This window comes from Myotis yumanensis, unplaced genomic scaffold, assembly GCF_028538775.1.
Source record: "Myotis yumanensis isolate MYYU_CA2020_CCGP unplaced genomic scaffold, mMyoYum1.0.hap1 SCAF_5, whole genome shotgun sequence".
Classification (NCBI taxonomy): Eukaryota; Metazoa; Chordata; class Mammalia; order Chiroptera; family Vespertilionidae; genus Myotis; species Myotis yumanensis.
The window spans coordinates 22,945,094-23,066,989 of NW_027223756.1; the positions used below are offsets into that span (position 1 = coordinate 22,945,094).

At 37.5% G+C, this 121,896-nt stretch overlaps 4 protein-coding genes across 5 annotated transcripts; all 4 read right to left on the minus strand.

The window, feature by feature from the left end:
* Positions 1-46,109: 46,109 nt before the first annotated feature.
* Positions 46,110-54,166, minus strand: MARCOL (MARCO like). Its single transcript, XM_070414198.1, has 4 exons — positions 54,118-54,166; positions 50,218-50,801; positions 48,042-48,163; positions 46,110-46,155 (listed from the first exon to the last, which is right to left on the minus strand). The coding sequence occupies exons 1-4, from the start codon at positions 54,164-54,166 to the stop codon at positions 46,110-46,112; spliced, it is 801 nt and encodes a 266-aa protein (XP_070270299.1).
* Positions 54,167-77,629: 23,463 nt separating this feature from the next.
* LOC139011623 (serine protease inhibitor Kazal-type 6) lies at positions 77,630-90,025 on the minus strand. 2 transcript variants are annotated; one of them, XM_070417122.1, is made up of 5 exons: positions 89,915-90,025; positions 87,100-87,122; positions 82,703-82,777; positions 79,869-79,984; positions 77,630-77,845 (listed from the first exon to the last, which is right to left on the minus strand). In XM_070417122.1, the coding sequence occupies exons 1-5, from the start codon at positions 89,970-89,972 to the stop codon at positions 77,800-77,802; spliced, it is 318 nt and encodes a 105-aa protein (XP_070273223.1). In that variant the 5' UTR covers positions 89,973-90,025; the 3' UTR covers positions 77,630-77,799. The 2 variants fall into 2 exon arrangements, with proteins under 2 accessions (XP_070273223.1, XP_070273224.1); XM_070417123.1 differs by lacking the exon at positions 82,703-82,777.
* Positions 90,026-92,478: 2,453 nt separating this feature from the next.
* Positions 92,479-110,446, minus strand: SPINK14 (serine peptidase inhibitor Kazal type 14 (putative)). The gene is made up of 4 exons (XM_070414199.1): positions 110,377-110,446; positions 109,394-109,431; positions 106,546-106,682; positions 92,479-92,626 (listed from the first exon to the last, which is right to left on the minus strand). Exons 1-4 carry the CDS (start codon positions 110,444-110,446, stop codon positions 92,479-92,481), a joined length of 393 nt encoding a protein of 130 aa, XP_070270300.1.
* Positions 110,447-112,862: 2,416 nt separating this feature from the next.
* LOC139011624 (double-headed protease inhibitor, submandibular gland-like) lies at positions 112,863-118,782 on the minus strand. The gene is made up of 6 exons (XM_070417124.1): positions 118,633-118,782; positions 117,101-117,114; positions 116,331-116,452; positions 115,022-115,064; positions 113,491-113,597; positions 112,863-113,032 (listed from the first exon to the last, which is right to left on the minus strand). Exons 1-6 carry the CDS (start codon positions 118,700-118,702, stop codon positions 112,978-112,980), a joined length of 411 nt encoding a protein of 136 aa, XP_070273225.1. The 5' UTR covers positions 118,703-118,782; the 3' UTR covers positions 112,863-112,977.
* Between the last annotated feature and the right edge of the window lie 3,114 nt (positions 118,783-121,896).

Genomic DNA, 121,896 nt, shown 5'->3' on the forward strand with positions numbered 1-121,896 from the left:
TAATGATATTCATATATTCACATAGTGGAATGTTACACAGAAGTGAAAATAAATGAACTACATGCAACTCTAACGTCAGTGTCTATAAAGTTCATAGGGAGTATAAAAAGAAAGTCATGAAGAATACATATGTTACGGTTTCCTTTGTGTAAATTACTAAGATATCTAAAATTAAATGTACATATAAACACATGTATAAATATGACATACATAAATACACATATATGGCATGATATCAAACCTAAACATATATATATAAATACTTCTATAACTATGAAATACATAAATCCTATATTACAAAAGCATAGTATGGAAATTGTCCCCTCAACCAGAGTTCTGGAAGTTGGACCAGGAGGCAGGCCAGCCGGGGGAAGGGAGCAAGGCATTGGCAGTGGCAGGAGGCCAGGGGAAGGGAGAGAGGTTCTGGCCAACAGCAGCGGTGCCCAGGGAGGTGGCAGGCGGCAGGCAGCCAGGCGTAAGGGATGGAATTTCTAAACTTGGCCTCTAGTCCATATGTATGTAGTGAATGTATGTACTCGTCTGCAATGAATCTATAGATGAACAGGAAATCACAATCAGAAAATTCAGTTTGGTGATGTCTTCCGGTAAGGGGGGTGAGAGAGATATGGTCTATTGGGGGAAGATCATGGATGTAGTTATGGATTAGCTATACACCTATATGAAAAGACTTTAAACCAATTAATCACTCTTTTCTTGATCGGAGGCTATATATTTTAATATTAATAATTTTAACAAAAATTAATAGAAGCCAAAATATCAAATGCTACAATAGTTGCCTCTTGGTGTAATTATTTGTTTGCTTTTCCAGCTTTCTGAATCTTTCACTTCAAAAAGGAACATGTTTTTACTATAATAAGGGGGAAATGGCAGCCAAACAAAGCAACAAAATATCTCAAGTTTTTTAACACTAAATAATCTAATTTTACCTATTTAACATTCCTAAGTCCAAACAGTAAGAGACAGTAAAATGTTCCCTCCATTTCCCAGTCTGATACTATGAGCTGTATTAAGATCCAGACAAGAGCAGAAAGCTTCCTGGGTGCTTTCTCAATCAAGCTGAATGTCTGCATGCACAGCCATTATTGCTATCCATCGAACCATGCTCCATGAGCTATGTTACGGGCATATAAAATAGGCTATTCTCAATCTGCTTGTTCCTTTACAAAAATCCTAACACCTGTGCATAGCAACTATCAACAAACTATACAGGACATGGACTATGAAGTAGTTTTGTGGTTTGGTGATGATCACCAAAACCTTCTCATCATTCAAACTTATGACACTTGATTAGCACACAACTGGAAATCTTGTCCAACTTAATGTTTTCCATTTATCCAAGTAGTAGTGAATCAATTGTGCATATGGCACCATTCTGGGTATCACCAGAAAGCTTAGAACCTTACAATGAAGTATGTACCAAAAGTACAGGGAACTAAGTGTCTTGATGGAGATATTCATAGGAGGGTGTAAAGGAGTTTGGAAATTGAACTTTTTCTTCGGTCTGTATGATAAAAGAAATGGCCATTACTGACTACTGGGTATCAATTGATTACAGAACTCATATTCGTGGAGGCACAGGATGCCGAAACACAAAAATCTTGTGGCCTAAACCAAGCAGAGAGTTTTCCCTCCTTTGTCATACTGAGCCACTTTATGGCCCTTTACTTTATTCACTGGCCCACTTCCTCTTAAACGGACCATCCTATTCAAGGATCATACACCATGCTTTAAAAGATGCCTCACATAACCATCAATACAAATGTATGTAGGCAAGGGCACTTGAATTAAACTTATCCAGGACATGGAAGATCTAAATGTCACAACAAGAATTATTTGTTCTACACTATAAAATTGCACTTGTGAGACCTACAAAATTTTTTAAATAAACAGAGGGACATATGTTGTTCATGGTTGGAAAAATCAAAATAGTAAAGATGCCAATTTTTGTTAAAGTGACCTATAGAGTAAAAGAAAAAAAATAACCAATAAAACACTTTTCTTTCAGAATCCTATGCTTTTCTATAAATAAAAGCAAATTTATCTTTAATTTTATATGAAACTAGAAGCCCAGTGCACAAAATTCATGCATGCTGTGAGGGGTCCCTCAGCCCAGGCTGCACCCTGCTACTGCTGCCACTGCTGGCCTCCACCGCAGCCTGCCCTTGGCCCTTGCAGTGGCTGCAGCTGCGGCCTGCCTCAAGGCAGCGGCCTGTCCAGGACGCTCACAGTCATCGCCATAACTGCCTGACCTCGGCCCTCACAGCCACCGCCACAGCTGCCTGTCCTTGGCCCTAACAGCTACTGCAGCTTTGTCCGGAAGGACGTCTGGAACGATGTCCAGAAGATGTCTGCTCTAATTAGCATATTACCCTTTTATTAGTATAGATGACAAAGAACTAGAATGGCTAAAACAATTTGAAGAAACAATATGTAAAAACTAAAACACCGCATTCTCTCTGCACCAAGTCTTCATATATGCTACTAAATCGCTACAATACTCAAGACCGCATGCTCTTTATATATAATATATATTACATTCTCTGCTTTCTTTATCTTGCTAAAGGTGTGTCAATTCTGTTTATTTTGCAAAATATCAACTCTTAGTTGCACTGATGTTTTCTATTGTTCTTCTGGGGGCCATTTTATTTATATTTGCTCTGTTCTTTCGTTTTTTTCCTTCTGCTAGCTTTGGCATCATATGTTCTTCATTTTCTAGTTATTTGAAGTGTAAAACTACATCATATGAATGTGATGTTTCTTCTCCATTAATGTAGTCTTTTTGATCTCTATAAACTTCCCTCTTAAAACTGCTTTTACTCTATCCCACACATTTTGGTATGCTGTTTTTCCATTTTCATTTGTTTCAAGGTATTTTTTATTTCCCTTTGATTTCATCATTGACCCATTCATTGGTCCATTTGTTCTTTGGAAGCATGTTGTCAATATCCATGTTGTGTGTGTATGCGTGTGTGCTAGCTTGTGTGTGTGTGTGTGTGTGTGTGTGTGTGTGATATAAAGAGCTTTCCAGCAACTTCCACTCTGGGTGCCAAGTTTACTTTTCCTTAAAATATCCTACATGGGAAGGACTGGTGTATCACAGGCAACTCTGATGGTATCTACATAAATAATTCAAGAGCTAGTGTGAGAGTAATAGTTACTTTACTGCTATGTGGTTCCTTTACTGTACTAGTTCCTTCAATTAAATTGACATAAAATTACTAATCTTAGATGTTTCTTTCTAAAACATGGGTTTCTTTACTCTGAGAATGGGCAGACAGAATCAGAATGACAAATGTCTACCAACTATACAACTTAAGTGCAGTTTTAATTTAATTCCCCAGCCCTTTCACTCTACTATCTAAGAAATTCATATCCTAAGCTGTGGTCCAGGCTTGGCAAAGCTGGATAGTCCTGAGACTCATTGGGAAAATTAAAAAAAAAAAAAACCTACCACTGCCCAAGCCTCATTTACAAACACTTGTTACACAGTCTTGGTGGTAAGGCTGAGCACCAAGGGTAGGGTAAAGTTCCAATTGAACTACTGTACAATAGTCTCACAAGAAGTAACCATTAGGGGAACCTGGTCTAACTGGATCTCACTCCATTATTTCTTATAATTTTATATCTACGATTTTCTTGAAGTAAACACAAACCAAACCGAACAACACAATTTAAGAATGAAAGGTTTCAATTTGAGTATAAGGCAATTCTGGCATTAAACACAATTGAATATATAAGTAAAATTACTCTTCTTTTTAAATTATCTTTTTCCTTTCCGATTAAATTGTGTGAAAACTTTCACAAATCTTAGAATCTATAATAGGTTATATTATAACCTCCCTTTCCCATAACCTCCGTTTATCAAGTTGTCCCTAAGATTCCTCCTGAGAGATGATCTATTGGGAAGGCCTTATGAAGTATCTCTCATGATCAACTTTATAGCCTCCAGGGAGCACAGAGAATAACTCTCGGCTTTGTCTGCCCTAGGTCACCTGTTTTTCCCATTAAGTTCCTCACTTATATACTCAAAAAAGTTACTTAATTGAATGAAAATATTGAAGAGAAAAGGTGAGCCAGATAGTCAAGTTTCATGAGCTGTTGGCCTGCCCTCGCTGTTATTTCTCTGGTTCACGGAGGAAGCCCTGACATGTAGCATTGCTATGAGCACTGCTCCCTATAAGCACCTTTCCATAAGAAATTCCCTATGAGCTGACATAGTGGATTGGGAAAGCAAGCACCGCCTTTTCCATGAGCAAACAGGGCTTTTCCCAGGGTTTCTCTCACATATCTATGGGGCCTGGGGACAATATGCTCTGTCTTGTTGAACCTGAGGTTTGGAAGATGAAAGAAAAAAATGGTTCACCTAAATAAGGAATCTACGGGACTGAAAAGGTCCTTTACCAGTAAGAAATTTATGATGTGTATAATTTGGATTATCCCTTTCATAAATTAAAAACTATTCTAGATGTTTCATGCAGAGACATAACAAAATGGCTCTCTTCTCATGGATCAAAGCTATTTTCATCATTTTCCTTGCACGTCCTCTTCTTCTAGTCTTGGATGAAACACTTCCTATATCCTCGAAAATGCAGGAAACAACTGGTGTAACTGATTTTATTAAGTTTGTGAAACTTAACCTGGTAAAGTGAAACTGAGCAAATTAGAAATACCTATTTCACATTTTAGTTGTAGATGGACTCTCCTGATTTCCCACATTAGAGAAGTAGAGACACCATGGTAGGCTAGAATGGACAATAGCTTTAATATTATTGTTAATCTAAACTTTAAATTCTTTCCTTTCTGGGGCTCACATTCCATGGTTGTTAAATGCAAAGTGTGAGGAGAAATGGTCTCTTCTAGGTCTGGTATTGGTTCACAATCTGATTTGAGGTTTGCCTGCTCTGATCCCGATATATCAAGGCCTTGTATAAGGATAAAACTCATTGCTGCTCTTGGTACCAAGTTATCTTCCTTAAAGCTTATGGTGGTCCTTCAATTTCTGAATAAGGTATTCCTGGAAAGTGGCACGCAATTACGAAAAACAGTTAATGAGAGAAGCACTGATTAATTCTTCATATTTAAATGATTTGGACAGGATATTGTTGCCCTCAATTAGGATCTCAGCTGTAATGCTGACAAAACAGTGGCAGCTCTAAAGCAAGGTCCTAAAATTAATCTGGAGAATTAAAAACTGTTATTTTGTGAATTTAGTGTTTTGCTGCTGACATAAAGGATTGTCATATTACTTGCATTTTTAAAATATAAATTTTTAGAATTTATTTTAGAGAGTAAGGGAGAGGGAGTGAAAGATAGAACTATTGATCATGAGAGAGAATCATTAATTAGCCATTGTGGATGGAGCCTACAACCCAGCAGGTGCCATGACTGAGAAGCAACCATGAGCTACACTGTCTAAGCTCAAAGAAAAGAGTCTTAAGAAGAAACCATCAGGTACCTGAGAAGGAAGAGTGGTGAAATTCTGTCTTTGGGATTCTCATGGGGCCAATCAATTACAACTAATGGACTTGGCTGAGAAATAGTTAATCTAAAATTTATGTTTATTTTCTTATGTCATTGGAATCCTTCTTTACCACACAGTTCCCCATGCAAATTTAGAACATTTCTTCTGTATGAAAAGCATGACATAGTGTGTCAACAGCATGCTTTGTTTTTCCGCCATAGTAAAATGTTGTGTTATAAGGATCATTTATTGAAAGGCATGAAAATTTTAAATATACTAGACTTCAAATCCAGTGACATTTAATAGCTTTAAGAAATAATAGGATCATGTGCAGATACTGAGAAAAACCTGAACTTCCAAAAAATTCGGAAAAATAAATACAAATTAAGTTATTGACATAGAAAACAACCCATCATTGAGGAGTTCACAGTTTCTATTTTCCTTAATAAAATTTCATTATAAGTTTTTTCAGTGAGTTTTAGAAACCAACAAAAAAGTAAAAATATCTAAAAAAAAAAAAAAAGTACACTGCTTTTGATAATTAATACTTGATCTCAGCAAATGTATTCATACATGCACGTGTGTGAAGGGATGGGAAAGGGGGAAGTGTACTCATTCTGGTCCAGTCAATGTAATAGGCTACTCACATTGATTATGATGTTGCAAAAGATATGCCCCCTCCCAACCCTACTCCAGGAAGCCCACCTCAGCTCTGGACCTCCTTCATTCTGCAGATATGGATGGTGGGTGGACCATTCCAAAGGGAGAAAAGTCAACACCTTACATATCATTTAATAGCCTATTTCTTAACACGATTTCTTAGGACAGAACCCATGCTTCCTTGACATAACCAGGAACTTCTTTTCCATAAGACTGAAGCTAGGTCTTGTGCAACCCAAGTGTTTGCTTTAATAAAGGTCATTTTTTTTCTCCAGCATAAATTGTGAAGAAAAATAGATGATGTCATTTTCAAAAAACTACAACCTCTATATATCTCAATATCACAATTTTAACTTTTTGAAAAATACTTCCTATATATTTCCAGCTAAGTTGCTCTACTACATCAAACCCAATGAAGTTCTGATCCCCCCTGGATCTCAAAAATATGGATTGTTCCACTTTTGCACTGTCCCTCCCTAATTAATGTCTTCTCTTCCTTCTTTACTCAGTTTTACTTTCATGGCAATGACTTTAACTACTTCCATATATACATATACACACACATCTCATCTTTCCTCCTCCTATTTCATCCTGCTCATGTGGCCAATTTACACCCCAGTTAAATGAGACCTTCTGCCTAATCTGTGCCTGTGCTCACATTGTATAACATGGTTATGGGAATAATTCTACAACCATGAAATATGGTCACAATAGTTTTTTCATCACAAAACTCAAGAAGGCATAAAGTATAAATATTCTTCATGTTATATTTCTCAATCCAATAGCTCTTGCTCTCTTCTAGATGATCATGACACTCTTTCATGTCTCCAAACCTCCCCAAAGATTGTGCCTTATTTTCAATCTCTTCTACTGGCTTTACTACTTGCATTACTGAGAAAAACTGAAGCCTTCTGTTGAGAATTTCCACAGACTAACACTACCATATGTCCTCAACACCACCTATATCTATTCTCTGTTACCATAGACACATTAACTCCCATTTCTTCTCACCTCAAGAACATCCTCTCTCTTCTACATGATTACATTTTGCTATCCCTGTATCTTTGCAGTCAGAATACAATGGGCTGTTCTCATCCATATCTTTACATTTTCTTAACTCCATTTTCCCTGCTAGCTAGTGTGCCATTTCTTCTACATGCAGCAAAATGCCTTAAAAATATTGTCCATGTTTGCTAATTTCTCATTTGCCTATTTCTTCTTGATCCCATTCAATCAAGTTTTCATGTTTACAATCTACTAATTCTTGTTAAGGTCAGTAGTGACACCTATATTATAGGAAATGTAAGAGTGGTTTCTCACATCTCATTGTTTTCTCCCTGTCAGTGGCATTTTTCAGTTTATGACTCCTTTCTCCTTGGTGCACTTTTTAAAACTTGGCTTCAACGATATCACACTCTTTTGTGTTTTTCCACTTTATCATCTCTTGTTCCTTATTGCTTTCTTTTACTGATTTCACTTGTCATTTCTGTGCTGGTACTCTATGTCCAGTCCTGTTCTCTTCTCTTTTCTATTTCCCTAATTGATGTTATCCAGTTTCATGAATTTTAATTCCATTTTACATCAATGACTCAAATTAGAATCTCCAACCCTTGTTTCTGAATTCCAGATTCTTGATATGATATCTACACTCCCATATAGTACTTTCATGCCTTGCTCATATACTTTTGTAGTTCCTCCACGTGTAGGAAACTATCATTTAGAAAGAGAAAATTTGTCTCTTTGTCAGGTGTTGTAAACATTCATTTTTGGTTTCTTCTACAGACTTGATAAAATGTCTTTCATCTCATCATGGATCAAAGTTATTTTTATCATTGTCTTGGCATTTCCTCTTTATTCTGGTGAGTACATTTCCAATTCTGGGTGAAGAAGTTTATATATCTTAGAAAATGCAGGAGACAACTTCTATTATCTTGAAATGGAGCAGTTTGTTTTATTAGGTTTGTAATACTTAAACTGGCAAAATGAATGTGCATGCTACAAACACCATATTAAAAATGACATCAGTGGATTGCTTTTATTCATTTCCACCTTAGAGAGATGGAGGCAGAGAGCTTGGATAGAATGAGCAGAACTTAGTTTTTGTTCATTTATGACTAAAGGTATTTACTTACTTATTATTTTAGAGGTCAGATTCCATGTTTGCTAAATGCAGATTTAAGGGGGGTGATGATGTCTTTTAGATCTAATATTCCATTATGATTTGTCATTTGCCAGTTCTCAGTTCACTAAAGTCAAAACTTTGTATAATGGGAGAAATCACTGATCCCTTTGCTGGAAATTTATTTTCCTTAATGCAAGCAGACTGATTAATTTGAGTAAAGTAGCTGTGAGGTGTTGAATAGACCCTGATATTAGAACTGGGTACTATTTCATTAAGTAGTAATTAATTTCTTCATGTTACGTTATACAAGGCATATTAAGTGGCATTAAGCAAGGCATTGTCTTCTCTTACTAGCATGTCTCTTTTATTTTTAAAAGAATCAAAAGAGTTTTGGTATTTTCCAAGAGACTAGTGATTACTACACAACACTAAAATTATATTTAACAGGTGAGAATAATTTGAATTATATTTCTAATTTGGAAGTATTTTGTGAACTTACTGTTTTGATATTACCACAAAGGCTCACATCAGAAGTTGGGGTCCTGAGTTGGCAATTTATGTAGCATTTTGCTACAAAAAACTATAGATAGGTTCTTTCTACCAGAGATTCTGATTGTTTTCCCCTCTTCTTTTTATTTTTACATTTTCTTTTGTGTGCTGATTGCAGAAACTTCTTTTAGACGTCCTCCGCGAAAACCGGTAAGTTAAGAACAGATAATTTGGAAATTGAAAATGGCAATCTTTTATTTTTTTATATATCGTAAATTTTAACAGCAAATTTCACCAAAAAGGCTGGCGGGTGTTGATCAGTGGTTAAGTGTCAACCTATGAAACAATAATTCCCTGGTTCAATTCCTGGTAGGGCACATACCAGACTTGGGGGCTAAATCCCTAGAAGCCATTTATACGAGGCAGCTGCTGGATGTATTACTCTCTCATTGATGTTTCTCTCTAGACCCTCCCCCTACTGTTATTTAAAAAAATAATAATAAATTCATACAAAAAAAGTGGAATAAAATAAACCTTCAAATTTTTTTATTGTTTTATTGCTTAAAGTATTACAATGGGTATTACATATGTGTCCTTTTTTTTCCCCGCCCTTGACAATCCCCTGGCCTCCCCTACCCCCCAGTGTCTTATGTCCATTGGTTATGTCCATATGCATACATACAAGTCCTTCAGTTAATCTCTTACCCCCCTCCCTCCTGCCCCCCAACCGTCCGTGGCCTTCCCACTGCAATTTGACAATCAGTTTGAGGCAGCACTGCCTCTGTATCTATTATTGTTCAAAAGTTTATAATGGTCTCTATTATCCATGAATGAGTGAGATCATGTGGTATTTTTCCTTCACTGACTGGCTTATTTCACTTAGCATAATGCTCTCCAGTTCCATCCAAGCCATTGCAAATGGTAAGAGTTCCTTCTTTTTTACACAGCATAGTATTTCATCGTATAGATGTACCACAGTTTTCTAATCCATTCATCTACTGATGGTCACTTAGGCTGTTTCCAGATCTTTGCTATGGTGAATTGTGCTGCTATGAACATATGGGTGTACATATCCTTTCTGATTGTTGGTTCTGGTTTCTTGGGATATATTCCTAGAAGTGGAATCACAGGGTCAAATGGGATTTCCATTCTTAGTTTTTTGAGGAAACTCCATACTGTCTTCCATAGTGGCTGAACCAGTCTGCATTCCCACCAGCAGTGCACGAGTGTTCCTTTTTCTCCACATCCTCTCCAGCACTTGTCATTTGTTGATTTGTTGATGATAGCCAGTCTGACAGGTGTGAGATGGTACCTCATTATTGTTTTGATTTGCATCTCTCGGATGATTAGTGACTTTGAGCATGTTTTCATATGTCTCTTGGCTTTCTGAATGTCCTCTTTTGAGAGGTGTCTATTTAGGTCCTTTGCCCATTTTTTTATTGGATTATTTATTTACTTTTTGTTAAGTTGTATGCATTACCAATAAATTTTGGAGATTAGGCCATTATCAGATATGACGTTGGAAAATATGTTTTCCCACGCAGTGGGCTTTCCTGTTGTTTTGTTGATGGTTTCTTTTGCTGTGCAGAAGATTTTTATTTTGATGTTGTCCCATTGTTCATTTTCTCTTTAGTTTCAAGTGCCCTAGGAGCTGTATCAGTGAAGAAATTGCTTCGGCATATGTCTGAGACTTTGTTGCCTTAGGATTCTTCTAGAATTTTTATGGTTTCCTGTCGTACATTTAAGTCCTTTATCCATTTTGCGTTTATTTTTGTGTATGGTGTAAGTTGGTGGTCTAGTTTCATTTTCTTGCATATATCTGTCCAATTTCCCCAAAACCGTTTATTGAAGAGACTATCTTGGCTCCACTGTATGTTCTTGCCTCCTTTGTCAAATATTAATTGAGCATATTGGTTCGGGCCGATTTCTGGGCTCTCTATTCTATTCCATTGATCTATATGTCTGTTCTTGTGCCAGTACCAGGAAGTTTTGAGAACAGTGGCTTTGTAATACAGCTTGATATCTGGTTTTGAGATCCCACCTACTTTGTTCTTTCTCAGGATGGCTGCAGCTATTAGGGGTCATTTTTTATTCCAGATGAATTTTTGGAGAGTTCCTTCTAGATCTGTGCAGTATGCCATTCGTATTTTAATGGGAAGTGCGTTGAATTTAGATTGCTTTGGGTAGAATGGACATTTTAATGATGTTGATTCTACCAATCCATGAAAACGGTATGATCTGCCATCTGTTTATGTCTTCCACTATCTTTTATTTCAATGTCCTGTAGTTTTCTGAGTAGAGGTCTTTTACCTCTTTAGTTAAGTTTATTCCTAGGTAGCTTAATTTTTTTGGTGCCATGGTAAATGGGATTATTTTTATAATCTCTCTTTCTGAAAGTTCACTGTTGGTGTATAGAAATGCCTCAGATTTCTTTGGGTTAATTTTGTATCCTGCAGCATTGCCAAATTCATGTATTAAGTCTAGTAGTTTTTTGATGGAGTCTCCAGGGTTTTGTATGTATAATATCATGTCATCTGCAAATAAGGACAGTTTCACTTCCTCTTTTTCAATTCGAATGCCTTTTATTTCTTATTCTTGTCTAATTGCAATGGCTAATACTTCCAGGACTATGTTGAACAGGAGAAGTGAGAGTGGGCATCCCTGTCTTGTTCCTGTTCTTAGGGGAAATGGTGTTAGTTTTTGTCCATTGAGTACGATTTTGGCTGTGGGCCTGTCATATATGGCTTTTATTATGTTGAGGTATGATCCTTCTATTCCCACCTTGCTGTGAGTTTTTATCAAAAATGGGTGTTAGATTTTGTAAAATGCTTTTTCTGCATCAATTGATATGACCATGTGGTTTTTTTCTCTCAATTTGTTTATGTGATGTATCACATTTATTGATTTGCGGATATTGTACCATCCTTGCATCACTGGGATAAATCCTACTTGGTCATGGTGTGTGATCTTTCTGATGTACTGCTGGATCTAATTAGCTAAGACTTTGTTGAGGATTTTGGCATCTACGTTCATGAGGGATATTGGCCTGTAATTCTCTTTCATTGTATTGTCCTTACCTGGTTTTGGTATTAGGGTGATGCTGGCTTCATAGAATGAGCTTGGAAGTGTTCCTTCCTCTTGAATTTTTTCTAGTATTCTGAGGAGGATAGGTTTTAGTTCTTCCTTGAATGTTTGGTAAAACTCCCCTGTGAAGCTGTCTGGTCCTGGGCTTTTGTTTGCTAGAAGCTTTTTGATGACTGCTTCAATTTCTTCCATAGTTATTGGCCTATTGATATTTTTAGATTCTTCCTGATTGAGTGCTGGAATGTTGTATTTTTCTAGGAATTTGTCCATTTCCTCCATGTTGTCTAGTTTGTTGGAGTAGAGCTGCCCATAGTATTTTTAAGAATCATTTGGATTTCTGTGGGGTCTGTTGTTATTTCGCCTCTGTAGTTTCTGATTTTGTTTATTTGTGTCCTCTCTCTTTGCTTCTTGGTGAGCCTGGCTAGAGGTTTGTCAATCTTGTTTATTCTTTCAAAGAACCAGCTCTTGGTTTCATTGATTTTCTGTATTGTTTTTTTGGTCTCTATGTCATTTATTTCTGCTCTAATCTTTATTATCTCCTTCCTTCTTGTCACTCTGGCGTTTTCTTGTTGCTCTCTTTCTAATTCTTAGAGTTGTAGAGTTAGATGATTTACTACCATTTTTTCTTGTTTTTTGAGATAGGCCTCTAGAGCTATAAACTTCCCTCTCAGGACTGCTTTCATTATTTCCCATAGGTTTTGGATTGTTGTGTGTTCATTGTCATTAGTTTCCAGGATGTTTTTAATTACTTCTTTGATCTCATTGGTAACCCAATCAATATTTAATAACATGCTATTCAGCTTCCAAGTGTTTGAGTATTTTGGGTTGTTTTTATTGTAGTTTATTTCTAATATTATGCCATCGTGTTCTGAGAAAATGCTTGGTCTGATTTCAATCTTCTTGAATTTGGGGAGACTTTGCTTGTGACCCAATATGTGGTCTATTTTTGAATATGTCCCATGAGCACCTGAGTGGAATGTATATTCCGTGGCTTTGGGGTGAAGTGTTCTGAAGATGTCAATTAAGTCCATCTGATCTAGTGAGTCATTTAGGATTGCTGTTTCTTTGCTGATTGTTTGTCTAGAGGATTTATCCAGTGATTTCAGTGGTGTATTAAAGTCCCCTACTATGATTGTATTGTTGTTGATCGCTCCTTTGATATATTCTAGGAGATTTTTTATGTATTTGGGTGCTCCTGCATTGGGTGCATATATGTTTACCAGGGTTATATCTTCTTGTTGTATTGATTGTTTTAGTATTATGAAGGGGCCTTCCTTATCTCTTGTTATGGCCTTCACTTTGAGGTCTATTTTGCCCGACTTAAGTATTGCTTCCCCAGCTTTCTTTTCATTTCCATTTGCCTGAAAGATATTTTTCCATCCCTTCACTTTCATTCTGTGTGAGTCCCTTCTAATGAGGTGGGTCTCTTGTAGACAGCAGATGAATGGGTCATGTTTTTTTATCCATTCAGCCACTCGATGTCTTTTGGTTGGAGCATTTATTCCGTATTCATTTAAAGTTATTATTGAAAGGTACATGTTTGTAGCCATTTCTTTTTTTGTGTGGCTGTTTTCTTTCTGAGCTTTTTATTTCTTCTTTTTACACCAGTCCCTTTAACATTTCTTGCATGGCTGGCTTGGTGGTGATAAACTCCCTTAGCCTTTTTTTTGTCTGTGAAGCTTCTTATTCCCCCTTCAATTTTTAATGACAGCCTGGATGGATAGAGTATTCTTGGATTCAGTCCTTTGCTTTGCATCATTTTGTAAATTTCCATCCATTCTTTTCTGGCCTGATGTGTTTCTGTTGAGAAATCATTTGATAATCTAATGGGAGATCCCTTGTAAGTAACTTTCCGTCTCTCCCTTCCAGCCTGTAAGATTCTCTCTTTGTCCTGAACATTTGCCATGGTAATTATGATGTGTCTTGTTGTGGGTCTTTTCGGGTTCACCTTGTTTGGGACTCTCTGGGCTTGTGTGACTTTTTTCTTCCCCACCTCAGGGAAGTTTTCTGATATTATTTCTTTGAGTAGGTTTTCTGACCATTGCTCCTCTTTCTGTTGTTCTGGCCCCCATATTATTCGTATGTTGTTTCGTTTCATGTTGTCCCAAAGTTACCTTATACTCTCCTCCTGTCGCTTAATTTTTTTTCTCCAATTGAAGTACAGTTTGGGTGTGTTTTGCTTCCTTGTCTTCTAATTCACTAATTCGGTCCCCCACTTCTTCTAGTCTACTCTTGATACTTTCAATGGTGTTTTTTATTGAAGCTATATCACTCTTCATTTCTTCTTGGGTCTTACATAAATTATTCATGTTTTCATCTGTTTCTTCTTGCTTCTTGCATAAGTTGTTGATTTCTTCCTTCATCCGGTTTATGCTCTCTAGGACCCTTAGTCTGAATTCTTTTTCTGTCATGTTGCATGCCCCTGTATCGCTTAGCTACTTTTGGGGCGAGCCCTCCTTTTCTTTCCTTTGGGGGTTTCTTTGTCTACCCATGTTTGATCTCACCAACCGATTTAGTTGTTGAGTCGTTCAGTGGCAGCTCACTGGCGGTTGTGGTAGCAGCTACTCCTCCGTTGGTAGCAGGGCCTCTGGTGGGTGCTGTTCACAGCTGTGGTGGCTGTTCTGGCTGGTGGAGCGAGGCTTCACACACAGCAACTGTTCCTCAGACAGAGCGTGTGATGATCAGGAGGCCGCTGTTGCTTGGATCTTTCTGTGGGGAGAAGCATGGCTTCTCTGAGTTACCGTGGTCACGTTGCTTGAGAGCCGTTGCTTCCGGGTTAGTAGCCGATATCTGGGTGGCAGTAACAGCCACTCAAGATGGTGTGGTCTCCGTGACTGAGCCGGCGCTCTGGGTGAGGTTTCAGCCTCAATCTTTAACTGTTCCCTTTTTCGAGGAGTTCTCTGTCTTTCCTGGCTGCAGACTATCTCTCAGCTGAATCTCCTCTGCTTATTCGGGCTGTATGTTACCCGTTTTAGCTGCTCACCCTTATCTGCTCTGGGACAAGGCACTGACACGTTAGTCTAAACCTCCGCCATTTTTTTCTCCCAATTTTTTTTTTAAATGTGCCCTTATTGCCATAACCAGTTTGTCTCAGTGGATAGAGCGTCGGCCTGCATACTGAAAGGTCCCAGGTTCGATTCCGGTCAAGGGCATGTACCTTGGTTGCAGGCACATCCCCAATGGGCTGTGTGCAGGAGGCAGCTGATCAATGTTTCTTTCTCTCATCGATGTTTCTAAATCTCTATCCCTCTCCCTTCCTCTCTGTAAAAACTCAATAAAATATATTCTTTATAAAACTGTGCCATTATTATGAAAAGTTCAAGAAAAATATGAGCCCCCCATATAAACCCACTTGATATTTTGAACAAGATAAAAATATCCCATTATTTCAAAGATTCATTATTAGGTATCCCTGTTATATGCAAGCATCTGATTAAGATTACAGAGTATTTGAAGTAGAATTGTGTCCTATTGAAAAAAGAGGGTTATAAAAATTATCCACGTAAAGCTAGATACAATAATAATTTTCATATACTCACAGAGAAAAATAATATATAGAGTGGAGAAGCATCTAAATAGAAAAACTTTACAAAGACATTTCAAATGCCAGTCATGAATGGATACATTCTATATTACTTATCTATGTAAATTACCAATACTCCCATTACTAACCCTATTTTATATAATATAGATATGTAGATAGATATGCAAATATTAATATATGTGGATCTTTACATATGTGCTAATTATCTGAATGTATCTGATTCAGTAATAGTGAGACCATTAAGAAATATAAAGAAATTATTAAAATTCCATTGTACTGTTCCTTGTGGTATGAAACGGGGGAAATTTGATGCAGGTATGAGGAGAAGGGAGATGAGAGTGGCTACATTATACAAATACATTCAGCAATTTGTCTTCTTTTTAAAAAATTATATCAATAATATTTTATGACCAATAGGATGGTTTATTTTAAAACCTCAATGCAGAATATGTCCATTCCATTTTGATGCATGATATCTTATACTAAAGTTAAAGAACATTTTATTCAAAAAGTTCATTATCTGACAAATTTTATGTTCTTCTTTACGTTCAACAGCCAAACTGTAATGAATTTGAAGATCGATTACATGTTTGTACCAGCGAAATGGATCCAGTCTGTGCATCTAATGGTCGTACTTACTACAATAGATGCGTTTTCTGCAGTGTATTGTTGTAAGAACACAAGGCTGAATATTAGCTCTTCCCCGGTAATGAAGAAACCAGCAAAAAAGGATAGGAAAACCCATATTTTGGACAGCCTGGGCACAGAATATATGGGGGAAAAATTGTTCAATCTCAGTAAATGCCACAGAAACACACTGGCACCATTCCATAAAGTTCTCATTTAATAAAGCAGTTTGGTATTTGACCTCTCAAATTACTGCTGGATATTCAGCAAACATACTAATCATTTAACTTAATTTAATCATTCTATCAACAATATATTGAATGCTGAATTCCACATGATAACTGATAATCTCTGAGATGTAGCTTCAAGCTACAGGGAGCATTATTGAGCAAGGAAACCTACTTGACAACAGAAATTTAAAATCCATAACAATAGGGATATTCATACCAGGAAGGGACTCCTCTAATGGTCCACCTTATCTCCAGTACCCTATGATAGACTGACAACCTTCCTTAGAGAGCAAGGCATTCTAAGACACTTCTATGGAAACTCCTATCCTATGTGCTTCACTCCAAAGGAGTTTGCAGTCTAAAGGTTCAGACAGCCTTGCTAGCTGCCTCATTTTCTCACTAGTTTATTTCCTCTTATTTAATCCGACAGTTGGGTTCAACTTCTACGGAACCACCAAAACAAACCTCTGCTCTCTCCAGTATGGGTGGGTTCCAAGTTTATAGCCAAAAATGACTATGTAGGAAAATTCAAGTAGCCCCACATCAGGGAAGGATATGTGCATGGCTGGGAAGCACATGGGTCCCAACTGTTTGTGGGGGTGGAACAACAGCCTGTCCACACCATGCTCCTCATTGAGAAGCAGTTAGTGCAGTACCCAGGCAATTTAAATGCTATTTATAATAACTTCTCTTTCTTTCTGTATTTATTTATAGAGATATTCTAACACCATTTAAATTTGCCCGTTATGGAAGATGCTGAATCTGCCTGAGCTAAAAACTTCGATAGCTTTTAGGGCAATCGTATTCGCAGTAGATTCTACAGCCAGAGTCTTTCCAATCCATGCTTTAAACTCCTTGGTGACCAGACAAAGCCTTCCATGATATACAAGATGGGATATAGGGTGTTGAAAATTGTTTCCCAACTCTACGAACCTTTGATTGGTTTTCTTTCTTTGTTCAAGTATTAAATAGCAAATGAAAAACTACCCCAAAAATGTGTTTGATAATATAAAACCTAATGCAATTTACAATCATAAATATTCCAAACTGTACAATGTTAAGAAATATCTTTATTGAAATACTCCCTTTTGTTGATTAGTGGGTTAAAGCACATGACTACTTTTGGTAACTGTAAGTAAATACTTTCAAAGATGAAAAAGTAATATACTTCTGGAGTATTCAATAAAAGTGCACACGTGGGCTCCTCTTTAACTGAAAGAATCAAAACCTCTAGAAGAGGGATCTAGGACTTGAGTTATAACAAGTACCCAGGGTCAATCTTCCAATCATCAATATTAAGCAATATGGATTTGTATTCTAAAACATAGGTCATTATAATTGAATGAACTACAAAGTCTATTCAAAGATATTGTATGATTTATGAGGTTTGGGGGAAATTTACATTATTTTTTGTCATTGCCAAATCAGTCAAGACAAACGTTTTAGTGTGCACTTGATATAATCTAGATCCAAGTCCCTTATTACATATATGACTTGCAAATGTTTTCTGTGATTTTCAGGTTCTCTTTTTTTACTTTATTGATGTGCCCTTTGCTGCAATTTTTAAAAATTTAATTAATTTCAACTTATCTACTTTCTTTCTTTATTGCTAGCACCTTGGTTGCTCGGTAAAAGAAATTGCTGGGTAATCCAAACTTAAGAAGATCTGCAACTATTTTATTGAAAATTTTAACACTAAATTTATCAAAATGTAGGACAGAATGGTCTTCATAAATAAAAGTACATAATTTCTTAAACAACGTTCAACAAAGAGAATCTAGCCAGCAAGGCAAATCCAACTGCCATAACCTACATTATCTACAAGATAATAATAATCATATGTTTTTACCCCAAGTCTGTACTAACTGACAATCAGAGGCTGTTGTGACCAAGAATATAATAAAGGGAAAAGAATGTTAAAGTAGAATAATTCTACCTCATAAAAGTAATGGAAAAAATGTAAGACCCAATTATCAATTAAATGTTAGAAATTAATGATATTCATATATTCACATAGTGGAATGTTACACAGAAGTGAAAATAAATGAACTAGATACAACTCTAAATGTCAGTGTCTATAAAGTTCACAAAGGAGTATAAAAAGCAAGTCATGAAGAATACCTATATTACTGTTTTCTTTGTGTAAATTACTAAGATATCTAAAATTAAATGTATACATAAACACATGTATAAATATGACATACATAAATACACATATATGGCATGATATCAAACCTAAACATATATATATAAATATAAATACTTGTATAACTATGAAATACATAAATCCTATATAATAAAAGCGTAGTATGGAAATTGTCCCCTCAACCAGAGTTCTTCTGGAAGTTGGACCAGGAGGCAGGCCGGCAAGGGAAAGGGAGCAAGGCATTGGCACTGGCAGGAGGCCAGGGGAAGGGAGGGATGTTCTGGCCAGCAGCATTGGTGCCCAGGGTGGTGGCAGGCAGCAGGCAGCCAGGGGTAAGGGATGGAATTTCTAAATTGGGCCTCTAGTTCATATGTATGTAGTGAATGTATGTACTCATCTGCAATGAATCTATAAATGAATATAGGAAATCACAATCAGAAAATTCAGTTTGGTGATGTCTTCCGGTAAGGGGGTTGAGAGAGATATGGTTTATTGGGGGAAGATCATGGATGTAGTTATGGATTAGCTACACACCTATATATATAAAAAAACTCTAAACCAATTAATCACACTTTTCTTGATAGGAGGCTATGTATTTTAATATTAATAATTTTAACAAAAATTAATAGAAGCCAAAATATCAAATGCTACAATAGTTGCCTCTTGGTGTAATTATTTGTTTGCTTTTCCAGCTTTCTGAATCTTTCACTTCAAAAAGGAACATGTTTTTACTATAATAAGGGGGAAATGGCAGCCAAACAAAGCAACAAAATATCTCAAGTTTTTTAACACTAAATAATCTAATTTTACCTATTTAACATTCCTAAGTCCAAACAGTAAGAGACAGTAAAATGTTCCCTCCATTTCCCAGTCTGATACTATGAGCTGTATTAAGATCCAGACAAGAGCAGAAAGCTTCCTGGGTGCTTTCTCAATCAAGCTGAATGTCTGCATGCACAGCCATTATTGCTATCCATTCCACCATGCTCCCTGAGCTATGTTACGGGCATATAAAATAGGCTATTCTCAATCTGCTTGTTCCTTTACAAAAATCCTTAACACCTGTGCATAGCAACTATCAACAAACTATACAGGACATGGACTATGAAGTAGTTTTGTGGTTTGGTGATGATCACCAAAACCTTCTCATCATTCAAACTTATGACACTTGATTAGCACACAACTGGAAATCTTGTCCAACTTAATGTTTTCCATTTATCCAAGTAGTAGTGAATCAAATGTGAATATGGCACCATTCTGGGTATCACCAGAAAGCTTAGAACCTTACAATGAAGTATATACCAAAAGTACAGGGAACTAAGTGTCTTGATGGAGATATTCATAGGAGGGTGTAAAGGAGTTTGGAAATTGAACTTTTTCTTCGGTCTGTATGATAAAAGAAATGGCCATTACTGACTACTGGGTATCAGTTGATTACAGAACTCATATTCGTGGAGGCACAGGATGCCGAAACACAAAAATCTTGTGGCCTAAACCAAGCAGAGAGCTTTCCCTCCTTTGTCATACTGAGCCACTTTATGGCCCTTTACTTTATTCACTGGCCCACTTCCTCTTAAACGGACCATCCTATTCAAGGATCATACACCATGCTTTAAAAGATGCCTCACATAACCATCAATACAAATGTATGTAGGCAAGGGCACTTGAATTAAACTTATCCAGGACATGGAAGATCTAAATGTCACAACAAGAATTATTTGTTCTACACTATAAAATTGCACTTGTGAGACCTACAAAATTTTTTAAATAAACAGAGGGACATATGTTATTCATGGTTGGAAAATTCAAAATAGTAAAGATGCCAATTTTTGTTAAAGTGACCTATAGAGTAAAAGAAAAAGAATAACCAATAAAACACTTTTCTTTCAGAATCCTATGCTTTTCTATAAATAAAAGTAAATTTATCTTTAATTTTATATGAAACTAGAAGCCCAGTGCACAAAATTCATGCATGGTGTGAGGGGTCCCTCAGCCCAGGCTGCACCCTGCTACTGCTGCCACTGCCGGCCTCCACCGCAGCCTGCCCTTGGCCCTTGCAGTGGCTGCGGCTGCTGCCTACCTCACGGCAGTGGCCTGTCCAGGACCCTCACAGTCATCGCCATAACTGCCTGTCCTTGGCCCTCACAGCCACCGCCACAGCTGCCTGTCCTTGGCCCTAACAGCTACTGCAGCTTTGTCCGGAAGGACGTCTGGAACGATGTCCAGAAGATGTCTGCTCTAATTAGCATATTACCCTTTTATTAGTATAGATGACAAAGAACTAGAATGGCTAAAACAATTTGAAGAAACAATATGTAAAAACTAAAACACCGCATTCCCTCTGCATTCATATATGCTACTAAATCGCTACAATACTCAAGACCGCATGCTCTTTATATATAATATATATTACATTCTCTTCTTTCTTTATCTTGCTAAAGGTATGTCAATTCTGTTTATTTTTGCAAAATATCAACTCTTAGTTGCACTGATGTTTTCTATTGTTCTTCTGGGGGCCATTTTATTTATATTTGCTCTGTTCTTTCGTTTTTTTCCTTCTGCTAGCTTTGGCATCATATGTTCTTCATTTTCTAGTTATTTGAAGTGTAAAACTACATCATATGAATGTGATGTTTCTTCTCCATTAATGTAGTCTTTTTGATCTCTATAAACTTCCCTCTTAAAACTGCTTTTACTCTATCCCACACATTTTGGTATGCTGTTTTTCCATTTTCATTTGTTTCAAGGTATTTTTTATTTCCCTTTGATTTCATCATTGACCCATTCATTGGTCCATTTGTTCTTTGGAAGCATGTTGTCAATATCCATGTTGTGTGTGTATGCGTGTGTGCTAGCTTGTGTGTGTGTGTGTGTGTGTGTGTGTGTGTGTGTGATATAAAGAGCTTTCCAGCAACTTCCACTCTGGGTGCCAAGTTTACTTTTCCTTAAAATATCCTACATGGGAAGGACTGGTGTATCACAGGCAACTCTGATGGTATCTACATAAATAATTCAAGAGCTAGTGTGAGAGTAATAGTTACTTTACTGCTATGTGGTTCCTTTACTGTACTAGTTCCTTCAATTAAATTGACATAAAATTACTAATCTTAGATGTTTCTTTCTAAAACATGGGTTTCTTTACTCTGAGAATGGGCAGACAGAATCAGAATGACAAATGTCTACCAACTATACAACTTAAGTGCAGTTTTAATTTAATTCCCCAGCCCTTTCACTCTACTATCTAAGAAATTCATATCCTAAGCTGTGGTCCAGGCTTGGCAAAGCTGGATAGTCCTGAGACTCATTGGGAAAATTAAAAAAAAAAAAAACCTACCACTGCCCAAGCCTCATTTACAAACACTTGTTACACAGTCTTGGTGGTAAGGCTGAGCACCAAGGGTAGGGTAAAGTTCCAATTGAACTACTGTACAATAGTCTCACAAGAAGTAACCATTAGGGGAACCTGGTCTAACTGGATCTCACTCCATTATTTCTTATAATTTTATATCTACGATTTTCTTGAAGTAAACACAAACCAAACTGAACAACACAATTTAAGAATGAAAGGTTTCAATTTGAGTATAAGGCAATTCTGGCATTAAACACAATTGAATATATAAGTAAAATTACTCTTCTTTTTAAATTATCTTTTTCCTTTCCGATTAAATTGTGTGAAAACTTTCACAAATCTTAGAATCTATAATAGGTTATATTATAACCTCCCTTTCCCATAACCTCCGTTTATCAAATTGTCCCTAAGATTCCTCCTGAGAGATGATCTATTGGGAAGGCTTTATGAAGTATCTCTCATGATCAAGTTTATAGCCTCCAGGGAGCACAGAGAATAACTCTCGGCTTTGTCTGCCCTAGGTCACCTGTTTTTCCCATTAAGTTCCTCACTTATATACTCAAAAAAGTTACTTAATTGAATGAAAATATTGAAGAGAAAAGGTGAGCCAGATAGTCAAGTTTCATGAGCTGTTGGCCTGCCCTCGCTGTTATTTCTCTGGTTCAGGTAGATCAGGTAGGGAGATCTAGGGAGGAAGCCCTGACATGTAGCATTGCTATGAGCACTGCTCCGAATAAGCACCTTTCCATAAGAAATTCCCTATGAGCTGACATAGTGGATTGGGAAAGCAAGCACCGCCTTTTCCATGAGCAAACAGAGCTTTTCCCAGGGTTTCTCTCACATATCTATGGGGCCTGGCGACCTTATGCTCTGTCTTGTTCAATCTGATGTTTGGGAGATGAAAGAACAAAATGGTTCACCTAAATTAGGAATCTAGGGGACTGAAAAGTTCCTTTACCAGTAAGAAATTTATCATGTGTAGAATTTGGATTTTCCCTTTCATAAACTAAAAACTAGTCTAAATGTTTCATTCAGAGACATAACAAAATGCCTCTCTTCTCATGGAGCAAAGCTATTTTCATCATTTTCTTTGCACATCCTCTTCTTCTAGTCTTGGATGAAACACTTCCTATATCCTCGAAAATGCAGGAAACAACTGGTGTAACTGATTTTATTAAGTTTGTGAAACTTAACCTGGTAAAGTGAAACTGAGCAAATTAGAAATACCTATTTCACATTTTAGTTGTAGATGGACTCTCCTGATTTCCCACATTAGAGAAGTAGAGACACCATGGTAGGCTAGAATGGACAATAGCTTTAATATTATTGTTAATCTAAACTTTAAATTCTTTCCTTTCTGGGGCTCACATTCCATGGTTGTTAAATGCAAAGTGTGAGGAGAAATGGTCTCTTCTAGGTCTGGTATTGGTTCACAATCTGATTTGAGGTTTGCCTGCTCTGATCCCGATATATCAAGGCCTTGTATAAGGATAAAACTCATTGCTGCTCTTGGTACCAAGTTATCTTCCTTAAAGCTTATGGTGGTCCTTCAATTTCTGAATAAGGTATTCCTGGAAAGTGGCACGCAATTACGAAAAACAGTTAATGAGAGAAGCACTGATTAATTCTTCATATTTAAATGATTTGGACAGGATATTGTTGCCCTCAATTAGGATCTCAGCTGTAATGCTGACAAAACAGTGGCAGCTCTAAAGCAAGGTCCTAAAATTAATCTGGAGAATTAAAAACTGTTATTTTGTGAATTTAGTGTTTTGCTGCTGACATAAAGGATTGTCATATTACTTGCATTTTTAAAATATAAATTTTTAGAATTTATTTTAGAGAGTAAGGGAGAGGGAGTGAAAGATAGAACTATTGATCATGAGAGAGAATCATTAATTAGCCAGTGTGGATGGAGCCTACAACCCAGCAGGTGCCATGACTGAGAAGCAACCACGAGCTACACTGTCTAAGCTCAAAGAAAAGAGTCTTAAGAAGAAACCATCAGGTACCTGAGAAGGAAGAGTGGTGAAATTCTGTCTTTGGGATTCTCATGGGGCCAATCAATTACAACTAATGGACTTGGCTGAGAAATAGTTAATCTAAAATTTATGTTTATTTTCTTATGTCATTGGAATCCTTCTTTACCACACAGTTCCCCATGCAAATTTAGAACATTTCTTCTGTATGAAAAGCATGACATAGTGTGTCAACAGCATGCTTTGTTTTTCCGCCATAGTAAAATGTTGTGTAATAAGGATCATTTATTGAAAGGCATGAAAATTTTAAATATACTAGACTTCAAATCCAGTGACATTTAATAGCTTTAAGAAATAATAGGATCATGTGCAGATACTGAGAAAAACCTGAACTTCCAAAAAATTCCCAGAAATACAAATTAAGTTACTGAAATAGAAAACAATGCATCATTTAAAAGTTAACAGTTTCCATTTTTCTTTTCTTTTTTTTTTTTTTTAAATATATTTTATTGATTTTTTACAGAGAGGAAGGGAGAGAGATAGATAGTCAGAAACATCAATGGGAGAGAAACATCGACCAGCTGCCTCCTGCACATCTCCCACGGGGGATGTGCCCACAACCCAGGTACATGCCCTTGACCGGAATCGAACCCGGGACCTTTCAGTCCGCAGGCCGAAGCTCTATCCACTGAGCCAAACCGGTCCTGGCAGTTTCCATTTTTCTTAATAAAATTTCATTATAAGTTTTTTCAGTGAGTTTTAGAAACCAATAAAAAAGTGAAAAAATTGCCGAAACCGGTTTGGCTCAGTGGATTGAGCGTCGGCCTGCGGACTGAAAGGTCCCGGGTTCGATTCCGGTCAAGGGCATTTACCTGGGTTGCGGGCACATCCCCAGTTGGAGGTGTGCAGGAGGCAGCTGATCGATGTTTCTCTCTCATCGATGTTTCTGACTCTCTCTCTCTCTCCCTTCCTCTCTGTAAAAAATCAATAAAATATATTTTAAAAAAAAAAAAAGTGAAAAAATCTAAAAAAAAACTACACTGCTTTTGATAATTAATACTTGATCTCAGCAAATGTATTCATACATGCATGTGTGTGAAGGGATGTGAAAGGGGGAAGTGTACTCATTCTGGTCCAGTCAATGTAATAGGCTACTCACATTGATTATGATGTTGCAAAAGATATGCCCCCTCCCCCTCACACTCCAGGAAGCCCACCTCAGCTCTGGACCTCCTTCAATCTGCAGATATGGATGGTTGGTGGACCATTCCAAAGGGAGAAAAGTGAACACCTTACATATCATTTAATAGCCTATTTCTTAACACGTTTTCTTAGGACAGAACCCATGTTTCCTCGACATAACCAGGAACTTCTTTTCCATAAGACTGAAGCTAGGTCTTGTGCAACCCAAGTGTTTGCTTTAATAAAGGTCATTTTTTTCTCCAGATAAATTGTGAAGAAAAATGGTTACACCTTGATGATGTCATTTTCACACATACACATACATACACACACATATCTCGTCTTTCCTTCTCTTATTTCATCCTGTTTATGTGGCCAAATTATACCCCAATTAAATCAGACCTTCTGCCTAATCTGTGCCTGTGCTTACAAAGGATAACATGGTTACGGGAATAATTCTACAACCATGATATATAGTAACAATAGTTTTTATCACAAAACTCAAGACAGCATAAAGTATAAATATCCTTCATACTATATTTCTTAATCCAATGGCTCTTGCTCTCTTCTAGATGATCATGACACTCTTTCATGTCTCCAAACCTCCCCAAAGATCGTGCCTTATTTTCAGTCTCTCTACTGGCTTTACTACTTGCATTACTGAGGAAAACTGAAGCCTTCTGTTGACAATTTCCACAGACTACCACTACCATATGTCCTCAACACAACCTGTATCTATTCTCTGTTACCATAGACACATTAACTCCCATTTCTTCTCACCTCAAGAACATCCTCTCTCTTCTACATGATTACATTTTGCTATCCCTGTATCTTTGCAGTCAGAATACAATGGGCTGTTCTCATCCATATCTTTACATTTTCTTAACTCCATTTTCCCTGCTAGCTAGTGTGCCATTTCTTCTACATGCAGCAAAATGCCTTAAAAATATTGTCCATGTTTGCTAATTTCTCATTTGCCTATTTCTTCTTGATCCCATTCAATCAAGTTTTCATGTTTACAATCTACTAATTCTTGTTAAGGTCAGTAGTGACACCTATATTATAGGAAATATAAGAGTGGTTTCTCACATCTCATTGTTTTCTCCCTGTCAGTGGCATTTTTCAGTTTATGACTCCTTTCTTCTTGATGCACTTTTTAAAACTTGGCTTCGATGATATCACACTCTTTTGTGTTTTTTTCTCCTTTATCATCTCTTGTTCCTTATTGCTTTCTTTTACTGATTTCACTTGTCATTTCTGTGCTGGTACTCTATGTACAGTCCTGTTCTCTTTTCTATTTCCCTAATTGATGTTATCAAGCCTCAATAAATTGTAATTCCATTTTACATCAATGACTCAAATTAGGGTCTCCAATCCTTATTTCCGAATTCCAAATTCTTGATATTATATCTCCACTCCCATGTAGTACTTTCATGCCCTGCTCAGATACTTTTGGGCTCAGTCTGTCAGTTCATGGTTCTCAACTTCCAACAGCCAATATCTGAATCTCTTTGCTAAAAGACTTTCTTTGAATACACAAAGTGTCAGAAGCACCAGAAAGTCAACACATCTTGTGGTCATCTCTCAATCAATGACTAATGAGGGTTGGTATATAAATACTAGAGGCCCAGTGCACTAAATTTGTGCACAGATAGGGACCCTAGGCCTGACCAGCGATCAAGGCCAGGGATTTCCTTCCCCGGATGAGGGTTGGCTGTTGGGGCCTTCCTTCATTCTGCACCACCCCCTGGTTGTCAGCGCATGTCATAGGGAAAGACTGAACTCCAGATCTCCCAGTGGAGCTCCCAAGGGGACACTTTGCATATTTGCCAAGTGCCTTGCCTTTACAGTAGGATAAATCTGACCTTTATGTTGTACACTAGTTTCAGAACCTTACTACAGAGTGAATTCCACATTCATAGTGGCAACTAACCTGCTGGAAAACCGAGTGTTCATTTATTTCCATCATTTTCCTGCCTCATTTTCCCAATATCATAATGATGTATTCAGTATTTGTCTCCCAAAACCACAAATTTATTTTAAAATCTTTACCACAAAATCTATTTCTGGGGGAAGCCAGACAATGATAAATATTTGAGGTATCTCAAGATATTGAGGTATCTCAAAATTAGTATGTAAACCCCAAATTTTTAATTCTCCCAGAACCCAGCCAGCAAGATAGAGGAAGTGGAAAAGAAGCATCCACCACATTTCAAAACTTCCTTAGAAAGTGTACACATTAATTTAGACAAAGGAAACTCAGCCCCTTAAGCGTCACAAAAGGCCCTCACTCCCTCACAGGAAATACCCTCTGTAGCATGCATGAGTGATAGCCTGAGCCCAGCTTTTGGCAAACGGCTTGTGATATTTACCCAAACAAAAAAGTCTTTTTCTCTTTAAATAAAGGACCTGGAACTTGTTGGTAATGACAAGAATAATTTTGGTGTCTGAGCTAAGTACTCAAGCAGCTATACATATTTCTTGACAATTCTTACCCCTAATTACGCTAAACAGACATTTGGTCCCGTCCAAAATGTCTATGGAGACATTTGGTTCACCCCAAAAAGTGTGTGAAATTTGATTCTGTCAAAAACATAAACACTTGCCCTAGATCAGTGTGGCTCAGTTGGGTGTTATTCCATGCACCTAAAGATTACTGGTTCAATTCCCAGTTAGGGCACTTACCCAGGTTGCAGGTTGATGTGTGTCTCTCTCTCTCTCTCTCTCTCTCTCTCTCTCTCTCTCTCATTCTCCCCCTCTCCCTTCATATCTCTCTAAAATCAATAAAGACATCCTATCTAATAAAAGACAAAAAGGTTAATTAACTGTACCTCAGTTACGCTTCCCATTGGCTAATCAGCGAGATATGCAAATTAACTGCAAACAAAGATGGCGACCAGCAGCCACGCATGAGCAGGTTTGCTTGCTCCAGTGATGGAGGAAGCCAAGCTTTCCCGCCTGCCGTGGCATGCTCTAAGCACCAATAGCAAGAGCTCCAAAAGAAACAAAGTTTCAATTATAGAAGCTAAACAAACCCCAGATACCTGTTTTCTGGTTCTGGTTTCTTGGGATATATTCCTAGAAGTGGGATAACAGGGTCAAATGGGAGTTCCATTTTTAGTTTTTTTGAGGAAACTCCATACTGTCTTCCATAGTGGCTGCACCAGTCTGCATTCCCACCAGCAGTGCATGAGTGTTCCTTTTTCTCCACATCCTCTCCAGCACTTGTTGTTTTATATTTTAAGTTTTAACGGCAAATTTCACCAAACAGCCAGCCGGTGCTGCTCAGTGGTAAAATGTCAACCCATGAATTAAGTCCATAGTTCAGTTCTGGGTAGGGCACATAACAGGGTTGTGGGCTAAATCCTCAGTAGCGGGTGTGTAGGAGGCAGCTGATAGATGTCTTTCTTTCTCATTGATATTTCTACCGGTCTAGTCCCTCTCTTTTCTTCTATTAAAAAAAAAATTCACAAAACAAAATGTACAACAGAATGATCCTTCAAAAAATGTTTTTAAACTGTGCCATTATTACACTAAGCTCAATAAATAAAATTTAGCAAGCCATATAAAACCATTTGGTATTTGGGACAAGATAAAAATATCCCATAATTTCAAAGATTCCATTTTTGTGTATCCTTGTTATCTGCAAGCATCTGATAAAGGTTATAGTGTATTCAAAGTATAATTGTTTAGCCTATCAAAACAAGAGGGTTACAAAAATTATCCACTTAAAGGTGGACAAAATAATAATTTTCATATATTCATAGAGAAGAATATTTTATAGAAGTGAAGAAACATATAAATTGATAAAGGTTACAAAGACATTTTAAAAGCTGGTCAGGTAAGAATACAAACCATATTGTTTATTTATGTAAATTACCAATACTGCCATTACTAACCAAATAACATATATGTATATATGCAAATATTAACATTTGTGAATATATACATATGTGGTTATATTCTGAATGTATCTGATTCTCTACTAGTGAAACCATTGAGAAAAATGGGGAAATTATTAAAATTTCTTTTATCATTCCTTATAGTATTAAATAATAACCTGATGCAGGCATGAGGAGAAGTGAGATGACAGTGGCTACATTATAAAAATACATTCAGGCATTTGTCTGCTTTTTAAAAAGGATATTGGTTTTGTAAAAATATATTAATAATATTTTATGACTAACTGGATTATTTCCAAACCTCAATATAGAATATTTTCATTGCATTTTGATACATTATATCTTGTACTAAGGTTAAAGAAAATTTTACTCAAAAAGTTCATTATCTGACAAATTTTATACTGTTCTTTATGTTTAACAGCCAGACTGTAAAATATTTAAGAATCGACTAAATGATTGCGGCCCCGATTCAGTACACATCTGCGCAACCAATGGTCAAACTTACGCAAGTGCATGCATTTTCTGCAATGTAAGGTAAGAACACGAAGCTAAATATTGGCTTTTCCAAAATAATGAAGAAACCATCAAAAAATGATAGTAAAACCCATGTTTCTTATAGCCTAGGCATGGTATATGTGGATGAAAATTGTACTATCTCAGTAAATACCACAGAAACACCCTGAAACTTTCCCGGGAGTTCTCTTTTGTTAAAGCAATTTTGTATTTGACTTCTCAATATGACTATGCTGGATATTCTGTAAATGTGCAGATCAATTAATTTAATTTCATTTAATCATTATGATTTACTAATGGCCATCTATGACCAACATTTTGAATTCTGAAGTCCATAAATCTGATAATCTCTGTGATGGAGCTTCAAGCTATAGGGAGCATAACTGGCCTAGAAATCCCACTTGACTACAGAAATTTGAAACCCATCACAATGGGCCTATTGGTGCTAGGAAGGGACTCCTCTGATGGTCCACGTTGTCTCCTGAACTCTATGATGGACTGTGAACCTTCCTGAGAGAGCAAGGTATTCTAGGACCCTTCCATTCAACCTCCTTTCCTATATGCTTCACTCCAAAGGAGTTTGTAGTCTAAAGGTTCAGCCAGCCTTCCTAGCTTCCTCCTCGTTTTCTCTCAAATTTATATCCTCTTATTTAACCCCAAAATTGGCTTCTTCTTCTAGAGAATCAACAAAACAATCTCTAACCCTCTCCTCTCTCCAGTCTGGGTGGGTTCCACCACTGAGCCAGGACTGACCATGTAGGAAGAGCAAGTAGCCCCAGATGAGGGAAGGATGTGTGAAGGGCTGAAGAGCACGTGAGTCTCTGGTGCTTGTGGAGGTGGAGCACAGTCTCTCCACACTCCTCATTTAGAAGTACTTAGTGCAATACCCACGTAATTTTAAATGCTGTTTATAATAATTTTTCTTTACCTTTTTTTTTTAAAGATGTAATGATAACGAATTTGGATTTAAGCATTATGGGGAATGCAACTGACAGAGCTACACACTCCTATGGCTTTTATGGCAATCCTATGTTGCAGCGGTTCTACAGCCAATCGGAGTCTTTTCAATCAGGATTTTAAATTCATAGGTGACCAGACAAAGCCTTCTATTGTATATAGGATGGATTATAGGATGTTGAAAATTATTTCCCGACTCTAAGAACCTTTGACTAATTGTCATTCTCTGTTCAATCATTAAATAGCAGTTGAAAACTACCTTAATCATGTATTTGATAATATAAAACCTAATGCAATTTACAATCTGAAATATTTCAACCAGTACAATGTTAAATAATATTATCTTTATTAAAAATCCCTCCTTTTGTTGATTAGTGGGTTAAAACACATGACTACTTTTGGTAACTATAAGTAACTACTTTCAAAGGTGAAAAAATAACCCATTTCTTGGGTGTTCATTAAAAGTACAGACACTTATTTTCCTCTTTATCTGAAAGAATCAAAACCTCTAGAAGAGGAATCTAGGACTTGAGTTATAACAAGTACCCAGGGTCAATCTTCCAATCATCAATATTAAGCAATACGGATTTGTATTCTAAAACATAGGTCATTATAACTGAATGAACTGCAAAGTCTAATCAAAGATATTGTATGATTTCTGAGGCTCGGGGGAAATTTACACTATTTTCTTTGTTATTCACAAATCAGTCAAGACAAAGGTTATTAGTGTACTTGATATAATCTAGATCAGGGGTGGGCAAACTTTTTGACTCGAGGGCCACAATGGGTTCTTAAACTGGACCGGAGGGCCGGAACAAAAGCATGGATGGAGTTTTTGTGTGAACTAGTATAAATTCAAAGTAAACATCATTACATAAAAGGGTACGGTCTTTTTTTTTTTTTTAGTTTTATTCATTTCACACGGGCCGGATCCGGCCCTCGGGCCATAGTTTGCCCACAGCTGATCTAGATCCAAGGCCCTTACTAGATACATGACTTGCAAATGTTCTTCCTGATTTTCAGGTTGTCTTTTTTTTACCTTATTGATGTCCCCTTTGCTACAATTTTTACAAATTTAATGAATTCCAACTTATTTATTTTTTTTCCTTTGTTGCTTGTACCTTGGTTGTTTGGTAAAAGCAACTGCTGGGTAATCCAAGAAGATCTGCACCTAGGTTTCCTTCTAAGAGTTTCATAACATTAGTACTTGCATTTAGGTCTTTGATTCATTTTGAGTTAATCTTTGTATGTGGTTAGAATGATGGCTACTTTTTGCATGTGGCTATCCAGGTGTCATAGCATTATTTGTTGAAAAGACTATTCTTTGGCTCTATAATTTTCTTAGAACTCTTGTCAAAAATCAATTGATTAGTCAAGACAGTGTAGTATTGGTGAGAAAATAGATAAATGAGTGAGAATGAGTCTAGTATGAGGTGACAGGAGAAGAGCTGACTTTGGGTGGTGGGCACATGGTCCTATATACAGATTTTGTAAATTAGTAATCCATACATGAAACCTCTATGTTCATATTGACTGTCACCCTAATAAAATTTAAAAAAAAGAAATAGATCCAGAGAGAGAAAATGGCAGAGGTATAGACGGACGTGTCCTGTGCCTTGTTCCGGATCAGATAAGGGTGAGCAGCTGAAACGGGTAACATACAGCCCGAATAAGCAGAGGATATTCAGCTGAAAGACAGTTTGCAGCCGGGAAAGACAGGAAAAAGGAGACGGTTGGAGACTGCAGCTGAAATCTCTCCCGGAGCACCAGCTCAGCCGCGGAGGACGCGCCATCTTGAGTGGCTGTTACCGGCATCCAGAGATGGGCTACTAACCCGGAAACAACGGATGTCAAGCAGCACGACAACGTGAACTCAGACGAGCACTGCTTCTTCTCATGGAAAGGTTAGACTTCCCCTAAAGGTGTGGTTTGCAATTCAGGTTGGAGAGAGGAATGCGCGCGGGGAAATCTGTGCCCCACAAAGTCCTCGGCTGTTGGGGCAAGCGTGAACTGCGAGTGTGGAAGGGCTCCCACAGGGCTGCTGGCAGAAGGGAATGCTAAAAATAAGCCCATAGCTGGACTGGATGCAAAAAAGCAGCCTCGGATTTTGCCAGTCTGCCGGCTACTTGGTGCCAGGGGCGAGAGGGCGCTCGGAGACTGCGCACAGACCTGGAAGGTGGAGGCTTGCGAATTCGCACAACTTCTCAGGCTCTCGTTTTTACACTTCCCCTTAAATCTGTGCATTTGATTATTAAACCCAGTGCATGGGATTGCCCAGTTGGGGTCACTCGCAGAGCCCGTAGGGGGAAGTTGTTTTGGGGGAACCTGGGAAACAGAGTGGGGAGTAACGATTAAAGAACCAGCTCTGGGCAGTGGACTTTCCCAAACCAGTTTCAAGTACAATAGAGAAAATAAACCCTAACTATTGGATAGAGAGGACTTATAGCCTCAGAGGTCAATCCAGACACAGTGCTACCAAGAGGCAGAGCCACAAACTGACTCTTCTGTAAATACAAATAAAGGCAGTCTGGGAAACAAATACAGACTGCCTTAAAATCAGGATTGTGGTTTACAACACGGAGGAACAGTGTATCGCAGGGAAATTTTGTCAAATGCTTTTTCTGCATCAATTGATATGACTGTGGATTTTTCTCTCAATTTGTTTATGTGATGTATCACATAAACGTGGCAGGACTAAGGCGTGCCTAAAAGAAGAGTAGAAGATCTGAAGCACCTTCACTACTGCACATTTTTATTTATTTTTTATTTTTTTAATTCTTTTTTCACCTTTTAATTAAGAACCTATTTTATTATTATTTTTTTTTCATTACCTAACTTCACCTTTTTAATTAGTACATTTTTATTTTTAACCAGTACTATTACTATCATTTTACCATTTTTTAAAGTGTCATTTTATTTTTTATTTTATTTTGGGATTAATGTTCTACACTCTATTTTCATCGTTCCTTTAGCATCATTTTTCTCTATCTCAACTTTACCTTTAAGCCAAAACTCTCTTCCTCACTTTTCCCCTTTTGTTGTCCTGTTTCTCTTACCCTATTCCTGCTTTAGATTTTCCCTATTCCTTCTTTTTACCCCATATAAATTTCACCGTACTTATATATCTAATTTCCAATCCCTTGCTCTAAATCCATATAAACCTCTCTCTTATCTTTCTTCACTATCCAAATTTTTTTTTCTTCTCTCTCTCTGTCACTTTGCTATTGTTTGCTTGATTTTGAGTATATTGGGGTTTTTTTATGCTTGTTTGTGAGATTGTTTTGTTTTTTATTTTCATTTTTCTGTTTTGCTTTTTTTTTTTCTTTCTCTTCTTTCTCCGGTAATTTTGTGCTTCTGCTTTCCCTTGCCTCGCTTGATATTAGTGGTTGTTTGTAGTTTGCATTCATCTCCAGGGATCTGTTGCTGGAATTCGTTGGGATTGGTGGCAGTTCTACTAGAGTTTTCTCCCCATATAAATAGTCTCTTCCCCACTTCTATTTCATTCTCTCTCTTACTTTTTTTTCTCTCCCTTTTCCCACTCTCATTTCTGCACTCCTTTTTTTTCTTTTTCTCTTTTATCTTTTTCTCTTTTTTCTCCTTTATCCCCTAATTCTCTTCGCTCGGGTGGTCACCTTTATTTGAGGTTATTAATATCGTGAATACATTTGTGTTCAGTGCCTTGTACATTGTGCCTTGTTGTGTTGTATTTTGTGCCTTTAAATCAACATAGCAGAGAGAGAACTACATAACCAAACACCTGGAGAAGAGAGATCATGGTGAAACAAAGAACCAACCCACATATGAAAGAAAAACAGGCATCATCAGAAAAGGAAGTAAACGAAATGGAGGCAATGGAGGCAAGCAACCTGTCAGAGAAAGAATTCAGAGAAATGGCCATAAGGTGGATGAAAAGAATGGAAGACAAATTCAGCAATATGTGTAAGAACCAAGAGGAAATGAAGAAAAACAAAGAAGAAATGAAAAATGACATCACTGCTATAAAGAACTCAATAGAAAGCATCAATAGTAGACTAGAAGAAGCAGAGGACCACATCAGCGAGCTAGAAGACAAGGTAGGAAAAAATACCCAAGCAAAACAGCTTTTAGAAAAAAAAATTAAAAAGCAGGAGGAGAGCCTAAGAGAACTCTGGGACAACACGAAACAAAACAACATCCCAATAATAGGGGTGCCAGAAGGAGAGGAAACTGAGCAAGGAATAGAAAACATGTTTGAAAAAATAATAACAGAAAATTTCCCTGATATAGGGAAGAAAACACTCACACAAATCCAAGAAGCTCATAGAGTCCCAAACAAAATGAATCCCAAAAGACAGACGCCAAGGCACATTATAATTAAACTGGCAACACCAACGAAAAAACAAGAATCTTAAAAGCAGCCAGAGAGAGACAGAAAGTTACCTACAAAGGATCCCCCATCAGACTAGCGATTGATTTCTCAACAGAAACACATCAGGCAAGAAGGGAATGGAATGAAATATACAAAGTCATGCAAAGGAAAGGTCTGAATCCAAGAATACTGTACCCAGCAAGGCTATCAATCAAAATTGAGGGTGAAATCAGGAGCTTCACAGACAAAAATGGTCTACGGGAGTTTATTACCACCAAACCAGCAATGCAAGAAATGCTAAAGGGTCTGCTGTAAAAAGAAAAAAATAAGAAACAAAGAAGGAACACAGCGGTAAAGAACAAAAATGGCGACTAACAAGTTTCTATCAATAATAACTTTAAATGTAAATGGATTAAATGCCCCAATCAAAAGACATAGGGTAACTGAGTGGATAAGAAAACATGACCCATATATCTGCTGTCTACAGGAAACCCACCTCAGAAAAAAAGATGCACACAGACTGATGGTGAAGGGATGGAAAAATGTTTTTCAGGCAAATGGAAGTGAAAAAAAAAGCCAAGGTAGCAATACTTATATCTGACAAATTAGATCTCAAAGTGAAGGACATAAAAAGGATAAAGAAGGCCACTTCATAATACTAAAGGGAGCAATCCAACAAGAAGAAATAACTCTGGTAAATATATATGCACCCAATATAGGAGCACCCAAATACGTAAGAAATCTTCTGGAGGAGAGCAAGGGAGAGATTCACAGCAATACAATCATAGTATGGGATTTTAACACCCCATTATCACCACTGGACAAATCCTCTAAACAAAATATCAGCAAAGAAACATCAATCCTAAATGACACACTAGATCAGATGGAATTAATTGACCTCTTCAGAACATTTCACCCCGAAGCCACAGAATATACATTCTTCTCAAGTGCACATGGGTCATCTTCAAAGATAGACCATATATTGGGTCACAGACAAAGTCTCTTCAAATTCAAGAAAATTGAAATCATATCAAGCATCTTCTCAGATCACAAAGGCATAAAACTGGAAATCAACTACAATAAAAACAATCCAAAAAAATCAAAACATGGAGACTAAACAGCATGCTATTAAACAATGACTGGGTTACAAGAGATCAAAGAAGAAATAAAAAACATCATGGCAACAAACGACAATGAATACACAACAAACCAAAACCTATGGGACACAGCAAAAGCAGTCTTGAGAGGGAAGTTCATAGCTCTACAAGCCTACTGCAAGAAACAAGAAACAATGAGAATAAATGACCTAACTCTACAACTCAAAGAGTTAGAAAGACAGCAACAAGAAAAGCCCAGTGTAAGCAGAAGGAAGGAAATAACAAAGATCAGAGCGGAGATAAACAACATAGAGACCAAAAAAAAAATACAAAAATACAAAAGATCAACAAAACCAAGAGCTGGTTCTTTGAAATGATAAACAAGTTTGATAAACCTCTAGCCAGGCTCACCAAGAAACAAAAAGAGAGGACTCAAATAAACAAAATCAGAAATGAAAGAGGAGAAATAATAACAGACCCCACAGAAATACAAAGGATTGTTAGAAAATACTATGAACAACTCTATTCCAACACACTAGACAACTTGGAGGAAATGGACATATTCCTAGAAAAATACAACCTTCCAAAACTTAATCAGGAAGAATCTAAAAATCTCAATAGGCCAATAACTATGGAGGAAATCGAAGCAGTAATCAAAAAGCTTCCAGCAAACAAAAGCCCGGGGCCAGAAGGCTTCACAGGAGAGTTTTACTAAACATTCAAGGAGGACCTAAAACCTATCCTCCTCAGACTATGTCAAAAGGTTCAAGAGGAAGGAACACTTCCCAGCTCATTCTATGAAGCCAGCATCACCATAATACCAAACCAGATAAAGACAACACAATGAAAGAGAATTACAGGCCAATATCCCTCATGAACATAGATGCCAAAATCCTCAACAAAATCCTAGCATATCGGATCCAGCAGTACATCAGAAAGATCATACACCATGACCAAGTAGGATTTATCTCAGGGATGCAAGGATGGTACAATATCCGCAAATCAATAAATGTGATACATCACATAAACAAATTGAGAGAAAAAAACCACAGTCATATCAATTGATGTGGAAAAAGCATTTGACAAAATCCCACACCCTTTCTTGATAAAAACTCTCAGCAAGATAGGAATAGAGGGATCATACCTCAACATAATAAAAGCCATATACGACAAACCCATAGCCAACATCATAATCAATGGGCAAAAACTAAAACCATTCCCCCTAAAAACAGGAACAAGACAGGGATGCCCCCTCTCACCACTCCTGTTCAACATAGCACTGGAAGTACTAGCCGTTGTGATCAGACAAGAAGAAGAAATCAAAGGCGTCCAGATTGGAAAAGAAGAAGTAAAACTGTCCTTATTTGCAGATGACATGATACTGTACATAGAGAACCCTAAAGACTCCATCAAAAAATTATTAGACTTAATAAATGAATTCGGCAATGTAGCAGGATACAAAATTAATGCCAAGAAATCCATCGCATTTCTTTACACCAATAGTGAACTTACAGAAAGTGAAACTAAAAAAGCAATCCCATTTACCATCACACCAAAAAATATAAGATACCTAGGAATAAACTTAACTAAGGAGGTAAAAGACTTATATGCGAAAAACTACAGGACACTGAAAAAAAGAGATAGAGGAATACATAAACAGAGGGAAGAACATACCATGTTCATGGATTGGTAGAATCAACATCATCAAAATGTCCATACTACCCAAAGCAATCTATAGATTCAATGCAATCGCCATTAAATTACCAACGTCATATTTCACAGATCTAGAACGAACTCTCCAAAAATTCATCTGGATTAAAAAAAGACCCCAAATAGCTGCAGCAATCCTGAGAAAGAAGAACAAAGTAGGTGGGATCTCAATACCAGATATCAAACTGTATTACAAAGCCACTGTTCTTAAAACAGCTTGGTACTGGCACAAGAACAAACATATAGACCAATGGAATAGAATACAGACCCCAGAAATCGACCCAAACCACTATGCTCAATTAATATTCGACAAAGGAGGCAAGAGCATACAATGGAGTCAAGACAGTCTCTTCAATAAATGGTGTTGGGAAAATTGGACAGATATATGCAAAAAGATGAAACTAGACCACCAACTCACACCAAACACAAAAATAAACTCAAAATGGATAAAAGACTTAAACATAAGACGGGAAACCATAAAAATATTAGAGGAATCCACAGGCAGCGAAATCATCAACATATGCCGAAGGAATTTCTTCTCTGATAATGCTCCTAGGGCAATGGAAACTAAAGAGAAAATAAACAAATGGGACTACATCAAAATAAAAAGCTTTTGCACAGCAAAGGAAACCATCAACAAAACAAAAAGAAGACCCACTACATGGGAGAACATATTTGCCAATGATACCACCGATAAAGGTTTAATCTCCAACACTTACAGGGATTTCATGAAACTTAACAAAAGGAAGATAAACAATCCAATAAAAAAAAATGGGCAACGGACCTAGATAGATACTTTTCGAAAGAGGACATACAGAAGGCCGAAAGACATATGAAAACATGCTCAAAGTCACTAATTATACGAGAGGTGCCAATCAAAACGACAATGCGATATCATCTCACACCTGTCAGAATGGCTATCATCAACAAATCAACAAACAACAAGTGTTGGAGAGGATATGGAAAAAAAGGAACCCTTCTGCACTGCTGGTGGGAATGCAGACTGGTACAGCCACTGTGGAGAACAGTATGGAGCTTCCTCAAAAAACTAAAAATGCCGAACCGGTTTGGCTCAGTGGATAGAGCATCAGCCTGCGGACTCAAGGGTCCCAGGTTCGATTCCGGTCAAGGGCATGTACCTTGGTTGGGGGCACATCCCCTCTGGGGGACGTGCAGGAGGCAGCTGGTCGATCTCTCTGATCAATGTTTCTAACTCTCTATCCCTCTCCCTTCTTCTCTGTAAAAAATCAATAAAATATATTAAAAAAAAAAAAAAAACTAAAAATGGAACTCCCATTTGACCCAGTGATTCCACTACTAGGAATATATCCCAAGAAACCAGAAATGCCAATCAGAAAGGATATATGCACCCCTATGTTCATAGCAGCACAATTCACCATAGCTAAGATTTGGAAGCAGCTAAGTGCCCATCAGCAGATGAATGGATTAGAAAACTGTGGTACATCTACACAATGGAATACTATGCTGCAGTAAAAAAGAAGGAACTCTTGCCTTTTGCAACAGCATGGATAGAACTGGAGAGCATTATGCTAAGTGAAATAAGCCAGTCAGAGAAAGATAAATACCACATGATCTCACTCATTTGTGGATTATAGAGAACAACATAGACTGATGAAAAGGGACAGATCCAAAGACTGAGAAACAGCGATCAGGCTATCAATCCCCAAAAGGAAAGTAGGGGAGGGAGGGGGTAAGGGGAAGAGATCAACCGAAGGACTTGTATACAGGCATATAAGCCAAACCAATGAACATGGACAACAGGGGGATGGGAGCATGAGTGTGCGGGGGGGGTTGGGCTTAATGGGGGGAGGGTGAGGACACATTTGTAATACCTTAACTAATAATAAAAAAAGAAAGAAATCCATATAAATGTAGCAAAATGATCTTTGACAAAGGAGGAAAGTTTCTCTTTTTTTGGTGTAGTTTTATTTTTTAAAATCTATACATACTAGAGGCCTGGTGCACAAAATTCGTGCGCTGGGGGGGGGGGGGGGCGGATTTCCCTCAGCCCAGCCTGCACCCTCTTACAGTCCGGAAGCCCTTGGGGGGATGTCTGACTGCCAGCTTAAGTCCGCTCACTACAGGGAGCGGGCCGAAGCCAGCAGTCAGACATCCTTAGCACTGCCGCAGAGGTGGGAGAGGCTGCTGCCACCACCGTTGCACCCACCAGCCATGAGCCTGGCTTCTGGCTGAGCAGCACTCCGCCTGTGGGAGAGCATTGACCACCAGGGGGCAGCTCCTCCACTGAGCGTCTGCTCCCTGGTGGTCAGTGCTCTTCATAGCGACCAGTCGTTTTCGCCATTTGGTAGATTTGCATATTAGCCTTTTATTATATAGGATTTTTTGTGGATAGTATTATAGATATCTCCCATTTCCCTCCCACTTTTACCCCTCTCTGACCAGACCCTATCCCCTCCTCATCCCAACTAAGCATACTCTCTACTAACAATTGAGCAATCATGCTCCTTGGTATTTTACCCAAAAGAGTTGAGAATTTATTTACACACACAAAAAAATCTTTATTAATGTAGTAGCTTTATGCCTAATTGCTAAAACTTGGAAACATAGATATCCTTCAGTATATGAATGCATAAATAAACTTTGGTACATCTGAAGAATGTAATATTATTTAGGGATAAAAAGTAATGAGCTATGAAGCCATGAAAAGACATAGAGGCAATTTAAATGCATATTACTAATTGAAAAAAAACAATCTGAAAAGTTTATGCACTGTATGATCCCAACTGTATGACATTCTATAAAAGGTAAAACTACGGCAATAATAAAAATATTAGTGGTTTCCAGGAGGAAGGGGGAGAAACATGAATAGGCATAGCACAGAGAGTTTTAGGATAGGGAAAATACTCTATGTTATATTTATGACTGATACAGTTCATTAAACCTTTGTCCATATCCACAGAATGTATACCAAGAGTGAACCCTAAGGTAAACCATAGACTTTGGCTATGATGTATCAATGTAGGTTTATCCTGATAAAAAAAAAAAATACCATTCTGGTGAGTGATGTTGATAATGAGGAAAACTATACATGCATGGAACAGGAAAATTTCCACTTCTTTCTCATTTTGTGGTAAACCTAAAACTGTTCTACAAATTAAGTCTTAAAAATAAATTGAGCATATAGGTATAAATTTATTTTGACTAAATTTTATACCATTGTCCTATATGTCTATCTTTATGCCAATAGCATACTGCTTTTTTTTTATCACTATAGTTTTGTGGTTTGTTAAAATCTGGGTATGTGCATCTTCCAAATTTGTTCTTTTATTTATTTTTTCAAGATTATTTTGGCTACACAGAGTCCACTGAATTTACAGGTGTGTAATATCTCTTCAATGAATTAAATAAAACTAATCAAAATTTGTGGGATGAAGCAAAACCAGTGTTAGAGGAAAATTCATGACATTAAAACATATAAGAAAAATAAAAGAAATATCTAAAATGAACAACCTAAGCATCCCTAAGGGGAAAAAAGAAGTTAAGCCTAAAGCAAGTACAACAAAAGAAACAAAATTAGAGGAGATAGTAATGCAACTGAAAATAAAAATAAGTGAGAAAATCATTGAAAACAAAGCTGTTCCTTTAAAAGAGGGGAATAAATTGGAAAATGCACTTGCCAGGCTAAAAAACAAACAAAAATATACAAATTACCATTATTGGAAATGAAAGAGTATCATAACTACTGATCCTTAGGATATTAATAGAATAATTAAAATGTTCTAATACAAATAAGTCTATGCCCATGAATTTATTTAACAAAATTGATCTATTCCTTTAGAGTCAAAATTATTAAAACATACACAAGGAGAAATAGATAACTGAAATTCTCCTAAACCAACTAAAGTAATAGAATCAGTAATTGATAACCTTCCAAAAAGAAAGCACTAGGCCCACATAGTTTCACTACAAAGTCTACCAAATTTTAAGAAAGAAATAACAGCATTTTTTCTACAATCTCTTTCAGAAAACAGGAGCAGAGAGAACACTTCTAAATTATTCTATGAATCCAGCATTACCTTACTACCAAAACCAGATAAACACATTATAAGAAAGGAAAACAACAGAAAAATATATCTTATAACTATAGATGCAAATATTCTCAACAATATATTAGCAAACTGATTCCAACAACTTATAAAAAACTGTACACTATGACCAACTTTGATGTATTCCAGATCTGAAAGACTAGTTCAATATTCAAAAATCATTCCATGTAATTTATCATATCTAGAAGTTAAAGAATAAAAATTATATGATTATGTCAATTTACAGAGTAAAAGCACACACTCATGATAAAAACTCTTGGTAAACTAGAAGGAGAAAGTGATTCCCTCAACTTGATACAGAACACCTATAAAAAGAACTAATGAGAGACTGGACACACCAGTAATATCAGTAATGAGGCAATGATGTCCTTTCTCACTACTACTATTCAAGATCTTATTGAAATGTCTAGCTAGTGCAGTAAGACAAAGAAATACAGTAAAGACTGGAAAGTAATAAAGTAATAAAACTATTATCAGCAGGTGACATGACTGCAATGGAGACTATCCCCCAAAATCTACCCCTAAAAATCCAAGAAGTAGTAAGTGTGTACAATTGCAGGAAAAAAAGTCACCAGCAATGAGCTACTGAATTTGAAATTTTAAAAGCACAATACCATTTACTATAGCACCACAAAATTAGATATTACCTAACAACATATGCACAAGATCTATTTTTCAGAAAGCTACAAAAAAAATCAAAAGTGATCTCATAAAATAGAGGAATATACCATGATTATTTATGGGAATATTAAATATTGTTAAAATCTCAATTCTTCCCAATTTGATCTATCGATTCAATATGATCCCAATCAAACTCATGGCAAGTAATTTTGTAGATATCTGCAACCTGGTTCTAAGGATTATATAGGAAGCCAAATGCCTAGAATAGCCAACAAACTAATGAAAAAGTAAATTAAAATTATAGTGCTCACACTACCCAATATTAAGATTTACTATAATGCTACCTAATCCAAAATAACGTGGCACTGGTAAAATAATAAACACTTACTTCAAGGGAACATAATAAAATGCCCAAGGCAACTGCCACAGGAATCTGGGACCATTCACCAGTTTCCAACTGGTGAAAGACTGACAAATTGAATATATTGCCCCTACCTCCCTCCAAGTGAGTATTCTAAGGATTTTATGATCCTGGCATCTGGCTAAATTCAAGCTTTCTCTGCCACCGTTAAGGGATTAGTGAAGCTGAGAACCATGTACAGATATGCTCAGTGATCAGAGGTCACATTTCAAAGGTCATGAAATGTAAGACTGGACAAAAGAACATACAAGCAGCATGGCTAACCAAAAGGAAGAAGGGACGATTACAACAGCAGGTTAAATTATTAACAGGTAAAACCGCCTTATCCGGGTGGACTAAAGTACGATCCCAGGCTTTAATACATTTGAATGACCAACCAATAGGGCCTCTTACCCCCACCCGCCAGGCTGGAGACCCCTGCCAACACACTCAATAGCAGAAAGGCGCAAAACGGACAGGTGACAGCCATTGCCCTGCCTCTCCCCACGGATCACCATGCTCTGGTGCTGAGAACACACGTCCATCCTGCCTGGGAAAGGCATCACCTACCGGGATTTGCCAAGGATGTCCCACTCGGGATATATGAGCTACTTCAGGGCCCCTGAGGGGGCCTCCCCAGTCTCCACCACCAGAACTTGTTACCCTGCTGCTCCTTGGGCCTAATGAAACACCCCATGCTTGGAATCGCATATCAAAGGCATGATAAAATTCACATCTTCCAGAAACAAACAAACAAACAAACAAAAAGCATGTACTTTTTCTCCTCCAAGTTTTGGGGTAGATTCCTCTTATTATCAGAAGTCTGTGGTTACGATTTCAACTTTCCCTTTGTATTAGGGGTTGGGCAGCATGGGGGCTCTTGGCCCATTTTCGTTTCGGCCACCACAGCAGCCTCCCCGCTCCGTTCTCCTCGCTTCCCAGGGATTCCGCCTTTCACAGCTCTAGTGAGGTTTGCCAAGAGCACTGCTTTCATCCATGGCCGTTTGGGACCTCCCGGCTCCGTAAAATGAGAGCTAAAGCCTCCCTCCCACTTAGGATCTGATTCTCCCACCGCGTCTGCTAACCCCGAACCGGGCAGAATGGTGGGCAAGGGCACGTCCTCCTCTACCCTCATCTCTTCCGGCTTCCTCCTGAGCTTCCGGCTCTGGTGGGGCACCAGCGCCATGAGGCCGCCAGCTGCCCCCGGCAGAGGTCAGCCCACCGCCACAGCTTTCCTTTCCGCTTCTCTGCCACAGGGTACCATGTAGCAGTTTTAAAAACAAACGGCATAAAGCGGCCGGCATTGGGGGGAGGGGGGCGGGTACTCACAGGGCGACCACCAGCATCTAACACGCAAACAACCCCTCCCCACCTCAGCGCTCGACGGCCCCTTTGGGTTCCCCCGCAGATGCCTTTCCCCAGACGCCTGCCCTTGGTCTCCCCGCTGCCAGCCAACCGTTGGGGTGCAGCCCCCTCCGGTCGCTGGTGGAAACTCAAAATTGGGCTCCGTCCCCTGTGGGCCGCAAGGGACCACAGAGGTCAAGGGCTCCGTGTGCTCGGCGCAGGTTGAATAAGAGAAGGAACTTACCTGCGAGGCTCCCCGTGGGTCCCGCCAGCGAGCCGCGGGGGGGGGGGGGGGGGGGGGGGGGGGGTCTCCGCCATCCAGACCGCCAGCGTCTCAGCAGCTAACACGGAGGCCTGGCCTGACCGGCCCAGGTCCCGCACGTGGGCGTCCAGCTGCTCGACGCCTCGCCCTCTCAAGGCTGCGCCTCAAAATGGCTCCGGCCGCAGGAAGCCGGAACTGCCGGAGGCCGGAACCACCTTCCAGGGCAGGGGCGGGGGCGGGGGGAGGGCTTCCAACAGCCCACATCCACCTAAAGGTCAACGGTCAGTGGGCGGCTGATCAACTGGAGGTCACATCCTCTTTATTTTAAAGTGATAATGTTTTATTTTAAAAGGGTAATACCAAAAGGCGAAAAGAAGTAATATCTTCATTCCATCAGCCAGAGTCAACCACTTTTAGTATTTTGGTTTATTATCTTCTATTCATTTTCCGACTTTTCAAAATGTTGACCATGGGATGCGTATATACTCCAATTTTATGTGCTTATAAGACTGACATCTAATAAAAGGACTAAAGCCACCTGCCAGGTTGGCTATAGTTATGGAGTTCCAACAGATACGAGTGAGGATTTGGAAGAACTGGACCTGGACGCGGCATCCGTTGCTGGTGGGAATATTAGAGGGCATATCTAATCAATGATGCATGCACTTATAAGTGATCTATGTTATGAAGAAAAATATACTGTGTATTTAGAAGGCGATATTATATATCAGGGGAGACAGTGGATGTGGTTAGGAAGTTGTCTCTGAATAAAGTATTCTTAAAGTGTTAAAGACAAAGGCAGGGTGGGGGATGGTGTGTGGAGTTTCTGAGAGGATGCAATGAATGAAGAATTATTTGGAGGAATAATGGATATTCTAGAATTGGAAAAGAAAAGGCCATCATGCCTAAATTACAGCTTAAAAGGAGGAGTTTAGTACAAGAAATAATTTAATATACTGAATGTCATGTAGGTCCCAAATATTAGGAACTCAAGAGTTATAACCAGGGAGAGCAGTAGTGACATTATGTAATTTACATTTCAAAAAGATCACTCTGCTGCTCTAGGAGGAATGGATTAGAGAGATTAAAAGTAAAGATACCTGCCTGGCCTGTGTCACTCAGTGGTTAGAGAGTCTGTTCTGACATCAAAGGGCCTCAGGTTCGATTCCAGGATGAGGGTACATATCGTGGGTTACAGGTTCAATCCCCACCATCGTGTTGGGTCTTTTTTCTTTTCTTGAGACCCAGGTTGCTAATCAACATGATTAATATCCTAGTGAGATCCTTCTAATCATTTGAGTTTTAGACTCTAACAGTCCTATTAACAATTCATATAAATACATTAAATTTCTACATTTCAATATCTGTAATCATTTCAAAATATATCTGCACTCACGTATCCCTTTAAGAATTTAATGGGAGTTTTGGACACCCTGAAGAGAAAAGAACACCGAGAATTTATTTTGCATATAGTCCCAAGATTTTCTGAAGCCAATCAATGCATCCTTTAAAACATCTTAAATCAGTTTAATGTCAAGTGTCCAGAGACAACCTTCATTAGAAACACCTGGAATGTGATTTAAAACTGTAGTGTGTTACCAGCAACCTATAGCATAAGTATTGCTAAAGTGGGGAATCCTTTTTTTTTTTATATGAATTCTGAAATTTTTTATATCTATTAGGGTGTACAAATTGCAGTGATAGGTCCTGAAGTATCAGTCACTTTGGCACTTTGGGTACAGATAAATGATAGACACAAGATTTGGGGAAGTCTAGAAAATAAACAATCCCAGAAGTCAGAAGCAACTTTGGAACTGACTTTATTTGCAGTGGAACAAACTTGAAAATAGTGTAGGATCCATTATATCTGGAGGACTCTTGCTAACCACAGTTGCACTCCCAGGGAAATCCACTGTTTAAAGAGAATTGAAAGTGAATTTTGAGGTTCCAGGTAATTTAATTGCTGTAAATGCTTAGCATTTTCCATCATGATACAGATACAGGTTTCCACCACTCAACCTGAAAAAAAGATAATGAGAGAAATCAAGGACCAAGTAATTGTGGCAACACCATAGAGAAAAAATGTGATTTTAAAATTGCATGGGCCCTAGTGGTTTGGCTCAGTGGATAGAGCGTCGGCCTGTGGACTGAAAGGTCCCAGGTTTGATTTTGGCCAAGGGCACATGTCAGTCTTGAGGGCTTGATCCCCGGTAGGGGCCTGCAGGAGGCAGCTGATCAATTATTCTCTCTCATCATTGATGTTTCTATCTCTCTCTCTCTCTCTCTCTCTCCTCCTCTCTGAAATCAATAAAAATATATTTAAAAAATAAAATCACAGGGGACCCAGAAATCCCTCTCCTGAGTGTATACCCAAAAACCCCCAAGTCATGTATTTACAAAGATATATGCACCCCTATGTGCATTGCAGCATTATTCTTGGTGGCCAAGACATGAAACAACCAGTGCCCATGATAGAGGACTGGATAAAGAAGATGTGGTACATGTACACAATTGAATAAATACTGCAACAACATCAACATGGATGGACCTTGAGAATATCATGCTAAGTGAAATAAGTCAGACAGAAAAACCTAAGAACCATGTGATTTCACTCAGATGTGGAATATAAAACTGAAACTCCTGAACACAAACAGCAGTTGGTGGTAGCCAGAGAGAAGTGGGTGGGGAGGGAAGGGAGTCCTAACATATGGTGATAGGAGAAGATTTAACTTTGGGGCACACAGTGCAATATACAGATCTTGTAACATTGAAACCTGCATGATCATGTTGACCAATATCACCCCAATAAATTTAATAAATAAAATATATATAAGTAAATAAAAATCACATGGAAAAAAAGCAAGCCTAGGCTGTGGCTTGCCTGTTTCACATTGAATGCTATGAAAATTTATGAACTTTGTGCCAGTCCTTTCTCATCCCTGGGTGGGTACCTTATCTGTAAAATGAGAGAATGGCCCAGGCCTGGTGGCTCAATTGATTGGAGTGTAGTCCGGTACACCAAAAGGTTTTGGGTTAGATTTCTGGTCAGAACACATGCCTAAGATGTGTGTTCCCTCACATCAATGCTTCTCTCTCTCTCCCACTCTCTCTACGTTCCTCTCTCTAAAATCAATAAACATATCATTGGATGAGGAAAATTAATTAATAAATAAAGAAAGAATGAGTGCTTAACTTTCCTTTCAACTCTAACTTTAAGACTATAGGGAATGCTGCCTTTAAAATTTATTTCTGCAATAATGATTTAACAAGCACTCAATAAACTATGGAACTATAAAAAACAAGAGCAGTATGATTTTACCTTATTCCCACCTTCAAAGATGAACATTCATTGATTTTGAAAACTGAGATATCTAACACTTTTTTAGCCACATGTTGTAATTTTAAACAGCCTTATTATAATCACCTTATTTCTTGTCTTGTAGATAAACAAAGTGTAATTGTTAAAGGTTAGCATGGCTCACCAAATCCAATCTTTTTAATATTGTTATTTAAGTTTGAAATCTATTTTCATAGTTTACACTTAGGGACCCATGAGATTCAAAGTCCCCTTCATTGACTAATAGATTTCATTTATTTGCTGTCTTCTATTGCACAAAAATAAAAGCTCCATGGAAGTTGGAAATCCTGTGTATTTTGCTCACCATCTTACCACCAGTGCTTAGAGCAATGCCTGCTACATAGTGGATGTTTAATGAATATTTGGAAAATTAATGACTAAATAATAGATTTCCTTCTAACTTAAAAAGCTAAATATAACACATGCCTCAGGACAAATACCCAAGGTACTATTGAGAGGAAACTACAAAGACACAGAGAGAAATGTTCTTTATTCCCTTTGGATAGAATAATATTTTCTGACCCAAAGAAACATCAAGTCCTCTTACCTTTTTGCTTCATTAAATAAACAGCGGTTACCATAGGTTTTACCATCAGAACCACAGACTGGTTTGTAGATAGAGTGACATCTTATCTTTACAGTTGGGTTCTTGCTGCTGCCCTTGCCAGTCTGCAGTAATGAAAAAGACCATTAGGGAAATATAGGGGACTAATTGAATTCTGAAATTGTAAGAAATATTTATTGCTGATTAGCTATTGATTAAACATTATACTAAACCAATCGCTTTGTTGAGCCTTTGTATTTTAACTTAATTCATACAAAAATATGAAAGACGAGTACAATCTGTTCTATTGTATAGTTATAGGTGTATTGTATTTAAGTGATAAGACCATCTATGGATTAAATATTCAAGCTGGAATCAAACCCGGCGTTATCTGACTCGAGAGCCACTGCTTCAGCACATGTCAGAATGCCTCTACTTTAATCCTTTGTAGACAAACCTTCCCCTATCTGAGAAATAACAATTAGGGAAAAGTCTACTGGCAAATACAAAACACATATGGTCATAATTTATTGAACCTTACTTCTTTCTTGTCCCATGAAAGAAAATGAGTCAAGAGGTAGATTTATGCAGTCATTTAAGCAGTACCTGAAGCATTTACTCATATTCAAGTTATAGAATGACAGAAGCCTATGAATATAAAGAAGCTTTGACTAGCAGATGGGAACAGAAACACTGAATGCAATAGTGAGGACCTTCAATCGGAGGCTTAGCCTTTTGGGGCCAAGGAAGATGAATAAATACTTTTATGTTTTCTATTGGTTTAGAGCTTACCATCCTTTTCACATCAATCCATTACTTTTCTTTTCACATTCTCTGTTGTGACAATCTAAACACTCAAACCCGTTTGATGGGGGCATTAAGGTCTGGATGGCAGGAAGGTCCCTGGGAGATTACTACTTCATACCAGCCAAGACATAAACACTGAGAGGTACAGGCAGCTTTCATTGAAAGGGATTTGAGGAATGATCAGTTATGAGATAAAAACTGAAGTTTCATTAATAAAATGAGATGAAAGTAGTGTTCTAGAAAACCCTGTGGATGTATTAAGTGAAGTGTAAAGAGTCACTGTTAAATGGAATTAGGAGGCTGGTAGTTGGAAGAGAGACTGGCAAGCACAGTAGGCCTCAGAAGGCAATGCAGGTGTCATGAATATGCACCTGTTTGGATGATGGCTCCCAGACATCAGGCATTTGTCTACTTATCTGACAAATAGTTTAAGAGAACCTGGTCTATGCCTATGTTATTCTGAGATTTGGGGGTACAGGTTTGGAAAAAAAATGGTACTTCCTTTATGAAGTTCATGCTAACTGAATAGAGAGACAATCAATTATAAGGCAATAAGGTACACACCATAATAAAGGATATCATTAGAATTAGGAATATATTTGTAGAAAATCAAAGGATTTTGTACAATTTATATATATAAAAGCCTAATATGCAAAGTGTCCCCTAGGGAGTTCGACTGACCAGGAGTTCAATCGCTCGCTATGATGTGTGCTGACCACCAGGGGGAAGCGCGGAGTGAAGGAAGATCCCAGCTGGCAGCTGGCAGCCAGGGAAGGGAGACCCTGGCCAGCAGCTGGTAGCCACTAGGGAACCTACCTGTGCATGAATTCCTTGCACAGGGCCTCTAGTATTATAATAAGTGAGCAAGAGTGGCATGACATGTTCCATAATGTCAATCACAGACATGGGATACAATGTTAAAAACTCTCCAATGCCTTGCTCAGGGATTTGAATTTTATCTTCTAGACAGTGTGGCACCACTGAAGAACTTTGATCATATCAGATTTGTGATTTAGAAATGCCACCTGAGTGGGGTATAGATTATGGATGGGATGGAAATGAGCATGAAAGTTAAATCTGGTGGAAATGAGGCTCAATTAATGAGGGTTTGAGCTAGTCCAGTAAAAGTAGGAATGCCTGAGTGGAAAAGAGTAGTAGGAAATGAGGGATGGATGTAAGACCATGATACTAATGATCATAGATGTATACAAAAATAACCACCTCCAAATTCTCTCTTCTTTTATTGAATCATTGTCATTGCAAAGTGTTTGTCATTAGTAAAGTGTATTCTGTTAACAATTTTCAAAACTTGGAAAATAGAATTGCAGAAATAAGTTGACCAAAGAAGGGAAAAAAAGAAATTAACACATACCTGATTCTTCATATTGCCACCCAACAGGTTACCTACATTTTTTCTTTCTTCTTGACTGTAGAAAGACCTTGGTTTTCCTTGTTGGCTAGATGATTCTGGCTTCCCTTGCTGGCTAGAAGATCCTGGTTTTCCTGGTTGGCTAGACGATCCTGGTTTTCCTGGTCGGCTGGATGATCCTGGTTTTCCTTGCTGGCTAGATAATCCTGAAACCCCTTGCTGGCCAGAAGACCCTGGCTTCCCTTGCTGGGTAGATGATCCTGGTTTTTCATGCTCACTAGACATTTCTGAACTAGCTTTTTGGTTAGCTTCTCCTGAATTCCCTTGCAGACTCCCAGGCTGATTTAAAATTCCTGGCTTCCCTTGCTGATTAAGACTCCCAAGTTTCCCTGGTTGGTTAGAATGCCCTGGTTTTCCAGAAAAAATAAAGGTCTCTGATTTTCTTTGTGTGTTGCTATCACCCTTCTCATTAGATTCTTTTTGTCCCCCCTGAGGGTTAGCTTCATTGTTTCTCTCTAAGATAAGTGCAGGTTCTGGACCCTCCTCTAGTTTAATAACACTTGTTTTCAAAGTCTGTGTTGAAGACACTGGAGATTAAAAAAAAGGCACAAAAATAAAAATAAAGTTACTTAACCTCAAGAATTTAAAATCAACATCCTTCATCCCAAGATATAATATGTATTTAATGCCTCTTTGATTTTTTTGACCAAACCTCAAGACAGAATCTTCTTCCCATTACTTTTGATACCTTAGAATATTTTGTGTCCTCCATTTCTTTCTTGACCATATTACATGGTTTCCCAAAAGCATGGGGTCAAGAGATCTTGCCTCATTTCTAAATCAGAGTTTGAATTATTTGCACTGGGCCTTAATACTACCACAAATTCCTTTTAATGATTTTCTGATTAATTAAAAAGACTGATTAATGCCTTATGTAAACTTTCTCCATATCACAGAACCCTTTCTCATATTCCCAACATTATCTTATGTAAATGTCATCAACTCCCCAGATGTAAAAGCTGTCAAGCATGAGTCCTCCTTTCATATTCTCTTCTCCATCTCTATATTTGTTTTCTGTAGATATATTCTTTCCCACTAACCCCATCCCAAAGGCAGTGGTTTTCCTTACTGAGAATATATTTTCTTTTTCAATAACCTTTATGCCCACATTTCTCATAAAATCTTTAGGATTAATCAATCACTCATACTCTCTGGTGGTTATTTATTTCTTTCTCTTGTGGTCAAACCACTCAAAAAAAATGGTAGATATTATGTGACTATCTTAAAACCCATATTTCAGAATTTACTCACTCTATCTTATCTACTCTACCTGCTTCTCAAATTTATTTTGGAAGCCCACCCAATCTGTATGTATATGTGATGATTAGATAGATAGATAGATAGATAGATAGATAGATAGATTTATTATACTAGATATATTATATATGTATTAGATTTATTCAGATTCTATTCCAAAGTGAGTAAGTGCTAGAACACAATGTGTAAGCAAATGGAATGACTTTAGAGCTGTTAAGTACAATGGTATTCCATTAGGTCTTATGCTTTTCTTGTACTCAATTTGGTACAAGGGTTTATTTTTGGCTTTCTTGCCTTTTCTATTTGATGACTCATCTTTATTCCCCCACCTTCTTAATTTGGGGTTTCCACAAAAGTTTTATTAAGGTTCACTTTTTATTTTTCTTAATGAGCTTCCTTGGTATTTTTTTTTCATTATTTCTCCTCCTGGTGGAGGCGACATATAAGAAGTACAGGTTATATAGCCAGAAAAACTGATAATAAATTATTTTTAGCAGAGAAATGAGTGTATGCCTGAGTTTTAATAACTAAACATTGTTCATCAGCAGGCACTAACTTCAAGTAGAAATCAAATAGAATAAAAATTTAGATGAAATTAATAAAAAGATTGGTTGATCTTTGTTGTTGTTGTAGTTTGTTTGGCTTTTCAAAATAATACAAAGCCATATACTAGTAAGCAAATTGCATCAAAACCTAAAGATATAAAAAAGGGAAATAGTTTAAAGTAACTTTCCCTTTATCTTCTGTCCTAATACCTCCAATTCCCTACTTAGAACACAATTATATTTACCAGGGTTTTCTGTATTATTATAGATATTTCTGTATTTACAAACGTATTTAAATATATTTTTCAACACAATTGGTAGCACATTGTAGACACTACTGTACTCATTTTCTCCCTTGAAATATGCAGTCAGGATACCTCTATATCAATATAGAGAGAGCACCTTAATTATTAACCCCAATGGCTGCATATGATCTCATTTAATTTTACAATAATTTATTTAACCAGTCTTTTAGCAATGAATCCTTAGTTTATTTTCTTCTTTACTACAAACCATGATTTAATGACATTTCTAGTAATACATAAATTTGTAGGATAAAAACCAGTGGTGAAATATTTAAGTAAAAAAAGATAACTAAGATATTAAAATATGGTTTAACCATCCATTTTTAAGTTAAAAGTTTGTAAAATAATTATCTTCAGTTTTTGTTCCATACTTTTCTCTTCTGATTTTACAAACTCTAATTTCATGCTTGGCATCACTGTATATTGTAATAGGCATTCCTGATTTCTCGCTCTTCTTCATCCTTCAAAACCATATAACCATTACATATGGTATTAATGTACTTTCTTCCAGCCACAAATCCCTGCTGAATACATACTAAATGTTATCTATCAAGACACTGAAATACACAAGAAATATGGTACCTGCCATCATGTTTAGTAAGGAATTTTTATTTGTATGCTTTTGTCCCCTGAGAAACACACACACACACACACACACACACACACACACACACACACAATTCCTCCTCCTTTTTCCCATCCTATCACTTAGCTCTATAATCTTATTTCTTAACTCTGTTACTTTGACAGTTTCCTAAATGGCATCTCTGTACAACTTTTCACACATCCAATGTATTTTCAATATCACTACAGACAGATATCTCTTAACAGAATGGCTCTGATCACCCCTGTACTCAACAATCTGAAAACAACTGCAATGCTTAAAATGAGAAGAGAGCCACGATATCTTGTGTTCCAACAATAAGCAACTGAAGGTCATAGGCACTTTACTTTCATTATTTCCTTTCACTAGCTATAAGAAAAGAATGATCATGTAGGAGGTCATAATTTGGAGATAAATTGAAATAGGTTTTACTTATCCTAATTTATTGTCTTGAGAAATATATTATCTGTGTCATTTATTATCTTGAGAAATTTTCATTGCTTGCTGGAAATTTACATCTCTGAAAACAGACAACCTACCTGTACAGAGGTAAGGAATAGAGAGAAGTATTTTGAGTGAGAGACATCTAAGAAGAATGCAAGTAATGGTGTCTAATGCTAGTGTACACGTGATTCCTATAACAACCTGTAGGAATGTCTAATTTTTTCATTATGCAAATGAGAAAACTGAGGCTAAAATAGGTTAAGTAAATTATTCCAAAGAACATAAGTAGAAAAGTGAAAAGCCAGTATTCGAACCCTTTTCTATTTTACCATATAGACCTGCATCATCACACAAAATCATATTCTTTGTGGAACATAAATTTGAGCATTCACAAATTCACCTAATCCTCTTAGACTAATTTTTCTTTCCAGTCTAATGTCTTACTTTTCCCATTTCCTTGCTTCTGTTTCTCTTCAGACACATCAAACTATCCACTGTTGTCTCACCCGATCACTATTTTTATAACCCTGATCTATATGTTGTATGAAATTATCTTATTCCATTTCAATGTCTGATAGATACTCCCATTTTTAAAAATTTTCTGTCAAGGTCTTAGTAAATCACTGAACATTTCTAACTCTTTACTTTGAGAGTTAGAAGAAAAGTCATTGTATGCAACTTTCCTTACCTGGGAACATGGCCAAGAACATGAAGGGAAGGAAAAGAAAAGCCTTCATGTTAAAGCCAGTTGTTTCAGACTCAGTTGGGTTGGACGGAGCTAAGGGTAACTCTTCAGTAGAGGCTTTCTGAATAAAGCATGTTGATCACCACCATGTTATATATTTGAAAACTCCTCCACCCTAATTGTTAAACATGGTCATTGTGAGAAAATAAAATTACAGAGTAACTTTGGCAAACTGTAAGGTGTTGCTTCTTGAGTGATTGTCATTTTTTTAAATTAGCTTCACACCTCAACTCCCATAAATACCCAAACTTTAATATGCTTTAATAGGATATTTTTCTCACAGAAAAAATTAAATAAAAATGAAGAAATCCATCTGGGAAAGTAAACTCAGTGTTCACTTTCTAATTGTTATGAAAGGATTTATCATTAGTCAGTAGTCTTATTGACCCTGTAAGTTTATATGTCTACAATAGACATTCCCATGACCTTTTACTGCAAGTAAATTAGGTGCCAATTATTTACCTCAATTTATATTTTAAAAGCAAGTAAAACCACATTGAGCATTGGCAATTACTAAGGGATGAATACACCCAGTGGGAAATAATGACGGGTAATTTAGTTTTATGAGGTAAGAGGAGACAATAGATTTCATGTTTGAGAATAACATTACACTCTGAGCCTTCTTGCCTCAAGATACTATGCCAAACAGAAGCTCATGTGAAAGTCACTTTGGGATACTTAGTCAGTCATAAACATAATATTATAAAGCCCTAGAATAATGTCTTTAATAATGGCTGCTCCACATGAGAAAAATGTGAATTAATTGAAGTATGTTCAAAAGAAAATTACCTTGGTAAAATGAGGTCTGGAGACCAGAGAGCATAAAGTTTGTTGATGGCAGTAAGAAATAGAAGCATGAATAAAGACAGACTTAGGAGTGGCATTGCATTCATCATATGAAGGGCATTAAATGGCGAAGGGTGATAGAATTTGATAGAATTTGTAGCTCCGGATGACAGAACTCATTCTAATATAAGTGCAGGATAAATATTTTTGAATTCTAAAGAATTCAAATTTCAGCTTTGGGAAGGAAGGTAAACAAAATGATTCTTCCAATCCCTTCCAATTCTAAGGTCCTCAGATTTAGGGGTTCTGAATTATGTTTGGTTTTCACATTAGCTTATTTAGAAGGCCAAATTTGATAATGATAAATTATTTTATTTAATCAAGCCAACAATTTTAAGGCATCAAAAAAGACAAAAGTATACATTATTATAGTAAAAAGGTAACTCTTGCCCTGTACATAATTATTCTCTATAATGGCTGGAATTTATATATATATATATATATGTGTGTGTGTGTGTGTGTATATATATACACACACATATATATACATATATATATATATCCCATATGTTATAACCCATATAGTATACCCCATAATGTGTATATGTATATAGACATTTTTTAAAGATCAGGTGACTTTTACCAAAATTTCATTATGAAAAGTTTCAAAATACAGACAAGTTGAAAGAATTACATGGTGAAAACCCATATACACACCACCAAGATTCTTTAATTAATATTTTGCTATATCTGCTCTACTATATATTGGCCAAACGGGGTAAATATGATGACAGTTAATTTTACATATAGAAACTCATCTTTAGCATTTAAAGCAGTACATCCCCAAATATCAACAAATAGAGTACAATAGCTGCTTTGCATTTTTCCGGGACAATTATCTCTTAAATACCACCATCATCTCTCTTAGCCATGCTTTTTTCTGAACTTCAGTATATCATACTTCCAAGTGGCATGTATAAATAACCAATAGGGCTGAGTGCCTTGTATGTGAGGATATTGCAGTGGGAAGACAGGCTCATGCAGCCTATGCTCTGAGGTCTCAGAGACGGCCTTCGTGAGTAGTTGAAGGTGTTGTGTTGAGTAAGGCAGCGCACTCACTATGTGCTTATTCTCCAAACCATTCCAAAGGACTTTTTAATAATTATTTTTAATACTTCAATTATATTAAATAGAATATTTGATTTCTCCTTTTATGATGAGAATTCTCCCACCTTTAGAAATGTCTTCCATTATTATCTCCCTTTACATTTGGGAGAAAGGTCAAAATTCTATTTTGGAGTAGGCTCAGAAAATGCTTGCCACAGCCACATATTAGAGAAAGGGAGAGGCTGTCTCAGTATCTTGGAGTGGGATTCTAGGTCAAGGCTATTCTTCCAGAAATCACCATATTTGGGTGGAAACAGCAGCAATGAAGTCAAATGACCCAAGTTGTTTGTCTCCTATTTCTTAAGCTATGTGATCTTATGCGAGTTTCTCTCTCTCTCTCTCTCTCTCTCTCACTTTTGTTCAATTTCCCTTTCCTCTTATTTCTAAAATTATAATAGCCAACTGAAAGAGTCAAATTATCCTAAGTGGTTTGTGGTTTGGTGGGAAAAGTTCCTATCTGCAGTTTAATCACTTTGGTTTCTGATTGTGAGCTATTTTATAGCATCCTGTGCCCAGTTACCTGATTCCATCTCAACAAGCCATTTGTCATGCAGCTAAAGGGTAGGGAACTTTGAACTCCCTATTTGTTTTCTCCTGCTAAATACTTTCGCTACTATGTTTCCTTTCAGTTCTTCCTCGGGCACATGTCAAGTTTTGTTCTTTGAACCTCAGGAGGTGTGTGAAGATTGAGCATACATAGTAAAGGATAGAAGGTATCAGCTACATAGCCTTCATTAAGCTATTCAGACACAGACATAAATAGGTTGAGCTGAATCCAGCAGACAAATTGAATGTTTGGTCTGGTCTTTTAAATATAGTTCATATTGCATGGAAGACAATGACTCTTAAATTCAGTGCCAGTTGGTGACCAAGTCTCATCAAATACTTCACAGTCCTACTAAGAAAGAGGCCAAAGGGTAAGCACTAGGTAATATCTACCTAACTTAAGGCCCTTTTGCCATTTCTCAGTTGACTAACATACTTAATCATTTACCTAATCTTTACCCCTATGGAGTTATTATTTTCAGAATGTGGAGTCCTAGTGGGTAGCAGATGCTTGAGATAGAATCTTGGGTAACTTATTTTTTGGTTTTGGCCTAAATTTTTTCATTCAACACACAAAATTTCAATGCAAACTAAAATGTAAGTACAGTGGGGCCTTGACTTACGAGTGCCCCGACTAACGAGTTTTCTTGGCTGATTTTTTGCTTTGAGTTGCGAGCTAAAATTCGGGTTACGAGCCAGCTTCAGATACCCCACTGCTAGTTGGCGCAGCGAACGTCACAGTGAATGCCACAACATCAGCCCAGCATCACGTGTCTCACTCGTTCACTTTATGATTTGACATACGAGTAATTTGAGTTACAAGCTCCGTCACAGAATGAGTTCAGCTCCTAAGTCAAGGCCCCACTGTATATTTAATTTCATCATTGTTCATTGAGTCGATGCATGTATCTGACACACCTATTAAAATGTTCCATTAATGTTAGCTATTGTCATTATACCTGTGTAAGCATTGGAAACTTGACCTCTGCCACCTTCACTTTAGTTGCATACATAGGTGGTGACCAGAGAACAATGCATTATTAAATAAAGCATAATTATAATACTGGTAGTCATGAACCAGTTAGTCCATAATTAGTCCATGACTATTATAATTATGCTTTATTTAATATTGCATCTGTTGACTTATCCAGAGGCTTTTATTATTTGGAAATCTTGATGTGCAAGTTTGAAAATTCTAAGGAAAAAATCTGCAATATAATGTCTTTCTCACCTCCAAATTAACCTCCTTACCACCACCAGCCTAAATAATTGCAGTGTCTTTTTTTAACCTTGTCTTCATACTTAAGAGAAGACAAGTTACACAATATGGTCCCATGTTGATCATCAGATTTATTATTTTTAGCAATTCAAGTCTAGGTGTTCTATAAACTCCTTTCTCAAACTTTACTTCTAGTCACCCTCCATATAAAGTTTGCTCATAGTCAGTCTTATAGTTATATTTTAAAGGAAATAATTTATTTTTAGAATAATGTACAAAGATCAACACCAACAAGCCCTCACAATCTCTCTTTACAAAGTTATCCCTCTCCTACAGAAGAAGAGTCCATTTCCCCTAACCTTGACTCTGAGCTGATCATGTGACTTTCTTTGACCAATAGAATGCAGTGGATCTGACAACATGCCATTTTTAGGTCTAAGCCTTAAGAATCTGGCAGGGTTGGATGAGAGACTATGGAGGGGGAGAAAGAGAGATAAAGAAAAAGAGAGACAGAGAGAAGCTTCTTTAGGGACTCCCTTGAAACATCAGAAGTGACTGAAGCCATTCTGGATCCCAATAGAGCCACCCAGCCAACACAATATGGAGCAGAGGCAGACCATTTCTGATGAATATGAACAAATTGCAGAATTGTGGACAAATAAATGACTTATTTTTAAAGCCATTAAGTTACAGGTGATTTATTATGCAGCAATAGATATATTTTTGATAAGACAATAATTACTTTTCCACATTGAATTAACACCCCATGATAACTATAATAGTTATCATTTATTGAGGAATTTTATATGCATTATCTGGGTTAATATTTAAAACAATACTTTGGTAACACTCTACAGGTAAATATTTGGTGAGTAAGCTCAAGCACAAGGTTGTTAAATAAGTATTTTTACACAGTTTACCCTAGTAAACATATTTTAACATATCTATCTAAGCAACCCCATTCCCGACTGTCTAGAAACATGGAATGTCCTTCCTAGAAATAGAGACTTATAAAATAACATTTGTAAATCCCTCAGTTGAAGATCAATTGCTCTTTGGCAGTACAGAACTAAGATTCCAACCCAAGTAAAGGCTCAAAAAAGCCTTGGTTCACCACATGGAGATGATTTCTGAGTCTCTTCTGGTATACACTGTGTCATGTCTCACATTTTAACACTAGGTTAACAGCCTACATTTCTGATGCCAAGGTCAAGTTCTTGCTCAGGAGGGTTATGGGGAACTCTACCAGCTTCTAGCATAGTGATTTATTTTTTAGCATAGTCATTTTTAATTTGAGATAGATGGTTCCATTAGTCAGTAGAATTAAATTTTATGAGTATGTAGACATATTTCTTCAAGAGCAAGCTCATAAATCACATTGCATTTTCAAAGAATTTATGGCCATTATCAAACCAAACAAACAAGTCAACTCTATAATCTATTGATTTGGGGTTTCCAAAAAGAAATCAGTTTTTCTTGAATAAAACATATAATTGTTTGGCACATACATAGTAGTATATATACATATATACTACTTGTTCTATTTAATACTTATACTTTTTCTTTAAATTGATCAACTTTTATATTTAGAGCCATTTATTTTAACCAATACGATTTGTTTTATGGGCTACTTTTATTTTGCTAAATCCACTGTAAAACAAATGTGTAGCTCTTAACTTTTTTTCAATAGATCATATTACATACCTTATAGCAGAAATACCAGTTTAGTAGTTTAAGAAACATTGTATCAACACTTCTATCCCACATTATCCATGGATTTTTGGTTACATTTTTTATTTCAGTGCTTCAGACACCGATGAACACATCACAAGGAAATTTGGGATATTTAGGCAATTAAATAGTAGACTATCACAACTATAAGTACCTTAGAGAAGAACATCTAGAGCACATTTTTTATTTCACTTATGGGAAAGGGAAGATTGAGGAAAAAAATCACCAAAACTCCAAATGTAATGTCAAAGCTTGGATTTGATTCCTATTACAGTGTTCACTCCTCATGTATTTGTTTGTTAGATAATGGCCACAGAATATAAATAGTCACATTATGAGTAAATGTGACCATTTAAACTCTCTGGCCAGGTCAGATACAGGCAGCCTATGACATTTTGATGCCATCACATACTTAAGGCTGCTTTCCAGACTTTTTTATTAGAAGACTTGGAGATCTCGATATTGTGAGCCAAGGCTATCTGGGTCCTCATAGTTCTCATAACATCTATGAGAGGGAAAACAGATTGCCCAAGGACATAAAGCTTGTTGGTTCTCATATAACCTCTGTCACACTCATATCCTGATTTATTGGTCTTTTCCTAATATTTACTTTCAATTTATATACTCTATATTAAAAATAACTAATGTTTATTATACATTTACCCAGGAGCAGACACTGTGCAGAGTGCTTTACATGAGTGATATCATTCAACTTTTAAAACAACCAATTGTATAGCTGATATTATCTTCATTTCTCCCACGAGAAAAGAGAGACTAATGTCACAGAACTATATTGTTACAGAGTCCATATTCTAAATTTTACCTCTTTATTACAGTTTTTAAAAAATACTGGCCTGTGTTAGAACTTAAACAATGCAATAAGCTCCTCACCTTTATCAGATGTTACCCACCATGGTGTAATATAATATTTCAAGATGTGTCAGGGTGTCCTTGGATATTTCATAATTAGTATTGCAGATTTAGTAAGCACAATTCAAATATTCAGGCTTATTTACTACCTCTGCTTTTCACTGGTATCTCAGAACACTTTAACACTAATTGGTAATAAGTCCATGAATAAATGTTTACACAATTCCTACATTGAAAGACACTTAAAAAAGAGAAATATTAAAAAACAAAAAAGCAATAAATAAATAAATAAAAATAATGTATATTTGTGTTCTGAGAGACCCTATTAAAAAACCTATGCCAAAAGAGTTACAGTCTTCCTCAAAGCAGAAAAAATTACTTGTTTAATATTTGGTTTTTTCAACATTTAAATAAATGGCCCAGATATTTAGGAGAAGAAGAAGGAGGAGGAGGAGGAGGAGGAGGAGGAGGAGGAGGAGAAGGAGGGGAATAAGAAGAAGAAAGACAGTTTGGATTCTGTCTCTGCCTCTTATTAAGTTGGTGACTGGTCACAAGTGTCTGTGCCTCAGATTCCCCTTATGTAAGATAAATACAATAATAATGCTTATCTCATTGGGTTGTTGTGCAGTTTAAAAAATATAGCCCTAGCTGGTTTGGCTCAGTGGATAGAGTGTCAGCCTGCGGACTGAAGGGTCCTAGGTTTGATTCTGGTCAAGGGCATATGCCCAGGTTGCTGGCTCAATCCCCAGTAGGGGACATGCAGGAGGCAGCCGATAAATGATTCTCTCTCATCAATGATGTTTCTAACTCTCTCTCCCTCTCCCTTCCTCTCTGAAATCAATTAAAAAAAACTTTAAAAATATGTAAAGTCCTTAGAACAACGTCTGGCACATTATAATACTAGAAGACTCAATGAATGTTAGCTATTACTTTTTGTTTAGATTTCTAATTTGATCACTAGTATAAGCTGACACTATTGGAACAAGGGATTTTAAAGAAAGCTTGCTAAGACAGTTGATGATATTCTATTGAAAGAAGGTAAGTCTAGGAGATATTTGAAGGAAGGGGATGTAAAAAGGGAAGTGCAAGTTTATGTGTGTGTGTGTGTGTGTGTGTGTGTGTGTGTGTGTGTATAAGATTTGGAAGCCGTGTTTTCATATGTAATTTCAAAGCTGAACAAAGTATTGCCAATTGGTGGAAGTGATAAAGAGGTAAATACTAACACGTTAGAAAGGAATTGTTTTTATTGATGGAGCGGGCTGGTACTTTAGATTGTGAATTTTCCAAAATCAAGAGTATTCAATGAGATGTTCAAGACAGTTGTGCCTTAAAGTAGAGATATAAACCTTACATGCCATCAGGAACCAGGAGCTAATGTGCAAGAGTGAAGCTGATCCGGGGCACTGTGTGAATGACTCAGCTAGAGTCAGAAATTACCCAATTGTTGGTTATTAAGCAGATTTTCTCATTTTCCAAGAGTTTTTAGCAATCCAGTTTTTTATGTGAAGTTTTTAAATTTTTAAGTATTGCATCTAACTGAAAATAACTTTGTGAGTTAGAGAACCATCCCTAAGCCACACCCAACATATTTATCATTAGTTAGAGACCTCTGCTATAGAAGCACCATGTTAAAGCAGGTAATATTAGAGTGCCCTGTATGAGTTCTGATCTTATTTTTTTCACACACTCAATGTGGGACTTTGGAAACAAACCTCTCAAAGGTACCATTTTTCACAATGTTTCTGGTTGGGGGAGGGACGGTTGTTTTGTTTTCTGCTTAAACTGTTACTCCCTCCTTTTTATTTATTTTTTTATAATCCTCACCTGTAAATCTTTTTTCCATTGATTTTTAGAGAGAGTAGAAGGGAAGGAGGGAGGGGAGAGCGAGGGGAGGAGAAACAGTGAGGTGAGAGAGACACATTGATCGGTTGCCTCCTGCACACACCCTGTCCTGGGCTTGGATTCTGCCTACAGCCCAGGTTCATGCCCTTGACCAGCGATGCTCTAACCACTGAGCAAAGCAGCCCAGGGATACTCTCTCCTTTATGAACTGGCAAAATTTTTCCATGCCATGGATTAGCTAAAATGCCATCCCTTCTCTAAAGTCTCTTAATACACTCAATTATTTCCTAGAATTCTTAGGATAAAAGCCAAATGCTTTAATGTGGCTCCCAAGACTCTTTATGAATTGGCACCTCTCTCCCTGATCATGCCAACCTTATATCCACTACTGGGTGTGTGTTTTTGTTTTGTTTTTATATATTTTTATTGATTTTAGAGAGGAAGAGAGAGGGAGAGATAAAAACATCAATAACGGTGGGAGAATCATTGATTGGCTACCTCCTGCATGCCCCCTACTGGGGATGGAACCCACAACCCTGGCATGTGCCCTGACCCTGAATTGTACCTGGTTCATAGGTGGACACTCAACTACTGAGCCACACTGGCCGGCCTGTTGTTTTTATGTTTGTGGTTCTTTTGCTTGCTTAAAACATCTTCCTCCAAATTTGCTTATGTCTGAACCCTTTTCTGCTCTCTATTCTATTCAAAGTGACCAATTTCAAATAAATCCTCTTTCCAAACTTTACCAATTTTCTTCATTATATGTCTCAATTTTGTTTCTTTTATAAATCTATTAGTAACTGTAAATATATTTTAAAATATTTATCCTTGTGCATTCACTAAAGCATGAAGTCCTTTAAAGTAGGGATCTCATTTGCCTATGCTTGGAGTGGTATCTCGTATATCATAAGCATTGAATAGTTATTTGTGCAATTAATAAATGGAACAATTCATTCACTGGTATATTTATAGACAGAAGAATAGCAAACTATATTTTAGTTAGTTAGTATATACATTTGACTTTCCAAATAGTCTATATACACTCTGAAAATGCCAGGTTTCTCAATCCATTTTTAGATTTTAAGCACCCACATGTCAATAAACCTATACTTCTGAGCTTTTTCAATAAACCTATACTTCTAAACTTCGTTGGAATCACTTAGCACACATAGAAAATGATAAGATTTTATGCAGTACACTGTGGTAAACTGATAAAGCGAGAATCAACTAGACTAAAGACTTCAGCTGTCCTGCAACCTATTCAGCGGCCCTGATGACAGAAGTGACCAAAATTTAGTCTTATTTGCTCCTTACTCACCTCTGCATACTTGTTGAGATGCTTTAAAACAAGCTCAATGTGTCCTGCGGGGGAAAACACTTCCCAAGCATACCAAGAATGCTAATTTGTGTCAGATGATGTATATTTTCTCTTATTGGATGGAGCTTTATTATTCTTGACATCATCTTTGTAATTGTGAAGAATTGAGACTCAGAGTACTGAATGAAGAATTCTGGGTGCACTAAGCGTGGTGATACATACTATGCCCTATCTTTGTTTTCAAATTGTATCTTTTCTCTGAGCAGCTTAACTAACTAAATCAAAGGTGGCTCCATTATTACCTGAAAAGAGCATCAATGTAGAAGTTCTGCCAAGAGACCTTTATTAAAATAGCTTTTTTATGATGAATTATTTGTGGGAATTACATTGCGTTGGAGACTGGGTATCAGGAAATAAATCTTCTGAAGCAAAAGGCAAACCGAAGGCCCTTCCAACATTGCAACTCCAGCGGATTCAACAATTCCCTTCATACTTGAAACCAAGCTTTCCATTTCTTTCCCTGAAAGAAAGAAGTTGGTGCTCAGAATGAGATACAGTGGAAATGGGTTTTTTCAGACTGAATGAACTGAATGGGGACCTAGCTTTTGTTGGGGATAATAATATTGTCTTATTTTAAATAGGAATTATATGTAAAATATTTATCATAATAGAGGCTTAATAAATAATTTCCCCAACTCATTCCCCATTGACCCAAACTAAGTGCTATTCCAATATCTGCTTTCATGTGCTTACATAGCTGCTTTGCAGAATTCACAGCGATTGTTGTAAGTTTTCCCATCAGTACCACACACCGGTTTTTGGATCTTGGGACAAGGTTTTTCACCTGTAGCTGTTTTCTCATAGCTGCTGCAGAAAGCCTGTGATTTAAATAAAGTTCTTTATTTTGTTTCATGATCAGTGATATTGACATCATTAACTCTTTCAAGGGATAAAAAATATGCTAACCTTTTTATTTTATTTTTTAGGAAACTCTACACTGCTTTCATAGAAGCATTATTTACAATAGCTAAGATCTGGAAATAGCCCTAGTGTCCATCAGTAGATGAATGGATTAAAAAACTGTGGTACATTTAAACAATGGAATACTATGCAGGTGTAAAAAAGAGGGATCTTTTACCCTTTGAAACAGTATGGAGAAACCTGGAGAGTATTATGTCAAAGAAAGACAAGTATCACATGATCTCACTTATATGTGGACTCTAATGAACAAAATAAATTGATGAACAAAAAAGAACCATCACTTACAAAGCTATGTCAGGAAGCTTCCTAAATGTAGATTCCTAGGACTCAACACTCCTAGAGGTCCCAGTCCAATTGAAGGTCTAACATGTATATATAAAGAGCATAAATACTGTATGCATTTTATGAAGCATTTGTAGTGACTTATGAACAAAGTGTTCAGATCTAGAGTAACTATATACTCTGAGTTGCCTACGGTACTCTCAGTTTATGGTGATTTTCTTGTTATAATTCATATAAGTACTATTTTCACTCTCAAAATTATCCTGATTTGGAAAATAAATAACATTCACACCATACTTGTATAAGCACTCTTCTGTTTTCAAAGTTTGACTACATATAAAGTCCTTATTATGGAAATGTGATATCTGACTAATAAGAAAATTGGAGGTCATTTTCAAGTCCGTTTCCACTGTTAAAAAATGCATCTATACTAACAATGACACTTTATCTAGATCAATGTGTCATATTATCATTCTTCCACCTTCTCACAAGACCAACCAAATGAACTCAGAAATCTTAATGAAATAGCCACAGAACTTCCTAGCACATCACTGTTGTTGAAAGAACCTCTTGTAATTGAGAAATGGTCATAACCAAAGAGCACTTACCAGAGAGCCTCCTTGGCTCACAGCCCCTGCAATGAGAAAACAGACACTGATTAATCACACCTCATAAGAATTCCAGAATTTTATAGTTAACAGTTGTCCTTAGAGAACTTCCATTACACTTGTCCTGCTTTGTGGATGAAGAACTGAGGCCCAGAAAAGAGAAGAAAACTCATCCAGGTCATTCACCTTGTTAATTACACAACTGAGCTAGAGGACACATTACAAATGGCCAATACAAAGCTCTCTCTACTTCATTTGCTATTTATAATTTATGTGACATTTAGCCAATATGTTGTTTACTTCTTTATAATGTTACCATAAAACATATACCTGAAGAAAAGAAGGCAAACTCTGGATCTCTTCTTTGTCAAAGAGGCCTATATTTAACCAGAAAGAGGCTGACATTCCAAAATCTACAATCATTCAATTAAAGGATAATAAAGACAACTGGAAAACCAGGTGCTAATATAATACAAAATAATTTTGAGAGTATTTGAAAAAATCATATGATTTATCACTATTTCCACTAACACTAACAATGTTTGCCATCTACTTGCAAGAGTTCTACATTTTAAGCACTGTATTAAATTTCATTTACATTAAGTCTAATATTTCTGTTTTAAAGATAAGGAAACTGAGCTCTTGGGTAACTTGTCTAAGGACATACGCCTTGTAAATGGCAGCACCAGGAGGCAAACCCAGGTCGCCTAGACCCTAAAGCCAATGTACTTAAGCATAACCTCTTATTGAAAGAAGTCTTGGAATATATAAGGTGCACATTCTATTTTCATGTGATGAAACAGAAGCCAAAGGGAGTGAGTTGTTCAATATTAAAGAGAAAGGTAGTAGCAGAATGAGAATTAGAAGGCAAATCTTAAAATCCCAGTCTTGAGTTTTTTCTACTCGATCTATCTATTATTATTATTATTATTAATTTGTCTATCTATCATCATCTGTCTATCATCTCTTTACTCTCCTTACTTAGAGGGTAAGCAAGAATGACTCAGCTTTCAGCAAAATGAAAACATCTCAGAAAAATTCTGGTATTAAAGCTCTTTAGATAAGAATTTCTTGAAGGTGACTTTAAATTAAAATTTCTAATTTAAATATAAATTTTTTACTTGAAAAAATGAAGCTTATTTGTAGCCTTATGCTGTTACTTGTGATCTGCTGAGGGGAACACAATTGGCCTAGAAGTTCTAGATTAGCCACTTGGGGCCTATGTGACCTAGAAGAGGCCATCTGTGAGATATGATATAATTAAAGTAGCTAATTTGTAAGTAAAAATCCTTCTAAAAGTGTGATGGGTAGTCACCATCACTAACCTTCTTTATCATCATTATAACCTTTATCCTCATTGTCATCATCATCATTATCATAAACACTATCACATCATGACTGCTGACATCAACCAGTCTGGTCCAGGATTCCATTTCGAATACATACATAGTACTCACCAGCAAAGAGGAACAAAGAGGCCATGCTGACCAAAAGAAGAAGGCGGCCTGATGGCTTCATGTCAACGAGGTCCGTGAGATCTGTAGGGAATATGTGAATAGGGTTCAGCACTGTGGGTGTTCTACAGGCTGTATTTATAAGTGGATCCATATGCATGCATCTAAATATCTTATATGGAGGCCAGCCAGATTCTCCACCCTGATTTTGTAATCTATTTCCTCGGCGATTAAAGGCACCAGAAACCAAAGAAGCTTATTTCATGCCTTTTTAAAACAGTCAGGAACAATGGTCAATTATGATGTTTAGGTAGAATGAAATGAATTACACATAACATACCCAGAATTTGCTCTCATCAGCATACGGTGATAATTGCAATCAAGTCATTTTCTTTCAACTAGTATATTTTGGATCTTCCCCCAGCAAAGCCTTTAGGGCTGACAGCTTTCATCTGGCAGTAACTTGTAGGACAGTCTATACAATTTGTGCACAATATTAATAATCTCTTCCAGGAAGATAATAATGCTGATGTGAGGGTTTTTAAGGTGAGGAATTTATTAGACAGATTAAGAGCATACTCCTAATGGTCACGGAATTAAAAACTCTAGATATTCAAGGTGAATGTGAATGGGGGCTGTTTTCTTCAACCCTTCCCTTTTAGGCAGCATATGCATGATGTTCCTATGCAACATTCTTATTTTAACAAGTATCTCACAGGTGGATTTTAGTCATTGTGCAAAAATGCCCTGCACACTCATCTTCTTTCTCTTCCTCAAATACACCATGTAGTCTTCACCTTAGGACTCTAGATCTTACTGTTTACTCTACTGGGAAACTGCTCTAGAAACTAAAATGGCTAGTTTCTTCTTTCTAGAAATAGAAATGCAAATATTATTTGCTCAGTGAAGATTTCCCTAACAATTCAAAATACTCCTACCCCAAATCAGATCAATAGACTTTGTTTTCACAGTGCTTTGCCATACCTAAGATGATCTTTGTTATTTAATTATTCACTTGTATATTTCCCACCACCAAATAAACACATATACAATCACCCATACAAATATAAGCTGATGGATCTTTACCACTACTTATGTCTCCATGCACAGAATAATGTCTTGCACATAGAAGTCCACCAATCATTCTGACTTTACAAATGTTAAGCAATAAAAATGCCTTCCTTCCTTGAAAAAATAATAATTGACCTCCAATTATTTTAAGTATTACTAGATGCTGAAGATATATAATGACAACAAAGAGAGATTCATAGAGCTGACATTCTCCATTCTTTCCTCGAATACTTGCTGGGTGGAACTTACTGATTCAGGAACTTAATTAGGTTCTGGAAATTTAAAGTTGAGTAAGAGAAGTTCACAAGCTAATGGAGAAGAAAACATGTCATTAAATGTACACACAAATATGTGTATAACTCAGGGGAACACTGAGGAGAGCGCATTTATTTGAGTGGGTGGAGGAATGGCAGAGAGGATGTGGTCATGACCAGGATTCACAATGGATCTGACTCTCAGAATTATTTGAAAATCAGAGGCACAGAGTGACAACCAGCATTCCAAGAATAAGGATGAAAGGAGGCAAATAAGAACTAAGGAATATTTTGAGAAAGGAGAGTAATGGTTAGATTCAAATGCTGAGACAGGGCTTCAGATAAAGGGTTTATAGGCTAGGTTAAGGATTGTCATTTTTTTTCTACTTCGGGTCCATTTAGATTCCTGGATGCACCGGTTTATAGTTTTTATCAAATTTAGAAATTAAACAACTATTATTTCTTCAAAAAATTTTAATATCCTCAAATCACCCTTCTCCCAAACTGCATAAAGTTGTCCCACAACTTACTAATGCTTTCTCCAATATTTTTTTTAGGTGCCCCCCCCCCCCCACACCCTCAGTTTAATTTCTGTTCATTTCTAATGCTGTCTTAAAATCTTTTCTTTCTCAATTGCTAACCTGCTGTTGATACCATGTGGTATATTTTACTTCTCATTTTGCTTTATATATATAAAGATAAATAGATTAAATATATAGATTTTTTTTTAATATACTCTATTTTTCCTCTACTTTTCAGAAAATAAGAAATAAGTTATTTAATAGCCTCATCTATCAATTATATCATTTGTATCTTTTCTAGATCTGTTTATATTATTAATATATTTCCAGATTTAGGGTAATTTTTTCTATTTCTTTGAATACAAGAAATTATAAATTTTATTTGTTGGACACTGGATATTTTCCTATTTCTATGAATTTTTTCTCTGTCTTTGTATGCAGGTAAGTTACTTGGAAACAGGAAACAGTTAGATAGACAGATAGAGAGGTATATGTAGGGTGTTTCCCAAAAATGTATACACACTTTAAATAATTATAAAGATAGTATTTATTAAAATACATTTCATTTTCAAAATTGAGCTGTTAAAGTGTGTATGCTATGGACTTTGGTTAATAATGATGTGTCAATGTTGATTCTTTAATTTTAACAAGTGTACCCATCTGGTGGGGGATGTTGGTGGTGGAGAGGAGATGAGGGTATATTTAGGACCTCTCTGTATTTCCCACTCAAATTTGCTATAAACTTAAAAGTACTTTAAAAATAAAGTCTATTCATTTAAAAGAAGGAAAATGATGACAGAAACTAAAGACAAAACTAAAAATACTTAGAAGATCCTGTTCATTCTCAATAAGACTACTGAGTGTATTTCAGGGCTGTTGCCCTAGGACTGGAAGATATTTTCCTTCAAAACTATTATTAAAAGCATAATTCCTTACAGGTATAAGATACAGTATGCATAGAGATTTTATACACATTATACATGTTCATTTTTTTCTAAAATTACACCCGTGAAGTCTCACCATCATTGCACATGCAGCACTATAAGGATTAGCAAGTATAATTTAACCTAAAATTGCTCATGGGAGCCAAACCAAAGACATCTGTCTAACTCCAGACCCATTTCCTTCCAAGGGCTCAACATCCCTGGAGAAAATAGAAGGACTGTTCATAGTACAGATGTAGCAAGAGCACAGACAGAGTGATTTCTAGTACAGATAGGGTTGATGGTGAGGACAACGGTTGCCTATGTCCCCGTTGAGGAGGTGACATTTGAGCTAGAGGAGCAGAAAAGAAGTGATTATTCCCTTTTGCCATCTTTTTGCTCATTAGACTGCTAGTCTACGCATTGTTATTAAGCACAGCATCCCTCTCAGTGTGTTTTTGCAGTATCAAACTTCTCCTCTAGGCAGCAAGATACAAGTGTCCTTCAAACCAGGCGCGTGAAGAGCTCATGAGAAAGTACAGGCAAAGTTCTTCCCAGATTCTAGGATTTGGGGAACAAAATGCTTGGTGTCCTTGGAGAGGTGGGAATGCAGTCATATGCGGTGACGTGTTCATGAGATTCTGCCGGTTTCACTTACATAAAAGAGTTTAAAGGTTTTCAGTAAGTTCCACAAATGAACCTATAATTAGCTATGACGCCTGTAGGAAGAGCTCAGTTCCTCTTGAAATGGTGAGCAAGAGAGTATTTTATGGTGTCTGTGTAAGTCTATAAAACTGATTTTGAAAGCCTTGTACATCTAATAAAATGACCACAAAAATGAGTTTGGTTTTATTGGGTCAGAAGTTTCATGCACAATGAGAACTTGAGGACTATAGTTATCAAATCCAACTATTCACATGAAAAGTAAAATAGTTCATGTTAAGTGCCACTGTTGCTCTGACCTGAGACTTGTGTGGTGCCCTCTCTCACCACTGCTTCCCTTTCTCAGCAGGTGATCTTACATACTTTTTACTTACATACTTTTCAATGCCGTATTAACTATAGTCACAGTGCTATATAATAGATCTACAAAATGTATTAATCTTACCATTATAATCTTATAATTGAAGTTTGTACCCTTTGACCAACATCCTCGAATCTCTCCCTTCCATCTCCCACCTCCAGCTCCTGGCAACGGACATTCTTCTCTTGTTTCTATGAGTCCAACTTTTTACATTCCATATGTAAGCGAGATCATATAAGTGCCTTTCTGTGCCTGGCTACAACATTTAGCTTTATGTTCTTCAAGTTCAGCCATGTTGGCACAGTCAGATGTCCTTCTTTTTTATGGCTGAATAATATTCAATTATATATATTCTTAAAGTAATTAAACAAGGAGGCCATTGGACTGAGGCAACTCTATTGCCTTCGTAGCCTGTGTAGTAAGCAAACCTAAACTAAGCCGGAGTCAATGCAACCAAATCTGAGAAAACAAAACCTAAGAAAAACAATCATGAACAGCCAACCACACTTTCTCAAATAAGGTGACCAGTTAAGCTATAGACAATCAAATAAATTTTGGGGGTTTTCCTTCCATGTTTTCTTTTATAAAAAAAATCCTTTCCCCTAACTTCTATTGCACTCCTAACTACTTTCTATTCACGGCTGGATGATTTGAATAGATGTTTTCCCAAATAAATTCTCATCAATTTTAATATGCCTCAGTTTATCTTTTAACAGTATGTATCAAAAAGTCTTTACTCATCTGTCAATGAACACTTACGTTGTTTCCATATCTTGGCAACTGTGACTAATATGGCAATGAACATGGGAGTGCATACTAGTATATCTTTCTGAGATCCAGGTTTTATTTCTTTGAATACGTATCTAGAAGTGGGATTTCTAAACAATATGTTATTTTTATTTTTTAACTTTTTGGAGAATTTACATACTGTTTTCCATAATGACTATCCTAATTTACAATCCCACAGTGTTCAAGGGTTCCCTTTACTCCACATTTTTAAAAAATATATTTTTATTGATTTCAGAGAGGAAGGGAGAAGGAGAGAGAGATAGAAACATCAATGATGAGAGAGAATCATTGATCAGCTGTCTCCTGCACACCCCATACAGGCAATCAAGCCCATAACCCGGGCATGTGCCCTGACCAGGAATCGAACCGTGACCTCCTGGTTCATAGGTTGACGCTCAACCACTGCGCCATGCCAGCTGTTGCATGGATAGTTTAACAATATTAATTCTCCTAACTTATAAACAGAGGGTATCTTTATATTTATTTGTATTTTCAATTTCTTTCATCAAGGTCTTAACAGAGACAAAGAAGGTCATTATATAATGATAAAGGGGTCAATTCATCAAAAGAATATATATTATAAACATACAGGGTGGGGTAAAAGTAGGGTTATAGTTAGTCGTATGGAAAATAACATAATAATTAATAAATAAAATACAAGAACAGACCCTGTGGTTTGCATACTCACAACTGTAAATGTACTTTGGACTCTCCCTGGATATGCAGCTAACATTGGATCATCTGAGTATATAAAGCAAATATTAATAAAATTTTAGGTGGAAATAGACCACAATACAATAAGAGTTGGGGGACTCAGTGTCCCACTTTCAATAATGGATAGATTATCTAAACAGAAATTCAATAAGACAACATTGTACCAGATGGAACAGAACATTTCATCCAACAACATAGTACACACATTCTTCTCAAGTGCACACAGAACATTCTCCAGAGTAGATCATATGGTAGGCCACAAAACAAGTCTTAACAAATTCAAGAAAATTAAAATCATACCAAGAATCTTTTCCAATCACAGTGGTATAGAACTGGAAATCAATAACAGGAGGAAAACTGGTAAACACATTCCCAAATAGGTGGAAATTAAACAACACATTCCTAAAACACCAGTGGGCCAAAGGAGGAAATCAAAAGAAAAATTAAAAAAAACAACTTGAAACAAATGAAAATGGAAACACAATATATCAGAACTTATGGAATTGTACTTTATTATATGCATTATTTTAATATACAACATCTTATCAAATCTGAAGGGGAACTGTAGTGAGCTAAAGAGGGCAATGCAATGATAGCCTTCTCTTATTAGGTTAGTTCTAAATCTTGTCAAACTAAAGCAGGAGAAATCTGTTCTACTTACTTTCCCTTAAGTCAAACTGCAGAACTGAAATGAACCAAAATTGTATAAAGTCACAGACAGTAGTTCTGGAAAATACAAGGAGAAAGTGAGAGAAAGACAGAGAACACTTCAATTAATGCCTAGCTCAGAGTTAGTAGCCCCTTTGAACCAGGTTTCTCAGGCTAACGCTGTAACCCCCTCACAAAATTAACGTAATTGTTCACATGTTAAGAATTATGATATATACATGTCACCTCCTTTATACCAGTGCATTTGCCTAAATAGTGTTGAACCATGAATACTTCTATTTCTGATGTATCTAAGTTTATAGGCCTAATCCTCCAACTCAACACTTACATCCAAGCTATTCAAATTACTATGATTATGTGATAGGAAGTTGGGGAATTTGGAATTGGTATAATCCTCTTGAGTAAATTCAGATTCTGCAACTTGCTGGCTGTAAGACCGTGGACAAATAATTTATATCTCTTCTACCTCAGGCTCCTCTTTTATAAAACGGGGCAACAACTTCACAGTTATTACTAAATTTAAATGTGATAATGTTTGTGTGCTTATCACAGGAAACATGGGAAGTACTCAGTAAATTGGCTAAATGTATTCGTGGTGGCTTATTTCAGTCTTTGTCTAGTTTCTATTTTCTCTGGCTACCCCCCCACCCCCCGCATTGCTCCTCTTTTCAGTTTGTGTATTCCACTTTAAGAAATCTTCACATTGATACAGACAAGAATTTCACAATAATGAGGAGCAAAAACAGGATTATGAATTTTTGCTCCTCTTGGCAGAGTCTCTGTTTTATTTTAAATCATTGAAAAACTTTTAATAAAAAATCTTAAATGCCCAGCAATGCTCAAATAATTTTATAGTGAACCCCTATAAACTCACCACTTAGATTATTCCATTGATATTTTACATACTTGTGGGGTTTTTTTGTTAATTCTCAGCCAAGGATATTTTTTCGATTGATTTTTAGAGAAAGTGGAAGGGAGGGGAAAAGAATGGGGGTTGGGAAGGGAGAGAGAGGAGGAGAGAAAGATCAATGTGAGAGACACATTTATCGGTTGCCTCCTGCAAGCACCCTGGCTGGGGTTGGGAATGAACCTGCAACCCAGGTATGTGCCCTTGACTGGAAATTGAACCTGTGATGCTCTGACCACTGAACTACCTCAGCCAGGGCTACTATACATGTTTTTTAAATATATCTACCCATCTATTCATTAATCCATCTTTGATGCAATTTAAAGTAAATTGCAGACATCAGTACCCTTCTCTCTAAAAACTTTGCCATGCATATCCTGTTAAAGACTACACTGTGTTTCCATTCTTTTCTTTTGATGTAAAGTTTGCAAAGTATAATATACATAAATCTTATATGTGTTTTCATTGAGGTTTGGAAAAATGTATACATTCTGAGCCAAAACTTCTGGAGTTTGACTGTTGATTTTTTATATGTGACTTGCCTCTTCTTTCTAAGAGATACGAGATTTCTGATCTTCTGTGCTTTATTGTTTATATGCTTCCCTTTCATCCCCAAAGAATAGCTCAGAACTAGACAGTAGACAGTATTTTGATCACTTACTCAGTTAAGGCCCCTGAAATGAGCCATGAAGTAAATTGCAGAGTCTTAAGATGTGGATGAGAGATTTGTATGAGGGAGAAAGGATAGGCTGCGTGGCAGAAGGTGGCACAGAGGCATTGCAGGCAGCCTAGGGCAAAGTGGTGGAAATGCACTTTCGTGTGGACAGCTGACAGGGACCTGGCCTGGCTGGAGGAGCCCGTTCCAGCAGGAGAGAGGAGGAGGAGGAGGTCACGTGGAACGGCAATGCTTTTAGTAAAGATGTGCAGTGACTTGCTTCTCTAACTACACGTGGTCCTCCACACGTTTACATTAGAAGTAGCTAAATCACTTCAGGGGGAGAAACTACAAAGGAGAAAAGGCTCACTTTCCCTAGGAAGCAGGAAATTTAATATACAGTAGTCCTCCTTATCCACAGTTTTTCTTTCTGTAGTGTCAATTACCATGGTCCAAAAATATTACATGGAAAATTCCAGAAATAAAGAGTTCCTAAGTTTTAAATTTCTCACTGTTCTGAGTAGTGTGATTTGATCTCAGGCTGTCCTGCTCCCTCCCACCCAGTAGGAGACTGAGTAGGTTATTGAAAGGGCTGTGTTGTGACCTTGGTTCTTCTATCTACTACGTTTTTCTTTGGCAGTAACTAGTTAAACTTTCTCTGGGCCTTAAGATTCCTTATATTTCATCTAGTTCTCTCATTCCATGATTAAGATCAACTGGCTACTTTCTTTAAATGTGCACAGTTTTACAGACTTTCCCTGCATTCATTATTGATTGGATATTCGTTATTTATTTATTTATTTATTTATTTTGTTAAATTCTCACCCAAGGAGGGAAAGACAGAGAGAAATATCGATGTGAGAGAAACACATCGATTGGTTGCCTACTGTAGGTGCCCGGACTAGGGCCAGGCCGGGGAGGAGCCTGCAACTGATGTATGCGCCCTTGACCTGAATCAAATTTAGGACCCTTTGGCCCCAGGACAAAGCTCTATCTACTGAGATAAACCGGCTAGGACTGGATGTTCATTATTTATTGAATATTTATTTACTTCTTGCTATCCGCTGGACTCTATGATATTGCTTGGAAAACAAATAATGTATGTGTTCACATAGTATATAGTCCAAACTCACCAATTCATACAGATGTAAAACTATGGTCCAGAGAGGAAAAATGTTTTATTTTTACCTAAAATACTTTCCCCCAAATTGGAGAGAACCAATATTACCTCACCTAAGCCTTATACAATAGACTAGAGGCCCAATGCATGAAATTCGTGCAAGAGTAGGCCTTCCTTCCCCCGGCTGCCAGCACCGGTTTCCCTCTGGTACCCAGGACCCAGGCTTCCCTCCAGCCGCTAGGAGACACCCAGGACCTAGGCTTCCCTCCGGCTGCCAGCAGGCACCTGGGACCCGGGCTTCCTTTGCAGTTCCTGGCTTTTGTGCGGAAGGTCATCCAGCTGGACATCCAGTCTAATTAGCATATTATGCTTTTATTATTATCCTATCTAATAATAGAGAAACATGGTAATTAGCTGTACCTCCACTACCCTTCCCATTGGCTAATCAGGGCAATATGCAAATTAACTGCCAGCCAAGATGGCGGCCGGCAGCCAGGCAGCTTGAAGCGAACAGGAGGCTTGCTTGCTTCAGTGATGGAGGAAGCCAACGTTCCCCGCCTGCTGCTGCTGGCCTCTGAGCTTGCAGTTTGAAACATTGTTACAAATATAGAAGCTAAACAAAACCCCAGAGACCTGCTTTCAGCCAGCCCGGCTTCAGCTAGCAGGACTGCAACATTGTTTCAATTATAGAACAAATACAGATCCCTGCTTTCAGCAGCGGGGATCTCAGAGCTGGAGTGAGCAGGACCGCAACAGTGTTACAATTATAGAACCCAAACAAACCAGATACCTGCTTTCAGCAGCCTTAGAGCTGGAGCCAAGCTTCAGAGCTAAAGCTGGCCCAGAATAAAAAAAGAAAAAGAAACAAAGGACAGGTTGGGAGCTTCAGTCGCCCACCAGCCTGAAAATGGCCCTCAGCCCCTCACCCAGACTGGCCAGGCACCCCAGTGGGGACCCCCACCCTGAAGGGGGTGTGACCAGCTGCAAACAGCCATCATCCCCTCATCCAGGCTGGCCAGGCACCCCAGTGGGAACCCCCACCCTGATCCAGGACACCCTTCAGGGCAAACCAGCCTGCCCACACCCGTACACCAGGCCTCTATCCTATATAGTAAAAGGGTAATATGCCTCCCAGCACCGGGACCAGCGTGACAGGGTGTGGCTCCTCAACCACCTCCCCTCCCCCCACGGGCCCTGCTCTGTGTGTGACAGGGTAGAGCCATAACCTCCCCATCGGCCCTGCCCTGAGTGTGACAGTGGCTGCGCCCCAACCCCCTGATCGGCCCTGCTCTGTGGGTGATAGAGGGCAGCGCCCCAACCCTACTCTGTGAGTGACAGGGGGGGGGCTCCCCACCCCCCTGATGGGCCCTGCTCTGTGCGTGACAGGGGGCAGCGCCCCAACTCCCTGATCGGCCCTGCTCTGTGCGTGACAAGGGGTGGTGCTGCAACCTCCCTATCGACCCTGTCTTGAGTGTGACAGGGGGCGGTGCCCCAACCCCCCAATCAGCCCTACCCGGAGAATGACTAGGGGTGGCATCGCAACCTCCCGATCCCCCCTGCTCTGTGCATGACAGGGGCGGCGCCCCAACTCCTCAATCGGCCCTGCTCTGAGCCCGACCAGGGGCTGCACTTAGGGATTGGGCCTGCTCTCTGCCACCCAGGAGCAGGCCTAAGCCAGCAGGTTGTTATCTCTTGAGGGGTCCCAGACTGCGAGAGGGCACAGGCTGGGCTGAGGGACCCCCTCTCCCCCCCGAGTGCACAAATTTTTGTGCACCGGGCCTCTAGTAGATTTTATAAAAGAAAATTCTTCATTATACATATGAAAATTCCAAGAATAAAAGAGGGGAAGGGATTTTCCCAAGATCCCACAATGACTTCATGGTTGATTTAGATTAGAAAAACAGGTGATCCACATTTATGTCAGGTCAATTATTCAATATTGTATCTATATGTTTTCTTGATCTCAAAGTAAAAACACAGGCCAGGCTTCTGCAGAATTTATTTTATTGTTAAGCAAATCAAGGAAAATATTATATATTGAACTCCCCAAGACCCAGGCAGAGAAGAAGGTGTGTTTTTATAAATTTAAGCTTTCTGCTAGAGAAAAATCAAAGCAGAACCAAGAAAAGAAGGCTGAGAGAGCCGGCAGCTTAGCACAAAACACTGGTTCCAATTCAGCATGTTCCATAGTGCTTTAGGCTGATCTTCCCACCACTTTTCCTATCAAAGAGAAAGACAAGATATGCTCAGTACAATATAATTAGTATTCATTGCAGACATTGGACAGCGTTTAACTATGTCATTGTCTATGTAATTAGTTGATTCTACAGGTATCCATGTTGACAATGTGGCAGAAGTTAATTAAATTCACTTTGAGGTGACATCTGTCCTAATTACAGAAAGGATGAATATTAAAAAAAATTTAATAAGGCATAGATCTTTTGATTTCAATTGTTTCTTCTCTGGGAATAAATATATATACAACTGGAAAAGGTAAAAGTGACAGGAGAAATAATGGCAAAGAGATTATAGTGTCATAGTTCTGTCCTAATAAAAAATGGAGGATGTTAACCCAAATATTCAGGCATTTGGCCTTTTATAGTAGACCATATATTTAGTCCTTCTCAGTAATGAGTGTTCATCATATGCAATCTCAACTTACCCTACTGCCCTTATCCTGGAAAAAGTTTGGTATTAATTAGTAGGTATCTATAATAATAAAAGTATAATATGCTAATTAGACCAGACAAAAGCTGGGGCTGCAAGGGAAACCCGGGTCCCGGGTGCCAGAGGGAAACTGGTGCTAGCACCCAGGGAAGGAAGGCCTACTCTTGCACGAATTTCGTGCATCAGGCCTCTAGTCCTATATAATAAAAGCCTAATATGCTAAGTGTCCTACCATTTGTTTGACCGTTCCTTTGACCAGTCGCTATGACATGCACTGACCACCAGGGTGCAGAAGCTCCAACTGGTAGGTTAGCTTGCTGCTGGGGTCCAACCGATTGGGACTGGGCAAGACAGGCAGGACACGCCCTAGAGCCCTCCTGTGGTCCCTCCCCGGCCCAATCGTGCACCAGTGGGGTCCTTCGGCCTGGCTTGCACCCTCTCGCAATCTGGGACTCCTTGGGGGTTGTTGAAGAGCTGGTTTTGTCCTGATCCCCACAGGACAGGCCTAGGAACCCCACTGGTACACAAATCCATGCACCAGGCCTCTAGAGTTATACACCAATGTAGAAATATTTATTATGCATTGATTCAATATTTATTCATTTAATTCCATGTGCTTGGCCTTCCAGTTATTGATAGGGAGCTGTATAATCTCCATGCTTAGGAATCTTACAGCAAAGTTGAGGAAAATTAAGACATTCATAGAAGAAATTCTAATACAAGAAAAGAATGACAGTGGTGAAGAAGTGAGGTTACTTTTAAAGAGGGCTATAATTCCTCTGATTTTAGAGCAATCAGACTAAGAGATTGATTGATTAAATAAGTTTTTATTAATTATAAAATATGTCTCATCAGGAAGTTCACAATCTATTTGCTAAAATCTATAGTACCTGTTCTGTTCCTTTAAACATATAAATTCAATAAATATTGGTCCTTGATAGAATCTTCCTAGTATACTCTCTGTAAAGTTTGAATAGTCTGGATAGTAAAGAATGATCCTCTCCTCTATTCTTTGTGGAAAGGCCCTTTTCATCAGTGGAAAAGAGAGGAATGAATGGAAATTGTTGCCTTAGCAACATAGAAATTGGTATAAAATAAAATGCTTGAAAATGTGGATAAAGTAATAACTTTTATTGTTAGTAATAAATTTTCCCACAAGTTTTTTATGTTTCTGATTTTGATGAATTTTCAAACGTAACTATATTGCTAAAATTTATTGTTTCTGAAATTAATCATAACAAAACATAATTGGATATAATTATTAAAAATCTTATTTAGAAGTAAATGGGGAAAAATAAAATGTATCAAAATACTTAAAGACGCATAATTTTTAAAAGTCCCTAAGATTAATCACATTTAATAATTACAATGAAGATTACGCTTTCAAATAATCTATTATGCAAATTGTTATTAGTTTTTGAACAAATTGTTTTCAATCCATTTGCCTGAAGCTTATTTCTGTTAGCTCTATGGGTGGGTATGAACAGAAATTTCTAGACTATTTCAAGGAAAGTGTGATTGTCTTATTCTGGAAATTTGTGCTTGCAAGGGACAGGTTTCTGAGTATGATACTTACGCCGCCGCCTTACAGAAGGAACATTTATTGCCATATGTCTGGCCATCAGAGCCACAGTGGGGATTAGATTCCCGAGTGCAGTAGATCTTGGGATCCCCGAACTCAGCACAGTCAACCTACCAAAGTAAGCACAGTGACATGGACATTAGTGCATTCTGTCTTAGGAACTGTTCCACATAATAGAAGCTTTAGATAGCAAACATAAAATTATATATATATATATATATATATATATATATATATATATATATTTCCCCTGAAAAATGTATACACACTTTAACAGCTAATAGCACAATTTTGAAATGCATTTTAATAAACGTTGCCTTTATAATTATTCAAAGTGTGTATACTTTTTTGTATACACATACCCCATATATGTATATACATATTTATATGTTATATATAAATATATAAATATTCATTTATATAGTCATATTAATATATAAATACTTTATATATTTATATGAAAGTATATGTATATAAATCTGTTTTTATAATATATATATATATATATATATATATATTTGTGATGTAAAGCTTCCTGAAATAGAAAATGACCTACTTTGTCTGTTTATCTAGAATGTGTTAAACATAACTGAGACTTTTTCTTTGAGACACAGGATAACCATTTCTGTAGTCACAGTATTCAGAAGTGAGTTGTTTGAGTTAATGATGTAAGGCAGTTACTTACTCCTTACAAATGTAAGAAGTAAGGCAAATGCCATAGGTATGACTTCGTTTCAACACTAAATTTTCCAGTTTAGAGTAGTTTTTGGTCTTTAAGTGACACATTTTTTTTACTGTATTAACCTAACTCTAATAGCATTCCTGTTTTGTTATAAAGATATGGATGATCATTGCAAAGAGCTTCCAAATGTTACGTGATGGCTTGTTAGTTTTCCTTGTGGTTACTACATCCATTTATTCTCTTGAAAACAACATTTTAATGTCTTTATATTAACTTACTCCGTCTCAAACTCTGTAGTATTTGAACTTTTGTGACTAAGTTGCTCTATTTAGGATTCTGAGGTTGCATCCAGCCTTGGTGAGAACACATGCTATGATAATTAATGATTATTGTCATGGGCTCTGTAGAAGGAATGGTAGTAGCACCTATGCTACTAATATATGCCCTCAGTTATAGTGGTCTCTCAAAAATAGCCTGGAGTTTTAAAATTCTTTTCAATTCAATGTCAATTGAATCAATATTTGGTATGCAAATGACATTTGAGCCATTTTATTCCAAGGTACAGACAATACACAACAGGTAGAACCACTTTTCCAAATATCAACTGTGTGGAATGAAGTGCCCTTTAACATGAATAGAGGGACCATACTTTACCCCTCTCCTAGTTTCATTAATAATGTCTTATGTTTATTTAATGCTTCCCAATATTTAAACCATATGGATTAACTCAGCTGAAATAACTCTGAGATGCATGTGGAACAAATTATATTAAGCAGTTTGATCCTCAGGATAATTAAGTAGCTTCCCAATGCCACACACCAGGAAGCATTAAAAACCAGTGCTTGAACATATTCCTTCTCATTGCTGATTCCAACTATCTATTATGGTTGATTTCCAACATATCCTCATCTAGAGAAATAAAGACCAAGTTCATGATGTACTCTTGACCCCAGTTACAGTCAGGGCAAGTAAGCTTTATTGAAATACCTTATTAAAGAAGTGTGTGGGCACAAATAAGAGGAATAATATCTTTAAGATATTAGTAAACCATTATCTATATGTATAAAAGCCTAAGCAACCGGCTGACTGGCCAACCAGCTGCCTGGCTGGTAGCTATGATGTGCACTGACCACCAGGGGGCAGATGCTCAATGCAGGAGCTGCCGAGCTGCAGTGACTTGGCAGCTGTGGTGACTTGGTAGCTGTGGTTCTCAGGTGACACACCCAGAACCAGAGAGGAGGGAGCCTGATTCCGGGGGGTGTCATCCAAGAACAGCCCTCTCGCAATCTGGGACCCCTCAGGGGATGTTGGAGAGCCAGTTTCGACCCAATCCCCACAGTCCAGGTGGAGGGACCCCACCAGTGCACAAATCTGTGCACCGGCCCTAGTATACTGATAACATTCTCTGAAGGTTTGCATGGGGGAAAAGCTCAGCAAAAGAGTCACACAGTTGAGTTACAAAATATCACATATATCAGATTTAAGGCAACTGAGACTATTAAACACAAATTTTTTATGAAATTTCACATTTTGTACTATTGAGGCTAGGTGGGATGGTGCTTATCAGAGATCTTAGGCTTGGTTGGGTAGAAGATGTCTAGGCTTTTTATAGTCCTCCCTATAGCCCCACTTTCTTCTTACTGCTCGTAAAGAGAACTCCATCCTTTCACACTACTTTTGGGATAGTAACCTTTCCTTTAGGTCCCCAAATAAAAAGTAAGCTGAGAAATCTTCAGGACATGATTAACCATAGGATTTTTTTTTTCTCAAAAGCTAATTTATTTTGTATTTAAGTCATGAACATACACATTTGCAATTGTGTGCGTCAAAAACAGACTGGAAACCATAGACTTATCACTGATATTTTCATTTATTCCACCAACAGCCAATGGGCAACTAATACTTGTAAGGCATGGTTCTGGGTGCTGGTGATACAAAAAGGAGTCAGCTATAATATCTCCAAACGTTTGCCATCTTATTTGAATTAGGAAAGCAGAAAAGAACACAGATAATTACAGCACAATGAGTGAGAGACACCCCAGTGGGCCAAACAGGGACAATGTGCAGGCCGAGAAAGGGCATCTCAGTCAGAGGTATGGGTGTCTCTACAGTCAGATCAGCGAGAAAGGAAACAAAAGTCTCTTACTTTAAAGAGAAGCCTTCTCAAGCCACCTTTCCCTGGCATTCGACCCTCTGATCTTGTGATCCAGGCTCTTTTGTCCTTTAGAAAGCAGATACGAAAGTGGCACTTGGAAGGCATTTACTTTGAGAGCTTCTAGACCCCACTTCTGTGCCCAGACCCACCTTCCCCCTTCCACTGCCCCCTGGGAACGAGACTAGGTAGGGCTAAGAATTTCCATAAATAAAACCAAATCAATCAAATGGTATATGAACAAACTTCCTTAGAATGTAGATATATTTCATGCTTCTAAATTGTCCTGTCCTTCAAGGGTCCCTGGTGTAGCTGGAGAACCATGTTTCAGAACATGTCCTATCATTCGCCATTGTCTGGTTGTGTCATCTCAGACAAAGCGCTCACTATCTGCATCTCAATTTTCTTAACCAAAATGTTTTTTTTCATTAACGGTTGTCAAGCTTCATTCCCATGGTTGTTATGAGGATCAAATGTGGTCATATTAGAGTTGTAGAAAGTCAGCATGGAGTATTTGAAATAGTCTTGGACTAGGCATGCAGAAAATAAGGTTCATATTGTAGACCTGCTCTTACCACATTTTGGAAGGAGCTTCAAATGAGTGTTCAGTAGCAGTAGACTAGATGGTCTCTAAGGACCTTTCCAGCTTTGATAATATAAGATTTAGCAGTGATTCATTCAGTAAAGTGGCTTAAATTAAGCTAAGTCCTTAATTCTTCAATTGGGTGTGAGAAATAACAACTACTGCCTGAATGATTCTGTTATATCTAGAGGCTTTCTTCACTCACACTGCGTGAGAGATTTTAGCATGCTGATGGGGACAGAAAAGGGCCACTCTCGGAGAGCCCTGGCCATTGGGAAAGATAAAGAATGACTTTGCAGAGCCAACCAGAAATCCTTTCTGTGAGACAAACAACGAGACAGGAGAACATCAGAATATCTAGTTCTAGTAGCCCACAGTTCTCAACTTAAGGAGAAGCAGGCTAAGAATGGCATGCCTTTCCTCTGTCTAAATTTCCTGTCCTCTTTTATATTTTTATTTTGGTCTCCTTTAAATAGAACGCAGACAATTAGTTTCTTAGTGGACATAAAAAAGCAGGCCTAGACCAAGGGTGGTATCTTTTCTCCTTCAAGTTTCCTCCAAGAGACCCAGGACAGCCAAAATCCCCTGAATTTATTTAAAATGCCCAATGCTCTATAATGTTAGGGGAACTGTACTGTAGATGGTATTAAACTGACCTAGGTTTGAATTTTGCTTCTTCCTCTTACTACCTGCATTACCTCGTGCAAATTGTTGACTACTCTGAGTTGAAATTTCTTTATATTTAACCGGAGGCCAGCAATACCTGTCTTCTAGGGTTCTTGTAAATGAATAGTCCTTTGAAAACAGTTTGTAAAGCTTCAAGTATCATGTGGAGGATTGATATTATGGGCACTAACAATGTACATTGTTTCATATTCTAGAATTTTGGAGCCCATTATTTCTTACCCTACTTAATGAGGAACTTTGTTCTGTTTTGGTGTTTTTTAGGTTGGTGTTGGCTTTAACAAGAGCCTCCACTTATTTTCTTAGTCCAGCTTCCTGAGACTACTTCTAGGTACTTGGGTACCAAAGTTTAGTATCGGCCTGACCCCTTGTGGCTCTTCAAAGAATTGTACCTTCAAAAATATTCTGGAATACAGGGACACTTTCAGTACCCAGATTAGTCATCTAATGGAAACTACAAAAGCATTTAACTTCACTGGAAAATGAACTTATATGATCACAAAAATTAACTTAGAAGTCAGGGTCATTGATGTTTTAGTCTAGTATTTCAGTTCTAAAAATAAAGTTAATGAAAATTTGCAAACACACACACAGCTCTAGGGTGTAGGACTTCATCTGTTCTCCCCTTTACTACTACCCAGGTGGTTATATCAGCTCCTTTTTAATCACACCAGTTTTCTAAACCCCTCCATGACTTGTGCTCTACTTCCCCTGCTTTTATACCCATTCCATACTACCAAAATGGCTCTACAAAATGATTCAGAATACACCCATTAGCTACTTATAAAATGTTCATGATTTTTTACGATATGTTACTCCTTTTTGAAACTCCTGATTTCTGTAACATGTCAATACTCGGACTCTCTAACTATTTCTTCTCTCTTCCTTTTATCATTTTTTATTTTCTTCCTGACTATTCACTATGTTCATTTTCAAGAAAATTTTATATACTTGATTTTCCCTCTCTAAGAGCATATATATTTCTAGATGATACTGATGACTCTTAGGCATTGTTTTTTCTTGAATCTTCATCAAAATTATTAGAAACATACAGGACCAACTTTAGATAATAATTTAATTCATAATTAATACTCATTTATATATTAGTGAATTATTCTAAAAGTCTCCTTTTATAAGTCTATAATTTAGATTATTAACTATAACCTACCCTCAGATGCTTCAGCATGGAGAGGCTTCTTGGCATGAGTAGACTGAGTTAAGTACTGGAGGAAATCTTTCTTCCTTTTGCCTTATCAGAATTAGGCAGGCATGCTCCTAAGGTTAGTTTCAACTTTTTCTGCTTGTCATTTGGACCGCCACCATCCTTCCAGCCAAACAGAAGAGAAATGGTAGCCTTGATGCCATCTGAAAGGTGGCACCCTCCCTCCCCTGTCTACTTGAGTGGAAAAAAGACAGCGGTCTTGGCAAGGCAGGCTTGGTTCATACTGATTCAGATAGCTAAGGTCAGATGGGGCTTTAGAGATCATTGAATCAAAATTTTTATTTTAGAGATGTGGAAACAAAGGCAATGACAAGGGAGGAGACATCTCTTAGATCACACAGGCAGTAAATATTTGAATTAGAACTCATGTATATTGTCTCTAAGATGTTTGAGCAAAGACAGCGCTCCCCAGCACTGGATAATTATGTAGAATGCAGACTGAAAATCTCCCCATGTGTGATTGTTATTTAGTAAGTCTGGCATGGTGTTGGGGATCTGTATATTAGAAAACATTTCCAGTGATCCAAAAGCAAGTCCACTATTAGACTTAGGCTTATCCGAAGGAATAGAATCAGTAAAGTTTAAGTGAACTTTAGAAAACACTGAAAATCTGGGAAACATTAAATATCCTGGAGATCAAAACCTAAATAAGGGAAGAGACTTGAGTGTTAATGAGAATTTCATATATTTTCAATCTGTGTGTAATGGTTTTATATTTTACTACCTAGTGAGATACAAAATGGGTTGGCTGGATCCCAGGTCCTTTCATTGTTTTTTTCTTTTAATATTTAACATGGATTATGCTACCATATGTGTTTAAACATAATAAGAAATCAATTTTAAGATATACAATTTTATATACAAGTACAAACACATGTGTATGTATGTGGCACACACAAGTGCACATGCACATACATTGAGAGTTAACTGTAGGGCATCATCCATTGAAAGATGCATTTCAATTTATGAGAGTTTAAAATTGGAAGGAAAAAGTTTGATGTAATATACTAGAGTTGGAAGAGGTTTTCAGCTCTTTTGCCAACTTGAACCAGTTGGCGGTAGTATCTGGAAACTTTTGATGTCAAGGGTTCTTGGGCACACAAAGGCTAACAAAAACAACTGCCAAGGTCAAGTAGAAATGTTCTTTCTGTATGGACACAGGAGTAGGACTAGCTGAGCAAATACCACCTGTTTGTGGTTTTTGATGCTTAGAACAAGCAATCTGAGGAAATTTGATGGATTAATTTGGAAAAAATAGCAGCCAGACAATGAAGATAATTTATCCCCATTCCAACTTTTAACCCAAATTGTACTTACATTTAAGTGAAACAGTCTATGTATACGCAATATAGAGCAGTAAACAACCTTTGTAATAAGCAATATTTTTTTTTACTCTTGGTGGCCTTATTTCTATAAAGGGAAGAATAACCTCTGATCTAAATCCTTCAGAAGCTGTTAATTATTAATCAACAACTAATCTTTTTATAGTTTACCAAATACTTCCACATAGTTTATATAATTTCAATCTGACTACAATTCTGTGAGGTGAATAAGATTATCCTTTTATTTTTTTTTTACAGTTGTGGAAATTGCAGCTCAGAAAACCTGAGTTACTTGCCCAAGATCTCACAGTGAAAGCAGTGATAGATTATGAGTGTTATAGATTCATCTTGTTTTCATTTATACTTGCTTTACTTTTACAAAACCTGAGAATGGGTATTTAAGCTCTTTTAACTCATAGAGAAATTGTAGTTAAAAATTTTATTTCTCCCACTGATTTCTGCATTTGGCCTGCTGGTTCATTGTTTTTGCCCTTTTGCCCACAGACAAGCCTCTCATTGGGCTGGGAATACCAACCAAGCACCACCCAGGTCTGAAGAATAGATAAAAATATGCACTGACCTTTTCTCCTTGACTGAAGACACCTGGAAAAAAAAGCACAAAGTCTGAACACTGTAATTTCTGAATGTGGAAAAAGTGGGATTTGCAAAATTGGGAAACCCTCAAGGCTGGAATGATATTTATTCTTGGTTCTTGGTCATCTCAACAAGTCATGGCAAGATTGTTTGATTTTCCAATACCTGTTCACTTCTCAGGGAGCAGTAGTCACTTGGGAAGTGATGAAAGGGGATGGACAAGGTTAAGATCATATGTCTTAGAGGTTGGGAGGGGAGGTGAACGAAAATCGTTTCAGATAATCTGGACATTCATGTTAGAGTTCTGGCCCAGTTACTAATCCACCGTGGAAATGACCTCATCTCTGGTCTTTGGAGAATTTGGGTTGGAAAGTCTCCTCTAACTTTGACATTTCCAGGTTCATTGCACTGCCTTTGTTATAGGCATTTCAGGAAGAGATTAACTTTATTTGTTCTCTGAGGTCAAAATTGCTTTTCTGTCCTCTATACTCAGCTTTAAAGACTTGGCCAAAATATAGACTGGCAAGGACAAACTCATTTATTTTGCTACATCTCTCTAAATTCCTGAAAGAGGAAACAATCTATAAATACAGTCTTGATTCTCTCTCTCTCTCCCCCTCCATCTATGTAGCTATGTCTGTGATTTTGGGTTGTGGCTAATTAGCTCAATGGTTTTAAATGCTGAAATAATAAAAAATGTTTGGTTCAGTTCTGCTCTGAGCTGAATTCTGGTCATTTCTGGGGAACTCCTAATGCCAGTGACACCTGGCATGTTTAGCCAAAAGCCTCCTTGATGACAGAAAGTATGAGTAAGTGTCATACTTAAAGGAGGACAATTGGAAATACCTTCAAGTACATTCTCTATTAATGGAGATGAGGCGAGAACAGGGCTTTTAATTTTGAAATAAAGTTGATGGCAATCTACTGTAGTGAGTACCAACCATATTGCAGCAGTATTATTAAAAATACAGATTTTTAGGACAATCACTTGAAAATTTCATTATATAAGACCAAATAGGGCCTGGAAGTTTATATTTTTGTAAGCACTGAAAGTGAGTTTTATGACCCAGGAAAACTCATTAATACAATTCTCAGCCATTTCTTCACTATACAAATCTTTGATCAGAAGAGGAGAGATTTTGCCCACCATCTTATATGTAGAACTACCAGGGCAGCAGGATGATTAACATCAGCAACACCTGAGTTCAATACAGTGGTCATATTATTGAAGTTTAATCATGTTAATATTAATAGACATTTGTTAAACGCTTACTAGATCCCATCCACTATGTAAAGCACTTTACATGCATTTTCTCATTTAATTCCACACACAGGAATATTCCTTTTATAGCTGTATTTTACAGATGAAGAAACTACTCAGAAAGGTCACACACTATAAAATGGAAATGCTAGGACTGAAACTCAACATTAAGGCACGTAGGCATTGGCCTTCCCAAACACAGATTTATCTATGAAGGACCATGTTTTGGTAAATTGAGTGTCTTGGTACATAAGATCCAATGAAAAGATCATAAAGAGAAGCAACGAGGATATCAATTAATTTCTGAGAGCATCTCAGCCAGAAAATTTTTATACAGTCACATCTATTTTATGTCATCTTAGTAGGTGACAGAAACATCATTTCAGGTTATTTAGCCTTATTAGTCAAACTTATTCTATAAGATCACAGTAATTTTTTTCATATTTCTAAATGTATTTGTTCATTTAAATATAACCAGTTTCCAGTGAAAAATGACTTCTTTACCTATTCAATCTCAGGGAAATATCTCTGATAGCCCCCAAATTCAATGACTTTTGTCACAGCAAATGATAGATCACACATGTAAGTTTCCAAGATCCAGTCTTATTTCTAGAACTCTATAAATGAGAGAAGATCTCAGAGAGCTGAGCTGTCTCCAGTTGACACAGTCATAAATGGAAGACATGGGTCTAGGTCTTGAGTCTAGAGACTCTAGTGTGTTCTTTGTCTACTATAACATCATTGGGTGGAAAAATAAAGAAGGAAGGAAAGAGATACAGTATCCTGTTCATTCGCATGGCCCTGTAATGAAAAACATTGAATCAAAGTACAGCTGTCCTTTGAACAATCCAAATTGATAGAATATTTGACTATTGCTCATTAAGGTGCCCAAAGATATTCCCCTTCTTGAACAATTGTTGAGTTCCCCAACAACATATATGCTTCAGTATTCTAAGACTGGATACCTTTTTCTGAAGGATTTTCTAACTGAGTTTCCTTTTTCCCCTTGTTTTAATTTTAATTGAGTTCCAATTACTGTATAAGAATAATGAGTACAGGGAAGCTTTCCTTTGTCTTAGAAGAAAATACTTAAATATTTAAGTAAATATATAAGACAACTAGCCATTCCCCAGACTAGTTTTGTGGAACAAGCATAAACTGTGATGTCTAGAAGATCTGATCAAATTCCAAATTCTACTTACGAGTTGTAAGTCCTTTGCCAATTTTCTTACGTTTTGTGCCACAGTTTTCTTGTATGTAGAATATAGATAGGAATAGCTAGCTATGTGTATTGGAGATAATGCATAAAAGCTCTTAGTACATGCCTCGAATATAGTATATGCTCAACAAATGAAAGTTATTTTTATCATTATTGCTATTACCATTTTCATCATTATAATCATTATCATCATTATGATAATCTCTCAGAATTGGTCTTTCATATCAAAATTGTTAGAATTTTGAAATATGGTGGGCAAATATACTTGTCATGTCCAGTTCAGCATAAGTATTGGATTTTAATTTTAAAGAAAAAACTCACCTGAGAAAAAGCAGAAAATAGCCAGAGAGAGGAGCAGAAAGACACCTGATATTTTCATGGTGCCAGTTAGCTCACTCAGATCCAGGCTGCTTTGTCCTACTCAGGTTCTCTGTCAAGGCACTTCCCAGAGCACTAAAACACACACACTTGGACATATATATAGAGACATGAAAGGGAGTTGGGATCTCCACCTTCTTTACAAAGTCACATTCTAAAACCATATGCAGTCCTGTACATTTAGACATTTTTTTATGACCTGTCCCCGATGTAAAGAAATGCTTCATCATTTCCATCAATCTTAAAATTAGGATAATTATGTGAGTCGTACCTTAGATCTTATTAATACAGGATGTCATTTTCCACAGGTAAGCTAGATTTCCCTAGCAACCCATACATCCTCCCTGTTCTTCCCTCTATAGTTTCATTACATTAAAGTCATGAGTCACTGGTGGGGCCACACTTGATGTTATGTCTCTTTTAGACAGGCCCTACATGTCTGTGGTCCAGGTGAGTAACCACAGAGGAATGGAATCTTGGGTGTAACTAGGATTTTTAAAGTCCACATCACTCAAGATGTACCTAAAGAAGATAGGTATTCTACATTGCCACCAGAACCACATCAGTAAAAACATTTTCTGAGCAGAAACCAGCCTGTTAATTTTTTAAAATATGATTGTAGTCAAATGGCAGTGATTTTCCATTTTTAAGTCAAAATGAACAAAGGAGGCAAGGTCTATTTTTTCTAATTTGTAAAAAGTAAATTACTAATTTGTAAAAGTTACTGAATTAAGGAATATTTAATACTTCCCCTTTTCCTGAAAAGTAAAGAAGTGGTTATAATAAAACTCTTTATGTTTCAACTCCTTGAACATATGCTTTTCTACAAGTTAGATGAATTCCATTACCTATCATGGCCAATTTAATTGCGGACAGAGCAAAAGATGGATGCCATAGATTTCTTGGGGGGGGGGGGGGGAGGACAAAAAATAAATAAAGAATGGTTATAGTGATAATGACAAGATCTGTCTCAAATCATAATCAACTACTTAAAAATATCATGAAGAAAAAGTACAATAATTTAAAATATGGGAAGAATATACAAAAATGTGCCCAATTTAAATTCAAGTGATTATTGCAATGTTGTACAAATAACTCAGAAATTATAGATTTAAATACATCTCTACATCTATATTTTCCTTTTAAATTGGCCACTTTGAGAAAATATATACATAGTATAGATATTGTTTCCTTTTCTTCAGGACATTTGTTTTCTTTCTGGAAAGTACATATTTTTTAAATATTTAATTTTACTTATCTCAAAATTTAGAATGAAATTTCTGTCTTTGAGAAGGGGGAATCTATTTTATTTTACAACCAAAAGATATTACTGTTTAATAAAAAATGAAGCATGATTGTGATAAAAATAAGAAGAAGTTGCTTCTCTGACAGTTTTAAGAGACCTGAACTTAAAGGGAAGAGGAAAAAGGAGTACAGTCAGGAAAGAGTGGAAAGGAATAAGAGAGAAGGAACTATTGTGCTTGGCAACTATTAAGTATTTTCATTCTAAGGTAGTGTGATGACATACACTCACTTATAGGTAACCTTAAAGTCCTACATAAAATTATAGGACAGATGTTAGACACTAAAAATTTCAAAGACACCAATGAACAACCTAAAAAACAAGCTGTTTTGAAATTTTTCATAAACACTTTATGGGAGTAGTAATCTGGGAATATTTAGAAAACAGAATAATTGGGAAATCGCTTAAGAAAAGCTATGGAATTTTCACATAACACCTTTGTCTACTTGATATGATCTTTAATTATTTTGGCCTTATTGAATGAGATAAGATAAAGAGCCGGGCTCAGAAATTGGACATATTCCATAGGCTTGGTTTTAGGTACTGCTGCTTTCCTCCTTCTCCCCCATCCCACTCCCAATGCCTCCTCCTCCCTCTTGCGTTCTCCCTTTCCTTCCCCTTTCTGATCAGAATATTTGGGGCCAGTCTAAGCATAGCCCCATGTCCCAAAATGGCAACAAATTCAAAAGAATTAACAAAAAATACACAAAAGTAAGAGTAGGAGCCATGGCATTCCATCAGAATGAGAGTTTCTTCTCCTCCTATCATTTATGGTAGTTGCTTCTCATCCTTTGTTCTAAACTCTCAGAATCACTGTTGGTCTAAATGTTATTCTCTCTCTTCATCTTCCATGCTATCCCTCCCTACCTCCCCATTTTCCAAGAGCTTTTCTTCAACAGGTGTTTTTGATAGAATGATTCTCATCTATTTTTATTTCTGAATGGTTTCAATTTTTTTTTTTTTTTTTTTTTTTAGACACTTACCCTCCCCTTCATAACAAAGCTTGGGAAAATGGAAGATGAAACAAGTATTGAGTCTAGGCGGGTATTGGGGAGAGAATATTATATCACAAGGATATATATTTTAAGAAGACTGGTACTTTGAACGGTAGTTTTTGTTAGGTTTCTGAGCCCACGTGAAAGACAGGCTTTTTCTTTTCTTTTTATAAAACATAAGGAAACAGCTAAGAAACCTTCTGTGGGAATCACTCCTTAAATAAGAAGCTGAGATAATAGGAGGTTACTGAGAAGTTACAGGCAATATTGACCACTTTTAAAGTTGTGTATAATTCTACTCTTTTGGCTGCAGAGTAAGAAGATGAGAGCAGTTTGAATTTTGTTTTCTGTAGCACTCTGAAAGGAAAATAGAAAAAGATTTAATAATCATAACATTTAAAGGTAAGTTTCGCCGAAACCAGTTTGGTTCGGTGGATAGAGCGTCAGCCTGCGGACTGAAAAGTCCCGGGTTTGATTCTGGTCAAGGGCATGTACGTTGGTTGCGGGAACACCCCCAGTGGGAGAGTGCAGGAGGCAGCTGGTCGATGTTTCTCTCTCATGGATGTTTCTGACTCTCTATCCCTCTCTCTTCCTCTCTGTAAAAAATCAATAAAATATATTTAAAAATAAATAAATAAATAAAGGTAAGTTTCAATGAATTAAATCATGAAAAAAAAGAAAAAAATGAAAAGAAAAGGGGGTGTGGGAGAAAGCAGTGAAAGTCAAGCCATCTTACAGACAGTAGAATGCAATCTCAGCAGACATGTAGTTAATTTCCAAAAATTAGCTATGCACATTTTCATTTATGTAATTAAAGACAAAAACACTGTGGTATTATATTTTCCAGGTACAGTTTATCATATAAACCCAATACATTTACTCATAAATATTATTCGGGGCCAAATACACAAAATCATCTACATTTTAAAAATTCTGATTCTATAATTTTTGTGATATAAGAGATTTTTTTTGGCACAGTTGAGGATGCTTTTGATTCTATAATTTTTGTTGCTGGTTCTGCAATGTCATTTTTCCTATTGAGGTGCAGCTTTATTGCTTTTAGAAAGCTTAGGTCTGGGCCCAGGGGCATACACATACATACCTGTTTATATGTTTTAACATTTTGTTGATTTATATAAATACCCCCCAATATTGTTCATATGTAGTATGATGTGTTATTTTAAAATATCACTTCTCAAACACTGATGTCCTTATCTCTAAGCCCTTGAGCCCTGCCACTATTTAGCACAGGTCATGAGATAGAGAGGTGTGTTTTTAAAAAAGAACAGGCACCACCTTAATCAAGGAAGTCACTGCTCAGCATTAAATTATGAAGTGGCTTTTTACATTTTGTTAACATTACTAGCCATACAATAGACTAAAATCAAGAATTTTGAATTTAGCTACAATGTGAAAATCAAACTAAGCCATAATATATAGTTTGCTACATAAAACTTTTGAAAGTTAACTGATGGTATAATTAAGAACATTTGTGTTTCATTTAAAGAGTTTTCTCTTCCTAATTTTCTTTTTTTTTAATTCATTTTTAAGGCTGAATTTTGTGTATCTGATTTTATATTAAGCCTCCTCAAATATCTTATGTCAAAGCTTAGCATTAATCTGAATAAGATCCCAGAAAAGACCATTATAGTATAGATTTAGAAACAATTATGAAAACACTAGAGGCCCAGTGCACAAAATGTGTGCACGGGGGCGGGGAGGGGGGTCCCTCAGCTCAGCCAGCATCCTCTCGCAGTCCGGGAGCCCTTGGGGGATGTCCAACTGACTGATGTCCTAAACTGGCGGTCAGACATCCTTAGCACTGCCACAGAGGCAGGAGTGGCTCCCACCACCACAGCTGCACTCGCCAGACATGAGCACAGCTTCTGACTGAGCGGTGCTCCCTCTGTGGGAGTGCACTGACCACCAGGGGGAAGTTCCTGCATTGAGCGTCTGCTCCCTGGTGGTAAGTGCGCATCATAGCAACCGGTTGTTCCGCCATTTGGTCAGTTTGCATATTAGCCTTTTATTATATAGGATGCCATCTCCTTAAGTGTCAAAAATTTTAAAAAGGTCAGAGTAACTTTGTTTTCTTCTTTGACAAGGTCCCTAAACTGGTAGGTCTGAGGTATATAGTAGACGTAATGGATTGAAACATTAGGGAGGCATTAGATAAAGTTTCTCATTCTGTAATTGTGAAAGGATCAAAATGATGAGTAGATGATTGTAACTGGTTGAAGAAATGAACAAAAAGCTGCTGATGGATGAATTAATATGACCAGGAGGAACAGAATACTATCCCAGTCAGTACTTTTGTAAGTGACTTAGATGAAGATACAGAAAGCATGCCTTAAAAATGAAGTCACAACTCTGTTATTCTCTCCTTTTGTGGTTCATTTTCTTCACTTACATAGAGAGTGTTTCATCTTGTTAATTTTTTTCAGTCATTATGCCCAATATTCAGAAATCTTTTTGACTCCTGACATGAAATCCCACCTTCAATGATTGCATCAAATTTGTTAATAAAGTATTTAAGAAAACATGGCTTGTGTCTATTCCTATGATTATTTGTCTCTCTCTTAACAGAACTTTTATAAATCTTTCTACAGAGGTTGGCACTGAATTGCTATGGTTATTTACTGATTGATTTTTGTTTGGTAGTTTTACCTACAACATCTATAATAATAAAAGCATAATATGCTAATTAGACTGGACATCCTTCCGGATGTCCTTCCAGACAAAGCTGGGGCTACGAGGGAAGCCTGGGTTCCAGGTGCCAGAGGGAAGCCGGTGCCGGCAGCTGGGGGAAGGAAGGCCTACTCTTGCACAAATTTCGTGCACTGGGCCTCTAGTGAGATTATAATGATCTTGAAAGCAAGACAGGATTTTACCTTTTTTTTTTTCTTTTAAATTCTCCTATTGATTTCCCTGGGCTGAGCCCATGGTAATAAAATACTTTTGAATGAAAAAATGCAAACTGTTTTTAAATTTATTTACATTTTTTAACCTGTTAACTTTTTGGTCATATCTAAACTGCCTCCTAATTTTCTTTGCGACGCTCTGTATGTTGAGGTTCTTCAATGGTTTCAGTAAGTTTGTTTGGCTTTGCTTCCTCCGTGTTCTCATAATGATTTGCATATGCCTTGACTATAGTCCCCATATCATTGTGTTATCTCTGAACTCACAGAGCTCACATGTTAGCAAGTCAGATATATACCATATGTCACATATAATGTTATACCATTCTAGAAAATTTATCTTTCCAAAGTTCTATGAGTGCATAAATATTCAACTTGTGCTAGGTGGTGTCATCAGAGGTTTTATAAAAAATAAAAAGAAGATACACATGCACAGTGTGAGTTTTGAAGGATCAATAAAAGTTCTGTGGCAAAACTGGTTGAAAGGGGAGGAAGGATGTTGAAGAGGAGCAGGAGGCCACACAGGTAGAGATAAAAGCAAGCTAAAAGCCAGGAGAATTGACAGGAATGTGTGAAAAATGTTGATTAGATGGACATCAAATGGTTCAGTGGGCTGGAGCATAGGGTATCTGGTAAGGATGGCTTAAAAGGAGACCAAAAACAGGCCAGGGCCAAATAGTCCTGGAACATCATGCTGTTCACAGAGTGTACAGTGGCCCAAGGTGAAGTGAGTCAGACAGCAGTAAAAATTCTTGCTGGCACACTGACTTTCGCTGCCATCCTAAATTGAAATGTATATTCACACCCTCCAAATGCGATGGGAAAGAAACTAGGGTGAAGTGTAGTTTGGTAAGAAGGAAACAGTTTCAGTCCAACTAAATGTCTGGCGTTGCCTATTCCCTTTGAAGCTTAATTATAACCATCAATGGAAACCTCTTAAATGTTTGCTAACATACTCCACAATATGAGGGAAAAGTTGGCCAAAGTCTTTTAAAATCACAAGGAAGCAGTACTGCCCAGGTCAGGTGATTTACTAGTAGTCCCAACAAGTCATTATTACATTTTCCCTAAACTCTGGGGAAAGCCTTGGCAAGAATTTTTATTTCTACATACAACAACATTATTTCAGCTATACAGACCTCACCCAAGCCTCTCCACTCTGGTCTGGACACGCTTCCCCAAGGAGAAAATAATGGGGAGTGCCTCTCCATTGCCTAACAAAGCTTAGCCAATGAAATGAGAGAGCTTTAGCTTGGGATTCAAGGCTCTCCTGTGACCAGGCATACCTTCTGTCTCAATTTCATCTCCCCGGTTCCTTTCCCAACATCGGAGACTCAAACCACTAGAATCCTGAGCAATCTGCATGTTTCTCTTTCTGCACCTTTGCCCATTAATATTTTCTGTGTCTCAAACCTGTTGTTGCTACCTCTGCCCATCAGAATCTGACTCATTTCCTGGCCAAGCGAAATAAAGCCTATTCTATAAGGTTTTCCACGTTTAACAAAGAAGGAATCATTCATTTCTCTCTCTCTCTTTTGACTTAAAATAAAACAACATTTTACCATTTGTGGCTTATGTTGGTAAATGTGGTATATTATGAATGTACATCTACCACATAGAAGTTTTTCGTTATTGCTTAAAATACAATATCATCTTTGAGGGCAGAGGTTTTTTTGACACAGGCCAATATCCTTCATAACCACTAGAAAAAAAAAAGTAGAAGATAAATAACTATGTTGGTTGTTATTTTATACCACTAATTTAAAGTTGATTTATAATGCAGGATTAATAAGTGGGGCCAGATTTGATGTCTGGAAGTCATGTTTGGCACGAACAAAAATCTAAACATGTGGCATTGCCTTTGGGACTAGATGGTTGGCAGAAGCTAGAAGGGCCTTGAGGAAGTGATTAGCAGAAGCCCGATGAGCCCCAGGGAGGCTGTTGGAGAGGGCTTAAATAAAAATGAGAAAAATGTTACGGGAAGGTGGCAAAAAGGAGACATATCTTACTTCGTGATGAAAAGTCAAGCAAAACTGAGATCTGGACTAACATAAAATATTGGGGGAAAATGTGATCTAGTGAACTGATAGCTCTTGCTAAGGAGACTTCCAGGCTAAAGATTGAACATATCAACTGATTTCATCATATGGTATAGAAAAAGAGAGCTGAACTAAAGAAGCAATTAGTCAGTTCTCAAGCAAAATTTAGAGGGAAGAAAAGGACCTAGGACTTCCTGGATTTCAAACCATAATTATTTCTCACCCCCAGTCTCTCCCAGAAAAGAAACTTGAGACAAAAATAAAAGCCTGGTTGCTGCCAGTGAAATATCTCAAGGTCAAGATATATCCAAGTATGGAACTGTCAAACCCTTTTAAACCTCAGATTGTTTTCAGGCCTTTTGCAATAATCCACGACCTTCCAAGGACCCTACGGACATAGCTCAGAAACTCTCTGTGAAACAATGGAGCCTCTAAATGGCACTAATCATACAGGAACCGAAGGTTTAGTAGGGCTTCCCTTGAAAAGATTTGAAGTATGCCTTTTGTCTAATAAAGTATAATGCAAAATGATGCATAAAGAGCCCAAAACATTTTTTAACAAATTAAGCAAGGCCAGACTGAAGAGGACAGATAGTCAAAAATGAAGAGGCCATGTTTTGTGCAATTTGATAGAACACATCCATGCGAAGGAAGAAGACTGCTCAGCTGTGAACACAGGCCATTTTTTTTTGTGGTTGAGATGAAGGGGGGTGACTCATTGGGAATAACCAAGAGACCAGAGGACAGACCCCAAAACAACAGATAATTATTCCCAGGTAGCAGTGCAGGGCCTTTACCAAAGAATTGTCGATTTATGCGTGGTTATTAGAGAACAATACGTCATACAAAAGAGACATGACAAGCACTGTCCGAAAGTGAATATAATTCAAGGAACCAAATTACATGTCTTCAGTACTTCACCCTCGCATAAAAACAAGATTAATTTTAACACAGGATTTAAAAACCAGATGATTTCAAAACAACTGAAATTCAAAGGAAAATGAAGATAATGGATATATTTAGTAGCTATTTTGATACCCTCATTCTACATTTTGCACAGCATTTTATCACACTGTTTGTGTTTTTATTTCTCTGTAGGAGTTCTTCATATATTTCTCATATGAGCCACTTGTTGGATATGTGTATTGGAAACACTTTATCCTAGTTGGTGGCTTACCTTTTACTCTACTAATGATGTATTTTGATAAACTGAAGTTCTTAATTTTCATATTGCACTATTTACCATATTTGTGTTTATACTTAGTGCTTTTTGCCATTTTAAGCAATATTTGCATACTCTCAAGTTTACAAAGATATATTTCCTTCCAAAATATTTTTGAATTGACTTTTTGAATATAAATTCAAATTGAAATTAAGATAAGATTAATTTACTCTGTGTGTATGTGTAATAGACTCAGCAAAATTTAATAAAGAGAACATCCTTTCATAATTTCATTATAGTGCCTTTTGTCATAAATCAAATGACCATATGGTGTGGGTCTGTTTCTGGACTGTAAATTCCATTTCACTGGTCTGTTTGCCTATCTTTGCAACAATTTGTTCTCGTTAATATTATTGTTTGAGACTAAGTCTTGTTACTTGGTAGTGTAAGTCCTTCAGCTTTGTTCTTTCTCAAGGTTATCTTATCTGTTCTTTATTCCAATTAGAAGTTCATATGAATTTGGAAATCATATTGTTATTTTCTCAAAAAAACACCTATTACTTATTTGAATAAGATTACACTGAATGTATAAAACAATTTAGAATGACTGTAACTCTATAATATTGAATTTTTAAAATAATGCACAGGTACATATTTCTATGGTTTAGGATTTAAAAAAAAACTTAATTAATATTTTGTAACATTCAGAGATTGCACATGCCTTTTGTTAGAGTTGTTTTTCTTTATACATTTGCTAGTTTTGATATTCTTGGAAATAAAATCTTTAAATAAGTTTAATTTCAATTTATTTATTGCACACATTTAGAATATCATTTCTTCTTAATTTGCATATTCTGTTAGCTCTCATTTCAAAAGTAGCATCTATGGTATGATCCTGTTTTTATGATATCATTTCTATTACATTCTTAATCTGGAAAGATTTTCACCTAAATTTAATGACAATAGATTTGGTTGTAATGTTTTGCTTAATTTTATTTTTCCGTATGCTTTAATCCTTCTTAAAAAGTATATATTACTTTTTCAAGGCAAAATAATATTAAAATGCAAATTAAATTTAAAACAACCAAGGTATAGGTTTATCTGCTTGTTTGCATGCTATTTCAATGAACCTCTTTGGCTGGGTACACAGAATTTTTGTTTGGGGAAAATATATGGTAAACAGTTTACTCAGACTGTTTCTCTGAATTGATTAACTTTCCTTAGATAAGAAGCATCTAAAGAAAGAAAGAAAAGAGCTCCAAAGAATTATACCAGTACCGTTTAGCCCATTAGTTAGATAGAAACATTTTCCAACTTTTTAATCCAATGTGAGACCTGAATAAGAGCTCAACATGGAGTATGTTAGAAGATTCCACCTTCCTGAGAAGAAAAAATATAACATCAGAAAGGGCTAAAATCTCTTTCCTTCTCAAAATCTTCCCCCTTTTGGTTTCAGAAATGGGGATTCATAAGTAGACAATGAAGAAGTGCCCTCTTGCTTTTACTCAAGATTTTGCCCCATTTGTTCAGTTACTCACCTGGACTTCCCTATTTAAACTTTTTTGGAGCTTGACTTCTCCTCAAAATCATGTAAAATATCATTGCTATTTTAAATGATGAGAAATCTACAACTCGTTAAACATTAGCAACTTGCTCAAAATTACATTGTTGGTATATGAGGAATAGGCCCTAAGTCTGGTCAAATTTATTGGTTTAAACAACTGTGCTTTACTGCCATCTTGTGGGCAAATAAGGTTTGTTACATGTCCTATAAGATTCACTGTGGTTGCAGTTGGGCTTTCAGGAGTGCCTGTAGCAGATGAAAGTGTCTTATAAGTCAGACTAAGATGTTTCTGTTACAACTCATAAAGGATAGTGATCTTTTAAACAGTTTATATTTTAGTGATATTATACTGGAGACAGGATAATGATTGAAAGGATAAATTGTAGGCCGAGGTAAAAGTTAAGAAGAATATAAAAATAACCTATTAAAACATGGTGAAGATTTAGACTAAATATATGTGTATGGGTTTATTTATATTTAAGATAAAATGAGAGAGAGAGAGGAATTATTGGAATTTATTTTGAGTGAGAAAGGACTCAAAGAAAATAGTAACATTGACTTTCATAAATGAAAATATGGAGGAACACATTTAGGATGAAAATATAGGACTTAAGTCAGAGAATAAAAAAAAAGGGAACTAGACAGAAGAATTTCAAAATTCAAAACACCTGCCAGGGGGTGGGGGGAGCAGGAAAGAGAATGGGAAAGAGAGAGAGAAGTCAGTGGCTGTCAGTGCCAGGAATACTAAGGGGGAAGCTCCTTTATGTTGGCCGTGGCAGGATATGGGTAGAAATGATCAGCTTATAGGGGTTGCACTGAAAGAGGGAAGTCTTGCATCTAAATAAATATGCTGACCGCCTTTCTTTCTTAGGAAGTATATAGTATCAAATGACAGAAAAAACATCAGTATGAAAGTCCTTTTACTGTTGTGTATACCAAATTTAAGTAAATACTTGACTTATTCATGGGAAAAATTTGTATTATTACAGAGCACAAGTCTTATCATCTGGAATTCGTAGAAAATTAGAAGATTGACCTTGTAATTTAGCCTAGACTTTAGAACAGCGGTTCTCAACCTGTGGGTCACGACCCCTTTGGCGGTCGAACGACCCTTTCACAGGGGTTGCCTAAGACCATCCTGCATATTAGATATTTTCATTATGATGCATAACAGTAGCAACATTACAGTTATGAAGTAGCAACAAAAATAATTTTATGGTTGGATCACAACATGAGGAACTGTATTTAAAGGGCCAGAAGGTTGAGAACCACTGCTTTAGAAGGTATTAGAGCAGTGGTTCTCAACCTTCTTAATGCTTCGACCCTTTAATACAGTTCCTCATGTTGTGGTGACCCCCAATTTCATTGTTACAAATTGAACATAATTAAAGTATAGTGATTAATCACAAAAACAATATGTAATTATATATGTGTTTTCCGATGGTCTTAGGCAACCCCTGTGAAAGGGTCGTTCAACCTCCAAAGGGGTCACGACCCACAGGTTGAGAACCGCTGTATTAGAGGAAGACATGACTACCATTGTCCCAAGGTTTCCGCAGGCAATTGGTTCCAGGACACCCTGCTGACACCAAAATCCACAGATACTCAAGTCCCTTATAAGAAATGGCAGTATTTGCATAGCATCTACTCACATCAACCTCTGTATTTTAAATCATATCTGGATTACTTATAACACCTAACACAATGTAAATGCTATGTAAATAGATGTTTTACTGTATTGTTTAGAAAATCATAAGAAAAAAAGACTGTACTTGTTCAGTACAGAGGCAACCATCAAAGGCCTAACTACATATTATACACATCAGCAATAATGAATGTAGCATCTTCTCAAATATTTTTGATCTGTAGTTGGTGGAATCATGAGTAGTGTTTCAACCACTACTGGGGATACCTGGGGATACAAAAGGCCAACCTGTACAATGATGTGATAAAAATAAAGCTGACTTTTACTTTCAAATAATGTGGAGTATGAAAAACCAGATATACCTCAAACTGGAAAAGACAACAAAAAATCAGATAAATATATATGAAAGCATAAAAGACAAGGATTCTTGAGAAATGGGAAATAATGTGGTAAGATCTATTATTGCCCTTGGTTTCTGCATTGTAAGAGATTTTAGAAATAGGAAAGGGGAACTCAGATGGAGCAAGTGGATTCCCTGAATTGCAGACACAGCGCTGAGAGAAGAGAAATCAAAGTGGCTATAATTTGCAGGACCACAGCCCTGGAAAGCTGGACAGAGAGCTCAGCAATTTACTGATCGGTGCTTGTACATGAGGAAATTACCCAAAGCCAAAAAAAAAAATCACAGAAGAGAATTGAGTAAGGTACTCCAAGGGCATTGTCTCAGTAGCGAGGAATAATTAGCCCACTTAGTGAATGCTAATTCACTGGTCTGACTTAACAACTCTTCTTTTGTTATTGTTAATCCTCACCTGAGGACATTTATTTTTTTCACTGATTTTTAGAGTGGAAGCAGGGGAGGAAGGAAGGGAGGGAAAAAGAGAGAGAGAGAGACATAGATGTGAGAAAGACATGGACTGGTTGCTTCCCACAAGCACCCCAGCTGGGCCAGAATGGAACCTGCAACCCATAAACATGTCCTTGACCAGGAATTGAACCCACGACTCTTTTGTGTGGGGGCCAATGCTTTAACCACTGAGCACACTGGCCAGGGCTGACCTAACAACTCTTAATAGCAAAGAGGATTCAATCATTCCCATGTAATTGGCTGTGTCTCAGAAAAAAACTCAAGAATTTCATTTCTAGAAATATAAAAATATTAAGAACCAAACAAGATAAAATTCATACTTTCTGGTACCATAAGATATCCTATATAATAAAGATGTAAAATGCAAATGGTCATTACGCAGTGAAGCTTAACAACTGACCGAGTAATGACCGGATCAAGGATCAGCAGGAGGGTAGGGTAGTGAGCTACAAGTGGACAGCAGAGAGCTACAGGAGGGGGCAGGGCAGCAAGCTATGAGGAGGAAGAGGGGGAGGCGAGGTGGAGGGAGCTACAGGAGGGCAGGGCAGTGAGCAGAGAGCTACTGGAGGGCAGCAGCGAGCTACTGGTATATGAATTTGTGCACAGGGCTACTAGTAATCTATAATGAGAAGAAAATCAAACAACCCAAAACCAACCCAGAACTGATAGATATTAGAATTAGCAGGTAAAAATAATTATTATAACTATATTCCAATTATAATAACCTTTTTTAAAAGTTAGAAGTATGGAAGATATAAATCAAACTTGTAGAGATGATATTAAAATGTTTGAAATGAAAAAAATCTACTGAATGACATTAACGACAGATTAATTATTGCAGAAGAAAGGATTTGTGACCCGGAAGTTCAAGCAATCATGTTGGACAACAGTCTCCCCTGGAGTTGTTGGTATTCCTGGTTGGCCCCAGACTCAGAGCAAGGACACCTTATAGATAGAGGGAATATTTAATTTTTCCCAGAGATGTTTGCTTTTCAAATTTAAAGCTGATAGATTAAAGGTGACTTTAATTTTTACTGGAAACATGTGTCTACCATGTTATCAGCATGCTAGTAAAGGTCAAAGAGCTAACAGAACATACAAACATTCTGACAATAGTCTTACAGCATATTCAGAGGCAGAAGAAGCTCTTTCCCAAGCCAGCAGGGAGCAAGCTGCTGAAGGGAAGAGAGCATACTAGTTTCCTATATAATAAAGAGCTAATATGCTAATTAGATCAGACAGTGGAGTTACCTTCCAGAATGACCTTCCAAAATGACTGGTGGGTAAGGGGGTGGGGCCTCAGGGCTGCAAGGCAGCCAGGGCTGCGGGGCCTATCCTTGCATGAATTTCGTGCATCAGGCCTCTAGTTAGTATATATTTTTCGTCTCTCCATAGCAGAAAAATTCACACATGCGCACATGTATAACCTAAAGAAGAACATGTCCCTATGTTTCAGAGATTAAAAATCTGTCAAAAGAATTTAAGAAAAAGACCGATAACCAATGGAACATTCATGGATACCATCTACAGGCCTCTTTCTATGGAGCAACATGATGCCAGTGAAAGTGTTGGGCTCTGTTGATCTAAGCCAGACATGGGCAAATGGCTCTGTCTCAAGGATGAGTCTTTAAGTGAGGTTGTTTAATGAGGAGGTTACAGAAAGTGGGCAAAAGGTATGACCAGAAAGTGCATAGTGCTCCATACCTCCTATTAATTGTGGGTTTGTTTTTTTTAATGCCAAAAGGAATATAGGAGACATTTCTGTCATGTTTCTCAGAAGACACCTGGAACCTTTACATCAAGCATGTCAAACTCGCGACTCGCAGGCCACATGTGGCCCACAACCAATATTTTTGCAGCCCAGCCAATATAACGGTATATAAGAAATGTTTTAATAAAAATTCTGTAACTTAATTTTTACAATATTCTAATATACTTATTAATAATGAACTACAATGTTCGCTAATGACTGATTACTATAATCGTGTTGCATTCATTTCCTTTATGCACCTAATGCGCAGGTGCACCATTTCTCTCCACTAATACTAGCAGTGAATATTTTAGCAGCCGATCGCCATATCATTAGTCGTGGACTGACTTGTTTGGTGTGCACAACAGGAAATATTTTGCTTTCAGGGAACAAGAAAAATAGGTTTATTTGTGTTAGGCTTATTAATTTGTACAGTTATTCAGTGTCTGGTAAGTTAATGTTCAAGAAAAAATATTAACTTTTATTAAAATGTTCTATTATTTTATGTTAACAATTACTCATTTCTTTCCGCCCTTTGTATTCAGCATGACTCTATTGAAATAAACCTACATTTCTATGAAAATTGAAGCTTTTTTTTTTTGCAGCCCATATAAACTTAAACCTTGTTTATTTGGCCCGTGTTAGCCTTTGAGTATGACATGCTTGCTTTACATAGATTACGCCACTGTTCACTGTATTATAGAGCCGAGTAATCCCAATGTTTGTCTTGGATCCTTGGCTCAAATGTTTAATTTGGTCTACTTTTGAGATTTGAGACACATACATAAAAAACCCAAGTGAAATCATACTTTCAGAAACGTTTATTAGGAAGAATGTGGAAGGCAAAGAGGGAAGAGGACTAAAGAAGGAAGCTTTCACTATCTGATACAAGCTCAATAGGGGCAGCTCTCTGTCACCAAGAACATATGCAAGGAGGAAAAAAGGACAGGTGAGTTGCAAGAGGAGGACTGCCATGAGGGAGAAAAAGAAGATATGTTCTTTCACATCCAAGTCTGCTTAACTAGCATGCTCCATCACGTAGATACTTAATATGCCCAGAAGATTTCCTAAAGAAAGAGTAAGAATAAATATTTCATTAAATAGTAGAATGTCAGAGCTACAAATATACTTTAAAATTATCTTATTGAACACCCTTATTTTATATTTGAGAATACTTAGAGCCAGAGCAAAAGGGAGAATGGACTACAAACAAAAACTAGGTTATTGGCTTTCCCACCCAGTTATCCTTTTACAATCCTAAAATATCACTGACGATACTATGACCTATGCAACAGTCTCTTTGAAAATGGGTTATTGAATCATAAGCTTTTTCATTGAATCAGTCCTGCATGTTAACCCTCATCTTCTCTGTCAATACTCTCACACTTTGGCTAAATTACTTAATAGTGAGGATGACCTGGGGTTTCACACTCCTGTCCTCGCCCTATGCACAAAACTACAAAATAATTGTTGTGCGGAGGACTCCAGTCTGATGCCATAGGGATAATTTCTCTTCCTGTGAAATGTACTGGCTTCTACAGAGATCAAACCGAAGCCATGGTTTTGTGAGACCTCTGCATCTAATAACTGAAAATCATGTCACAGAAATCCAACCCCCCGTCACACACAAAACACACCCAAAACAAAACAAAAGCAACAACAAACCACAACAAACTAAACACTCACTCTTAAAGGACCCAAGCTTTGTTGTCCCCTCATTCTAGCTCAGAGTTTCAAACACATTCAAACATAGAGGTTGAAGATATCTGACATTAGGCAAAACCACAACTTGTCTTAAAATCAAAGAATTTCAGGACTCTAAAAGGTATTTGAAGCTTCAAGTGAAAATCCATCAGTTGGCATAGCTGTGGTCGGCAAACTGCAGCTCGCGAGCCACATGCAGCTCTTTGGCCCCTTGAGTGTGACTCTTCCACAAAATACCACGTGTAGGCGCATGTACAGTGTGATTGAAACGTCGTGGCCCATGCGCAGAAGTCGGTTTTCGGCCTGGGCGAGTCTATTTTGAAGAAGTACTGTGGATATTTGGCTCTGTTGACTAATGGGTTTGCCAACCACTGAATGTGAGGGCTCAGAGAGAAGAAAGGACCCGAGGAGCACACTGAGCATAATGAGCACAATGAGTCTGCTTTGTACTCCAGTGAACTTTATATGACCACAAGTTCTTCTCAGTGGGGACTGATCATTATCTGTGCAAACTAGAGCAAATTCCTGGCATCAAGGCTGATGGTACTTGGTAGAAAAGGTAGATAGTAATTGCTGTGGGCTAAGCTTTTTCATTGTTCTCCCACCTTCCCCCGAACAGTACTCACAAGCTCTCAATACACAAGATGCAGGGGTTTTCATAGGTTACCAAATCGGTGCCACAGATGGGATGATATATACCACGGCAGGGCGTCAATGTTCCTTTGAACCAGCTCAAGTCTACTTCCTTATATGGACATTTCACCTGCAGTTGAATTGAGAAGAATGTTACCATTAGAATCACACTCATAGATAGGTAGCTCACCTCTGCACTTCATTAGGGAAATCTAAACATAGCCAAGATCATGTTCTAGTCTCCCCACAGCTCTCACAGCTCTCCCCTCCACGAAACAATGAAACCAGAACCTACATATATCCTATCTGATAGCAACATGATACCTCCTGACAGCAATAGAGAACAGAGGCCTGCTATGCTAGAGTTGGAAAAGGAAGAATGAATAAATAGAATTTATTTGGGAAATTCAGCTTCTCTCTCAGTCTCCTTTATTCCAAGACTATTAGATCTGGGAGTATTCTTAGAGATTTTTTTTAGGCCAACTCAGCTATGAAAACTAAAGCTCCATAATTGGAAAAAATGCTTTGCTTAAATCCATATGCCTTGATTTAAAATATTTACCACATTTTTTATCTACTCTCAAAATCGCCAAGCCAACTCTTAGCTTAAAGTTGTGAAATGTGGGATCATTTAGAATAACTCGCTGGTTTTTTAGGGAAAATGGAAAATAAGGGAAGGAACATGTGTCATCAGGGATTAGAACCCATGTCTACTTGCAAGGCTGGTGTGGGTGATGTCTTGAAGCAGTGACTCTAAGGTGATGGCTTGAGGATGGTAGTCTCAGGGGCTCTAAGAGTGCCATACAATAGATAAAGTACCTCTGATACAAGGTGGAAGAGAGTTTTGGCTTAGTATTTTTTTTTTTTTTTAAATAATCATCTTTACTAAAACCACTCAATGACAGTTATTTGGCTTAGTATTTAGAGATAGAAAAATCATATTTAAGCTTAGAAACTCTCCCTCCTTTCCTTATCTATCCAACACCACCACCATGGCCGGGCCACCATCACCTACCTCCTGTGTCTGTCACCCAATTAATCCTTCCACTTCCTCTATTACCCCTGTCCTCTAGTTTCCATAATTTAAATATCAATTGAATAATTTTATTCTGTTTATTAAGAAATCTTTAATTACACATCATTTCACATTAAGAAATTTGTTCTTAGTATGGGATAGAATACCCCATGTGATCTGGACCCTCCCAACTTTTCCCACCTACCTTTACACCACCTGGCTCTTTGCCCTTTTAGCACTCCCCACCCCCACTACTCCATCTCAGGGTCTTCTGGTTTGTCATGACCACCCCCAACAAACATATTTGTTTCCCTGAACCCAATCTCATTCTGCCTTCAGAACTCAGGTTACAACCTACTGTCTCAGAGATACTTTTCAAAATACAATCCCAACCCTTCATTCTTTCTTTTTATACCTCCAATCAGTGTTTGATATATAAACATCAAATATATAAGTATGTGAGATATAAAATAGTTTAATCAGAATAAATATAAAGTAATCAAATAAAAATCAAGAATAGCTAGTATCATTGTCTATAAATGCAACTTTTTTTTCTTTTGAGTGAGAGGAGTTCATCAGGGGAGGGTCCCAATCTACTGCCATAAGTGTAGCATCCCCTGCACACCCCTCCTTCTCTGTGACCCAGTCATCCAAGTGTTCAATCAGTATAAGCAGGGAAAGTCTTCCTCACCACTCTTCACCCAGGCGGCTGCTTTTTGCCCTTCAGATCTCTCATACCCTCTTACTTCTTGTATGTATGGAATTTACTACAAATAATAGTTGTCCCTTTCCTTTTTTTCTGGCTACTTATTAGCTTCATGAGAGAAGGCAATATGTCTGTTTTCCTCACTATTGTATCCTAAGGCATAACACGGAAGATAAGTAAATATTCCTTAAAGAAATAAGTAAGAATGAGTAAGTTGATGGGCGAGGGAGAACTCCTCCTGCAGGCAGCTCTGGAGAGTAAAATGCTAGAACTGAACTCTTTGAGATCAGAGGATAAATCCTAGACAGGCTCTGTGATCTTCTGCTGGAGCTACAGCCTCTATCAGGTTCTCACTCTAAACTATAGGTATCTTGAAGGCCAACCTCCCCTCAAAAGGCCTTTCTCACCAGTCAACTCACAACTGATTTTTTAAAAGAAGTACAACTTAAAAGTTACAAATGAGACAAAAACTTAAAAGTACAGAAACTCCTAAAGTAAAAGAGTACAATGATGCAAATGTATATTTTAAAAAAGTAATCCCTCATCACCCATTTCCATCATTTATCAAACACGTAGTAGCTTCACAATGTATTTAATCCTCAGAGGAGTAGGTTAAAATGAAAAGGGTGTCCCCTTCATTTTTCCTCATCCAAGTTGCAAACACAATTTGATGCTCTGCTCATATTCTTGCACATTTTCCTCAGTCCACATCTTTGATGTTCCCTATTCACAACTTACGTAGTCATTCTCTGCATGTCTCAGAGCATTTGGGAGCACCCCCTCCCCAAACTGTGAGCTCCTTGAGAGCAAAAACTGTGTTATGCCCAAGTCCGAGGGTTCTTAAGACCCTGCCCTTGCCCTGGCAATCATGGGTGCTCATAACACTTCCCAGGTACCATGAAGGTTCTCTGGTGTATGTACATATGACCAAATCTCAGCTTGGTTCCCAGTTTGAATCACTCTACTCTGGGCTCCTACACCTGCAGTGTACCTGTCATATTCACATGATTGGTCTTCTAAGAATGCGACAGATGACCTTGCTGCAGTAAGGCTCAAAAATCGCAATTCCAAAGAAAACTCCATTAGAACCTCCGTCCTGGCAAGCCCAGTGAAACATTACCTTGAAATCTCCATGTGGTGGCCACCATTCTTGACGGACTGAAACCAAGACATAACTGAAAATAGTTACAAAATCTAATATCTGGTAAATCATAGCTTAATCTTTTGGCTGATTAAGAATTCTTAATCTGGAATAAAAGAATTTTAAATTATTACCAAGGAAGCTTGCAATCATTTAAAGCATTGTTTTATTTTTCCATGTATTAACTTATTTTTTCTCACAATGCAGAACAACCCCTCTTCTCCTGATAGATAATCAGTAGAAGACTATGTAGATGCCTTGCTACTCTCATAAACATCGCCAATCCAGTATATCAAATTACTTTTGAAGAACAGGAGTGGATTCAGAACTGGCAGCCCACGTGTGAAAGAAATTAAGAAATACTAGAATTTTAAAGAGGTCTTTAAGCCCAATCCCCCTATTTCACAGAAAGGGGAAAGGCCCTTGTTATGAAATGCCCAGGAATTCATGACAGATATGTAAAAAATCAAGCTCTTCAGTCCTTGAGACTCAGTGACTTTATAACTCTCTACATGACTCTTCTCTAGAAAAGGACCTGAAAAATAATGACCCACTCAGATACATGGAAAAGCTTTTTTTTTTCTTTTTTTTTTCAAGCATTTTCAACAGTACTGAATTTGTGAGATGTGCTGCCATGTAGGCACATTGTCAGTCACTTTCACAGGTCACCTCATTGAATTACCCAAGCTCCTGATCCCCAAGAATTAGGTCTCATAATCTGCATTAGCAGGTGGAAAAACCAAAGCCCCTGTCCCTTAGCCCAAAGCCTTTTTTTTTTTTTTAGGGGGAGGGGGGGTGGACCACACTCCATTGTCTCTCTTTCTATATACAGATACAGTAAAATGACATAAATAAATAAATAAATAAATAAGAATTTCAAAGCATTCTATTTCAGATCACAATGAATGTTAGAGCCCACAAATCCACTTTACATTCCTGCCAGAACCAGCCAAATTACTCACCAAATGGTACCACCCTATGGATCAGCATGAAGAACAATAATGAGCAGAATACTGGGAAAGACTTGGCCATCTTTCCTCCTGGTGTGTTCTTAAAATGATGCTCTGAGATGTCTCAGGACGTTGTTCTCTACTGCAATCACCAAAGTAGATATAATTGGAATACCAGCTTCGAAGTGAATATCCATCTCTAGTCTGCCCATTGTAAATTCTGCATATGGCACTTGGAATGCCTAATGCCACCCTTCCCCAAGAACAAATGCTCGGGAAAAGTTAAACCTTGGCTAGTCACAAATAAAAGTATAGACCTCAGTGACAGATCTGTGACTACTCAGAAGACAGAAGTTAGTCGGCGATAACTCTTTGAACATAATTGCATTATTTTAGTATAGAGGCATTTTAAAGTGTCCTGAAAAGTCAACTTCTTAGCTCAAGACTCATCCAATTGTTTTTTTCTTTAAGAAGCTACAGAGAAAATGATGAGGCCACTAGAGGCTTCTAGACAAATCTTCTCAACAGAGGAAGCATGTCTGTATTGTTCATGAAGCAGAGGCTATCCCTGGATTAAGATAAAGTTTACTAATCTTCCAGGCATCCTTGGTTATGCTGAAAAATCTTCTGACTGGGAATATTGGACTATCTTAAAGCATTCTTGGAGAGTCCACAGGGATAAAAACCATTACCTGCCATTTCATGGGGGCCCCAAAGCTCTTTTTATCCAGACACAGAAAGGGATACATCAGTGAGCAAATCCTCCAGTGGGATTGCCTTCCCTGTAGCAGCTTTTCCAACCCTAGAGAGCGATGCATACAGGTTCCAGAGCTTGATCAAGGACCATATTGAACTGTCCCCATCTTTCTAATCCTGCAAAAGTGCCCTGGTCCTCCCTATGTCCTTTGGGCCTTTGTTTTTCTGCTCTGTAGTATATGTCAATAGGAAATTCACATAAACTCTCTGCTGCTCTGCTGTGCTGAGACATGAAAGGTCTCCTCAATACTCCACTGCCCAGGATAGTTGGAGGTCCCTGGCACAAGGTCCAGAGCTGTCTCCTTTGCCTGCTCCTGAGACAATCGGAAACACCATGTCTTTTTAGGTACTCCCCCATTTCTCCCTGAGGCCCTTGCCTCGATTCCTGCAGGAACGGAACAGAAACAGTGGAAGATCCAACTGTATGGATGCACAATGCCAGATGCTCACTTGTCCTACAGCATATGGCCCAGTTGACCCACCTTAGAAAAAAAAGAAAAGGAAGGGAGATGTGACCTGCTTTTGTGACTGGTAACTCATTTAAGGAGCATGTGTTAGGGCCTCAGGAGGGGATAGAGTAGCTGTGTGGGAGGAAGGCACTGAGGCATTGTGTGCTGGGCTGAGCAGACCTTGGGAGGCCCAACATTTAGATCCATCAACATCAAACCTCAGCAGGGGGCTTTGGTGAAGAAAGCATGAAGCTGTCTGGAAGACTTGGCGGGTGGGCAGAGTAGCCTTTGGCAGGCATTCCGAAGAGGCAACAGCATGAGGAAACAGTAGGAACGAACACAGTAGAAAGAGCATATCATGTTCCACAATGCTAATGAGCACCTTCAGCCAGAATGCAAAATGTGGAAGCAGCTGAAGAACAGAGCAGGTGGCAGCGACAGATGAGGTGATGGATGCCATTGGCAGTCCAGTGTCTTTGCAGTTGTGCAACAGGGAAGAGATGTTATCATACCTGAGTTTCTTCCTGTTACCTGAACTTTCTGCCTCTATCTTCCTTTTTGTAAAGAACAATTGTTCTTATATCAAGGAGTAAATGTTAACATTAGAAAATAGGAAAATAACCAAAAAAAAAATGAAGATGTGAAATCTTAAAACCCCAAAATAACTATTAAATATATATTGAATTATTATATCATTCCAGTTCAATGTGTTCCTTGATCAAGCTCTGGAACCTATATGCATAATTCTCTAGGGTTGAAAAGGCTGCTACAGGGAAGGCAATCCCACACTCAGGAGCACATGTACATGTCCCTATTGTCATATTTAATCACATTTTTGTGGTATATATTGTTTTCTGCTTTTTTTCCACTTAGAAATGTACTGTGACATTTTCTTGATCTTTTGCAGATGCCCATATGTGACTCAGTTCCCTTTAAATGGTGGTGCCTAAAGTATATATGTTATTCCTAGTCTGTTCTGATTAGTTTATAGTATTGTGTGTTCTCACTCTATCCTTCTCCAAACCTGAATTTTCCACTTTTCATTGGTGTAGCAAAAGATAATATAAGACTATGGTCAGATCCACCCTTTGACACATTAACTTAAAAATTCTGAGTTGTTTTAAAATGGGATGCCATGAGCATATTCTTCACTCACGAGTATGTCTATAACCTCTCTCATTCCCAATTTCAGTAGGATTAGAAGAAATATTTTTGTGTGATTTATAGTTCAGGAAATCGACCACAGATACTCTCCTTAAGACAAGAATCACATACACGAGACAAGCCAGACAGTTACTGCTGAGATTCTTTTATTGAAGAATTAAACCCATATATTTGTCCCACAGCATCCCCGGGAAACAGGTTCTCTATGTGGAATCTGCTAAAGGAAACTTGGTGAGCTTGAGCATCAGCGAGACTCGCATCGTCCATAATTGGCCAAATAAAGGGCACCACGGCTCTTCCTACAAAAGAAATCATTTTTTAAAAGAAAGGTAAAGGTTTTGGAAATCTTAAATTAAAAGTTTCATATTTTTAGATCAGTTCAGTCAAATGAGTACACAGCATGAAAGATGAACAGTTAGCCACTAAGCTTAAGCAAGGTTAATTAAAAAAAAACTTCAATGTGCTAGTAAAAACCAGTGTCAAGAGCCCCCTCCCCGCAAAAATTCTGTGAATTTTTCTTTTGTCTGTCATTTAAAAATACTGTAAGAAGTCTCTCATTTTCTAGCTTCCATTTCTTCCTACTATCCACTTTCTCTCTTCCTCTCTCTTTCCTTCTTCTTTTTATAAAACATTATGATCATCAGTGAACCATCTCACTCTTATGTTTCATAGCAGCATCTTATTTGGAAGCCAAGATTGTCTCTGGCTCTCTGAGAAAGGCTATTTCTGCAAATAATATTTTGAATTCAGCACTTACGCAACACCGTTGCAAAACAAACATTTGTTGGCATACTCTACTCCATCAGATCCACAGTGAGGCATATATTCCATGGTGCATGCCTCAGAGAATTTGGTGCATTCAACCTGCCCATGTCCCCCCCAAAAAAAAGAAAAAAGAAAAGAAAAAGAAAAGAAAGAACAATTTCAGATCATTAAACCATAGAAAATAAACTTTTGAAAGACCTTCAAGGATTATTTAGTTCAGAATTCCATATGCAAAAGAACATTCTCCAAAGTTTATATAATCTGACCTAACAATGGTGGGATGATCATCACAGCAAGGGAGAGCTCAGTTCAGGTATAAGGCTTCCCTCTCACTCCTCTACATTAGAGTGACAGATACATCCTATGGATTCTATCTTGTACTTAATTTCCAAATTAGTCCTCTCCTTACCAGACTGTCGTTCCCTTTAATCCAGCCCTCAACAGGTCCTGCCTACACATCTGCAGTTATCTGCCAATGTACTGCCCAGCCTCCATGCTTTATTGGGGATTTCAGTCCTCCTCCACATTGATGCAGAGTGATTTTTTTTTAACAAATCAACTTAGATCTTGTTCTTCAAAAACTTAACGGACTTCCCCATCAACAGAAAGTCCCCTCATGACCTGTGCTCATCTCTCCATTCTTATCTGCTCTGCCACTTACGCGAGGCCATTTAAGGACTGAATTCCCTGAGAGTTTCCTGCTCCTGAAAGTCCCTGTGACTTTGCTTATGGTGTTTCTCCTCTTACATGACGTTACCCACTTTATCCATCAACCCAGCTCCTGTTCCTCCTTTAAAGTCAGGTCACGGACTTTTATAAGTTTCTCTCTCCCACCCATGGAATTGGGTTAGGTACCTCTCCTTAAATTAAACTGTCTTTTACATGTTAACAGTTCTCCTCTCTTATTCTAATTATTGACATCCCACTCACATAGCTCTTTACCCCTAAATTATCTCTATATTTCTTTTGAATTTTTTGTGCTTTTAAAAAATAACTTTCTTTATTGTTATGAGAATAACCGTGAGTCCCTAATTCCCTTGAACTCCTTTTTGAAACCTGCTAATTAGTTGCAGTGTTAGAAAATAAGCACGTGGTTCAGCCAGTGTGGCTCAGTGTTTGAGTGTTGACCTATGAACCTGGAGGTCACAGTTCGATTTCCAGGCAGGACACATGCCCAGGTTGCAGGTTCAGTCTCATCATGGATGTTTTTATCTCTCTCTCCCTCTCTCTTCCTCTCTGAAATCAATAAAAATATTTTTAAAAAATAAAAGAAAAGAAGCACATGTATACCAACCTGCCCCAATTAAGGGCTATGAGTAAAGTTTCTGAAGTCCTCCTCTGGGTAAATAAATTAACTGTACTTCAGGTCATCTGTTTAGGCTGGCCAAATGTCTTACCTATGACCATACATGGTATAGATAATTTTTAAATGACATATCTTAAAATAGTTTTTCCCATAGGAAAATGAGGAATTAGTGTAACATTTTATATTAAGAATAAATAAAATTTCTGAATATACTTACACATCGCCCATCATGAAGTTTTCTGAGTATACGTCCTTGTTCTCTGAAAGAGAAAATTTTATCTAATGGGTAAAGCAGTTACTTGATATTTCATAACCTACAGAATAAAATACAGTCATATGTCATTCGGTGTTGTCTGACTGGGACTGAGAATGAGGTGTTCTGGTTAATAGTCTACTCCAGTTGACTAATATTGACCATTAATATCTTTGGTGGGTAATAAAACATCCATCAAATAAAAACATAAGAAAATAAGATCAACACTAAAAGGACTATTAAAAAATAGTCCATGAATATTCAGATAAAAATCAAAGGAATAGTATAGTGTGAGAACATTTTTGCAATTAAGAAAAAATGCTCAAATCCATTTCTGACATTAGTGTGGGTAATTTTGTTACAGCTATTTCTCCTTTCTGAGTTAGATTCCTGACTTCTTTAAAGAGGATATGAGATATGAGATAATATAATCCATAAAATCTCCCCAGTTTTTAAACTCCTATTGTTTTAGTGGCGTATGAGTTTGCATATCCTAAAGACTATATCCTGAATAACAATTGCTATTACACTTGGCTATCCATTTCAGAAGGGCTAGAAAACGAGAGAAAATAAGGAAGAAAATCATGAGGAGAAAATAGAGCTCATTTCTATGTGTATTTACTCCATATCTACTGCTTAGCTAATGATTGACATGTTTTTATCACAGTAAATTCTAAACACTGTTGTAATTTATATCTTCTATAAGGGAATACTGAAGTGTTTAGTGGATTGGATGTTTATCTCATGCTACAGATTAACTAAATGCAGTTTGGATTCTAATCCATATGTCTGACTCCAAAGCCCATGATTTTAACAACTAATCATCAAATAGTGAATTAAAATAGCTAGAATGGCTGGTAATAACCATTCTCCTAGAAGCTGAGAGGTTGTTTCCAGTGAAGAGTATATATTGAACTTGTGGCAGTGGGGATTCCAACTGGTTCCAACTACCATTTGTACTCCCACTCTCTTCGCCAGACTTTTCCAGGCAACCATGAGAAGTAACATGAATTTCCTCTGGTGTGTGAAAGATAGAACAAAGCCTTGTAATCATGTCCATGGCTAACAGCCTACAGAGAGATAACTATCTTCTGAGTTCCTTAGAGATATAGCTAATTTTTTTAAATTTTAACAAAGCAATGCCCAAAGAGGATGGTCAAAAGGTAGGATTCGTCAAACCCCGTGTTTAACAACCAAGCAGATTTGGGCCAATGTGGATTTTGTGATCTTTAAAGGGGCTGGAGCTGGGCTCCAAATTGAATACCATACTTACTGTCTTAGCAAACAATACATGCATTCATTGCTGTAAGCTTGATTATCTGTGCCACATACTGGTTTAAACTCCCTTGTGCATGCAGGCTTGGAGCCTTTACCCTGGTATTTGGAGCAATCCACCTGTAATTGGAAGAAAAATAATGTCCTACATTCTCTTTCTTCAATTCTGTACTTATTCTCATATCAAAATGGAAAAAAGAGAGAAGAGAGTGGAAGGAGTATCCAGAAGATATTCTATTGGACCAGGTGCTGCACTACAAAAACTGATCAGACCTAGGACATTCCTTAAGTAAAATAAGAATTGGCTGTTTAAGCCCTGGCCAGATAGCTCAATTGATTAGAGCATCATTCTGATAAGAAGGTTGCAGGTTCAATCCCTAGTCAGGGCAACATAGAAGAATACCCCTCCCCCCCGCCCCCCCCCCCCCCCCACACACAAATAATTGGCTGTTTAAGAAGAAAATATTATTCTCTCCTTTTAGGGTTATAATGCAAGTCCAAAGGAATAATTAATGTGAAAAATAATCAGAAAAGTTTAATATGCTGCCCAAAAGTAAAATTTACTTTATCTGTTACTCCCTGTTTGCAAGGAGACTCCTTTTGTAACCTTTTAAGAAAGAGCCACCAGGAAAGAAGAGTAGGAACAGTATCACCCCCTGAGGAATCATTTTGGTTTACTGTGAGCCAGTTTAGCTACCTCCCTAGCTCATTTACACATTAGCTCTGATTTTGTTTGTACAAAGACCACACAGAGAAGGCTGTACTCACCGCTGTCCCAAATGCTTGATCACCAAAAGAGAGGGGAAGGAGATGTAATTGGAGAGAAGGAATTGGAGAAAGCAAATTCCATGGTTAGAAATGCAAAACTGGATTCATTGTTCACAGTAACTAAAACCATGTGTTGTAGTAAAATATAGAAATGTTTAAAGACGTTTAAAAATGCCAAAAAATGTTAAAAAGGTTTTAAAATGTTTGAGTTAACTTTCCTGAAACTTAAAGTGTGATATTAAGGACATGTTCCCCACTGCCCTGAAGGATTCGAACTTCAATTACTGACTTAGAGTGACTTGCCACGATAACCATATGTCTGATGACTTATATGCCGCCCCCTCCCCAGAGTGAAACCAAGTGTTGACAAGTTTGTTTTCTGATATGCCCTTTGGAACTAATGTTGAACTTGAGATCTTGCTATGCATTTTGTTTACCAGAATCCCCTTACTCCCCCAGCTGGACTGCCGTGGGTACTACAGGCTATTTAAAGGGTCCCCGAACACCATGCAAGTTGATCCCCGCTAGATCGCCCTGGTAAACGCTGATTGCGTTGATCCCTGCGCTGCACTGGTGGCTCTGATCGCGGGAAGTTTTTCTTCGCTGCCTTCAGTTTGGGCGCAGACCCTTTCCCACACCGCTTCGCTCCATGCCACAGGGATCTCTGAAGGCAGCGCTGCCCTGAAACTGAAACTTCGTTCCTGACCTGACCATCCAGCCAGAGAAGGTGCCGCTGCTGCCTGGAGAGGAAGCCAGGCTTTGGGAGCTCCCTTTAAGCCTGTACCCATGGCACCAGGGAAGTTTTGAGTAACAGTGTGCTATGTGCTGATAAGCTTGGTGCCCACGGCAATGATAAAAGGAGAATAAATTGCTGTGTGGATTGTAACTGTAACTATTTGTGTGGCATAATTCCTCCGGCAGTCATAAATATACTAATATAAGGTCAGATGAAATTGCCTGCCACGGTCCTACCAGCCCAAAGCAGTCTTTTTGCTTGTAACTGCTTTAAATGTCCGAGTACCTGCACGGTTAAGGGATAAACTCCCCTTTCTTTCTCGGACACCATTTCCCAACATCCCTTGCCCAGGCCAGACCTAAGAGAGGTCACTTCTTTACTCAGGGCCAAAGTCAGGGTGGAGACAGAGATGCATGTGATCTCTGGGGAAGAACCATGGGGAAATCTCTGGTCTTTGGAGGAAGGGCTGTCACAGGACTTCAAGAGTTCTTGTGGGCATGCCCAGGGCAAGGTTGGGTTATGGTCTCAACATTTCATGAGTGGTTTCTGAAAGGGCAAGTCAGAATCTTGAGGGATCCTGATCTGGAACTGGGTGAAGGGCCCACAATCCTTTTAATCTTCTCCATCTCTCTTCCTTTTCCTGAAGATCTGACCCTTCTCCCACTTTGTCAATCAGACCAATCCAAATAGATACTTCCTAAATTTTCTTCTAACTTCAGCATTCTACTCTTACTAAGGGCTGAATATATTGCAGTTAGCATAAAGGCACGAGTATTTAAAAGGATTCTTAACTCACCAGGTGGAGAGACAGCCCATGTAGTAGCTACTAGAGCAAGAACGGCAAGAGCAGTGATGGTCTTCATCATGGGGATGAATGAGGGTCTAGGGCTCTGCTGCTCTGAGGCAACAAGTCCAGAGAGAGAGACAGAGAAAAGGTAATCTGCCTAATACACTCGTGTGTATATATAGTGCACATATGCAATGCAGGGTCCCACCCTCATTAAAAATTGACCTTTACAATGATGATTGGCTGTTTACCCAAGCTAGGGTATTTTTTCATTGGTCAAGGAAATCTTCCTTATTATCTTGATTTATAGACAGTTGGTACAGTTACACCCTGAAACTCATCTACCAAAGGTGTTTTACGTAATAATCTTTTGATTTATCAGCAAATACAATGGCATGACTATATTTGAGAACAAATATCATAGGTGTAGTAAGAAGAAATAAAAATTAAAATGACATGTGTAAAGGGTATAAGTTTGCAAGGTGATGAATAACCACTAGATCTCATTGACATAAAAATGTCAAATCACTATGTTGTACACCTGAAACTAATATAAGTAATATATTTAAACTAATATACCAATTATACTTAAATAAAACATTTAAAAGGTTAGATTAAATACAGGAAAGTTGAAATAGAAAGTAAAAGCAACATTTCTTTAAAATGTACAATAGTAGGCAACAGGAATAGATAGCGTTGTAACACCTTGATTTTTCAGAGTATGAAGAACTATACAATGCTCTATGAAGGTTTGTTAAATGATTAAAATAAACTGGTGAATTTTATAGACCAGTATTGTTGCTACTTGGCAGATGGGACAACAAACTCAGAAAGATTAAATGTATTCTATTTAGCCCTAGCTGGCTTGGCTCAGTGGATAGAGCATTGGCCTACGAAATAAAAGGTACTGGGTTCAATTCCGGTCAAGGGCACATGCAGGCTCAACCCTCAGTAGGGGGCATGCAGGAGGCAGCCAATCAATTATTCTCTCTCATCATTGATGTTTCTATCTCTCTCTTCCTCTTCCTTCCTTTCTGAAATCAATAAAAAAAAATTTTTTTTTAATGTATTCTACTTAGTCACATAGTTCATGGTCAGGAGAGCTAGTTCTACAAAATCCTAGGCCTTAACTTCTCTCCTGAAATACATTTTCCCTTTATTAGGATATGTTACTTCAATAACTAAAATGGGTATTGAATAATCTGATTTTAGCATTCTTTCTCATGCCTCTTAAGATTATAAGCATGATATTTTGTTTAACACAAACTAATAAAAGAGTAATATGCTAATTAGACTGGATGTCTTCTGACATCCGTTCTGACAAAGCCGGAGTGTGGCCAGCCTGGAAACTGCCTGCGGCCCCTCACCCAGGCTGGCCCCACCCCCAATGGGAACCCCCCACCACAATCTGGGGCCCCCTTCAGGTGGCCCCCACCCGTGCACCAGGCCTCTATCCTATATAATAAGAGGGTACTATATAAATTCACCCTAATAGCAGAACGACCACTGGACCAGTCACTATGAGGCATACTGACCATCTCTTGGTCCCTTTCCCCAGCTGGCAGCCTATGATCACCTGATGGCCATCCAATAATTTCCAATTACTTAGAAATTCATCCCTATTATCTCATGTGGTCCTCACATTAGCGTTCCAGAAGATAGAATTAAAATAGAGTAAATTCCCAAAGGACAAACTCAAAGATTAGAGGAGTTAAGCAAATTCCCAAAGCACACAGCTACTGAGTGATAGGATCTTGACCCAAACTGGATCTTCTAATTTCAGATCTTATGATCTCACAGCACTCACTGCATTTGTTTCTAATTTTTTAAGGAGTGTCTCTCTCACTCATATTATTTATTTTTTCCAATGCCACCTCTTTCCCTCAGGTAGAGTCGTATAATCTCAGTAATACCATTGTGAAATTTGAATACTTATTACCTCACCCATATTTCAATGCTTCATCAATGTTTGAAATATGCATAATGCAATGAAATGCTCTCTAGAAGCTTCTCTGAATGGGATAAGTGATCTTCCTCTCAAGTTAGAGTGAAGCATTTCACTAGACTGACCATGTTCTAAGTAGATAGAAATAAGAACAATGGTTCACAGGATATTAGAGCTGGTGGGGCCCTGAACAAGCATCAGGATCTGTGGTTTCCAAACTTTTCATTGCTGTTGTTTACTTAAGAAATGGAGCGTTTTTCCTCCCAAAGGTAATTTTATGAGGCCAGTAATAAACTTAACAGATATTTTTAAAGGAAGTAACTTAAATAGAAGCAAGCTAGGACTCATGAATACCTACATTTTCTGCACAGACCTCAAGGTTGCATGTAAGTTCATTTGAGAACTTCTAAACTAGATTCCAAATAAAATAAAATAAAAAGTAAAATAAAATAAAAAGAGGAAGTGAGACCACTCAGTGAATCAGATCCCCTGAAACTGGTACAAGATTCTTTCTGGTTTGCCATACTTTCTCACATCACCACCCACCCTTGTGTCAATATGAGATTTCTGCCTCTACTTACTTTCCCAAAGAAGATGAGCGAGGATCTGCCACCTGATCCTAGACTCAGTTCTCCACTACTTATTGGACATCACCTTCTGGATATCCATAGCAGCTTCAAGGTCAACATTTCCCCCAGAAATCTTCATGCCAATTCCCATTTTTAATGGCTCCTCTCCAGTTTCACTCTGGTAAGCTTTGTCAGTGGTAACCAATACAGAAAAATGTAGGAGTTTTTATTCCTCTCTAATTTTAACATTCATATCTAATCTTCCACCAACTAAGTTTTATTTTGTGTGTACCTTCCTCTCCAGGAAAATTATAAGTTTTAAAATATTATTTCCTTATTTTTAATGCACAGTTCAAGAATAATTGTCTAGAAATCTACCTCCCATGTTCTTCCCTTTTTGGAAACTCTCATAGGCATGACAAAGAAATTAACCATCAATAAATTCTAACATGACTTCATTTTTCTTTTTTCCTTTTGTCACCTACTCAATAACTAAAGATTTGAAAACAGTATATAGAATTATGCTGAAGTCAGCATCAACACAATACATTGCCCAAATTAAAAGTCACTTCAAAGGATCCACACCCATTTCTATTAAGCCTGTTGCTTAGCAGGCTCAAGGTTTTTGTTTCAAAACAAATTGATTGGCTGGGATACTAGGGCAGCCAGCCCTAAATGTGGGTCTGTACTGCCATGACTCCCTAGCAGTCCCCACTGTGGTCCCCCACACAGTAGGTGTGAATTTCCATCAATAAATAT

Coding starts and splice junctions, on each gene's coding strand:
- MARCOL (XM_070414198.1), bottom strand. CDS start 54,166: ATGAAGGCTTTTCTTTTCCTTCCCTTCATGTTCTTGGCCATGTTCCCA. Junction 48,164..50,217: donor GTGGCAATATGAAGAATCAG/GTATGTGTTAAT, acceptor TCATTACTGCAG/ACTGGCAAGGGCAGCAGCAA. Junction 46,156..48,041: donor TTATTTAATGAAGCAAAAAG/GTAAGAGGACTT, acceptor TCTTTTTTTCAG/GTTGAGTGGTGGAAACCTGT.
- LOC139011623 (XM_070417122.1), bottom strand. CDS start 89,972: ATGAAAATATCAGGTGTCTTTCTGCTCCTCTCTCTGGCTATTTTCTGC. Junction 79,985..82,702: donor TGAGAAGGCTTCTCTTTAAA/GTAAGAGACTTT, acceptor TTACTTTGGTAG/GTTGACTGTGCTGAGTTCGG. Junction 77,846..79,868: donor TCCTTCTGTAAGGCGGCGGC/GTAAGTATCATA, acceptor TCTCTTTGATAG/GAAAAGTGGTGGGAAGATCA.
- SPINK14 (XM_070414199.1), bottom strand. CDS start 110,446: ATGGCCAAGTCTTTCCCAGTATTCTGCTCATTATTGTTCTTCATGCTG. Junction 106,683..109,393: donor CACCACATGGAGATTTCAAG/GTAATGTTTCAC, acceptor ATTCAACTGCAG/GTGAAATGTCCATATAAGGA. Junction 92,627..106,545: donor ATCTTGTGTATTGAGAGCTT/GTGAGTACTGTT, acceptor TTTTCCTTTCAG/AGTGCTACAGAAAACAAAAT.
- LOC139011624 (XM_070417124.1), bottom strand. CDS start 118,702: ATGATGAAGACCATCACTGCTCTTGCCGTTCTTGCTCTAGTAGCTACT. Junction 113,598..115,021: donor AACTTCATGATGGGCGATGT/GTAAGTATATTC, acceptor GGACATGGGCAG/GTTGAATGCACCAAATTCTC. Junction 113,033..113,490: donor TTGTTTTGCAACGGTGTTGC/GTAAGTGCTGAA, acceptor TTTCTTTTGTAG/GAAGAGCCGTGGTGCCCTTT.